Source organism: Coptis chinensis, chromosome 4 (genome assembly GCF_015680905.1).
Source record: "Coptis chinensis isolate HL-2020 chromosome 4, ASM1568090v1, whole genome shotgun sequence".
Classification (NCBI taxonomy): Eukaryota; Viridiplantae; Streptophyta; class Magnoliopsida; order Ranunculales; family Ranunculaceae; genus Coptis; species Coptis chinensis.
Genome location: NC_141459.1, coordinates 62,645,236 through 62,789,414, shown reverse-complemented (window position 1 = coordinate 62,789,414; position 144,179 = coordinate 62,645,236). Strand labels below are relative to the sequence as shown.

General features: G+C 38.3%; 1 protein-coding gene across 1 annotated transcript; it reads right to left on the bottom strand.

The window, feature by feature from the left end:
- Positions 1 to 75,259: 75,259 nt before the first annotated feature.
- Positions 75,260 to 76,648, bottom strand: LOC147504316 (protein FAR1-RELATED SEQUENCE 5-like). Its single transcript, XM_086605144.1, has one exon. The coding sequence runs from the start codon at positions 76,646 to 76,648 to the stop codon at positions 75,260 to 75,262; it is 1,389 nt and encodes a 462-aa protein (XP_086461270.1).
- Positions 76,649 to 144,179: the final 67,531 nt, after the last annotated feature.

Below are 144,179 nucleotides of genomic sequence, written 5' to 3'. Positions count from 1 at the left end.
AGATTTAGTTGTTTTAAATTGATAATTAGATTCATAATTTTAGTTCTAGATTAGTTTGAATTTCAGTTGTAATCCATTTTGAATCTTAGACTATTGATAAATTAGATTAAGATAGTTAATTAGTTATTCAATAATGACTTGTTTTTATTGTTCTTATTTTATAAATGATAGTATGATGATTCAAGGCTAAAACCTCCATTAGAGGGGTTTAAGGAAGCCTTGATGAAACTTGATTTTTGTTAGCGTAGAAATTGGTTGTAAAAATCTATTCTATTCTAGAAAGTAATTAGTTCACCATGAGAATGGGTTTGATTGCTTCACATACTAGTTATTAGTTGGTAGAGATTACCATGAACAATTAGGGATTAGAAACACCCAATTGTTATGCAAAAACATTTCAATTCGGATTACGACATTTCTTCATTAGTTTATTAAGTCGAATCAAGGTGGAATCAAATTCCCCTAATTCATTATCATATTATCAATTTAGTATTTCCATATTTTGAATTCATCCCATTTAGTATTTCCGTAGTTGAATTACCATCGTAGTATAAATACCATCGTTACTCTCATTGACTTTGATAGACTGATTATTGTAGTTAACCTTGAATTCTAAAGAACTAGGAGTGGAACGAATTCTCTACTCCACTTATTGCAATAGCATCGAGAGTGTAAAAAACTTTGATAAATATTAAGCAGAAACTAGTTTTAGTTTTACTTACGTTTGAGTATCGTTACTTATTCGTGGGTAAAACTAGCGTTTTACCTTTTATCAAATGGCGCCGCTGCCATCTTAGTTCTGTTTAGAATTGTTTCCATTAGGATTGTTAGTCTTACCAAACTCCCATTAAACCCACCCACCCTTGTTTGGTTCTAACTGTGATCGTTTGGTTTAGAAACAAAAAAAAATTGCATAAATATCCTGAGCGCGACCCACGCCCTACCTAGGCAAATTTCGAGCTCCCCCTGCGCTGACACGCCTGGAACTCGAGTTACACAATGAGCGTGACCTGCGTCCATCCAAGGCAAAGTTTGAGTGCCCCCTGCGCTGACACGTTTGGAACTCGAGTTACACATCGAGCGCGACCAGCGCCCTAGCTAGGCTAATTGTGAGCGCAACCCGAGCCCTCTTCTGAACAGCCTAATTTTCTTCGATTAGTACAAAATTCCATTTCTTCAAGTTATTCAGTGTTTCTAACTTGTTAAATACACTGAGCTTGCGTATACAAGACGTTATTCATAAGCGAAGCAAGGAGGTATTTAGGTACTTCTTTCTTCCACTCCTCGCATCTCCTGTTAGAGGATTTATACTAGCATATCAGGGTTGTTTTGACTGTTGTCGTGTTTATTTAATATTGGACTTAGCCTTGCATGAGATTAAGGTCAGGTAGAGAAAAAACGACTAACGTAATCTATCGTGAACGTCAACATACACACCTATCTAGTATACCACACACCACACCTGAAATAATGGCTGAAGAAAGAGAGTCTCCTCTCTCTAAATTTTACAAGGCCTTAAACGATAGCTTAAAATCTTGCATCGTTATTGCAGACCCAGTGGAGGATTTCCGAATCCCCCCAAATATATTTAATTTGTTACCCATTTTTCATGGGTTAGACCATGAAAAACCTTATCAGCATATGTGTAGGGTTGAACAAGTCCTTACCATATTCCATCATCCTACGGTTGATGCGGAACAAATTAAACTGAGGGTGTTTCCTTTCACCCTAACCGACAAGGTGGCGTCTTGGTTAACTGCCCAAGCGCCTAATTCTGTGGACTCATGGGCCAAACTTGTTCAACTATTTATGGAACATTTTTACCCACCACTGAAGACAGATGAAATGCTTTCCAAGATTCATTTTTTTCAACATAACCTCATGAATCCTTTTCAGAGGCTTGGAATCATTTCACTGACCTGCTTATAGAGTGTCCACATCACAACCTTGCGAAAGACACGTTAGTTCGTGCCTTTTTCAAGGGACTTTTACACCACCATAAAAAGGTCCTTGATATAATGAATATGGGTAGCTTCCTCAGTAAAGGAGCCTCAGAGGCTTATAAGTTTTTAGAAAATCAAACAAAGCGTAGTAATAACTGGGGGTAGTGACGATATCCCCCGCTCTGCTAGTTCTTCTTCAACAGTTAAGGCTGCTGGTATGTTTGGGATTAAACCCGATCCTGAGCTTAAAACTTTAATCGAATCTCTCACTAGAAAGGTAGAAGCTATTTCTGTTCAGCAAAAGCATGTCCCCGTTATGAATGTCAACTATAATCCATGTAATTTCTGTTTGAATATTGAGCATCCCGACTCCTATTGTCCTCTCGCATATGAACAACAAACATCACAACAAGATAATGTTTCTTCTATTAATAGCTATCCTATTCCTAATGCCCCTTGGAGACAACATCCTAACTTCAGTTAGAGAAATAATCAACAAGTTACACCTCCAGGGTATAATAATCAAAATGTTAGGCCAGCAAACAATTACAACTAAGCTCCACCACGACAAGGACAAGGACAAGGGAATTATAATAATTATAATGCTAATTGATAAGAGCCCAAAACTGTAGTTTTAACCCCTTAATAATCATACTTTTAGACCAATTATGTGAGTAATAATTAAGAGTTAACACTGATTACGTGTTTTTATGCATTTCAGGCTTCAAAGTCCATTATGTGCAGAAATGTGCCACTTTAGCGAGATAAAGGAGCAAAGGTCGGTTACTAAGGAGTTCCGTGATTAAAGGCCAAGATTCAAGAAGATAAAGCCTTTCTAAAGCCCAGTCAAAAGCTGAAAAGTCGACGCGGGCAAAAACAGCACACAAGTCAGCAGAACTTCCGAAGGCTGCATCTTTGGACTCAGACCTCGGAATGGGGCCTACCTTATGTCAAAACGACCGGCTCGGAAAGAGCTTTCCAATGGTTGAAGCCTTGACTCAATCAGAGGAGAAGAAGTAGACAACAAGTCTGTTAAAGACAACTGCAGCTGAAGAGGCCTTTTTGGATTGAAAGAATTGGGTTTTGGGCCTGATTCTCTGGCCCAAAACATGGCTCCAAGCCCATGCATGATTTTTGGATCTGAAAGTATAAAAAAAAAGCTTAGCTCTTTGTTAATGGTAGATAGTTAGACCTAGATTAAAGATTAGATTAGTAGCCTCCATTAATTAATTCTAGATCTAGTTTTCCTTAGATTTAATTAGTTTAATTTAATTAGTTTCATATCTTGTTTTTATTTAATTCCTTGAATGATTGTTCGTCATTTAATTAGATAAATAAAATAGTTATTATTATTCAATTTCGATTTTTGTCATTGGCATTTATAGATCTAGTTTAAATTCTTGTTCTTATTTCATTCTTAGTTAATTAATTAGATTTCAATTATTGTTTAATTTAGATTAGTAAATTTAGAATTTTGATATGATGTGTAGTTATAATTCAATGGGAAATGATGGGCTGATGATTCGAGGCTAAAACCTCCATTAGAGGGGTTGATGAAGCTTTGATGAAAACATAGTGGTATAGTGTAGAAGCATTGTAGAATCTATTCCACTCTAGAAGGTCGTGATTCGCCATGAGAATGGGTGGACGACCTCACATGCTAGTTAGTATTTGGTAGAAATGCCATGAACACTAGGGATTAGAACTCGAAATTCTTGTCGTAAGAACGTAAGAATCGAGATACAAGAACCTATGCCGGTTATCAAGTTGGATTCGAGGTGGATTCAATTCCCCTCTAATCCTTTATCTAGATTCAAAAACAATCATATTTTCATAGCATTCGTAGTTTAAATTCAAATAATCAATTTCATATTGCATCGTAGTATAATTCCCCCTCGTAAAACTCTCATTAGACTTAAGACCGACTAATTAGATTAGAAAATATTCCATGCTAGAGCACTAGGAGTGGAACGAATTTGTTACTCCACTCTATTTTGATAGATTTGAGAGTAGAAACTTTGATAAAAATAGACACATAATTTAGTTTTAGTTTACTTACATTTTGAGTTTCATCGTTCATTTCGTAGGTAGACTATTCATTTTATATAAAACAATCATATCAAATGGCGCCGCTGCCATCTTAGTGCACTTTAGCATTGTTTTCATAGCAGAATTAGTCATTTTTAAGTCCCATTAAACCCACCCATCCTTGTTTGATTCATACTGTGGTTATCCGTTTTAGGGTCGAAAAATTCCGCGACAAAATTACACTGAGTGCGACCGCGCCTATAAGGAGTGCACCTGTGCCCTATAGTCTGGAACACGAGCGCGACCCGCCCTCAGACCGATCACGACCCGCCCTAAGTTACTGGACCACAAGCGCGACCTGCGCTAAGTCACTGGAACAAGGAGCTGCCGACAGCGCTTATATGCGAGGCGCTGCCCTAAGCCAAAAATCCCGGATTTCAACAGGTTTGTTTCAAACTTCGATTTTTAAGTTTTTCAGTGTTCTAACTTGTTATTTACACTGAACACGCGTAAACAAGACGCTATTCATAAGCGAAGCAAGGACGCAATCAAGTATTCCTTTCTTCCACACCTCGCATCTCCAGTGAGAGGTTTCTCCTAGTATATCAGAATTGTTTGGAGTGTTGCATGTTTAGTTAAGTTCGACTTAGTCTTGCATGAGATTAAGGTCCAGGTCGAAGAAAAACAACTAACGTAATTACACTCAAGCGTCAACAAACAAGTCTATCTAGTTTCCCACCCACTACACCTCTAGCTACTATTTCACACACACCACCTGATATTATGGCTGAAGAAAGAGAGACTCCTCTCTCTGACTTTTATAAAGCCTTGAGCGATAGCCCTAAATCTTGCATCGTTCTAGCGGACCCATTGGGGATTTCCGCATCCCCAAATATATTTAATTTCTTACCCGTTTTCATGGTTTTATCAACCTTATCGGCTATCGGCAATCGTAGGATTGAACAAGTCCTTACAACATTCCACCATCCTACGGTTGGTGCGGAACAAATTAAATTGATGGTATTCCCTTTCACCTTAGGCGATATAAAGGCGGTCTTGGTTAACCTGCCCAAAGCTAATTCAATGGACTCGTAGGCCAAACTTGTTTAGCTGTTTATGGAACATTTTACCCACCCTAAAAAGACGGATGAAATGCTTTCCAAGATTCACTTCTTTCGGCGAGAATCCTCATGAATCATTTTCGAGGCTTGGAATCGTTTCACCGATCTCCTTATAGAGTGTCCACACCATCACCTAGCAAAACCGCGTTAGTTTGTGCCTTTTTCAAAGGACTTCTACACCACCATAAAGAAGTCCTAGACATAATGAATGGGGTAGTTTCCTAAGTAAAGGAGCCTCGAGGCATATAAATTTTGGAAGATCGGACTAAAGCGTAATAATAATAATGGGGGTACTGACGATTACTCCCGCTCCGCTAGTTCTTCTTCAACAGTTAAGGCTACCAAGATGTTTGAGGTTAAATCAGATCCCGAGCTTAAAACTCTAATTGAATCCCTCACAAAAGGTAGAGGCCATTTTTGTACAACAAAAGCCTATCCCGTCATGAATGTAAATTCAAATCCATGTAGTTTATGTTAGAGTCCCGAGCATCCCGACTCCCAATCGTCCCTATAGCCTATGAACATTCTTGTTCCATTAATAGTGAACCTAACCCCTTGGAGACAAAACTCCAACTTCGGGCCGGAGAAATAACCAACAAGTCACACCTACAGGGCACAATAATCAATATGTTAGGCCAACGCACAGTTATAACCAAGCTCCACCACAACAAGGACAGGATCAGGATAATTATAATAATTATAACAACCAAGTGCAACCTCGACAAAGTCAAGCACAAGGTCAATGTAGTTATAATAATTATAATGCTAATAGAGGTATCATTCCGGTAAATAATAACTATCACAATCCGCCCATAAATAATCAACACGAGATAGCTCCAGTCACACCACCCGTGACTACTACACCCACACAACCGGATCGTCTTGACACCTTCATACAAGTGAGCCAACAACTTTTTCAAACCATGGCTCAATCTAACCAACACATTCTACAATCCGTTAATAATTTAAACCAACAGTTAGCCCAAGAGAAAGCCCAACCAAAAGGCGTGTTTCCAGGCCAAGCGATACCCAACCCTAGAACAGCAAACACAGTCTTTGAGGTAGGCGGTAATACTAGTAATGCGAAACTACAACCGTGGGTGAGCTAAATGCCATCACCACTCTTCATTCATTCCGAAGAGTGGTTGATAACAAAGTAACTATGCCTATAGTTACCCCATCAAGATTCCTACACCGGATATCGAGCTAGATACCTGCGAAATAGAAACCAAGAACCTACCACTGTAGAGGTACCAGTTAAAGCATAACCTAAGAAACAGAAAGCCAAGGTTACACATCAAGTCGAGCCATACGCTAAATATAGAGCGAAACCACCGTTCCCTCAGAAATTTGCCATGCTAACCAGGGATACTAACTTTGAGGAGATTAGGAACGTTTTCAAAAATCTAACGATAAACCTTCCTTTTCTCGAAGCTATAAAAAAGCTACCTAACCACGCTAAATTTCTTAAGGAGTTGTGCACTACTAGGCATAAGACCAACATACCTAAAGACACCTTTCTAACTGAACAGTTCCCAACTTTATCCGAAAATAATGGAATTGTTAAGTACAAGGACCCTGGTCGTCCTACTGTACAATGCACCTTAGGAGATTCTCACACGACGACCGCGCTACTAGACCTGGGGGCTAGTGTTAACTTACTCCCGTTTTATTTGTATAAACAAATAGGTCTAGAGGAGATGCAACCTACTAAAATGACATTGCAATTAGATGATCGGTCTATTAAATATCCTAAGGGTGTGGTTGAAAACGTGCTAGTTAAAGTTCAAAATTTTTACTACCCAGCCGACTTTGTTATCCTCGACACAGAAGTCACTAACGACTCTGTACCTATCATTTTAGGGCGTCCCTTCTTGGCTACTACCAACGTGCTCATAAACTGCCGCGATGGTTCGATGTCCTTGTCCTTTGGCCATCTTTCTGTTGAGGTAAATGTTTTCAAAACGAGGACCGCGATATCGATTCATCTACAAATGGCGAGGTTAGCATGATCGAGAGCTTAGCTCAAGATTACTTCAAAAACATGTTTCGGAGAAACAAATTAACAAATTCCTTTCCTTCGAAATTCGACTTTAACAATGACTCCACGGTAGTAGGCGAAATCGAAGAAGAATTCCTGCAACTCTTTTGCACGCTTTCTTTACCACTTTTATGAGTCCCCCTTGCCAACAACCATTCATCCCTTGATGCTATGACGGAAGATGAATTTTTCAATCTCTATCCCAGTGATCCTTTTGACCCACCTATTGTGGAATGTCTTGCATATATCAAGATTTCTGATGATATGGACTTGAGAGCTCTAGCTGAGAATCATTCACCTTCCATCACCAATATTCCCCACCCTCCACCTTTTCAAAGGAACCTCGAGTTTGCACTCGATCCTTTAGTTTCTCCTGTGCTTCATAATTTTTTAAATCCACCTTTTAAACAAATACTTCCCAAGGATAAACCACTTGACACCTTCATTTTCAGACTTGAGACAGTCCCTAACTACACCATGAATGAGTTTTGTGCTAAACCCACATCCTCATTTTTTCCATGCTTTCCCTCTAAAACTTATCCCAATCCACCATATCTTCCACAACCATTCACTTTTCCACACTTATTCACTAGGACACCCTCTCGTTCAAAGATGAAACATAAGGTGCATGCTCGGTTATATTATAGGTCTATCCGACTTCGCTTTCATTCCACTAGGTTGCATCGTAGGAAATCTTGGTGCTTGATTGTGTTTGGATATGTTTTCTGTGATATTTATTTATGGAACGATCCACAACTATTTCGGTTGTTGATATATGATAAACAGCATATTCATACATATGTTTAGATAAGTCTAGGGAATCTGACTTTAAAAGACCCAAGTTTTCGTACAATACCAACTTTCTGGAATATAGGCCAAACAAAATTTTCAAACTTAAAAAGAGTTTTCCAATTTTGTTTGGGGGTGGCGTATTTTGGTATTCATTTCAAATCATGTTGCCACCCTAAGCCTATCATGTTTACTCCAGTAGAGTTTGTGTTAGTTAGTACGTATCAGTTTAATTGTGCTTCATATTATCGTATCATCTTTATAGTATTTCTGTTACAGGTACTGCCAATTTTTGCCACGTTTCTATGGTAAATTCTTTCCTTATCTCTTTACACTTTGAGGACAAAGCGTTCTATTGTTTGGGGGTGGGATAGAAACATTTGCAAAAATTAGACACTTTTAGGATGTAAATTACGCACTTTTATTTATAAAATGTTAAAAATTATAAAAATTAGTTAGTTACATAATTTAATTGTGATATTGAATTGTTTCTCCCCTTCTCCCAAATTGTTTGGGGGTGGTATAGAAACACGATGTAAATGTTAAGCACATATTAGGTTGTATATTACGTATTATTTGTCTTAAAAATAATAAAAATAAAAATAAAAATAAAAATAAAAAGTTTATGCTATACACTTAGGAATATTGGTATTGTTTCTTTCTCTATACTCTTAATAATCTAGAAGTCTCACGTAGCTTTTGCATTAGAATAGTTTTTAGAAACTTAGGTTAATATGTAGGTAATAATCTTTGCATCTATCTATAAATATATTACATGAGTATCTATGATTGTTTGGCAAGATAAGTTTAAAATCTAGGCTAGAGTACTTATTCTACAAATCCTGTGAGAATATAGCCTAAAGCCTTATATGAGTGAAACATTTGAGAAATGACACAAAGGGAGAAGTATATTCGAATAGAAAATCACACGTCCACTTGCTTGACCACTATACCATGTCCTAAGAGAGAATTTAGGCCCTTTTTGGATCGATATAGCTAAAAATTCCGACCTAAGTATATTTTCCACTAGTCGCCCCACTGAGCCTTTCATTAGCCCTTTCATAAACCACAAATCCTTTACCCTGTTAGAAAACAGAACAAAATAAAAAAAAATTCAACCTACCCAATTTAGATAAGTCTGAGAATAGAATAAGGAAGAAAGAAGAAGAGAAAAACCTCTGTAAACAAAAGTTAGTTAATTGCTTTAAAAAAATAAAGAAAAGAAGTTTCCATCCAAAGAAAAGAAAAATAAAAATAGAAATAAAATAAAAACTCCAAAAAAATAGAATAAAAGGAGTCAAAAGCCAAAGAAAAAGAAAAAAAAATATGGCTAAGGATGGAAACGAAGTGTATAAGCAAAAGTAAATAACAAGGTTTTCTCTAGTTACATAATATGAAGACTCTATTATCTCAGACTTGTCCCTTTTGAATATCCATTTCCTTCCTTCTTAAACCATCTCCTAATCCCCTCAACACCTAATAAAGACCTCTAGCTTAATTAGGAATATGTTAGTGGGATAGTAAGTGGCAGATGTGTTTGATCAACTTCGGCTTCCTTGTGTGTCATTGAGATTGTAAGGTAAAGTATGCCCAATGCACACTGGAGTAGCAAAACTTGAGTGGAAAAATCAGAGTGATTTTTGTCTTGACTTTTTTTGTGAGAACCTACTTAAGGACGCTATTCCAAAGTTTCAGAAACGGACCTGTTACTGCATTTCATAGCATTACTCATTGTATATATGTTTATTCGTAGATGATTGATTATTATGCATATATTAGCTTAGGTTTTCGACTTGATTACTCTATATGCAGTGTAGTAGTGAGAGGTATAGTTAATTTAGAGCATGAATAAAGGAAACAATAGTTTTATTTCTTAGTCGTTGTAGTATAGATGAAGTTTGTGAGTACCTTCACTTTGGAAAACTCTCACAAGACTATAACTTCGACCACTAGGGAATTCCTAGTGGTTTAAGGCCTTGTTGCATATGGTCAATGCAATCACACTCAATAAACGAGTAGATAGAACTCCATTTTTGGTCACTTATTCTAATTTCTTATCTTTGCTTGAGGACAAGCAAAAAAATGCTGTTTGGGGTGGTTTGATAAGAGCCCAAAACTGTAGTTTTAACCCCTTAATAATCATACTTTTAGACCAATTATGTGAGTAATAATTAAGAGTTAACACTGATTCGTGTTTTTGCATTTCGGGTTTCAAAGTCCATTATGTGCGTAAATATGCCACTTTAGCGAGATAAAGGAGCAAAGGTCGGTTACTAAGGAGTTCCGTGATTAAAGGCCAAGATTCAAGAATATAACGCCTTTCTAAAGCCCGGTCAAAAAGTGAAAAGTCGACGCTGGGCGTAAAATGAAGACACAAGTCGTGAGAACTTCCGAAGGCCGTATCTTTGGACTCAGACCTCAGAATGGGGCCTACCTTATGTCAAAACGACCGGCTCGGAAAGAGCTTTCCAATGGTCTAAGACAAAAAGTCTGTTGAAGCCAACTATAGCTGAAGAGGCCTTTTTGGACTGAAAGAATTGGGTTTTAGGCCTGATTCTCTGGCCCAAAACATGGCTCCAAGCCCATGCACGATTTTTGGATATGAAAGTATAAAAACAAAATCTTAGCTCTTTGTTAATGGTAGATAGTTAGATCTAGATTAAAGATTAGATTAGTAGCCTCCATTAATTAATTCTAGATCTAGTTTTCCTTAGATTTAATTAGTTTCATATCTTGTTTTTATTTAATTCCTTGAATGATTGTTTGTCATTTAATTAGATAAATAAAATAGTTATTATTATTCAATTTCGATTTTTGTCATTTGCATTTATAGATCTAGTTTAAATTCTTGTTCTTATTTCATTCTTAGTTAATTAATTATATTTCAATTATTGTTTAATTTAGATTAGTAAAGTTAGAATTTTGATATGATGTGTAGTTATAATTCAATGGGAAATGATGGGTTGATGATTCGAGGCTAAAACCTCCATTAGTGGGGTTGATGAAGCTTTGATGAAAACTTAGTGGTATAGTGTAGAAGCATTGTAGAATCTATTCCACTCTAGAAGGTCGTGATTAAGCCATGAGAATGGGTGGGCGACCTCACATGCTAGTTAGTATTTGGTAGAAATGCCATGAACACTAGGGATTAGAACTCGAAATTCTTGATGTAAGAACGTAAGAATCGAGATACAAGAACCTATGCTAGGTTATCAAGTTGGATTCGAGGTGGATTCAATTCCCCTCTAATCCTTTATCTAGATTCAAAAACAATCATATTTCCATAGCATTCGTAGTTTAAATTCAAATAATCAATTTCATATTGCATCGTAGTATAATTCCCCCTCGTAAAACTCTCATTAGACTTAAGACCGACTAATTAGATTAGAAAACATTCCATGCTAGAGCACTAGGAGTGGAACGAATTTGTTACTCCACTCTATTTCGATAGATTTGAGAGTAGAAACTTTGATAAAAATAGACACGTAGATAGTTTTAGTTTACTTACGTTTTGAGTTCATTGTTCATTTTGTAGGTAGATTATTCAATTTTTTGTTATATCACTAATAGAGGTATTGTTCCGGTTAATCATAACTATCACAACCCACCTGTTAATAATCAACGTGACATAGTTCCTGTCACACAACCTGTAACAAACACTCCTCCACAACCGGATCATTTCGACGCCTTTATGCAAACCCAACAACAGATTTTACAGTCCATTTAACTTTCCTTACAGCAGTTAGCCCAAGAGAAAGTACAACCCAAAGGTGTGTTTCCAGGTCAAGCGATACCTAATCCTAAAATAACAAACACAACCTTTGAGGTAAACGGTAATACTAGTAAGGACAATGCAAACGTACATGAGCGAAATGCCATCACCACTCTTCGTTCTGGCAGAGTGGTTGATAACACTATAACTATGCCTATAGTTACCCCACCAGTAGTCCCTACACCAGATATTGAACTAGATACCGAAATAGAAATTGAAGATCCTACCCCTGTAGAGGTACCAGTTAAACCACAACCTAAGAAACATAAAGCCAAGGTTAGACATCCTATTGATCCATACGCTAAATATAGAGAGAAACCATCGTTTCCCTAGAGATTAGCAATGTTAAACAAGGATACAAACTTTTACGAGATTAGGGAAGTTATAAAAAATCTAATGATAAACCTACCCTTTCTGGAAGCGATTAAAAAGTTACCTCACCATGCTAAGTTTCTTAAAGAGTTGTGCACTACTAGGCATAAGACAAATATTCCAAAAGATGCCTTTTTAACTGAATAGTTTCCAACTTTATCAGAACATAATGGAATCGTTAAGTACAAGGACCCTGGTCGTCCTATTGTATAATGCACCTTAGGAGATTCCCACACGACGACAACGCTATTAGACCTGGGGGAAAGTGTTAACTTACTCCCATATTATTTATATAAACAAATAGGTCTACGGGAGATGCAACCTACTAAAATGATGTTGTAATTAGCGGATCGGTCTATTAAGTATCATAAGGGTGTGTTTGGAAACGTGCTTGCTAAGGTTCAGGATTTCAACTATCCTACTGATTTTGTTATCCTCGATACAGAAGTCGCTAACAACTCTGTTCCGATCATCTTAGGGCGTCCCTTCTTGGCAACTGCCAACGCGCTTATAAATTGCTGCGATGGTTCGATGTCCTTCTCTTTTGACCATCTTTCTGTTGAGGTAAATGTTTTTAAAATGATGAAATAGTTACCAGATTCGTCTGTAGATAGGGAGGTTAGCATGATCGAGAGCTTAGCTTAAGACTATTTTAATAACATGTTTCCAGAAAACTAGATGCATAAATTCCTTTCCTTTGGAAGTTCAGATTTTGAGGATGACTCCTACGTAGAGGAAGTCAATGCCCTCTTCGAGTCTACACCTACCTTAGACCCTTCTGTTGCTCCATCTACTGAGTTTGAAGACCTGCTACCTAAACAAGTCTTTATTACTGAAGATGAAGACCCTCCAGAAGCATTTATCGACATTGTTTCCACCCCGGTACTTAAACCTCTTCCTTCTGAGTTGAAATATATTCAACTTGATCTGGATGGTAGTCATCCGGTAATTATAGCTTCTCTGTTATCTGCTGATAAAGAGGCACGGTTGTTTAGGATAATTAGGGAACATCGTTCTGCGATTGGTTGGTCCCTAGACGACATTAAGGGGATTGACCCTAATGTATGCACTCATCGTATCCATTTGGAGGATAATGCAAAGACTTCTCGCGAACATCAGCGTCGCTTGAACCCTGCCATGAAAGAGGTGGTCAGGAAAGAAGTTTTACGTTTACTCGATGCGGGTATCATATACCTAATCTCCGATAGCGAATAGGTAAGTCCCATTCATGTAGTTCCTAATAAATCAGGGATTACCATGATACGTCTTATGAAATGGAGGATCTGTATTGATTACAGATGTTTAAATTCCATGACACGAAAGGATCATTTTCCCTTACCATTTATAGATCAAATGTTCGAACGTCTAGCTGGTCATGCTTTTTATTGTTTATTAGATGGCTACTCTGGCTATTTTTAGATTATTATTGATATTGATGACCAAGAAAAGACTACCTTCACATGTCATTTTGGAACATATGTCTATAAACGAATGCCTTTTGGCCTTTGTAACGCTCCTGGTACCTTCCAGCAGTGTATGCTTTATATATTTAGTGACATGGTAGAGCGCTTCATGGAAGTCTTCATGGATGATTTTTCTATCTATGGAGACTCTTTCACTAACTGCCTATCAAATCTTTCTAAAGTTTAGACACGGTGTGAAGAGAAGAGTCTGGTTTTAAATTGGGGAAAATGTCATTTCATGGTGAAAAAGGGAATAGTGTTAGGTCACATTATATCTAGTGATGGCATCGAAGTAGATAAGGCCAAACTAGATAATATAGCATCTTTACCAATACCACGGACTGTCCGTGATATTAGAGCCTTTCTAGGCCATGTAGGGTTTTATAGGCGTTTTATCAATGATTTTTCAAAAATAGCTAGGCCTTTAACTAATTTGCTCTTAAAGGATGCCATTTTTTATTTCAATTATAATTGTAAACAGGCTTTTGAAACTTTAAAAGCCACCTTAGCATCTGCACCCATTATACAGCCTCCCGATTGGTCTAAACCTTTCGAACTCATGTGTGATACTAGTGATTATGCCGTTGGTGTTGTGTTAGGTCAGAAACTAGATAATAAGTCCACTGTCATTTATTATGCTAGTAAAATTTTAAACGATGCTTAAAGGAATTATACAACTACTGAAAAAGAATTATTAGCTATCATTTATGCTTTAGATAAATTTCATCCTTATTTGGTTGGTACTAAGACTTTAGTTTACACGGACCATGCAGCCCTTAGGTACCTTCTCGCAAAGAAGGATGCTAAACATAGATTAATCCAATGGATTCTTCTCCTGCAAGAGTTCACATTAGAAATAAAGGACAAAAGAGGGGTAAAAAATGTAGTTGCCAACCACTTATCTAGACTAACAAATGACGATGATAGTGATTCTGAGTTCATACCTGACTTCTTTCCTGATGAGCATCTGTATGCTATTTTTTCTGCACCATGGTATGCTGCCATTATGAATTATTTAGTGTCTAATATTCTTCCTGATGTTTGGTCAAGAAATAAACATAAGAAGTTCTTGGCCAGAGTTAAGCTATATTACTGGGATGAGCCCTACCTTTTTAAGTATTGTGCGGATCAGATTATTCATCGTTATATTCCCTAGTGGGAATATAATGAGGTTCTAACGTTCTACCATGACAAAGAGTATGGTGGCCATTTTAGTGGTATGAAAATAGCTGCTAAAATTCTTCAATGTGGATTTTATTGCCTACTCTTTTTAAAGATTCCCAAGTGTATTGCAAGACGTGTGTTCGTTGCCAACAACTTGGGAGAATCACTAAGAGTAATATGATGCCATTAAACCCAATCATGGTGGTAGATATTTTTAATGTATGGGCATTGATTTCATGGGTCATTTTCTTGTTTCCCATGATTTTATATATATTCTAGTTGTCGTGGACTACGTGTCTAAATGGATAGAGGCCATGGCTTGCCGTAGCAATGACCATATAATAATTGTGTTTTTTGTTAAGGAATACCTTTTCTGTTAGTTTGGCATTCCTAAAGCCATCATTAGTGATGGTGGAACACATTTTTGCAATAAAGTTGTTGCATCTCTAGTTAAAAAGTATGGAGTTACACATAAAGTGGCAACTCCTTATCATCCACAAACTAGCGGCCAAGTAGAAGTTTCTAATAGGGAAATCAAAAAGATCTTAGAAACAAATGTAAATCCTGATAGGAAAGATTGGTCTAAGCGTCTAACTGATGCCTTATGGGCGTATAGGATTGCTTTTAAAACTCCTATAGGTATGTCTCCCTTTAGACTTTTATTTGGGAAACCTTGTCATTTGCTCGTTGAATTGGAGCACCGTGCTATGTGAGTTATAAAAGCCTTAACTTCAATTTTGATGAGGCGGGTGTCAAGCGCAAGTTACAATTGAATGAGCTTGAAGAAATCCGTAACGATTCTTATGATCTCGCGAAGGATTATAAAGCTAACATGAAATGTGTTCATGATAAGCAAATCTTGCACAAAGAGTGTATGGTAGGTCAAAAGGTCTTGCTTTACAACTATCATCTACATATTTTTCCCGAAAAATTAAAAACCCATTAGTCCGGTCCTTTTATGGTTACTGAAGTCACCCCTTACGGGGCAATCACCTTGGAAAATCCCAAGGACAACAGTACCTTTCAACTCAATGGCCAACGGTTAAAACATTTTCATGAGTTAATGTCCCCTGATGTGGAGGAAGTCCTTTTATAGGACCCTGTCTATAAGGACTGACCTTTGTTGCTTGGTGTACTTCCTTTCATTTCCATATATTGGTAAGTGCATCATTCAGGTAACCGGCTCCCTATGGAGTGTGTGGCTGTAAGTACCGGATCATAAGACCACGTTTAACATAATTCACGTTTTCCACTCTTGCATGTTTTCTCCGTTTTTGAGTCATGTTCCTCTATGGTGTAAATTATGTCTTTATTGCTTTTTGTTTTCCTTATATTAATCCGTATTCATAAAAAGAAAAAAAAAATTAAAACCATAAAAATAGTAATCTAGGAAGTCTTGGGAATTTGACTTTAAAAGACCCACGTTTAAAACAAATTTTCTAAACTCTGTTCTATAAAATTTGTTTGGGAGTGGGGTGTTGGTCTTTCCATCCTTGATTGTTCAACTTTCCATTTTTGTTGCTTATGTCGTTTAATCATATTTTGATTCGGGTTGACATTATCTATGAATTTAGATTTCATTTGTTCGCATAACTTACGTTATTCACACACTTTGAGGCATTTTCCACCTTTTTATATGTCAGCTACAGTTATAATAGAGTGTTTTATGGATCATTGGATTGGAAATTCTCTCTTGATCATTTTCATATCTCATTCACAAAAATCAGATCGGTAACGAATCGACAATTTAAGTTTGAAGTTTGTGTGCATAAAATCAGAAATGATCAAAATTGAATTGGGCTTGGGCCCAAATATCGTACGCACGTGCGTGGCACATGCGTCTCCTTCCTCAAAACAAAAATAGATCGCGAGTTTCTTCTTCATTCCGCCATTAAGAAAAAACCAAACCCTAACAAATAAATAAAAAACAAAAAACAAAAAAAACAAATACCACCACGCCAATAAAGTTTCCCCCACTCCAAAACTTCTCTACATCATCTCCACCACCATTGCTAACAGTTTAAATCACCGGGAAAAAAAAAACAAAACAAAAAAAACAAAAACAAAAACAAAAAAAAAAAAAAAAAACCCAACAAAATCCAAATACCACCGCGACCACTCCAACTTTTTGAGTGAGTTTGATTCAAACTCATTCCCCACATTGCACTCAAGCCCACAAATCGACTCCAAACTTCAATGGCTAAAAATGAAGACTTTTGCCAGAACAGGTTTTTACTGCCGCCCACTTCACGCCGTTTTTTAGTGACGAGATGATTAGGAATGATTGGAATAGGTTGTGGTATTCGGAGAATGACTTCTACCACTTCGATTTTGTGTCACAATTTTATAAGAAGAGGGAATTAGAGGGTCAAAATTTTTTTGTGAAGGTGGCTGGGACGAGGAGAGAAGTTTCTAGAGATTTGTTGGCTGACATTTTAGGCATTACGCCAGAACCACATCTGGAAGCCACTTTGCAGGAATCCCAGTATGCTGGAGTTCCTGCATTGATAAGAGACAGTGTCTTGGAGGGACAGTACAATCCGAAATCACATTGTGTCCAATAGTCATCTCTCCGAACCAACCAGGTGGTTGTAGCTTAGTGGATTGGTAAGAACATCATTGGGAAAGAGAAAGTCAGCGACATCGGGTTGAACTGTCTGCACGTTCTCTGGATATTGCAAGAGAAGAGGTATAAATTCAAAATCCTCGATTTAATATTAAATATGATTAGAGGAGTTGGGAAAAGTATCGCACCCTTCCCTGTATTGATCACTAGGATCATGATGTCTTTTGGGGCTATTACAAAATCTGATCGTATTATGTTAAAGTTGCATTCAAATGCAACTATTTATACGGACTGTATCCAGAACACTTGGAGGTTGTTGGAGGATAGGGTAGTTGATTCGGATAATGAGGAGGATATGACATGTTTTGATGCCAATGCCTTGGAGAGGTGTACTTCTGATTTAGAACGCATATCAGTGTTGCATCATGGCTTGCGTTCCCTTAATAATATCTATGAAGATTTATGAACTAGGTAGGTTAGAATTCAAAATAACCAAAAGAACCTTCAGACAAATTTTGAATTGCTCAACGATGGTGGAACGGATCTCCAGGCTAACATGGAGACTATCGTCTAGCATGAAGATGAGCGTTGGGTAGAGATGAAGGCATTTATAGAGGCACCGCCGGTTCCAAGTGGAAATGCTAGAACACATGCCACCCGTGGGGGGTTCTTCCTCAGAAGAGTCTGTAAGGCATGAACGTCGTTGTCGAAGGACGGATGGCTCGGGCCCATCTTCATCTCGTGGCTAGTTATTTAGGAAATTTGTTGTTTTGATGTTGTTTTTATTGTTTTTAGTAGATTGGATATTAAGTTGTTAAATTTAGTAGTTAAATTTGAATTTTGTAGTTAATTGTTATTTGAATTTCTATTTGAATTTAAATTGGGTTTTATCTAAGCATGTGATGATTTTTGCGTAAATCTCACCTTCCCAAATTGTTTGGGGGTGGTATTATTATTTTTAGCATTGCTTTTACCTGATCCACCATTTTAGAAGTAATTTTGCAATGTGTTGGTCGAGAATGTTGCTATTATTGGTGTGGCTATGATTAGATATTGTGGTAGGATGAAATTTCAATGAGTTAGAAAGTTGTTATTCTAAATTCAATCTAAAAGATATTAGGTTGGTTTTGGAATAATGAATTTGGGTTGTTTTCGTTTTAGGTTTTGGAAATATTTTGTTTTCGGCAATTGCCTTAAAAAGTTTTTTGGCAACTTGTTGATTCGTTTTAGAAACTAAAACCCTATATATACATGATTTATTCTACACACAAAACCCACACATCTCACTTTCATCTCTCACCCTGAACCTCTACATTTTTCCTTTTATTTTTTCACTTCATCTTGCTCTTCAATTATTGTTTGTAGGGAAGGTGACATTCACCGTATGTTGACGAGTCACAAGTGCATAATCAAGATGTCATATAGAAGAGTGAAAAACTACATGCTTTGGAGATATCGAATCATAGCTTGCAAGGAGTTGTAAAAATTGTACTTAAAATAGTTATGTCGAAGAAGATGAGATCTTCATTCTGATGCGTAAGGATTGCTTACTCGAATAATTATTTAGCTTGTACTTAGGTGGTGTGGATTTATTTATACTTAAGTTTTACTTTCTTAAGTTGTTTATATGATACTCTGAAGTTCTAGACTTGAGTTGTAATTATTTAATGAAGTGTTGTTTGACTATCAATTGTTCCAAGTGATCAGTGATACATTGTGGAGTAAAAAAAGGTGCAGGTACGGGTACATGCACCAGTACAGGTGGCCCACATATAAAAGGGCAAGAGAAACCTTTTTTTTTTATATACAATGAAAATTCCTTAGTAACGGATACGTAACCGTTAGCAACCGAAAATCAAAGTGACGTTTATATCCGTTACTAATAGAGGATAAACAAATTTGGTAACCGTTACTAATAAATTCTAAAGGTTATGTATCCGTTACGGAAATTAATTTCAGTGACACTTTATAACCGTTAGTAAATTTTGTAATGGATAATAAGTGTTACAGATATCCGTTACTAATATTAGTCACGCTTGTGTCAACGCAAGATAACCGTTACTAGTATTTTTTGTAACGGATGTATATTCGTTACAAATAGGCTGTTATGGTGTAGTTACTTGACGAACTTGAGCATAATGACTTGGGTTTTCTGACATTTGCTCAAGATCAATTATGCTCCAGGAACATCAATCCGTTTCTTGAGGACTCATCTTTATTCGGACCCATCCTTGTCACATGGATCTCAAAACTTCTCCTAAAACTAACATGAAATGCTAATGGGCGAACAATGTCAACACCCAATAAGTCCATCTTTAAATGGGGCATCTTCAGCTCATGGGCTCGGGGTCATATTGGGCTCTAACCAAGATCCTTTTTATTTTTTCGATAATCTCTGACCAAGATCCTTATTTTCTACAAAAATAAAAACATTCTAATTCTAATTGTTGAGGTAATATCTTTCCAATTCACAACATAGAGAAACAATGCAATCAATCAATGAAAAATAAACAAAAATAAAAAACTGCAACTTGAACCAAAACCATACCTTAAAATTTGAATTTGAATTTTCATGATTTAACATTTGTAAATTGATTATTTTCCACAGCATGATAAAATGAAGATGTGAACGAGGATCTATGGTACAAAACAATAAAATATCGACTAAAAGAATTCAAAATTAATACAAGGATGAATGATTCATCTTCTCCAAAATTCGAAAGTTGAATTTGAACTCTTGATATTTGCCTAATGTTCAAACTTGATTGAATATTTAAATTGATGTTGAACTCATCAGTTTTTTATCTCCCAAAATCGTACAAAAGTTAAAAGAAAATATAATTCATATTCAAAAATATTAGAGTTAGAGTCTTGAAATTGTGCTGATCAACGGGGTTGGGTCAATGGCTTTTGATATGGTGTGGGTTGGTGGCCTGACGGGTCGGGTTTGAGCATATAACCTACACCCATAGCCCGACCGTGCAAAAACGGTGGCGGGTCGGTGTGGGTTTGGGCTACGGCTGAAGACCGAGTCCCCTACCGGGTGATGGGTCAATGGTTTTTTATTATACTCTTAACTGTGGGTGTTGAAAATCTATAATTAGGGAGTTCAATGCAAACGCACGGTTGTGAAAGTGGATAGGGAGTTAAAATAGTTATCAAGTGGCCTGATTTAGGGGATCCCAACTCTTATAAAATCCAAGATCATGGGTACAAATCAATTTGCGCATTTGTTCGTACGAAGCAAGCATGGGCTGCAAACCATCTCGAGATTTGCGCTAAGAAACTAGTTTGGGCTGCAATAGTAATCGGTCTTGTACAAGTTTCTTTAATAGTCCTGTTACTGCCAAACCACAATTTGTGTTGGGCAGACCTCGAGTTGGGCCGGGGTCTGCCCATTGTGCTGGGCGCAACTTCGAACCATACACCCCCCCAACCAAATACCCAAGAAACCAAGAAATCGGCGAAAACCAGTTCCACCCTTCGTCTCCATCAAAAACCCTCGATTTCGATTTCTGCTCTCGATCAAAAACTCTCCATCAAACTCTCGATCTCGATTCTATGTTTCGATTACTGCTCGATTGAACTCTCGATCTCAATTCTCCATCAAACCTACCCAATTACTGCTCGATTACCACTGTTTGTGTTTTACTATGTTCAAATCCTAAAGCGACATGGCCACACCATTTGGAATAAGTCCCAAACAGTGTGGCCACACCGATAAAGAGGCCAAAAAATAGAACTCTATGGTTTTCCAAGTTCAAATCCCAAACGATATGGCCACGCCGTGTGGACTAAGTCCCAAACGGTGTGGCTACACCGGTAAAGAAGCCAAAAAACAAAACTCTATTTTTTCCAAGTTCAAATCCCAAATGATATGGCCACGCCATGTGGACTAAGTCCCAAACGGTGTGGCTACACCGGTAAAGAGGCCAAAAAATAGAACTTTATGTTTTTTCCAAGTTCAAATCCCAAACGATATGGCAACACCGTTTGGGACTTAGTCCAAACGGTGTAGCCATATCGTTGGGGACTTACTTCAAATGGTGTGACCACACCGGTAAGTTTTTTTTTTTTAAGTCCAAATCCCAAACGATATGGCCACGCCGTGTGGACTAAGTCCCAAACGGTGTGGCTACACCGATAAAGAGGCCAAAAAATAGAACTTTATATTTTTTCCAAGTTCAAATCCCAAACGATATGGCAACACCGTTTGGGACTTAGTCCAAACGGTGTAGCCATATCGTTGGAGACTTACTTCAAATGGTGTGACCACACCGGTAAGTTTTTTTTTCTAAGTCCAAATCCCAAACAACATGGCCACATCATTTTGGACTCAGTCCAGACGGTGTGACCAGACCATTTGGTTTGCACAACGAACGACCTAGCCGGGTCGTTTAAGCCTAGGGTGTTCAAATTTTCTCTTTCAGCCCTATATCACTGTACACATGCATAATTACTACATGCATAATTACTTTTAATTTAGATTTACCTTATTCTTATTAAATGCATCATCATCCATTCCTCTATTTTCTTCACTTGGAACTTGTTCTACATTTTCTTCTTGAATGTGGTCATCATGCATTATATTTTCTTCTTCATCATCATGTTCTAAAATTGGGTTGGGCTCTTCCATTAGTGTTTAGTGTTTAGTGTTAGTGTTAGGATATAGTTTTCTTTAGGGTTTAAGGGTTTAAGGTTTAGGATGGTGGAAGAGAAGAGAATAGAAGAGAAGAGAAGAGAAGGGCTGAAAAGGTTACAACAAGTCAAATTCACGTTGGTTTGGGAGGTGCCCAACACTTTGGGTTAATGGCACATTTGTAATAATTCTTTTTGTTTTTGGGGTCTGCCCAACACAATATGGGGTCCGGCAGTAACGCATACCTTCTTTAATCCTTAGAGAAATTGATTTGTCTCAAAAGAAACTAGCCCAGATGGAAAAGGAAGTTCTTGGGTATGAAGACAGATTGTGTTGGTTGTTTTGATTTGGTTAATGGAACTGAAAAGTATAGATTTGGTCAGGCTAAAAGTAATAATGATTTTCTTGTTGATGATGTTATGGATTTGGGGAGTGGGGGAATTAGAATAGGACTAGATATTGGTGGTGGGTCTGGGACCTTTGCGGCAATGATGCATGGCAGAGAAAAATGTGACTGTTGTAACATCGACATTGAATGTTGATGCCCCTTTCAATGAGTTCAATGCTGCAAGGGGGCCATTTCCTATGTTCTTTAGTTTAGATTAGAGGTTCCCCTTTTACGACAATGTGTTTGATCTGGTTCATGCTATCGATAGTTTAGGCGAAGGGGGCCGTCAAGAGAAAATGGAGTTTTTTATGTTTGATATTGATCTGGTTTTAAGAGCTGGAGGCTTGTTTTGGTTGGATAACTTTCATTGTGTAGATGAGGAGAAGAAGATGACTCTAACACGGGTAATTGAGCGATTTGGATACAAGAAGTTGAAATGGGTGGTAGGAGAAAAAATTGTTTCTTCTGGAAAGTCTCAGGTTTCATTGTCTGCTGTTCTTCAGAAGCCTGTAAGAGTACAATTGCATTAAGCTTGCTCTGACTGGTTCTAGGTATGGATGCTCTTATATTTTATATCTCTTCTCACATAATATGTGTGAATTATATTATTTGCCTTAACATCTACATGAAATTTCTTTTGTATGTTGAATAAGTGAAGTGCATGTTGTTTCCTTACCATACTGCGAATTGGCAGTGGAGGGAGATCCTGTAATTTATTGTTGTTAATGACAGTAGTGGTTAATTACAGTAGCAGGATTATCTTGTACCATTAAGCTCTTTCAATGAAAACACACTGGCAACAAGACATCTGCCCCATAGATGTTGTGCTTCATATTGGAAAAATAGGGTTTAGATCATTAAGCAAGTATATTAAGGTACTAATAGTTATTTTTTCCATGTATGTTGCATAAGCCGACGGAGTTTTGGTGACAGTCACTAAGGTTATTGCATAAATTTTGTGTTTTTATTTATTCCAGAATCATGACAATACTTAATTTTTTGTTTTTTATGACTGTCAAGCAGGGAAAAATTTTAACTTCTTTAGATTAACCCATTTATTTTGATATTGGCTCTTGAAAAAAAAAACACACTATAGCTTGCATCTTTATTAGTATGTATCATGATAGAGGCCGTTTGTTGTCAGAACAATTAACGTATAAGCTGCAATTAGTGTATAAGCATATCTCCGATGGTTTTGAGTTTACCACCAAACTGGTTAGATTAATGCTAATGCCAAACTAATTATTGTGTGACTCATTTTATAATATTTTGTATGTTATGTAGCTTAAAGTCAAACAGATGATACAAGTTATTCATACTTTGTTGCATGCTCTTCGCGATGTTAATTACACAATGGGAAGTTCCACGACAGGCCAATGGATAAAACGTTTAATTTAAGATTTATTAGAGCTCTTTATAATTTCTACTTGCTTAACAACTTTCCAAAGTATTGAGATCCCACAAGGTTAAAGTGAATGAAATTGGTCTGCCACTCGAAATAGCCCAAAGTATTACATTTGAAGAGAAAGTCACTGAACGAAATAAGGTTCACCTACAAGAGTTGGTCGATAAGAAGTAAGAACCACCCCCGTGGCATGACTAGTGAAATTATAGCCAGTGGCATTATGTCCATTGACTATAATATCACAAGTCATGCGACGGTGGTGGTTCTTACTTCTTATCGACCAACTCTTGTAGGTGAACCTTATTTCGTGCAGTTACTCTCTCTTCAAATATAATACTTTGGGCAATTTCTAGTGGCAGACCAATTTCAGTTACTTCAACCTTATGGGATCTCAATACTCAGGAAAGTTCTTAAACAAGTGGAAATTATAAATTAAAGGATGTTATATACTAGCTATACTTTGGCAGGGGTCGGTGTTAATACAAACTATATGGTAGAATGCTTAGCCATCGTGGAGAGTGTCGAGATTGCAGTACAAAGAATTATATTGTCTTCAAGAGATCTTAATTGTAGCCAGTGGCATTATCGTCGATGATGTAGGAGATTTATGTAGTTTTAGGTACTTGTGACTTGTAAGGGAGATCTATTGTCTGTGTGTAATTTTTACTTTATAACCCTAATCTAGAGTATCTACAAATTATTATATTGTTACTTGTCTCTGTGTATAATTTCTATAGATATTGGATCATTTGTATTGTTGATGTAAAAAGTTTTGACTGGCGTATTTCTTCGAAGTTAAGACTTAACTAATCAAGATATAAGCTCCTCATGGTCTCCTTATTGTACCGAGTGCTGACTCTCACTTTGGAATCAATATTTGTTGTTATTCCTGCTATGTTCATAGTGGCATGTCAATGTTTTATATACATGTCAACAATGAGTTCAGCAGTAGTAGATAGTAATAACATGAGTAGGAATAGTTGCTGAAGCATCTCCACTGCCCACAGAACAATCGGCTAGAAGACACTCTCTGGCAAATGTTTGCTGGAATACGTGGTGGTACATCAGAGATTCAATTTGATGAACCTCCTTCCTTGCTAGAGTACAGTATTTGATTACCAAAGACCAAATTCTCAAGGCTTTGGCATCTCCACCTTGTTTTGAATTTGTTACTTATTGTGGTTTGAAAAAGGGTTTAAAATCATAGCTGGAAAAGTTGTCTCACCTCCCCAGGTTGTTGATTGCTTTGTCGCACTACCCCTTTGCTAATTTTGGATATGTGTAGGTGGCAAAGAGAGCAACAACTATGTCTTCTGAGTCCCCCTTTATGTATCATAGTAAGCCTCCATGGCTATATAAATGGGAGGCTTACACTAGCACTTATTTTAGATTTGATTGAATGGAAGTGGTACCTGATGCAGTGATATATTGGAGGCCTACGGGTTACAATCTCACTTCATCAGTGTATGCTGCCATCTTTTCCCCTTTCTTTATTTCTATTCTTTATTTTACACTTAAACTTTTGTAATCTCCTACCCCTTTCCCCATACTTAATACAATTATGAGCTCACTCGGCAAAAAAAAGATGCCAAAATCTACAGTGCGCAGGCTTCTAAAACGGATAACTACTTAGGTAAGACATCAGGCCATTAGCCATTCAGCAAATATTTATGACCACTCACCTTGAAACTCATCTACATCCATCGATGATAAAAGACTCAGAATCACTTTAAACGATTTGGGAAGACCGCTCGTTTTCACTCTAAACGACTTTGTCACCGTTTCAAGTTGTTCTAAACGATCTCTTCAGATCGTTTGGATCTATAGACCAGCAATATGAGGAGGTCATTACGCCCACTTTCATCTGTACATGGTATATAGTATATGTACATGGTATATGGTGTGTAGCATCCCAAATAATGGATGGTATATAGTATGTATCATCCTTACTTTGGGCCCTCTTAGAAGGACCATAAATGCAAGTAACAAGCTTATGGGTTTCCTCACCGTCAAAGATACAAGAAATGGACACGGAAGAGGATCCAATGAGTTGGTCCACTGCCTTAACCCTCTCTTTATCCCATATAACACAAATCCCTCCGGCTAACTCAACTACCGGTATGTCTATCCACTCCATCTCATTGATTCCCCAAATATCTCGGGCGACCTTAAGATCAAAACAATCTAACTTAGTCTCTTGGAGCAGCACAACTGAAGGCTTCTCCTTCCTAATGACCTCTTTAACAACAGATCTCTTCTTATTGCTACCTTGCCCCCTAACATTCCACGACATGATTTTGTGCCCCATGTATAACAATTTGGTTTCTTCCCCCTCTCCTAGAACTCCCTTCCACAATCTCCTCACCAAAGTTGATATTGGATACCAGCCTCAATAGTTCCCTATTACCTTTTTTATTAGCTTCATGCCCTTGCATTGTGTTTTTCCCAACCGATTTTCCATTCTTAATACCTTCAAGTATTCTCAATGAACACTGGTTTATGACGAAGATAGGGGTGGGAGAAGGGAGCTAGTATCGGGTTTTTTCTTTCTGTTGGTGGCAAATCTCTATTTCTTTCGTGGAAAATTCCTTTGTTATTTTGAGTAGCAAAATTTTCTTAGCTCCCCCCAATGTAAATTTTGCCGGGATTTTAGTGGCAAATCAAAGAATGGGGCAAATCTTAAGAAAATTTGCCACCGGGTGGAAAACGTATCAAACAGTGGCAAATTGATGTTTTTTTTGCATTCACCACGATTTGGCATGGCAAATAGGGCTATGAAACACAGCCTAAGTATGGTATTAAATCGTGAAAAAAGTGGTTAAGTGAGTTGCTCTAGTCTAATTTTTTGTTTTGCACGTATATAGATAATAATACTCGCATGAACGCAAACCATTATTTAAATAATACGAACTCTTATATAGTTTCACTATATATTAAAAAAAACATCACTTGCTTATTTTATCTTTAAAGCAATAGCTTATTCTAAGGAAATCGATGAAACACATATATATTAAAATTTCAAGAAGAGGGCTGCTTTACTAACTTGATTTTCACAGTCGGGTTAGCTTCAAATACAACCTACAAAATTAAGGAAAGAAAAGATAAAAGAGTTAGATGACTAAAGAAAGAATCATTAATCACAAAAAGAATTCATCTGCAACAAACAAACAAAAAACGTACCAATCAAGTCTTTTGGTAGGCTACTGCATGAACGATGGTGAGAGTAGGCTTCCAACATAACTAAATATTTTGTGAAACACAAACTCAGATTTTAGTTTATATTCTGTAACTGAGTTTTGTTTCGGGTCATACAACAGTAGTTGCCCATAATCTTTCCTAATTATAATCTCCCCACTCTTTGACAAACCTATTGGATGCAAGAATTCAAACGGCACAGACATTTCGTTTTGTCCAACTTTAAACAGCTTCGTCCAAGAACCGACAACACCATATTCTCCCATAACCCAAATATCAACTTCCTTTGCTTGGAACATATAGAACAAAGAAAGTAATCCACCTAATTCTCCAAGACTCACTCTAACGTCACCCGGATGAGACACATAATTAACATCCAAATCCGGCAATTGCATATCATAAAAACGCTCGTCCTTGAGATCAAAACAAATAGAAACACCCTTCGATTCACAACCTAACCAATGTATCACTCCATTAACAAGTACATAATATGTTTGATCAAAACCCGATACCTCAGGTTTTTCTACGTCTCTCCATGTCTCTTCTATTCCTTTGAGGTTAATATTTTCTGGAGCCCAAATACCGACTTTAATAGTGAACACACTTACAATACAACACGGTTTACGATGGATCAATCTTATAATCTTGTACTCGTTACTACTTTCACAATAACCGAATGCAAAATGAACGTTGTGATTCGAATGCCAAAGTCTTTTTCGAGGTAACTTGCATTTAATAGTAATGTAATCTTGTGTAAGAGGATTTAACACATATAAGTTGAACGAATGGTTACCTAACCAATGATTTAAACATATTAAACCATTGCAAACGCCAACAACCATTGAAGCGGAAACTAGAATTTCTATTTTTATGGGATTGGAATTGGAGGTAACCTCTAAGTGGTAGAATTGGGATTTTATGTGGTTGGGTCTAGTGACAAAGATGACGCTGGAACTGTGGACTTGGATTAAACGGTTGAGATGTATATTGATAAACCTCAAATCAAATTTAAGTAAGTTAAGCCATTGTTTGCAAACACAGTAGAATTTTATTAAGTGTATGGTTTCTACTTTTGAGAGTATTTCGTTGAAAATGATGTCTTCAGGGATTGTGTGTTTTAGGTCCCTAACAGATCGATCTAATCGCTTCATTATTCTCTTGAGGGACAGATGGAGAGATTATAAAATGGGGGGAAATCACAAAACTAAGAAGTTGGGTTTGTAAAGTACCAAGAGCTACATGACAGCAAACAAAAGGGAGGCTCCTAGAAATTCTACACTCGCGTCATAACAACACCACTAAGCTTTCTATCACCTGGAAAAAAAAACAAACAAATAAATAAGGCATCAAACGCGCATAGCAAGTATAGCTACCCAATAATTCATCAAGTTAGCGAAAAGAGAATGTAGCAAGAGAAACAACAAATAAGGTGACAATTACGGTGACAATTTGTTACAAGTAAATAAGGTTAATTGGTAATCAAATAAAATAATAATCTCTAATTTGACAAAACCGTCAATTTCTTACATGTAATTAGAGCTAATTTTGTGTTCAATTGCAATAACAAACACTAATTCAACCAAACCCCCAATTTCTTACAAGCAGTTACACTTAACTTGTGTTCAATTGAAATAATAAATAATAATTGGAAAAAACAATCCCCAATTTATACTAGTAAGTACAGTTAATTACTGTGGACAATTAAAAAGTAAACCATAATGTTTTTTATCAGTAAAAGTAAACCATAATTAGACTAAAGGCCTAAATTTTGATATGTAATTAGGGTTTGGTCTCCACATTATTATATTGATTCAATTAAGTAGACAAAAACATGCAAATGATACAATAAAAGCCATACCTTTCGACAAGCGATACTCAACACGGTTGTTTTCCCACATTCTAACCAATCTTTTTAATGGATCCAACTTCACCAACTAAAAGTACCCAAATTGACTTGATACAATAACTAATTAAAAGATGGGGAGATGGGGTTATGGAGTAATGAACTAATGTAGTGTGATTACGTGTTGGCTGATGGACTTATGAAATGATTGGGTGTGATGAGGAGATAGATCGATCAGGTGATGGAGGGCTAGGGCTTTGGACTGATGGACTTCTTCTTTTTCATACGTGATGGGTGATGGACTTCTTCTTTTTCATTAGCTTACAATTGTTTCCCGCGCTCTAGAAATATTTCACCAGTTAACAACTTGGAATCTCACTAGAATTTGAAATGAAATATCAAATCGAAATTTAACTTTACAAATCAACAGGAAATTGACACTTTCATCTAGGGATGTCCTGATCAGTGTAGTCAAGGAGCAAATAGGCGCGCGCCTAAGGCGCAAGGCGCACTTTAGTGCCTCGCCTTGACCCAGGCGCAAGAGGTAACATAAGGCGTGCGTTTTTTGTGCCTTTTTGCGCCTTTTGTCGAGTATGAGAGGAAGGCCTGACAGGCGTAGCCTTTATCAACTTTTACAGTTTTTTCATTTTTTTTATAATTTTTGCTATACGTGACACATTTACACTCGATCCAATTGTTGTATGATATAAGAAATTGTACAAATTTAGTAAGTTTCATTGTGGAGTACAATTTAAACTTAATTTTGACTAGTTTTTGTTAAGTTGTATGGATTGAGAAAAGACACAAAGATGGATTAAATTTTAAATGAAATTTTACGGGATTCTAAAATTTGAATCCCATGTTCTATTTTACGAAGAACTCATTTGGCTTAATTCGATTGGTTCATTATTTTAATTTATTGAAGTTGAGCTAGATTATATTCAGAGATACGAGTTTTATTTTGCTCTTTACTTATTGCTTAAGATTTTTCTTTTAAATGACTACATTGGTTTTATGTTGACAATCACATAAAATTAATTTTAAAGTTTGGCTAAGCAAATCAGTGATAATTCATGTCATATTTAATATTTATTTTATTTTTTATTTGATATATCTATTTTTTTATTATTATGTGCCTCACTTCAATCAAAAGACTACGCCCACGCCTTGCCTTAATGCACAAGAGGGTGTTATACCTTAGGCACGCTTTTAACTTTTTACTACACTGGTCCTGATGTCCATTTTTTGGGATGATACATACTAGATAGCATTATGTTGAGCACTAAGTTTTGATCTGCCAAAGTATGGATGGTACATACTATGTAGCATCCCGTTTTGGAGCTTGAAGATGATCCGAACAACATTGTCAGATCATTTTTTTTTTTTTTGAATGGCTAGGGGTTAAGGCGACCCCAACCTTTTATTTAATCAAGAGCACAAGTACATTTTTCCTTCTTTATCCCTTTAAACCAATTCATACATTTTTTGGTCCATTGGAGGGATATGATACAAAATATCATTACATGAGGACTTCCTCAGCTTGGATAGATAGTCACCTACTTGATTTCCTTCTCTAAAAACATGTTTAAAAAGGATTTCGTCAAACTTTGGAATATCAGCCCATATCTATGCTATTAGATTCCTGCAATACCATGGCGGCACTTCTTCCTTCCTAATTATTTGGATCACTCGCATAGAATCTGATTGAACTTGGAGTCTATGTATGTTCATAGCTATCGCTCCTTCAAGCCCTTTTTGTACCGCAAGCAGTTCCTGATGTAACACCGATATTCTTTTGGAGCTACCACATGCGCCCGAATAACATCTCCATTGCAGTCTCGTATTGCTCCTCCAAACCCCAAGGCTTCCACCTTGGAGAGAGCCGTCAGAGTTAAAAGTGTGAGCTATGTCTGACTTCTCCCATCACACCCATTTTGCTTCATTGCTTTTGAACTTTGCCCCTACACCCAGTCTGGCCAAGAGGGCTCTCAATAATCCATCCTCCTTAAATGTTTCTAGCATCTTCCCTAAGTATATCTTCATACTATTAAGTACTCGGATACTTACGACCTCGGCAGCTCTGAAGCGCTATTTCTTGAGTCTCCAGTTCCTTTCGGTCCAGATAGCTTGGATAGCAAAGACCGATCAATGCCTTTATCACTTCAACCGCCATCGATTTCGATCTGCAAATTCGCATGAGATGATACCACTCTTCATGCGAATTACTTAACCACTGCTGTTAGCCCCATTGCTTTCTTGATGCTTTGCCAGACTAGTTTCGAAAATGAACACTCAAAAAATAAATGTGCCGAACTTTCCTCTTGCGAGTCACATAAACAGCATCTTGATTGCCCAATCACTTTCTTCATTCGAAGTCGATTCTGTGTGGGAAGGCATCCGGAGAATAGCTGCCACATAGTGAAAGCATGTTTTGAGGTCACAAGCTTCCCCCAGACTATCTTGTACCACTTCACCTTACTACGGACATTTTTTAGAGCGGCATATGCTGAGGAAATAGAAAACTCTCCAGAACTTGATGGAGTCCATATAACTTGATCATCAGTAAGGAAAGTATTGATTTCAGTTTCCATGATCCATTTCTTGACTTCACATTCCGGCATTTCTGTGATGGTCCTCGACCATTCTCCATTTGAAATGACTGCAGCTACTTTAGCATCCTGGGGTACCGAGTTTAGAAGAAGATCTTTAGCTTGAGCATTTAGAATTAGTGGCCCTGAGCACCAAGGTTCATGCCAGAAGCTCGTGTCATTTCCATTTGCTATGCTGTACCGGACTAGCTTCCATGCAACTTCTCTATGCTCCAAGATACCTCGCCAAACCCAGGCAGCGATCCTTTGGAGCTTTCATTGTCCGTAAATGCTTTTGCTTGATTTGTCGATCCCAAGACCATTTAACCCATAGGCTCTCGATTTCTGAGCAAGTTTATACACTAGGCGCAAGTAGGGTCGCTTTGATTCCACACTCTTGGGTCAATCAACCCTAGCCCTCCTTGTTCCTTGTCCAAACGCATTGTCATGTGACTCGAGTGATGCATCTTTCTCGCCATATTTGGTCCTGCCCATATGAATCTATTGCATAACTTGCTCACCTTTTCCATGACAGTTTTTCGGTAAAACAAATGTCTTTGCCCAAGAAGTTTGAAAGGAAGATAGGACCACTTGACTAGTCAGTACTCTTCCTACTCTATTCAAGTCCTTATTCTTCCAATCGATATATCGCCTTGTTATTTTTTCAATGAGAGGTAAGCAATCTCTAATACCCAATCTTGTTGCGTAAGTGGCGATCGAGGTATGTGATTGGCGGAGCAACAAACCGTGACATTCATCTCTTCACTAAAGATAACCCTTCTTCTTCGCATGCTTCCCCGCTAATAAGGTGGTCTTTTCATTATTCACCAGAGTAGCCAGAAGCTAGTGAGAAGGTGGAGAGAATGTCTTTTATTGCAAGTAAGGATTCTATGTTTCCTTTGCAAAAAAGAAGGACGTCGTCAGCAAAGCATAAATGCGAGATAGCCAGCTTCTTGCATTTTGAATGGCATTGTATCAACTTGGTTTGGATCCCTTGTTGGAGCAAAGCACTCAACACTTCCATTATGAGCACAAACAGATAAGGTGATAGTGGGTCGCCTTGTCTTATCCCTCTTTCACCTTTGAAATATCCTTCAGGTGATCCATTGACCAAGACAGAGAAGGTGGGGGATGCAAAGCACATATACAGCCATTCTATGAAGATTGGAGGAAACTTGAACTTTTCGAGTATGGCTTGGAGAGCCTGCCAAGAGACCGTATCAAAGGATTTCTTTATATCAAGTTTAATAGCGCATCTTTTCTGCCCTTTCTTCCTTGTGTAACCTCTGAGTAATTCATGTGCAAGGAGCAGATTGTCCTGTATAGACCTCCCAGGGACAAAAGCCGATTGAGAGCTAGAGATCAAGGATGTAATACATGTCTTCATCCTGTTAGTTAGTACTTTTGACACACATTTATATATGGTATTGCAATAGGAAATGGGTCTAAAGGAACTAACATGAGAAGCATTTTTCATTTTAGGAATGAGACAAAGCATGGTAGAATTTATACCTCCTACCATCTGCTTTTGAGAAAATATGAACTTGATCGCCTTTATGAAATCCTCTCCCACAGTGGCCTAACATCTCTTAAAGAAATGAGCATTGAACCCATCCGGACCTGGCGTTTTATTGTCCTCCATACTAAATAAAGCTTCTTTTATCTCATCTTCACTGATTGGAGATTCTAAGTATTGACTAGAGGCGTAGCTTACCTCCGCAATTTTTAGCCTACTTAGAAACTCCGTATCACATTTCGCAGTTGAAGGCACCCCTAGCAAGTCTCAGATAGAACTTCAAGAAAGCTTCAAGCATCGGGTCTTTCCCTTCTCTTCTAATCCCTTGTTCATCTATGACATCCCATACAAACTTTCTTGTCTTCTTTTCCTTCAAAGCATTGAAGAAAAATTCACTGCACTTGTCCCCATAACACATCCAGTCTATATCTGTTTTCTCGTAACATTTCTCGCTTCCTCTAGCCTTAACAAGTCACATAACTTCCCTCGGATAAGGAACTCTTGCTCACTAAGGTTGCCATCCAAATGGATTCAAGTGCAATCTTACTTGGATATCTTCCAAATCGATCGTGTGTCTTTAACTAGTCTCCGAATGTCATGACAGAAAGTCCTTGCCCATCCTTTTAACACCCCTTTTAAGCTCTTCAATTTTCTGATAACATGAAGGTTGGACTGCCATAAACTGCTATGTCCCAACAAGTTTTCAAAGTAGCTTCAAATCTTAATGAAGCATCCAAAAGTTACAAAATCTAAATGGGGTTGACTTCGAAGGTAGTAAGGAAAGACATGACCATTGGAGAGTGATCCGAGGGTATTTCAGTTAGAAATTCCACCTTTGTAGCCAACTTAATAGACGCGACCAAGAAGAGTTTACAAGGCATCTATCAATCTTTGACCATTTTCTTATTCCATCCCCGCCACTATTCCATGTATAGAAGCATCCGTATAGCGGTGGGTCAAATAACCCAGCCTACATTCAAACATCTAGCAAATGGGAGAGTTTCCTAGGGTGTACAAATGATTCCTATCCTTTCATGCGAGTATAAACACATTGTTGAAATCTCCCATTACACACCATGGGCCTTGCAAACCAAAGACTTAACATTTTCAGCTCCTCCCAAAGGGTAGTTCTTTCCCCGACTATTATTACTCGTGATATATCATAGTTACATAGAAGAAGAATCCATGCTGCAAAAGGTTGATCTTGCAATGGATAAACCGACTTCCTTCCACCTCCTTATGTACATCCAAAATTTTTTGATCCCAAGCAATCCATATTCTGCCATATTCATTACTTGAGTAATTGTTCTCTCATCGCCCATGATGCATGATTATATCTGTTATACTAGTATATTTCTCCCTTTTTGACTTTAGTTTCCGAAACCCCATGCAACTTATCTTGTTCTCTGTGATAAACTTTTTCATCCGTTTTGCCTTTGTGGTGTCGTTTAGTCCCCGTGATATTCCAAAGAGCTTATTTTTAACATTTGGATTAATTAATGATGGTTTCTCCTCTTTCCCTTTCCTTTTGGACGCCCCTTTATCTCTTTTCCCCGACCGAGTTTGCTTGATTGCCCGATAGATTATTTTGTTTCTTCCGAGCTCTAGTCTCCAATGGAGGAGGCCCCTACATTCAAATCAGTTGCCGAGGAATTCTCATTTGGGCTCTAGTCCGAACCGGAGAGTTCCTTCCATTTATTCTCTCATTGGATCGGGTGGAGGTGTTCTCTTTATTGAGATGTTATCTCCATAGAGCTCGCTCTCAGATCCGATAAGTCGTCATCCTCCAAATCTGCTAGTTCCTCAAATAGATTTCTTTCAACCTCAAAACAGCCTCAGATTGTGGATGTGGTGGTCCGACTGTTGAAGTGGATTTTGTGATACCACTAGAGAGAGGTTCCTAGGACTTCCTGCATCTTGATGAGTTTCCACCAACAGTTCAAGATCTATGTCATTTTCAAAGATGTATGCCTTCTACACCGCATACTCTCCTTTGAGTTTGCTATCTCTAGTTCGCCAAGATCGGTTGAGATTCTTCAGCTGTTGTATCTACTCGATCTCTCTTCTCCTCGATTAACAGCTCTTGGTCATAAGTCGAAGTTTTCCACGGCTGCCACAGGTGCATCGGCTTGTCTATTTGTTTCGATTCCATTTGTATTTTCTCCTTCCTCGCGACGCCTCGAGCCTCTCCCGTTGGATCCTCGTCGACTTGTGATTCTTCATTTTGTTGTGGTGTTCTTCTTTTCCATACTCTTGTGGTTTTCCCCTTACACTGTTCCATAGTATGCCCAAATCTGTTGCACTTAGTACAAGATATTGGTTTCCAAGGATATTCAAGTGGAACGACTACTTCTCTATTTCCAGATTTAAATTTGATAGTTTCTTTGTATTCATGATTGACCGGGAATTCGACACAAAACCTCGCAAAGGATAGTCTTTTCCTTTTTGCTGTAGCCTCATCCATGAACTGCGGTTTGCCACCTACCAAGCTCGCAAGATAAGACAGGCCATCAAATGTCCACATCTCCTTTGGGACATCCATCAACTTGACCCATATTGGCGCTGAAGCCACTTTGTTTCGAAAACTATCTATTTCCACAGACCATGGTTTTATTACAAACACTCTTCCTGCTATGAATACTGGTCCCTCTTCCAAAATCATTTGTCTATCTTCCGAGGAGGTAAAACTCATGTAGAACAACTCTTTGTCAGTAGTAAGCTCGAAAGAACCTTTTAGCTTCCACTTCTTTTCCAAAAATTCCTTTACCATAGGGAAAGAGAGTCGGGAGTCTAGAAAGTAGCCCACTAGATATTCATCCCATTGTTGTATCCCTTGCTCTATTAGGTCTTGTGGAAAAACTACTACTCCATCAACTATTACAGGCGAGAATTCCTTGAATGCTACCGTAGTTTCTCGATCTCCTTGTCTAATAAAAAGCGCACTCCAAGAGTTGGCTCGTGCTCCAGAATATCCATTCGAGGTATTCGAAGGAGAGGGATTAATTGTTGACTCCATAATACTAAGAAAGATGCTCACACTAAAGAACTGTTACTGTAGACAGCAAAGGATTTAGCTTTAGTGGATACAAGGAGGCGAATCTTTACTTTCTCTAAGAACTCCCACTGTCAGATCATTTGGCTCATAGAAAAGCGATCTGTGGAGGTCGTTAAAGCCCGTTTCGTCTGTTTAGGATGGTATATCATATGTAGCATCCATTTTTTAGGATGATACATACTATATAGCATCCTGTTGAGCACAAAGTTTTGATCTGCCAAAGTACTGATGGTACATACTATGTATCATCCATAGCTAGTAAATTCGTGGACGGCTAAAAATCGATAAGAAAATTATTTGCCAAAAATTCGAAATGTAATCATAATAATACGTTTAAAAATTCGACAAAAATGCCAAACATACAATTCGTGTTTTATACGGGTATAATATGGAAAAAATTAGATATATTTTGTCCCATTACAAGTTTAGAATGCAAGAAATTGTCAGAATTGCTCATTAACTACACATGCATAACTCAAATTTTCATTTATATTTACTTGCTAACACTTTAGTTCTTCGATATTCTTTAGGTATGGAAGGTTCTAACTTAAGTGGATTTTCAAAACCTTCCATTTTGAAGTTGCATCATACCTTTTATAGTACATTTTTTTCCATTTAAAAAATACGGACCATATTTTTTGGTAATTATAAGCCTGGATCACAGAATTCGTGTATTAATTTCTAGGTTTGAAACGTCCGCCTTATTATTCATATTTAGGTAAAAATGTATAAAACGGGTATTAAACACGAATTTACTAGCTATGGTACATAAAAGAGTTTTGGGGCTCGAAGATTATCTGAACTACTCCGTCAGATCATTTGGCTCCTTGAACAGCGATCTGAGGAAGTCGTTAAGGGTCGTTTCATATGTGAGGATGGTACATATTATGTAGCATCTATTTTTTGGGATGATACATACTATATAGCATGTTGTTGAGCACAAAGTTTTGATCTGCCAAAGTATAGATGGTACATTCTATGTAGCATCCCGTTTTGGGGCTTGAAGATGATCTGAACGACATTGTCAAATCGTTTGGATCATAAAAAAGCGGTTTGTGGAGGTCGTTAAGGCCCGTTTTGTCTGTGTAGGATGGTATATCGTATGTAGCATCCATTATTTGGGATGATATATAATATATAGCATCCTGTTGAGCACAAAGTTTTGATCTGCCAAAGTATTGATAGTATATACTATGTATCATCCATAGATAGTAAATTCGCGGACCGCTAAAAATCGATAAGGAAATTATTCGCCAAAAATTCGAAATGTAATTGATAAAATGTAAAACGATAGTTTTATCCACAAATAAGCAACGAAACTCAAACGTAAGTAAAACTAAAACTCATTCCCATTCTATATATTATCAAAGTTCTCTACTCTCGATGTTATTGCAATATAGTTGGAATAGAAAGTTTGTTCCACTCCTAGTTCTTTAGAATTAACGTTAACGATGATTATCAGTTCTATCAAAGTTAATGAGAGTACGAATTAATGTAATTATGCTAACAACGAGGAAAATAACGTAATCGAAATGCTCTAAATAATAAGATGGCAATTAAAATACTAAGGTTCGAATCTAGATAAAGAATTAGGGGGATTTGATTCTACCTTAATTCGACTTAATCAACTAGCGAGGAATCATTGTAATCCGAATTGCAATGCTTCCGCATAGCAGTGGGGTCTTTCTAATCCCTAATTATTTATGGTAGTCTCTACCAACTAACAACTAGTATGTGAAGCAATCAAACCCATTCTCATGGTGAACTAATTACTTTCTAGAATGGAATAGAATATTACGAACTATTCTACGCTAACAACAATCAAGTTTTCATCAAGGCTTCTTCAAACCCCTCTAATGGAGGTTTTAGCCTTGAATCATCATACTATCATTTATATATAAACAATAACAAGACATGATAAAAGAATATAAATTTACTTATTTGATTTAAAATGAAAGTCTAATCATGCAAGATTGAATTAAAACTAGTAATGATTATTAACTAAATCTATGAATTAAAGCTAAAATGATTTAATGAAATGAAACTAGAGTTATCAATAGCTAACTAACTTTATTGATCTAATGAATAATAACAATAAACTGATTCAAAACTAAATTCAAAACAAGGTAATAAAACTAATTAATGGAGTCTAAACTAATTTATTTTCCAATCTAGGTCTAACTATTTTGAACTAAAAACTAGATAGCTCAAGAGCTAAGCTTTTTCTCCTCATGTAGAAGAAACCAGATCAAATTTTTCGTGCATGGGCTTGGGGCCATGTTTTGGGCTGGAAAAATCGAGCCCAAAACCTAATTTCTTCGGTCCAAAAAGGGCTTCTGAGCTAGAAATGACTTTAGCATCATTTTCGTCCACTTCTGCTCCTCTGATTAGGTCAAGGCTTGGACCATTACAAAGCTCTTTCCAAGCCTGTCGTTTTGACGTAAGGTAAGCCCAATTCTGAGTTATGAATCCAAAGATATGGCCTTCGGAAATCTGCTGACTTTTGTGCGCTATTTCTGCCCACGTTGACTTTGACTTTTTAGCTTTGACCAGGCTTTAAATGGGCTTTTTCTCCTTGGATCTTGGCCTTTAATCATAAAACTTCTTAGCAACCAACCCTTGCTCCATTATCTTGCAAAAGGGACACATTTCTACACATATTTGGCTCCAATCTGTGAAATACATAAAAGCACGTAAAAAGCACTAACTCTTATTTATTCATCACATAATTGGTCAAAAGCGATATTGTTAAATGGTTAAAACTACAGTTTTGGGCTCTTATCAGTAATCATAATAATACGTTTAAAAATTCGACAAAAACGCCAAACATACAAATCGTCTTTGATACTAGTATAATACGGAAAAAATTGGATATATTTTGTCGCATTACAAGTTTAGAATGCAATAAATTGTCAGAATTGCTCATTAACTACTCATGCATAACTCAAATTTTCATTTATATTTACTTGCTAACACTTTAGTTCTTCGATATTCTATAGGTATGGAAGGTTCTAACTTAAGTGGATTTTCAAAACCTTCCATTTTGAAGTTGCATCATACCTTTTATAGTATGTTTTTTTCTATTTAAAAAATACGGACCATATTTTTTGGTAATTATAAGCCTGGATCATAGAATTTGTGTATTAATCCCTAGGTTTGAAACGTTCGCCTTATTATTTGATAAGAGCTTAAAACTGTAGTTTTAACACCTTAACAATCATACTTTTAGACCAATTATGTGAATAATAAGTAAGAGTTAATACTAATTACGTATTTTTATGCATTTCAGGCTTCAAAGTCCATTATGTGCAGAAATGTGCCATTTTAGCGAGATAAAGGAGCAAAGGTCGGTTGCTAAGGAGTTCTGTGATTAAAGGCCAATTTTCAAGAAGACAAAGCCTCTGTAAAGCCCAGTCAAAAGATGAAAAGTCAAAGTCCACGCAGGCAGAAACAGTGCACAAAGTCAGCAGAACTTCCGAAGACCATATCTTTGGACTCAGACCTCGTAATTGGGCCTACCTTACATCAAAACGACCGGATCGGAAAGAGATTTCCAATGGTTTAAGCCTGGACCAAATCAGAGGAGTTAAAGTGGACGAAAAGTTTGTCAAAGCCAACTCCAGTTGAAGAGGCCTTTTTGGACTGAACGATTTGGGTTTTGGGCCTGATTTTTCGGCCCAAAACATGGCTCCAAGCCCATGCACGATTTTTGGATCTGAAGCATATAAAAACAAAAGTTTAGCTCTTTGTTAAGGGTAGCTAATTAGACCTAAAATATAGATAATTCTAGATCTATTTTTAATTAAGTTTAGTTTCATTTTCATTCCTTGTTTTAGATTAAACCTCGAAAATATTGTTATTGCTTGATTAGATAAATAAAATGGTAGATTCTTGTTCATTTTGATTTTTGTCATTTACAATTGTTTATATCTAAATTCCTTTATTACTTGTTATTCATTTCCTATTTATTACCTGAGATTTCAATTATTGTTTAGTAAAATTGCATAAGATAGAAGTTTAATATGATGTCTAGTTTTAATTCAATGGGAAATGATAGTAGTATATGACTCAAGGCTAAACCTCCATTAGAGGGGGTTGAAGAAGCCTTGATGAAGCTTGATCCTTGTTAACTTAGAAATCGTCGCGAGAGTTTATTCCACTCTAGAAGGTTGTTGATTCGCCATGAGAATGGGCGGACGACCTCACATATTAGTTATTGATTGGTAGAGATGCCATGTATAATTAGGGATCATAATTACTATTTTGATATGCCAAGCATTCAATTTGGATCACGACGAGTCTTTGTTAGTTGATTAAGTCGAGTTAAGGTGGATTCAATTCCCTTTAATTCTTTATCTAGATTTAAACCCTTAGCATTCTATCATTTTGTTATTCGTAACTTGTTAATTGAATTCACCTTGTAGTATAGAATTCCCCTCGTAAATCTCTCATTAGACTTTGGACTGATTAGTTGACACGAAACCATTGCATGCTAAAGAACTAGGAGTGGAACGAATCATTTACTCCCCTATATCTCAATACGATTGAGAGTAAAAATATCTTTGATAAATCTAGTAACAAAGTAGTTTTAGTTTTACTTTCGTTTAGAGTTTAAATGCTTTATTTATTAGTAGAATTAATTATTTTACATTTATCAAATGGCGCCGCTGCCATCTTAGTTCCCTTTAGCATTGGTTTCATAGTATAATTAGTCATTTTTAAGTCTCATTAAACCCACCCACCCTTATTTGATTCATACTGTGGTTGTCCGTTTCAGCACTTAAATTTTCCTCGCAAAAATACATGGAGTGCACCTGCGCCCAAATAGAGCGCTACCTGTGCTCAAGCGCCTAGAAATTCATTTTTGTACGGAGCGCACCTGCGCCCAAATAGAGCGCCACCTGTGCTCAAACACTGGACATTGGACAAGTCCTGAGCGCACCTGTGCCCAAAACGAGCTCCACCACCCCAAAAGACTGAACTTCGAGTTGTCCCGAAAGCTGCTTTCTCCCTCACTGAAATTGCCCGATTTCCTCAGGTTTGTTTCAAACTTTCCATTTCTTCAAGTTTTCAGTGTTCTCACTTGTTATACACACTGAGCACGCGTAAACAAGACGTTATTCGTAAGTGAAGCAAGGAGGCATTTAGGTACTCTTTTCTTCCATGCCTCACATCTCCAGTTAGAGGTTTATACTAGTATATCAAGATTGTTTGGAGTGTTGTCGTGTCTAGACTTACCCTTGCATTAGATTGAGGTCTATCTAGTATACCAATCACTACACCTCTAGCTACTATTTCACACACCACACCTGACATAATGGCTGAAGAAAGAGAGACTCCTCTCTCCGACTTTTACAAAGCCTTGAGCGATAGCCCTAAATCTTGCATCGTTCTAGCAGACCCAGTGGGGGATTTTCGAATCCCCCCAAACATATTTAATTTGTTACCCGTTTTCCATGGTTTAGACTATGAAAAACCTTATCAGCACATGCGTAGGATTGAATAAGTCCTTACAACATTCCACCATCCTACGGTTGGTGCGGAACAAATTAAACTGAGGGTATTTCCCTTCACCTTAGCCGATAAGGCGGCGTCTTGGTTAACTGCCTAAGCGCCTAATTTTGTGGACTTTTGGGCTAAACTTGTTCAGCTGTTTATGGAACATTTTTACCTACCCCTAAAGACGGATGAGATGCTTTCCAAGATTCATTTCTTTCGACAAAATCCTCATGAATCATTTTTAGAGGCTTAGAATTGTTTCACCGATCTCCTTATAGAATGTCCACATCATAACCTAGCGAAAGACACGTTAGTTCGTGCCTTTTTCAAAGGACTTCTACACCACCATAAAGAAGTCCTTGACATAATGAATGGGGGTAGTTTCCTAAGTAAAGGAGCCTCGGAGGCTTACAAATTTTTAGAAGATCAAACAAAGCACAATAATAATGGGGGGGGGGGGATAGTGATGACATCCCCCGCTCCTCGCTAGTTCTTCTTCAACAGTTAAGGCCACGCCCGGTATGTTTGAGATGAAACCCGATCCGAACTTAAAAATTTAATCAAATCTCTAACTAAAAAGGTAGAGGCTATTTCGTTCAACAAAAGCCTATCCCGTCATGAATGTCAACTCCAACCCATGTACTTTCTGTTTGAGTCCCGAAAGCACCACGACTCCTATTGTCCTCTCGCCTATGAACAACAACAATCAGAGCAAGATAATGTTTGCTCCATTAATAGCTATCCTATTCCTAATGCCCCATGGAGACAAAATCCCAACTTCAGTTGGCGAAACAATCAACAAGTTACACCTCTAGGGTTTAATAACCAAAATGTTAGGCAAACAAACAATTATAACCAAGCTCCACCTAGGCAAGGATAACCACAAAGTCAGGGGAATTATAATAATTATAATAACCAAGCGCAACCACAAGATCAGGGTAATTATAATAGTTATAATACCAATAGAGGTATCGTTCCGGTTAACAATAATAACTATCATAACCCGCCCATAAATAATCAACGTGAGATAGTTCCAGTTTCACCACCTGTGACTACTACACCTACACAATCGGATCGTATCGACACCTTTATACAGGTTACCCAACAACTTTTCCAATCAATGACTCAATCGAACCAACAGATCTTACAATCCATAAATCAGGGCATACAACAGTTAGCCCAAGAGAAAGCCCAACCAAAAGGCATGTTTCCAGGCCAAGCGATATCAAACCCTAAAACAGCAAACACAGCCTTTGAGGTAAACAGTAATACTAGTACGAAAACTACAACTGTAGGTGAGCTAAATGCCAGCACCACTCTCCGTTCTGCTAAAGTGGTTGATAACAAAGTAACTATGCCTATAGTTACCCCACCAGTAGTCCCTACACCGGATATCGAACTAGATACCGAAATAGAAACTGAAGAGCCTACCAATGTAGAGGTAGCAGTTAAACCACAACCTAAGAAACAGATACCCAAGGTTAGACATCCAGTTGAGCCATACGTTAAATATAGAGTGAAACCACCGTTTCCCCAGAAATTAGCCATGCTAACCAGGGATACAAACTTTGAGGAGATTAGGAATGTTTTCAAAAATCTAACGATAAACCTTCCTTTTCTCGAAGCTATTAAAAAGCTACCTAACCACGCTAAGTTTCTTAAGGAGTTGTGCATTACTAGGCGTAAGACCAACATACCTAAAGACGCCTTTCTAACTAAACAGTTCCCAACTTTATCAGAAAATAATGGAATTATTAAGTACAAGGACTCTGGTCGTCCTACTGTAAAATGCACCTTAGGAGAATCCTACACGACGACCGCTTTATTAGACCTGGGGGCGAGTGTTAAGTTACTCCTATTTTATTTGTATAAACAAATAGGTCTACAAGAAATGCAACCTACGAAAATGACGTTGCAGTTAGCGGACAGGTCTATAAAGTATCCTAAGGGTGTAGTAGAAAACGTGCTTGTTAAGGTTCAGGATTTCTACTATCCTACAGATTTTGGTATCCTCAATACAGAAGTAGCTAACGACTCTGTACCGATCATCTTAGGGCGTCCCTTCCTTGCAACTGCCAACGCGCTTATAAATTACCGCGATGGTAAGATGTCTTTATCTTTTGGCCATCTTTCTGTTAAGGTAAATGTTTTTAAAATGATGAAACAGTTACCATAATCGTCTATAGATGGGGAGGTTAGCATGATCTAGAGCTTAGCTCAAGATTATTTTAACAACATGTTTCCCGAAGACTATATGTATAAATTCTTTTCTTTTGGAACTTCAGATTTTGTAAATGACTCCTACTTAGAGGAAGTCAACACCATCCTTGAGTCCACACCAATTGTAGACCCTTCGGTTGCTCCATATACTGAGTATGAAGACTTTCTACCTAAGCAAGTATTCATTACGCAAGATGAGGACCCTGACGAAACATCTATTGACATTCCTTCCACCCCGGTGCTTAAACCTTTTCCCCCGGAGTTAAAATATATTCAACTTGATCCGAATGGTAGTCATCCGGTAATTATATCTTCTCTGTTATCTAAGGATGAAGAGACACATTTAATCAGGGTGATTAGGGAACATCGGTCTGCGATTGGTTAGTCCCTAATCGACATTAAGGGAATTGACCCTAATGTTTGCACTCATCGTATCCATTTGGAGGATAACGCGAAGACTTCTCGCGAACCTCAGCGTCGCTTGAACCCTGCCATGAAAGAGGTGGTTAGGGAAGAAGTCTTACGATTACTCAATGTGGGTATCATATACCCAATCTCCGATAGCGAATGGGTAAGTCCCATTCATGTAGTTCATAAGAAATCGGGGGTTACCATGGTATGTAACGCTAAGGGTGACTATGTTTTCATATAAGGTCCAATGAAATGGAGAATCTATATTGATTACAGATGTTTAAATGCTATGACACGAAAGGATCACTTTCCATTACCTTTTATAGATCAGATGCTCGAACGTCTAGCTGGTCATACTTTTTATTGTTTTCTGGATGGCTACTCTGGCTATTTTCAAATTATTATTGATATTGATGACCAAGAAAAGACTACCTTCACATGTCCCTTTGGAACGTATGCCTATAAATGAATGCCTTTTGGCCTTTGTAATGCTCCTGGTACCTTCCAGCGGTGTATGCTTCATATATTTAGTGACATGGTAGAGCGCTTTATGGAAGTTTTCGTGGATGATTTTTCTATCTATGGAGACTCCTTCACCGATTGCTTGTCAAACCTATCTAAGGTTTTGACACGGTGTGAAGAAAAGAGCCTCGTTTTAAATTAGGAAAAGTGTCATTTCATGGTGAAAAAGGGCATAGTACTAGGTCACATTGTATCTAGTGATGACATCGAAATAGATAAGGCCAAACTAGATAAGATAGCGACTCTACCTATACCATGGACTGTCCATGATATTAGAGCCTTTCTAGGCCATGCAGGTTTTTATAGGCGCTTTATTAAAGATTTCTCGAAAATAGCTAGGCCTTTAACTAATCTGCTTTTAAAGGATGCCATCTTTGATTTTAATTTTAACTGTAAGCAGGCTTTTGAAACTTTAAAAGCCGCCCTAACCTATGTACCAATTATACAGCCTCCCGATTGGTCTAAACCTTTCGAACTCATGTGTGATGCTAGTGATTATGCAGTTGATGCTGTCTTGGGACAGAAACTAGATAATAAGTCCACTGTTATTTATTATGCTAGTAAAACCTTAAACGATGCTCAACGGAATTATGCAACTACTGAAAAAGAATTCTTAGCTGTCATTTATGGTTTTGATAAGTTTCGTCCTTATTTGGTTGGTTCTAAAACTTTAGTTTACACGGACCGTGCAGCCCTTAGGTACCTTCTTGCAAAGAAGGATGCTAAAAGAGATTAATCCGATGGATTCTTCTCCTGCAAGAGTTCACATTAGAAATAAAGGACAAAAGAGGGGTCGAAAACGTAGTTGCCGACCACTTCTCTAGACTTACAAACAACGATGATAGTGATTCTGAGTCCATACCGGACTCTTTTCCTGATAAACATCTTTATGCTATTTTTTCAGCACTATGGTATGCTGACATTGTAAATTATTTAGTGGCTGATGTTATTCTTTATGATTGGTCAAGAAATGAACGTAAGCAGTTCTTGGCCAAAGTTAAGTTATACTACTAGGATGAGGCCTACCTTTTTAAGTATTGTGCGGATCAGATTATTCGTCGTTGTATTCCCTAGTGGGAATATAATGAAGTTCTATAGTTCTTCCATGACAAAAAGTGTGGTGGCCATTTTAGTGGAATGAAAACAGCCGCTAAAGTTCTTCAATGTGGATTTTATTGGCCTACCCTTTTTAAGGATGCCCAAGTGCATTGCAAGACGTGTATTCGTTGCCAACAACTTGGGCGAATCATGAAGCGCAATATGATGCCATTAAATCTAATCATGATAGTAGAAATTTTTGACGTTTGGAGCATTGATTTCATGGGTCCCTTCCCTGTTTCCCACAGTTTCATTTATATTCTAGTTGCCGTGGACTACGTGTCTAAATGGATAGAGGCCATGGCTTGCCGTAGCAATGACCATAAGATAATTGTATTTTTTATTAAGGAGTATATTTTCTGTCGTTTTGGCATTCCTAAAGCCATCATTAGTGATGGTGGAACAATTTTTTGCAATAAGTTGTTGCATCTCTAGTGAAAAACTATGGAGTTACACACAAGGTAGCAACTTCTTATCATCCACAAACTAGCGGACAAGTAGAAGTTTTTAATAGGGAAATCAAAAAGATTTTAGAAACAACTATAAATCCTGATAGGAAAGCCTGGTCGAAGCGTCTCTTGGATGCCTTATGGGCGTATAGGACGGCTTTCAAAACTCCTATAGGTATGTCTCCCTTTAGACTTGTATTTGGAAAACCTTGTCATATGCCCATTGAGTTAGAGCACCGTGCTTTGTGGGCTATAAAAAGCCTTAACTTCAATATTGATGAGGCGGGTGTCAAACGCAAGTTGCAATTGAATGAGCTTGAAGAAATCCGTAGAGATTCTTACGATTTCTCGAAGGATTATAAAGCTAACATGAAACGTGTTCATGATAAGCAAATCTTGCGCAAAGAGTTTGTGGTCGGTCAAAAGGTCTTGCTTTACAACTCCCGTCAACATATTTTCCCAGGGAAACTAAAAACCCATTGGTCTGGTCCTTTTCTGGTTACTGAAGTCACCCCTTAGGGGGCAATCACCTTGGTAAATCCCAAGGACAACAGTACATTTCAAGTCAATGGCCAACGGTTAAAATATTTTCACGAGCTTCAGTCCCCTGATGTAGAGGAAGTCCTGTTACAGGACCCCGTGTATGAGGACTGACCTTTGTCATTTGGTGTACTTCCTTTCACTTCCATATAGTGGTAAGTGCACTATTCAGGTAATCGGGCCCTCCCTATGGAGTGTGTGGCTGTAAGTACCGGATCCTAAGTCCACGTTTCACATAATTCATGTTTTCCACTTTGCATGTTTTCTCGGTTTTTGAGTCATGTTCTTCTTTGGGGTGAATTATGTATTTATTGTTTTTCGTTTCTCTTATAATAAATATTCAAAAAAAAAATTGCTAAAATCATAGAAATAGCAATCCAACAAGTCTTGGGAATCTGACTTTAAACGACCAACGTTTAAAACAAATTTTGTGTTTAAAAATTTGTTTAGGGGTGGGCAATTGGTCTTTCCATCCGGACTGCTTGAACTTTCCATTTGTGTTGTTTAGTCCCGTTAGTCATAGTTCATTCGGGTTGATGTTATCTATAACTTAGATTTCCTTCGTTAGCATAACTTACGTCATATACGCACTTCGAGGCATTGTTCCACCTTCTTATATGTCACCCATGGTTGGAATTGAGTGTTTTATGGATCATTGGATTGGAAATTCTCTACTGATAATTTCCATAACTCATTTGCCAAAATCGGACCAGTAACGAAGCGACAAATTGAAATTGAAATTGCGCGAAATATCGAAAAAGTTTGGAATTCGATTTGGGCTTGGGCCCAAACCGCACGCACGTGCGTGGCACAAGCGTCTCCTTCCTTCCCAAAACGTAAACAGTCGGTTTCCTTTTCCATTCCGCCAGTTAACAAAGTTTAAAGGAAAACCTATCAACCAAAAATAAAAAAAAAAGAAAAACAAACACCTATTTACACCACGCCCATTGTTAACCACCAGCCTGAGTTCTCTCAAACAAATTTTCGAAACCACCGAAAATAGCCGCCAATTCAAGCTTCCAACCTGCCACCGTACCCACCATCGCCACCACCATTGTTTTAGTTGTTTTTCATCAAACTCGCCTCCTCCACCGTCTACAAAACCATTGTTTGTTTCAAAAACTTCAATGGCGTTACGACGAAGAATTTTGCCGGAGCAAGCGTTTGTTGTGGACCGCTTCGCGCCATTTTACGACACGGAGATGATTAGGAGAAATTGGAATAGACTGTGGTACTCAACAGAGGATTTTTACCACTATGATTTGGTAGAACAATTCTATATGAAGAAAGAGGTGGAGGGGGATCGAATTTTTGTTAAGGTTGTGGGGAGAAGGAGGGAAGTAACGAGACAATTGTTGGCTGAGCTTTTAGGCATTACGCCTGAAAGCAACCTAGAAACTACCATTCAGGAATCCCAGTATACTAGAGTTCCTGCTTTGATGAAAGATACTGTCGTGGAAGGTGAATACAATCCGAGTTCTCATTGCGTCCGCTAGTCAAGTCTGAGAACCAACCAACTGACTGTAGCTTAGTGGATTGGTAGGAACGTCCTCGGGAAAGAAAAAGTTAGCAACTTCGGTCTTCAATGTCTGCACGTTCTCTGGATTTTGCAAACGAATAAGTATAATTTCTACATCCTTGAGTTAATTTTAAATGTGATTAGAGGAGTGGGACAGAGCACTGCGCCCCTTCCAGTATTGATCACTAAGATCATGCTATCCTTTAGAGCTGTCACAAAATCTGCTCCTATTAAGATAAAATTGCATTCTAATGCAAGTATTTATACGAATTGCATCCAAGAGACTTGGACGTTGTCTGAAGGAAATGTAGTCGAGTTGGAGGATGAAATGGAAGATATGACATGTCTGGATGAAGATGTATTAGATAGTTGTAGTTCTAATTTAGAACGCATGCAAGTGTTGCAAACTGGCTTGCGTTGCGTTTATGGTATTTGTGAAGATATCCGAGATAGACAGATTGTAGTTCGAAATAAACAAACGAACCTTCAGACGAGAGTTGAAATGCTCGAAAGGGGTCAGGAAGATATCTTGTCTAACATGGAGACTATCCACCAGCGTCACCAAGCCCAGTATGCAGTACTCAGGACTGAGATGGAAGCACATCGCTTGTTCCGAATAGAGATGCTACGACGCATGCCACCCTTGGAGGGTTCTGTTTCAAATGATTCTGAGAGGCATGAGCGTCGTCGCCGAAGAACAGATGGCGCAGGCAATTCATCACTCCAGGACCAATCTCCATCTCCGGGTCCAGTTTCATCACGTGACTAGGTGTTCCGAAGAATGTTGCGTTTTGATGTTATTTTGTCTTTATTTATTTTATGGTTTTATTAGTTCGGATATTAGTTAAGTAATTAAATTAGAATTTGGGTTTGATGTTGTTTGAATTACATTTTTTTAATATAAATTTGGTTATGTTCAAATTGTGCGTGTTTTTATCATCTATTCCACCTTCTTGAATCGTTTGGGGGTGGTATTATTTCACCCTAGCACAATTCGTATATGATCATCTTTTGTAAAATTGTTCTCGAGTGAGGGTTGACAATTTGGCCGATATCGGCATATCTATGATTATATGTGATGGCAACATGAAATTTATGAGAATTTAGAAGTTACTATTCTAGATTCAGCATAAGATATATTACATTTAGAATAGAATCCAGAATCTGGGTTGTTTTCGTTTTCGGTTTGGAAACTTGTTATTTCCGACAATTGCCTTAAAATTTTTTTTGTCAACTTGCCGAATAGATTTAGGAACCCAAACCCTATATAAACTTCATTCATTCTCCACACAAACTCACATCTCCCACATTCAACCATCACCCTTCACTCCCACGTTTTCCCTTCTTTTCCTTCTCACATTCCGCGGTTCAAGAACTCGAGGCCTTTGCCCTCCCGTGGAGCCACTTGCTTCTTTAAGTACTGCCACAAATTCTAGTCAGAGCGCACCTGCGCCCAACACAAGAGCACCTGCGCTTAGAGTACTGTAACTCGAAAACCATCAGAGCGCACCTGTGCCCCATACGAGCGCCACCTGCACCCAAGTGCCTGGAAGTCCAATTCTTCGAAGCGCTACCTGCGCCCTGATTTCCGTAGACGCGAAATTTCTGATTTTGGGTGAGTTGTTCCAAGATCGTCGCAGCTATTCCAGAGAGTAATTTTGAGATGACATCTCCTATAGTCATTCCTGAATAGTCGTTCGAAGACTTGCTGGGAATCGATACCTATGGAGCATCGTTCCGCGAGCGGATCGTGTAGTTAGGATGGCGGCATCTTCTGGTGAGGGATGACGATACTTTTTCACCTCAGCTAACTGAATTTTTCTATAATCATATTACATTCTATTGTAACCAAGAAGGAGAACAAAAATTTTCCCTTGCAATTAATGACACGACTATAGAATTCAGTAAGTATTTGGTAGCTTTGGTTTTGGGATTGCCCTTGCCTGACCCTATGTTCACGTGGGGGTATATGGCCGATAACTCATACCTCTATGAATATGCATATTTCCATGAGTATTATGGAGGAGGGGTATTTCGTGTCATGGACCAAGGGCGATATAGCATAGCCTTTGGTAGCCTATCTCTCAACGTAGGTACAACCATGTTATTCATTATGATGAATATTTTAGGGGAACAACATTTTACTTCTGCCAATAGTATCGCTGGTGACGTTTTCCTTGCTTTAGCTGAGGGACGTCGCCGATATGACATTCACCGAGTTTTAGTGGCTACTCTAAAGAGAGCCCATACCATGAGGCATAAGTATCTTCTTATGCCTATTTTGGTTGGCCGCATTATGCGCAGTTGCTTACCAGAATTCTGTACCCAGTTCACGGATTGGAAAAAGGTTGAAATCATGAGACCCACCAATCGCGTAGTCAGATCATTCCGAGCCATGAGTTGGCCAGGAGGTGCAACCTCATTTGGTTGCCCCTTACACCCCATCAGACCAAGTAACACTCGAGAGTTTAGCAATGGTTGATGATACATGACGGAAGGCGTGGCAAGTTGTTATGGCATGGCAGGATGCGAAAGAACCTCGCCCCTTTGAAAGAGAAGAGAATTACGAGTAAGCGGGAGTGCATGTAAGTTTTTATTTCCAGTTAGTGTCTGTTTATGTCCCAAGCAAGTAATTTCTTACTACCCCATAACGGGTGGAGGTCTTATAGAGTTGCGTCAGTTTTTTTTTATTTCCTATATTAGTATGTTCTAACCTTGTTTTGCAGATGTTCCAGAATTTCACACGTCTCCATGGTATTTTTCTACCCTCTTTATTTAAATGCTTTGAGGACAAAACATGCTTCTTGTTTGGGGGGGGGCATAGAAACACGTGTAATTAAGGCATCTGTTAAGATATAGATATGTATAATATGCATTTGTTTTCAAGTTAAAAATTTCAAAAATATAAATAAATAAATTTATGCTATACACTTAGGAATATTGGTATTGTTTTCTTTCTCTACATCGCTTTAACAATCTAGAAGTCTCAATGTAGCTTTTGCATCGTAATAATTGTTAGAAACTTAGGTTAATATGTAGGTAATAATATTTGCATCTATCTATAAATATATTACATGAGTATCTATGATTGTTAGCAGTAACTTTATGAAATCTAGGCTAGAGTACTTATTCTACAAATCCTGTGAGAATATAGCCTAAAGCCTTATATGAGCGAAACATTTGAGAAATGACACAAGGGAGAAGTAAAATCCGGATAGAGAAATCACACGTCCACTTGCTTGATCACTAAACCATATCCTAAGCGAGAATTTAGGCCCTCTTTGGATCGATATAGCCAGAAATTCAAACCTATGAATTATTTTCCGCTAGTCGCCCCTCTGAGCCTTTCTTTAGACTTTCATAAACCACAAATCTTTTACCCTGTTACAAAAACAAAACAAAAAAAAAATTGCGAAAATCAAACTACCCAATTTAGAATAAGTCTGAGAATAAAATGAGGAAGAAATAAGAAGAGAAAAACCTGTGTAAACAAAAATTAGTTAGTTGCTTCAGAAAATAAAGAAAAGAAGTTTCCATCCAAAGAAAATAAAACTAAAAAGAGAAATAAAAGAAAAACTCCAAAAAAATAGAATAAAAAGAGTCAAAAGCCAAAGAAAAAAAAAATGGCTAAGGATGGAAACAAGGTGTAGAAGCAAAAGTAAATAACAAGGGTTTCTCTAGTTACATAATATGAAGACTCTATTATCTCAGACTTGTCCTTTTTGAATATCCATTTCCTTCCTTCTTAAACCATCTCCTAATCCCCGCAACACCTAATAAAGACCTCTAGCTCAATTGGGAATAGGTTAGTGTGATAGTAAGTGGCAGATATGTTGATCGACTCCGGCTTCCTTGTGTGTCATTGAGATTGTAAGGTAAAGTGTGCCCACTGCGCACTGGAGTAGCGAAACTTGAGTGGAAAAATCAGAGTGTTGTATCTTGACTATTATTGTAAGAACCTACTTAAGGACGCTATTCTGAGTTTCAGAAACGGACCTGTTAATGCATTTCATAGTATTACTCATTGTATATATGTTTATTGTAGAAGATTGATTATTATGCATATATTAGCTTAGGTTTCAACTTGATTATTCTATATTCATTGCTAGTGAGATGTATAGTTAATTTAGAGCATAAATAAGGAAACAATAGTTTTATTTCTTAGTCGTTGTAGTATAGATGAAGTTTGTGAGTACCTTCACTGGAAAACTCTCACGAGGCTACTGTAGTGACCCATAATAGAGCCGTGGACCAAGTCAAAAAGTAGGGGCGGGTGCAGTGGAATCAAACAACATGGGGGGACAGCAGAACATAGACGCGGAACCCTAGAAGCAGACGTGTCCGGGGTATGGCTGAATGGAAGCCGCTAGATGAAGGGACAGATGGAGGGCCCAGGGCGAGGTGAGAAAGTAGGGGCACAATGACGGCAATTGAGGTGATGGAACCCTAAGGTGAGGTCAGAGGAATGACGTCAAGGAGATTAACGAAAGAGAATAGAGGCAAGATAAGAAAGGTGGGAGAGGGAGCATAAGAAGAAGGGGGACGTGAACCCTAAGATGACAGGTGGGAAAATCGCGACCAGAGGATAGGGGGGAGGATCGACGGACAGGGAGAGAGGGAGAGGGTATATAAAAAGAACAGTAGATAGAGAAAAAGAGGGGAAAGAGAGAGAGGAAAAGAAAGAGGAGAGAGAGAGGAGGGAGGACAGAGAGAAAAAAGAGGCATATAGTGACACTAGTTGAGAGTTCAAATTTTAGGTTAATACATTTGGCGCCGTCTGTGGGGATGTGAGCAAAGGGCCGAGTAAAGATGGCACCGAAGAAGCAAACCGGCAGGCCAAAGAGAGTACCAGTGCGAGAAAGGACACCGGAAGCGGGGATAGAGGAAGAAGAAGGATGGGGAGCCGACTTAGAAACAGAAGAGACGCGGCTCATGAGGGAGGAGATCGGGAGGCTAAGGGAGGAGAACGATGGGTTGAGGAGAGAGAAAGAAAGACACGAGGAAGGACTGGACGAGGAAGCGAACGGTGACTCGGAGGAGGAAGAAGAGGAGCCCAATTTGGTGGAAAATCCGATGGCAGGCTTGAAGATCGAACAAGTACAAGATCTGATAGATAGGGACAGAGAAGCAAACCACCAGAAAGAGAAAAGCCGGGGAGGAGCGGCTAGACAGCTGGTGGCAAGGTTAAATCGCAACCCATTGATGAGTAGTATCTGGGCTTCGGAGGTCCCAAAGCGCTTTAACCAGCCCCGATTTGAGAGATACGATGGAACCGGAGATCTGGCGGATCATATCCACCACTTCAGGCAACAGATGCCGCTATGGTAAGAACTAAGGTATGATGGACTGCGGTGCATGATGTTCCCAGCAAGTTTGAAAGGAGGGGTGTCGAACTGGTACTACCGGCTGCCAGCGTAGAGTATAGGGAATTTCCAGGAGTTGGAGCAGGCTTTCGTAGGGCGCTTCATACACCAGAAGAATAGGACGGTTGACATCGCGGCCTTGTTTAATGTGAGGCAAAAATCAGTAGAGATAGTGAGAGAATATCTATGCCGGTTCAAAGCCGAAACCCTGAAGGTAGAGAACTTGGATGAAAGAACCGCGGTCATCGCCTTTGAACACGGGTTCCGGCCGGGGATGGGAGTACATCAGTCTGTCGCCAAGAATGAGATTGCCACGTTGCACGAATTGTATCCATAGGTGGAAAAATACATCAGGTATGAGGACACACTGCCGAGGGAGTCCAGGAGAGTGGGGAAAGTTGTTCTATCTTTGGACAAGGATAGGGAGCACCGCAAAGGGAGGACTGCAGAGAAGGGAAGCGAAAGGTACCGCGGGTACAACCCAAGGGTGGAAAGAGCACGGGAAGGAATTCGGCGGGAGAACAGAGAGAAGAAGCCGTACCGGGAGATAGAAGTGACACCGCTAAATAGACCGTTGGGGGAGATATTGCCACTTATTAAAAACCTGCAGGGATATGAGGGACCGCGGAATACACCAATGGAGCTGGCAGATAAACCGTTCTGCGAATATCACCAGATGCGAAACCATGAGACGGATGACTGTTATGCTTTGAAGTGGATGGTGCAGAGATTAGTGGATAAGGGCAAGATGAAGGAATTTGTGAAAGAAGCACGAAATGATGATCGCCTGCAGTGACAGGATCAGCTGCTGGGAACTATACATGTGATTTTTAGTGGGGAGATATTAAGTCATAATGCACATAGAGATAGGGTAAGGAGGACCACGAGCATCCAACAAATCAGTAGTAGGGTCTCAGTTCCGTGACTAAGAATGGGATCCGCCGAAGATCAAGATATGATTGTCTTCAGTAGGTTGGATTTGCAAGCGGTGGACTCCCCTCACGAGGACGCATTAGTAATCATGGTGGCGATGGGAAATTATCTGGTGAAGAGAGTGTTGGTAGATTGTGGAAGTGCGGTAGATCTGTTGTTTAAAGGAGCTTTAGAAGAGATGGGGATGGATCCTGGATAGTTGAGGCCTCCCCGCACCAAATTATATGGATTCAACGGAAGCATGACGGAGCCCGTGGGGGAACTCTTGTTGCCGGTGACTGCGGGCCCTGTTACGGTGTTCGCACGGTTCATGGTGGTGGATTCCGCCTCCCAATATAACGCGATCCTGGGAAGAAGGTGGATTCACGAGATGAAGGCTGTACCGTCTACATATTATCAAGTGATACGATTTCCAACTCCTTCGGGTACATTCGAAGTCTGCGGAGATCAGGTGACAGCCAAAAATAGTCATAGGGGAACAGTGAAGCGGTTGGTGCATAAGACAGAGGATGAAGGCCCCCACCCGAGGAAGAGACGGGCATAGCAATTACAGATCGGCTCCGCTGGGGGAAAGGGGGACCGGCGGAGGGGTCAAAGACTTTAGATACAATTGAAGTGGTGAATATAGGAGAAGGAGAGGAGGAGAGGCTCATCTCGGTAGGTTCCAGTCTAACGGAGGAATGGAAAGACAGGTTGATACGATTCTTGTCGGAAAATAGGGATGTGTTTGCATGGACGATTGAGGACATCACAGGGTTAGACCCGGAATTTGCGTGCCATAGGTTGCACATGAATGAAGATGCCAGGCTAGTTAGGCAGAAGTTGCGGAGTATCAGACCGAAGTACGCGGAGAGTATTCGCGAAGAAGTGTTAAGGCTGAAGGGAGCAAGCATCATACGAGAAACAGAATTCACCGAGTGGCTGTCCAATGTGGTTGCGGTGCCTAAAAAGAATGGCAAAGTGCGTATGTGTGTTGACTTCACGGATGTGAATAGGGATTGCCCGAAAGACAACTACCCCATGCCGCGGGTAGATGATTTGGTAGACAAGACGGTAGGGTATAAAGTATTCTCGTTCATGGACGCATCAATGGGGTACAACCAGGTGGCGATGTATGGTCCGGATCAGGAGAAAACCGCGTTTGTGGTAGAAGGTGGCACCTATTGCTATAACAGGATGTCGTTTGGTCTGAAGAATGCGGGAGCCACGTTCCAAAGACTGGGTGAGAAAATATTCGAAAGCAAGATTCGGAAGGGGATTGAGCTGTACATAGATGATATGGTGGAAAAGAGCATGTCGGAGGAAGAGCATTTGGAGGGCTTGCGGGAGACTTTCGATATATTGCGAAAGTATAATTTGAAATTGAATCCAGAGAAATGCACATTCGGAGTAACTACTGGCAAGTTCTTGGGCTACATTGTGACTCACCGCGGCATAGAGGCTAATCCGGAACAGATAAGGGCTTTGATAGAAATGCCATCCCCGCAGAATGTAAAAGAGGTACAGCGGCTAGCAAGAAGGGTGGCGGCGTTGAACAGGTTCATATCCAAGTCATCCGACAAATGCAGACTGCTGTATAGGCTGTTGCAAAGTACGCCGGACTTCGCATGGACTGAGGAGTGCGAAGAGGCATTCCAAGTATTGAAGGGGTATTTTAGAAGAGTGCCCTTGTTATCGCGGCCGGAGGAAGGGGAGAAGTTGTACTTGTATCTAGGGGCGTCTGAGTATGCGGTGAGCTCGGTGTGGATTCGTCTGGTAGATCGAGTGGAGAGTCCGGTATATTTTCAGAGCAAAACACTGCTAGACGCAGAGACGAGATATAGTAGAATCGAGAGATATGCCCTGGCCCTGATCTTTTCGACTCTGAAGCTGAAGCCCTACTTCGAGGCCCATTCAGTCGTAGTGGTTACCAACCTACCCCTTAAGCATGCATTAAGGACAGAGAGTTCGAGGAGAATGTTGAAATGGGCGGTGATGCTCAGTGCATACGAGATCTGATGCAGGACGAGGACCGCTGGCGAAAGCGAGGCGAGTGGCGGGCGAATTCCTAGCGGAATTCCTTGCTGAGGATCCTAATTGGGGGGAAGAATTGATTATGGAACCAGAGAAGGATGGGGAACTCGGTATGATGGACCCTTGGGATAAAAGGAATGGATGGAGGATATTCGCGGATGGGTCAGCCACAGATGAAAGTAGCGGCATAGGGGTGGTGCTTGTTACACCTGATAATAATAGGATAGAGTTGACGACAAAATTGGGATTTGCGGCGTCAAGCAATGAAAAGCTGAGTATAAGGCAGTGATAGCAGGTTTGGGGATGGCTGAGGAGGTGGGAGTCCGAGAGCTGATAGTATATTCGGATTCGAACCTCGTGGTGTGCCAGGTTAATGGAGGCTTTGTAGCTCGATGTCCGAGGATGGCAAAGTATCTGGAAGTGGTGCGGGAAAAGGCCAAAAGGTTCACAAAGATCCAGTTTGTACACCTGGGTCGGGGGGAGAACAGACATGCCGATGCACTGGCATATGTGGCGGCGGCAATGCCAAGGTCAGAAGAAAGGACGAGAAGGGTGGGGAGATTGAACCGACCTAGTACGGAAAAAGGGGCGGAGGCTTGTCAGGTAACCGAGGAAGAAGAGTGCTGGACCGATCCCATCAGGGATTTTTTGCGAGGGAGGGTGGTGACAGACAAGAAAGAAAGGAGAAGGTTGGAGCGCAGCGGCTTCGAAGATACGCGCCTTGGTAGAAGGAGAGGTATACGAAAAAACTTGATGGGCCCTTGTTGAAATGCTTGGGGTCTCGAGTAGCTAAGGAGGTATTAGCAGAATTGCACGAAGGCGACTGTGGGAGCCATTCTGCAGGAAGAACTACTGCACACCGGTTGTTGACACAGGGATACTTTTGGCCTCATATGAAAAAGGATGCAGTGGACTTCGCACAGAGATGCCTCAAATGCCAGAGATTCTCACAGCGGATATTCGCACCTGCCGAACACCTGCACAACGTGTCAAGCCCGTGGCCATTTTCCATGTGGGCAATGGATATAGTAGGACCGCTGCCCGTGTGGCAAAGCGGGAGAAAGATACATCTTTGGCGGCAATGCACTACTACTTTACAAAGTGGATTGAGGCCGTTCCGTTACAGCAGATCAAAGAGGCGCAAGTGATTAAGTTCCTATGGGAGAACATCATATGTAGGTTCGGGGTACCGTATGCTATAATCGCCGATAATGGGACTCAGTTCACGGGAGCAAAGGTGGCAACATTTTTACAGACATATCGGGTGAGGCAGGGTTTCTCGGCTCCTTACAACCCCGAAGGCAACGGACAGGCAGAGTCGTCCAACAAAACGATTATGAACAACTTGAAAAGGAAGTTGGAGGATAAAAAGGGTGCCTGGGCTGATGAGCTAAATCATGTGTTGTGGGCATATAGAACCACCCTGAGGACGAGTACCAAGGAGACACCATTCGCCATGGCGTACGAAGTTGAAGCTGTAATTCCTTCAGAGATGATCGCGGCCACGGGTCGAACCAGGGCGGTGGAAGATGGGTCTAATTGGCGTATATTGGCTGGAGACTTGAACTTGTTAGAGGAGAAAAGAGACGCCGCACGTATTCAGCTAGAGGAATATCACCGAAGGCTGCAGAGACAGTACAACCGAAGGGTCAGGCCACGGCACTTCAAGGTTGGTGAGTGGGTGCTGCGGCGGGTGATGCCGAGTACAAAAGAGGAGAAGGACGGGAAGTTGGGTCCAACATGGGAGGGGCCGTATACCGTGGTGGAGGCTGGAGGGTCCGGAACCTACAAGTTGCAGACCATGGAGGGGAAGCAGATAGAGAGACCGTGGAACGTAAGACTGTTGAATTTTTTTTTATAATTGAATGTAAGCACGTCTTGGGCAATGTAAAGGGGGCCGGAGTGGAGGACCGCCGCTGAATGTAAAAATATAAAACCGCAGCACTTTTGTGAATGTAGTGAAGTTTGTTGTCCGTGATATCGCAGAAAGTAATGTAAGCCATATAGGAACAAAGAAAATGCCTCATGTATTTTAGGATAAAGAATTGTATAGAGACTATATGTATTTTGAAAATGCCCCATTAGACCAAAGCCCGGGAGGGTCCGCGGAGTAGGGTGAGCCCTCCCCGGATCAGGGATGCTAGAGATACATGGGGCAACGAGATAGCCCCATCAGGCGAAAGTCTAAGGGAGCCTTGGGAGTGGGGTGAGCCCTCCTCGGGTCAAAGAAGCTAGAGATACATGGGGCAACGAGGGAGCCCCATTAGACGAAAGTCTGAAAGTGTCCGTGGAGTGGGGTGAGCCCTCCCCGGATCAGTGATGCTAGAGATACATGGGGCAATGAGAGAGCCCCATCAGGCGGAAGTCTGAGAGAGCCTGGGGAGTGGGGTGAGCCCTCCTCGGGTCGGAGGAAGAAGCTAGAGATACTGGGGGGGCAGGGGAGGGAGCCCCATCGGGCGGGAGTATGAGAGAGACCGCGGAGTGGGGTGAGCCCTCCTAGGATCAGAGGAGCCAGAGATGCATGGGGCAACGAAAGAGCCCTATTAGATGAAAGTTTGGGGGGTCCGCAGAGTGGGGTGAGCCCTCCCCGGATCAGGGATGCTAGAGATACATGGAGCAACGAGATAGCCCCATCAGGCGAAAGTCCGAGGGAGCCCGGGGAGTGGGGTGAGCCTTCCTCGGGTCAGAGAAGCTAGAAATACATGGGGCAACGAGGGAGCCCCATTAGACGAAAGTCTGGAAGTGTCCGTGGAGCGGGGTGAGCCCTCCCCGGATCAGTGATGTTAGAGATACATGGGGCAACGAGAGGGCCCCATCAGGCGGAAGTCTGAGAGAGCCTGGGGAGTGGGGTGAGCCCTCCTCGGGTGAGAGAAGCTAGAGATACAGGGGGACAACGAGAGAGCCCCATCGGGCGGAAGTATGAGAGAGAAACCGCGGAGTGGGATGAGCCCTCCTCGGATCAGAGGAGCCAGAGATGCATGGGGCAACAAAAGAGCCCCATTAGATGAAAGTCTGGGGGTCCGCGGAGCGGGGTGAGCCCTCTCCGGATCAGTGATCCTAGAGATACTGGGGGCAACGAGATAGCCCCATCAGGTGAAAGTCTGAGAGAGCCCGCGGAGTGGGGCGAGCCTTCCTCAGGTCAGAGAAGCTAGAGATACAGGGGGCAACGAGAGAGCCCCATCAGGCGGAAGTCTGAGAAAGCCCGCGGAGTGGGGTGAGCCCTCCTAGGGTCAGCCCGAGGAGTTGGATGAACCCGCCTCCGATCGGAGATGCACGGGTTGCAACAAGTAGCCCCGCCAGCATGCATCTCACGAGGAAGAGAGGGCAGCTATTGGGAGAACCCATCGGTGGTTTAGGAGAAGGATAGGACGAAGAAAAGAAACAAAATAATAGAGAAAGAAAAAGATGGAGAGTTGAACTAGGAAGTAGCATCAATTGATAAAGAGACGGTAAAATAACAGATAGAGTTCAAGGCAATATTACAATAACATAAAGAGTGGAAAAGAGTAAATACGACCAAGGGTAAAGACAGGTAAGCAAAAAGGGCATATTACAACACAAAAATTTCTAAGGTATCTGGGGGATGGTAACTACAACTTCAGGAGTCTCAGTGGGGAGGGTAGCGGCATTCCCCATGGAGTGGCAATCCGCAGTCTCGGTCGGTGTTGGAAGGGTATCGACGGCCAGCGGGGGATCTACTAGAGCCTCAGTATGGCCAGGAGTGGGAGTGTCAAGCTTTTCTGGGAGAAGACGGCCTTCTTGAGTGAGACGGTCCATGGCTTCTTGTAGTTTCTTGGCCACCCTCTTGTCGGCCAGAAGCTTGAAACGGTCGCGGAGAATGTTCATGTCAAACAGGTTCTTTTGGGACTCCGCGGCTAGGGTCTCTTGGTGTTGTTGTTTGAGGGCTTCCAGTTTATCCTGATGCTGCTGGGACAGAGAGGCCAGGTTTTGCTGGTGATGATTTAGGAGGGATTCTCTTTGCTGACTCAGACGGTCGTTGACTTGATCCATATACTGTTGGTGAGAATCTTCTACGGTCCGGAGTTCATCTTGGGTGCGGAGTTTGGCTAGGGAGGCAGCCGCCAAATCCGATTGAAGAGCGGCGTTGGTCGCCCTCAAGCCCAGGGGACCATCCAACTCCCTCTCCAAGGCAGCCAGTTTGTTTCTGGCGCTGAGAAGGCCGTGGATCATGTAAGAGATGTCCAGGTTGACCTAAGACGCAAGGGAGAGGTTAAAAAAAAAAAAAAGAGATAGAGAGACTCACCCTTTCCCAATTTGTGTACAACGAGGTGCGGTGTGAGTCGAAGGTACCTCCATCTGCATAGGCAATGTCTCGGGGCAGATGGGAGTTGTAGAATAATGAGGATGCCACCGCGGCATTGTCCAGAGCAGAATCATCGAGATTTACCCGACGGTTGCGCACCTTGAATACGGGACGGAACTCTTCGGCAACAGCAGGGGGGGGTGCCGGGGCATCGGAGGAAGCGGGTGCGACCACGGGCTCTTTACCAAGCTGACGAGTGGGAGAGGAGGGAGGGGGAGAGTGGCGGATGGAGGGGATGGAGGCCGCTTCACCGGATGCAGGGTCGAGCGTGGAAGGGATGTCGACATTAATCGCTGAGTAGAAGTCCATCCTCTTTGAAGGTGATCGCTCGTGGGCACCTGCACCTCAGTGGAGGGGATCTCTACGACCTCATCATCCTCAGAGTTGCTGTCGAAGAGCTTCTGTTTGTGAACGTCCATGTTCTCAGCGGGGAGTTGGGTGAGGTGAACTGGTCGTCCCACTGGGAGATAGCTCGGTAGAAGGGACGGGGGCAGGAAGGAGAGGAAGACTGAGGTAGGGATTGTTGAGGGTCCCGTGGATGAAATCAATTCTTTGAAGGAGGGGAAGCGCGGGGCTTTCGTTCCTTGGGAGGTGGAGGGCAGAAAAAAGGACCTGACAAACCGTTGAAAGTGTTGAGAGTGGGAATGGGCAACAAGGGAGTCGCGGTAGTGGGATGGATGCCTAGCAGTGTGGCTTGAGCAGATCCTAGGCCGCGGATATGTTCAAAGATCGGGCAGGAGACGCCGTCGTAAATGCGGGACTTGGAATCTGGCCGCCAACCTGTAGGCAAAAACAGAGGCAAGTTAGTAAATGGGAGAGAAAACACTTGAGAATAACGGAGAAGAGACCAGTACTCACCACGAAGGCGGAAGGCGAGATGCTTAAGAGTCAGGCAAGAGGGAATGTCCGCGACACAAGTTGCCGTAAACATAGAGCGGATAGTGGTGCGGACTTTGTCGGAAGTGGTAAGCGGAAGGAAAGATCGTTTTTAGAGCTTAACGCAGTAAGGACTGATATCCTATGATGACGTCTTTGGTGCTGATTTTGAGATAATAATGGGAATAGATGTCTCAGCTGGAAATTTTGGATCGTGGGGTTTGTTGTAGGAATTCGTGGCATGCATTATTCGCCATAAATTACCTATACCTTGGCAGGGGGGAATATTGAAGTGGTTGCAGACTTCCACGTCCAACAGAGTAAGCGGAAGCCGTAGACCGGCAACTATTTGACCTACAAGAATAATGAGGAGCCCGCCGGCGGGAACCAAAGTGGGACGATGGGTGACGTAAGGCGCGTGTTCCAAAGACGACGTCGGATGGGATACCATAAGCCGCTCTAAGGGCACTTAAATTAGGTCTACGAGATCTGGGGGAGGCGGCAGTAAGGTAGTAGGACGACCGGAGGTGGAGGGCACGGCAGAAGTAGAAGGGGGAGTGGGTGAGGGCGTGCCCGTCGAGCGGGAAGAGGTAGAGGCGCCGGATTCACGTCCCGACATCGAAAGAAGATGAGCAGACGCAAAGGATCAATGGTGTTCACAAGAAAAAACGGAGGACTGTTCAACAAAAGGAGGAAAAGAGGAGAAAGCGTACCTATCAGCGAGAGAGGAAGTCAGGAAAAGCGTCGAAGACAACCGGGTAGAAAGGATGATGCAGGGAAGACCACCAATGGGGGAGCTTGTGCGCCGGAGAATATTTGAAGGAGTGCGAAGATGGAGAATAAGAAAAGAAGAGCAAGACCAGATGAAAGAAAGTGAGGGAAGAAGAAGGGGAATGGGGTTTAAATAGGTCAGGGGTAAAAGAGTAACTTCAGTCGGCAAAGAAAACAGAGCGTCAGAAGGGGTGCCAGCCAAATGGCGACACGTAGATGCACAGGAACCCAGGGGCCGTCAGAAAGAGCGCGCGTGATGAGTGCCTCTCACATCACACGCTGCCCAAGAAAGACAGGGAACAGTAAAAGAGGAGAGAGAAGGGGAAGAGTTCTCGACCTCGTGCCCAATGTATGGACGCGAAGTCAAGAAGGGGCATTTGTAGTGACCCATAATAGAGCCGTGGACCAAGTCAAAATGTAGGGGCGGGTGCAGTGGAATCAAACAACATGGGGGGACAATAGAACATAAACGCAGAACCCTAGAAGCAGACGTGTCCGGGGTACGGCTGAATGGAAGCCGCTAGATGAAGGGATAGATGGAGGGCCCAGGGCGAGGTGAGAAAGTAGGGGCACAATGACGGCAATTGAGGCGATGGAACCCTAAGGTGAGGTCAGAGGAATGACGTCAAGGAGATTAACAAAGGAGAATAGAGGCAAGATAAGAAAGGTGGGAGAGGGAGCATAAGAAGAAGGGGGACGTGAACCCTAAGGGGACATGTGGGAAGATCGCGACCAGAGGATAGGGGGGAGGATCGACGGACGGGGAGAGGGAGAGGATATAAAAGAAGAAGATAGATAGAGAAAAGAAAAGAGGGAAAAGAAAGGAAAAGAAAGAGGAGAGAGGACAGAGAGAAAAAGGAGGCATATAGTGACACTAGTTGAGAGTTCAGATTTTAGGTTAATACAGCTACAACTCGTCCACTAGGGAATTCCTAGTGGTTTAAGGCCTTGTTGCATATGGTCAATGCAATCGCGCTCAGTGAAACGAGATTAGTTAGAACTCCATTTTTAGTCACTTATTCTAATTTCTCATATTTCCTTGAGGACAAGCAAAATGCTGTTTGTGGGTGGTTTGATAAGAGCCCAAAACTGTAGTTTTAACCCCTTAATAATCGTACTTTTAGACCAATTATGTGAATAATAAGTAAGAGTTAATACTGATTACGTGTTTTTATGCATTTCAGGCTTCAAAGTCCATTATGTGTAGAAATGTGCAACTTTAGCGAGATAAAGGAGCAAAGGTTGGTTGCTAAGGAGTTCTGTGATTAAAATCCAATTTTCAAGAAGACAAAGCCTCTATAAAGCCCGGTCGAAAGATGAAAAGTCAAAGTCCACGCGGGCAGAAATAGTGCACAAAGTCAGCAGAACTTCTGAAGACCATATCTTTGGACTCAGACCTCGGAATTAGGCCTACCTTACGTCAAAACGACCGGCTCGGAAAGAGCTTTCCAATGGTTTAAGCTTGGACCAAATCAGAGGAGTAGAAGTGGACGAAAAGTTTGTCAAAACCAACTCCAGTTGAAGAGGCCTTTTTGGACTGAAAGAATTGGGTTTTGGGCCTGATTTTTCGGCCCAAAACATGGCTCCAAGCCCATGCACGATTTTTGGATCTGAAGCATATAAAAACAAAAGTTTAGCTCTTTGTTAAGGGTAGCTAATTAGACCTAAAATATAGATAATTCTAGATCTAGTTTTAATTGTTTTTAATTAAGTTTAGTTTCATTTTCATTCCTTGTTTTAGATTAAACATCGAAAATATTGTTATTGCTTGACTAGATAAATAAAATGGTAGGTTCTTGTTCATTTTGATTTTTGTCATTTACAATTGTTTAGATCTAAATTCCTTTATTACTTGTTATTCATTTCCTATTTATTACCTGAGATTTCAATTATTGTTTAGTAAAATTGCATAAGATAGAAGTTTAATATGATGTCTAGTTTTAATTCAATGGGAAATAATAGTAGTATGACTCAAGGCTAAACCTCCATTAGAGGGGGTTGAAGAAGCCTTGATGAAGCTTCATCCTTGTTAACTTAGAAATCGTCGCGAGAGTTTATTCCACTCTAGAAGGTCGTTGATTCGCCATGAGAATGGGTGGACTACCTCACATGCTAGTTATTGATTGGTAGAGATGCCATGTATAATTAGGGATCATAATTACTATTTTGATATGCAAAGCATTCAATTTGGATCACGACGAGTCTTTGTTAGTTGATTAAGTCGAGTTAAGGTGGATTCAATTCCCTTTAATTCTTTATCTAGATTTAAACCCTTAGCATTCTATCATTTTGTTATTCGTAACTTGTTAATTGAATTCACCTCGTAGTATAGAATTCCTCTCGTAAATCTCTCATTAGACTTTGGACTGATTAGTTGACACGAAACCATCGCATGCTAAAGAACTAGGAGTGGAACGAATCATTTACTCCCATATATCTCAATACGATTAAGAGTAAAATATATTTGATAAATCTAGTAACAAAGTAGTTTTAGTTTTACTTTTGTTTAGAGTTTAAACGCTTTATTCATTAGTAGAATTAATTATTTTATGTTTATCATTATTCATATTATACTTAAAAATGTATAAAACGGGTATTAAACGCAAATTTACTAGCTATGGTAGCATCCCATTTTGGGGCTTGAAGATGGTCTGAACGACCTCGTCAGATCGTTTGGCTCATAGAAAAGTGATCTAAGGAGGTCGTTAAGGACCGTTTCGTCTGTGTGGGATGGTACATATTATGTAGCATCCATTTGTTGGGCTGATACATACTATATAGCGTGCTGTTGAGCACAAAGTTTTGATCTGCCAAAGTATGGATGGTACATACTATGTAGCATCCCCTTTTGGGCCTTGAAGATGATCTGAACGACATCGTCACATTGTTTGGATCATAGAAACGCGGTCTGTGGAGATCGTTAAGGCCCGTTTCGTCTGTGTAGGATGGTATATCATATGTAGCATCCATTATTTGGGATGATACATAATATATAGCATGCTGTTGAGCACAAAGTTTTGATCTGCCAAAGTATTGATGGTACATACTATGTATCATCAATAGCTAGTAAATTCGCGGACGGCTAAAAATTGATAAGGAGATTATTCGCCAAAAATTTGAAATTTAATCATAATAATACGTTTAAAAATTAGACAAAAAAAACGAGAAAAACGCCAAACTTACAATTCGTCTTTGATATAGGTATAATACGGAAAAAATTGGATATATTTTGTCGCATTACAAGTTTAGAATGCAATAAATTGTCAGAATTACTCATTAACTACTCATGCATAACTCAAATTTTAATTTATATTTACTTGCTAACACTTTAGTTCTTCAATATTCTTTAGGTATGGAAGGTTCTAACTTAAGTGGATTTCCAAAACATTCCATTTTGAGGTTGCATCATACCTTTTATAGTACGTTTTTTCCCATTTAAAAAATATAGACCATATTTTTGGGTAATTATAAGCCTGGATCATAGAATTCATGTATTAATCCCTAGGTTTAAAACGTTCACCTTATTATTCATATTATACTTAAAAATGTATAAAACGGGTATGAAACGTGAATTTACTAGCTATGATAGCATCCCATTTTGGGGCTTGAAGATGATCTGAACGACCCCATCAGATTGTTTGGCTTATAGAAACGCGATCTGAGGAGGTCGTTAAGGTCTGTTTCATCTGTTTTAGATGGTATATAATATGTAACATCCATTTTTTGGGATGATACATAGTATATAGCATCCTGTTGAGCACAATTTTTTTGATCTTCCAAAGTATTGATGGTACACGCTATGTATCATCTATAGCTAGTAAATTCGCGGACGGCTAAAAATCGATAAGGAAATTATTCGCCAAAAATTCGAAATGTAATCATAATAATGCGTTTAAAAATTCAAGAAAAACGCCAAACATACAAATCGTGTTATATACGGGTATAATACGAAAAAAAACGGATATATTTTGTCGCATTACAAGTTTAGAATGCAAGAAATTGTCAGAATTGCTCATTAACTACAAATGCATAACTCAAATTTTCATTTATATTTACTTGTTAACACTTTAGTTCTTCGATATTCTTTAGGTTATTGAAGGTTCTAACTTAAGTGGATTTTCAAAACCTTCCATTTTGAAGTTGCTTCATACCTTTTATAGTATGTTTTTTTCCATTTTAAAAATACGGACCATATTTTTGGGTAATTATAAGCCTGGATCATAGAATTCGTGTATTAATCCCTAGGTTTGAAACATTCACCTTATTATTCATATTATACTTTAAAATGTATAAAACGGGTATTAAACGCGAATTTACTAGCTATGGTAGCATCCCGTTTTAGGGCTTGAAGATGATTTGAACGATCCCATCAGATTGTTTGGCTCATAGAAAAGCGATCTAGGGAGGTCGTTTAGGACCGTTTCGTCTGTTTGGGATGGTACATATTATGTAGCATCCATTTGTTGGGATAAATACATACTATATTACATGCTGTTGAGGACCAAGTTTTGATCTGCCAAAGTATGGATGATACATACTATGTAGCATCCTGTTTTGGGCCTTGAAGATGATCTGAACGATCCCGTCAGATCGCTTGGCTCATAGAATCGTAATCTGAGGAGGTCGTTAAGGCCCGTTTTGTCTGTTTTGGATGGTATATAATATGTAACATCCATTTTTTGGGATGATAAATAGTATATAGCTTCCTGTTGAGAACAAATTTTATGATCTGCCAAAGTATTGATGGTATATGCTATGTATATCCATAGCTAGTAAATTCGCGGACAGCTAAAAATCGATAAGAAAATTGTTCGCCAAAAATTCGAAATGTAATCATAACAAAAAGTTTAAAAATTCGAGAAAAATGCCAAACATACAATTCATGTTTTATACGGGTATAATACGGAAAAAATTGGATATATATTTTGTCACATTACAAGTTTAGAATGCAAGAAATTGTCAGAATTACTCATGAACTACACATGCATAGCTCTAATTTTCATTTATATTTACTTGCTAACACTTTAGTTCTTCGATATTCTTTAGGTTATGGAAGGTTCTAACTTAAGTGGATTTTCAAAACCTTCCATTTTGAAGTTGCTTCATACCTTTTATAGTATGTTTTTTTCATTTAAAAAATACGGACCATATTTTTGGGTAATTATAAGCCTGGATCATAGAATTCGTGCATTAATCCCTAGGTTTGAAACGTTCGACTTATTATTCATATTATACTTAAAAATGTATAAAACAAGTATGAAACGCGAATTTGCTAGCTATGGTAGCATCCCATTTTGGGGCTTGAAGATGATCTGAACGACCCCGTCAGATCGTTTGGCTCGCAGAAAAGCGATTTAGGGAGGTCGTTAAGGACCGTTTCGTCTGTTTGGGATGGTACATACTATATAGCATGCTGTTGAGCACCATGTTTTGATCTGCCAAAGTATGGATGGTACATACTATGTAGCATCTTGTTTTAGGCCTTGAAGATGATCTGAACGACCACGTCAGATCGTTTGGCTCATTGAAATGCAATCTGAGGAGGTCGTTAAGGCCCGTTTCGTCTGTTTTGGATGGTATATAATATGTAACATCCATTTTTTGGGATGATACATAGTATATTTTTTTTATCACAAAATTTTGGATTTGCCAAAGTATTGATGGTACATGCTATGTATTATCCATAACTAGTAAATTCGCGGACGACTAAAAATCGATAAGGAAATTATTCGCCAGAAATTCAAAATGTAATCATAATAATATGTTTAAAAATTTGGGAAAAATGCCAAACATACAATTCATGTTTTATACGGGTATAATACGGAAAAAATCAGATATATTTTGTCGCATTACAAGTTTAGAATGCAAGAAATTGTCAGAATTGCTCATTAACTACACATGCATAACTCAAATTTTCATTTCTATTTACTTGCTAACACTTTAGTTCTTCGATATTCTTTAGGTTATGGAAGGTACTTAAGTGGATTTTCAAAACCTTTCATTTTGAAGTTGCTTCATACCTTTTATAGTACATTTTTTTTACATTTAAAATACGGACCATATTTTTGGGTAATTATAAGCCTAGATCATAGAATTCGTGTATTAATCCCTAGATTTGAAACGTTCGCCTTATTATTCATATTATAGTTAAAAATGTATAAAACGGGTATTAAATGCAAATTTACTAGCTTATATACTACACAATAAAAGGCGTTTAGCAACGGTTATATTTGTTACTTATATTTTTACTAACAGTTATATCCGTTAGCTCTGGTGTGTTACAATCAATTAGGCAAAATTTAGTAACGTATATATCTGTTACTTAAATTAATTTTAAAACGATTATATCCGTTAGTATATATTTTGTAACGAATATATCACTGTTGGGTGTGTAGTTGAATTGTTCATTTGTAACGGATATTAGCGTTAGAACAGTTTGGCACGCTTAATAGTAACAATTTGTGTTACGGTTATATCCGTGGTTATATCCGTTACTAAACACAGTCCAATGGAAAAAAAAAAAAAAAAAAAAAAAATTGCAGCCAAAATGTTTCCCAGCACATTTTGCACCTCGCACATCTGCTTATTCTACTTACAAGATATGATATCACATTCCACAAGTCAAGTAACAAGTAAATAACAAGAAACACAAACAAATTAAATATTATTAAAATAAAGTCACCAATCCAATTCCGAATCCGAATATATACAAATCAAACACTTATAGAGGTTCGGCATACAAAACAATACAATTCAGAAAATGGTAACAACAAATCCACTAAGGACGGAGCTTTATCGTCTATCCATGTAGTAAGGTGTGCCAAAGTATAGTCTTCCAAAATTAGGGAGAAAATCAGCAACATCATTTATTCTCGGGCACATAAGCACATTAAGCTCCTGCACATCATTTAATAGTTGAGTAATTTCAAAAAGTTGGGTAACTGCAAACAACCTTATCTAAGTGTAGGAAAAAAAATGAAACAATCCAGCTGGTACACGAAATTGAAGAAAGTGAAGATAGCATCTTAAAGACTGCATTTTAGAGAAGTACATACAAATGAAACATTCTAAAGGCGAAACAATAAGTGAATGAGATCTATAATTGTAAGACAACCTTTAGTTTGTAGAACTAAAGGGACAAAAAACCCAATGTAATAATATTAACAAGTTTAATCAGATGGCCTGAAAAACATATTATCAACATTAGTACATAATGGGCACAATGAAATAGAAGGGAACTAGTGTCCTTGCACCTTAAAAAAAAGGCGCATACAATCACGCAAACACAAAAGTTGACCAAGTTATAGCCATTACATTTGATCAACTTCAGTAATACTTAGGTTTTTATCTTAATTAACAAATTCTCGATGTAATTTCTGATGAAGTGGTCCGATTACTTGTCCAATATATGTATTGGAAAAGCAACCCCGGTGAGATTGAGCATGACGAGAAAATGATAAATAGCTAAAATAACAATGGTATTGAATGTTAAAAAATATAATAAAATAATCTAACCTTTAGGATTTTCACAAACTCCGACATCTCATTCCACTGATATGCTACTATCAGATTTGTCATAGCCAAGATCTCAGGGTCAATTTTGTAACTGCAAAATGAATGAAAGTATTTAAACAATTAGAAGAGAGATGACACACAAATTAAGTTACTAACATAAATTATGAAAATAATTACGAACTTACCGCTTTGCCTCTTGCCCGTCGAATGGATTCTCTTGTGATTCCACTAGCATGTCTGCAAGAACTAAATATCTAGCACAATGAGGAGACAAGAAAATGGACGCAACATGAGGGAAGAAGATCAACCAACGACAATAACATTGTCTTCATAGAATGAAAGTAGGAAATTTGGAGAGAGGAATGCCAAGACATAAAGCAAAATGGTGTAGTGCAAAAAAAGACACAAAGCAAAATGGTGTAGTGCAAAATATCTTGACACATAGTTGACTCACACATACTTAGGAATGAAGTAAGACATTTACATCCAGATGACACATGCAATTCAAAAGTAAGTATAATTATGGGACACCTAATACAGTAACTTATCCAGCACTACCAGCAGATCACGAAGATGGTAGGAGCAATCTAATTCCCATTTTAAGAACCTAGCATACATAAAATGAAAACGACATTCTCAGTAACATAAAGGTAACAAAATTGAAATTAAAATAACAAGATGGAAAAAAACTGACTATGTATAGGTTAACGACTGACTACTTCCACTCGAACTAAAAAGAGTGTATGTGTGAAGGAAAGGCCAAGTCAAGTTTGTAGCATACAATAATCAATCTGATGACTCACCTCAAACATAATCAATTGGGCGGAATAGGAAAAAGGCGAAAAAAGATGTACATATATTCTTTAAGTGTGGACCAAGCAGCCATGGAAGTATTTTTTTGAGCTTGCTTCTTGGTCTTTGATGGTTCTCCTGTGAAACTCCATCTCGCAATCTCAACTGTGAAATGAAAGACAGGTTCATAAATTGGTCCAGAACAAACAGTGGAATAAATGGGAAGTCTTGAACCGGCTCTATGGGCTGTTTCTTGTAGTAAATTCGTGTAAGCCCAGTTTCATCCTGTTAAATCATATATCAGCAAAACAATGTAACAAATCACCATGATATTAGACTTTATATAGTTATTCTAATCCTTTTCAGATACCTCAAATCATAATTAAATAAATTATGATAGATATCAACTTTCGAAGAAATAAATCATTAACTAGATGTCTCAATCAAGTGTCTAACTAGTCATTTTAAATGCTCTTTTTAGCCTCATAAGATCCTTAGCTTTCATCAAATAATAAAGATTCCAATCTATATAACTTAACGTTATAAAAGCATGCTTCAATTCAACAGTTCCAACACTTGTACGTAATGCCAAAACTTGGATTGGTCCTTACTTCACCTTAATTCAAGCCCCGATTATGCCTCCCTAGTCAACCCATAAAAGCACCCAACCCACGAAAACACACAAGAGATAGCAAGTCACTCTTATGAGCCTGAGAGGTCGGTGATGGCTTTAACCTTAAGCCTGATTTTTATCCGCTTCAGAGATCAGGTTTTGTTAGATCAAATGGCACCTTGTTTAGCAAATACCCAGGAAATCCATAAACCTATGGGTCAAGAGTAGAAGGTTTGGAACCCTTTCCATTGAATTCATTTGAGACATAAGTACATAACTTCTTACTAGGTACTATTTTAGTTAGACTTACCCCCATTTTCAAAAATATTAGTGATACCCCCCCAATTGCAAGATCCAACGGCTACGAGATGATTTTTTTTTCCAGATGAAGAAATCTGACCGTTGGATCTTACAAATGGGGCTATCACTAATATTTTTGAAAATGGGGGAGCAACACTAATTGGTAACTAGTAATGGGGGGGGGGGGTAAGTCTATCTAACCCTATTTAAAAGGACATACCCATCTCTAAGCCTTGCAGTTTGTCATGGAGAACCTCTTAAGTTAAGGAAGCTAAAGGTTTATATGAAGATAGACTCCTTAAATGGAAAATCATTCTCATAAAAAACCCAACTCAACTTGACATTTCTAGCCCTATCAGAAAGTCGGTACCACCCAAATCTGTTAGTCAGAGCATTCACCCTTGAGCCCTTTCAGTATGTATGGAATATAATAAAAGTTCACTCGTTTACAATCATTCGAGTATACATAGAATACAATCAAAACATTAATGTCACTGAAAATATAAACAAAAAGAAAACTTCTTCAAACGATCTATCAAACCACAAAACAGTTAACGCCTAAGTTTCTTATATCTGAAATAGACTTACCAGCAAAAGGGAAATTTTGACAAAATTAGAAGTTTTGCTTCAGCATTATTTCAGTTGAAATCCTTCAACAAGTACACAGATGGAATATGAGACAAGGAAAGGAATTTATAACAAACAAAAACATAAAAATTGTGAAGATAACTTACAAAAAATTTTCTTTGAAGTATCTGGGTAACAAAAACCGGTTCAAACGACCACAAAACACTGTTCTTCAATATTAGCAGGTCAGCCATGACCAACAATTCATAAGTTACAAAACAAATAAAGAAATTATTAGAAATGAGCAGGCCTTTGGGATCAGATTGAAGAACGAGAGTGAGAGTGAGCTTACCAGTTCGTCTGGGCGATTAGGGTCAAGTATTTCTAATTAATTATTGCAATAGTGAAAGAGAATAATTGCAATAGTCGGAGAGAGAATGAAAATCCATTGTTAGGGTTTGCCTTGGGAGAGAGAAAAAAAAAAGAAAGGAGATGGGTCCGTGATCAAAAGTGTAGGCTTTTTTTTTTTTTTTGTTTTGTTTTTTTTTTTAATTACTATTTTGGATAATCTAGTGTTTTGAAACATTACTAACAGATAAATACGTTAGGCACTGCAGAAAAAGTTATTAAATGTTTATTCTCGATATTTACTAACGTTTTCTTCCATAAGTAACAACTATATCCGTGACATAATTAGTAATGGATATATCCGTTACTAACTAAAATTTTGGGCTGTTAGAAAATGACAGTTTTGGTGTAGTAATAGCATCCCATTTTGGGGCTTGAAAATGATCTGAACAACCTCGTTAGATCGTTTGGCTCATATAAAAGCGATCTGGGGATGCCGTTAAGGACCGTTTCGTCTGTTTGGGATAATACATATTATGTAGCATCCATTTGTTGGGATGATACATACTATATAGCATACTGTTGAGCACCAAGTTTTGATCTGCCAAAGTATGGATGATACAAACTATGTAGCATCCCCTTTTGGGCCTCGAAGATGATCTGAACGACATCGTCACATCGTTTGGCTCATAAAAACGTGATCTGAGGACGTCGTTAAGGCCCATTTCGTCTGTTTTGGATGGTATATAATATGTAACATCCATTTTTTGGGATGATACATAGTATATAGCATCTTGTTGAGCACAAAATTTTGGATCTGCCAAAGTATTGATGGTACATACTCTGTATCATCCATAGCTAGTAAATTCGCGGACGGCTAAAAATTAATAATGAAATTATTCGCCAAAAATTCAAAATGTAATCATAATAATACGTTTAAAAATTCGACAAAAAACACCAAACATACAATTCGTGTTTTATACGGGTATAATACGGAAAAAATCGGATATATTTTGTCGTATTACAAGTTTAGAATGCAAGAAATTGTCAGAATTGCTCATTAACTACTCATGCATAACTCTAATTTTCATTTATATTTACTTGATAACACTTTAGTTCTTCGATATTCTTTAGGTATGGAAGGTTCTAACTTAAGTGGATTTTCAAAACCTTCCATTTTGAAGTTGCATCATACCTTTTATAGTACGTTTTTTTCCATTTAAAAAATACGAACCATATTTTTGGGTAATTATAAGCCTGGATCATAGAATTCGTGTATTAATCCCTAGGTTTGAAACGTTGGCCTTATTATTCATATTATACTTAAAAATATATAAAACGAGTATTAAACGCGAATTTACTAGCTATGGTAGCATCCCGTTTTGGGGCTTGAAGATGATTTGAACGACCCCGTCAGATCGTTTGGCTCATAGAAAAGCTATCTGAGGAGGTCATTAAGGCCAGTTTCTTCTGTGAACGATATGTAGGGATGGGACATACTATGTAGCATCCAGTTTTGGAGATGATACAGACTATATAGCATCCTGTTGAGCACCATTATTGCTGGAAGTTTTGATCTGCCAAAGTATGGTTGGTACATACTATATAACATCTTAGATTTTTGGGTTGATACATACTATATAGCATCCTGTTGAGCAACTAAGAATGCTACAGTGAATAAAACTCCAAAATCTATTAGAAAAATCATGTCAGAAGATTCGCAACGAGTGCTTAAAATTACTTTCAAACTTCTATATTGTTCGAAGCCAAATATTCTTTTTGCAATTTCTAGCATACGCAGGGTGTACCTGCGCTATCAAATCTGGGCCCTCCATCACACAAGGGGTGCGGATCCATCTCCATGGCAGAGTCTTTATTCAAAGCTCTAGATGCCAGCGCACACGTAAGGTTGCGCACTCTAGAAGCTCTCTATTTTTTTTCCCTTACATAAAATATTTATCATTTGGAAAAAGACATGTCCATCATCACTACAAAACTTTTGGAGTCTATATCTGTCTTGACGCTCGCACCTAACATCGTCATCTGGGACAACATCATCATTTGGGACATTATCAACCGGTAGGTCTGTCAGTTCAATATATATATTTCAAATTTACTTTCTAAAATCATAATCATTAGTAGGTAACACTAAAAATGACCAAATATGGAAACATTCGCATACCTTGCAAATTACGTTTGGGCACATGTGGACACCTACGCTTTGTATGCTCTGTAGATTGACAGTTGCTACACTTGTTCTTTCCAACTCTCCCATTTTGCTCAGCAGCTTCCACTACAACTACCTAACAAGCAACCCAAAATAAAACTTCATCTCTTCGCAAAGGAAATTTCAGAATCCAAAAGTGAGATCTACATACATACGTGTTATTTTTCTTAAAGCGTGTACTCGGACAACTTATCAAGAGAGATTAAGCGCATTTACTTACATAAGTAAATTTATTTAGAAAATATACTCGTATAGGAACTTACATCCAACATCTCCGTTCAACTCGTCATCTGCAGCTCGAGCATTGCGCTCAACATTCTCCCTATTTACACTTACAACAGAGCACACCACAACAAAAATGCGGCCAAATAAAAATCACAAGCAACTTCCCCATCAAAAATAATCAAACAAAGTGTTAACAAATGACTGAGAAAATGGATCATTACAATATTAAACAAGGCTGTCACCAACTTATATAAACTTACCCCTACCTTTTGGACACAAGCGTGGGCATTTGGGCTTCGTGTGCCCTACGATACCATAATTGCCACACTTATTTCTTTTCATCTCGTTCTTACCTTTTAGTCTACTAAGATTTTTGGGCCGACCCTTGCATTTTACATATGGTGGATCATTAATTGATTGATGATGTGTGGTTTTAAGAGGAGTAAAAGAAAACTCGAAGGGAATTGGTGGGCTGCGATCAAAATTAGGTGGAGTCTCATCCATTCTATAAGTTCGGTCTTGAGTAGAAGGTATGTCAGAGTGAACCTGGGGCCTGCCATCCGAAGTAGATCGAGTCTCATCATTTATTTGGAAAGAAGCTAACACTAGTTTAAAGGCTTCACTGTCTCCCTGAGTTTTGGAAGCCCACAAACATATATCTTTGTAGTTGCTTGTAAGTTCACCATAACGAATGGCTGTGGTAGACCGATTAGAATCATTTGGATCGGGTACTCTAACAACTGATTTAGTGACTCGGGTCCATCTCCTAGAAAAGCAAATCTGCGGAATTTGTCGAACGTCTTCATGTTTGTAAACTGAAATTATATGTCTACAAGGAAATCCGGATGACTCAAATCGTCCACATGAGCAATTAGCTTCCCCTTCTAGGACGTTGTATTTCACAATTGACTTTTTATGTCTGTTTAAATGATGACTTACAGTGTATGCACGAACATTCTCACTCGCATCTTCTCTACCCTCTATAGTGTACATCGCTTCTTGCTTTAACTCCATCATGAAAACAACAAAACAAGCTCGAGTGTAGATAGATTCAGCCTGTTTTGCATATTCATCTAAGTGGGTATCAATAACAGGCATACTCGTTATAGTCTTCACCTCTTCCTCATGCTCTCTCTGGCGGATATTCCAAACTGTAATTTCCAATTTCCCAAAAACATCAAACAACCGCATGCCAGGCCTCACATGATGTCGTATAACAAAATGTATACTCTCGTACCATTGATTGCTTTTACAACCAGCAAAGAAATAACCATGGAGATAAGCTTCTGACCACTTTTCCCTTTTTTCGTATATCATTCCCACCCAATTGTGCTTATCAACCTTGTAATTTTTCACGAACTTTTCCCATCGTTTATCAAATTCATTGCGGGAGCACTGCATATGCATCATCGAGTTGAAGGCTTTTAAAAATCCTTGCTTGGGGACATTCTTGAGGGAATTATTCATGATCTGCCAACAACACAAACGGTGCTTCGAATTTGGGAGAGTCAATATCAAAGCTTCACTAATCGCTGGGTCACCATCAGTAATCCCAGATTTTGGGTGCTCTCCGTACATTGCATCAATAAATGATTGTAATACCCATTTATAAGACTCCGCAGTCTCACTTGACATCAATGCAAAACCAAAAATCACTGTCTGTCAATGGTTGTTGATCCCAGCAAACACTACAATCGGAATCTTGTATCGATATTGAATCGAACAATAAGAAATCACCAAAGCAACTATAATCTATACGTGAGGTGGAATCTGCCCAAAACAGTTGAACTAGCTGCCCGCTCTCATTTAATTGGTAATTATGGTGAAAGAAAGGATCTGCCTTTGTCTTGCTATCCATGTAACCTAACAAAGTGTTGGCATTACCATCAATATAACAAATTCTCCTATCATACCCCAATTTATTATACAAGTCTTTCTTCAGAAAGCCAACATTTGAGAAATCTCTAGCTCTATGTACAAAGATATCCATTATTCTGCAATGACAAATGCCCACATCATTCAGAGTCCTAGCATATTCCAAATCATGTTGAGGCACTTTTCTATGTGATCGACCAAACATCGAGCTTGGATACGGCACAAGTGAATGTGTGTGATCCCCAACAAAATCTTTCACAATTCACAACTTTGCTTGGAAATCATAACCAACCTCAAATCGAGCTTCACATTTAAATCGAGTCGTTGCTTTGGGTGCTCTTTTGCGTTTCCTCGATATGAGACGCTTTCGATCTCGTTCACCTGCAGCTGAGCACAAAAATCTCCGCTTAACACGATCACCATTTTTACGAACTCTCAAAGTATCCTTACGAACATTAAAGCCAACTACTTTGGCATAATCATTATAAAGTTTGTACGCCTCCTCCAAAGTTTTGAACTGCAAAGAATAAAAAGTTATTTTGTCTTCTTCATAAATCCTATCAGCCTCTGGCCTACTCACAGATGTATCCCTGGTGTCTGTAACTTCATCATTTTCACTATCAACCATGGAAACATTTGATTCATCCTCTTCCTCAGACCTAAAACTGTCAGAACATGTATTTCTAAGCCATTCTTCGTCGTCCTTGGAGATATGATTCATGTTAGGATCACTATATAAAACAAATGGAGACTTTTAGCACACATTTACACAGTTCTACACCCTCTAAATGGTAATACTTGTAAGACAATAGAGAGGGGGCGCGGCCATTTACCCCCAACAAAATGGGTTGGCACCCACTTGGTAAAAGGGTAGTGCCATAATGGTTATTCCACCAATTTCCTTTCTTAATATGGGTTTACATCCCCGTCCAGGCATATTTCCTTTTTTGTTGTCCAACAAGGATGACAAATGTTATCTATCATTCATTATTGCCTCTAGAATGTTTCTAAAGTCTGGACTATTCATTACAATGATATATTACATGTGCCATTTCTTCATAGAAGGCAAATAGATAAAATGCACCCCTCCTTTTTTGGGAGAATGTTGTCTAACAAGGTTGATACTTGTCATCTATCGTTCATCTATTTTTGGTAGAATGTTTCTGAACTATCCACTAGAATGATATATTATATGTACCATTCTTTCTCATAAAGCATATACATAGAATGTCATTCATGGGATGGGAATGAATTTCCAAAATTAAGAAATAAACCCTAAGAACTCAACACATTATAACACAAATTGCAAATTGAATTGCAAACACGTTTCAAAAATCTTTCTTTCAGTTGAAGAACCAGTTTACTAACCTTATTGTTACTGTAAAGGTTGCTAGTGTGTCAAAATGTAAGATGAACCTTTGACCGGAATGCAATCGACGATGATTGTATTAAATGAAGTTAGGGGAGGAGGAAGACTGATAATTTTGTTAGTTGAAATGGTTCGTGTAATATCCAAACCAAAATCTAATCTAATTTAAAATCTAAGATGTAAATTACTTTTTCACCCTTTTAATTAATTATTATTAAACTTACCTAGCCGGTTACAAAAAATATGACAAAAAAAAAACTTGGACAAGGAGCCTGCGTATCGGTGCAGCAGGCGTACCCTAGATTTTGGTTAATTATATTATGCAGAGATTGAGGTTCATTTGGACCCCAAACCGAAGTGAAAAACTGACAAAAATTGACCCTCACTCTATAAAACCCGAACTCGAAACATACCCAACCTATAATAGGTTAGGGTTCGATGGGATTTGGTACCCAAGGAATCCGAACATGACCTTTACTTTTAACCCAAAATCCAAATTTGTGGATAACCGAAAATCCAAATTCGTATTCGTATTCCAAAAATCAGATATTATCCGAATATTTCAGATATCGGATTCGGATAAAATTTGCCATCCGAAACCATTTCGGATGCGGCTACGGAGTCTAGTGATATCCGTCGTATAATATCCGATCCGATTTAATTATTATAAGTATATTATTAAATAGTTAATTAAATACAAAACATCATTAATTAATGAACTATAAAAAAGAAAAATGTGGAAATTTTAGGGATTTTTTTCTGGACTCGAGATCTCTACAACCGGGTACAGAGATCATCTCTGTAACCGTGTTATCTCGCCGTTGATCCGAATCTGAGATGTGTGTGTGTGCCTCGATACCTGTGTGTGTGCTCCGAGATGTGTGTGTGTGAGCCGAGATACGAGATGTATGTGTGTGTGGTACAGAGATTTATAGAGATCAATCTCTTTACCCGGTTATAGAGGAACCAGACTTTTTTTTTTCTTTCTCCGTTCTCCAGAGAGCCAGAGACCAATGCCACCACCACAACTCCTCTTCTTCTCGTCAACTATTTATCAACGCACCACGCCACCACCACCACTCCTTCTCTTCAATTATTCCTTTAGTCCTCAACACACGACCACCACGACCGCTACCACACAATCTCACCACCAAGGCAAGTCATCTATTTCTCCACGAGTTTATCTGTCGGGTTATGTGTTAGAATCCTAAATTGAGTTATTGAATTTCCGCTGCAATAATGTTTCTAAGGGTGTATTGGGTGCTTCCTTCATCTTTGTCTACACTAATTTGTTAAAATTAAATTAGCGTAAATCCACTTTGACTGAGGAAAAGATAGCAAAGAACAGAGGCATTGCATCAAACAATTGAGATGCTGATTCGGTGCTCGAACACTTAGCGTACATACTGATAAGCGAGTTTGCTATAACGATATCTAATACTGAACCAGTTTTCAGGACCATGCAGTGTAGTTGAATTCAAAAATGCAGGACCTTGATTTTGGCTTTTTATCAAGTCGGTTCATTCCTTCACTGTTAAACCATCCAATTGTGATAGTTCAGTTGTGGTCCAGTACATACTTTGATAGTGATATGGTGCATGTTTGAATAAAGAAGAAAAAGTTCTCATTGTTTTCTATTTTCTTGTTTACTGTATTTTCCAAGAGCCATTTATTATTGTCCATGATATTGACTCTAAGTTTTATTATGTAGGTTGAAATGGCTACACCAATCAAGCAGTCATGCATCTACAGCTCCTTCACCTAGTCCTAGTGGTAGTGTGAGCCATAACATTGAGCATATGCGGATCGAGGTAGAAATTGCCACTGACAGTGTATCGTTGGATGAAGAAATAGTTGTTAATGACCCAATGAAAGGTAAATGTTCAAAAGTGTGGCTAGATTATGATATTAAAAAAATTGGGAGATGGAACCTCTAAAGCTTATTGTAAACATTGCAAAAAGAGTTGTGATCCTAGTAGTAAGTTGGGTACTACACATTTGAGAAATCATTTGAAAACTTGCAAGATAAAGAAACATTCTACTTTGGGTCAAAAACTTTTGTGTAATTCATTTAGCTCAAATGAAGCTCCAAAATTAGCAAGTTGAAAATATGACCCACGTACAAGTAGACTTGACTTTGCACGCATGGTTGCTAAGCATGATTACCCTTTTCTTATGCATGGCTGAACATGAATACTTTCGGTTTTCATAAATGGTATTTGTCCTATTTTCAAATGGGTCTCAAGAACCACTGTTCTAGAGGATGTCATGCTTTTTAGCCACAATGGATGTTGTAGGAACACTCCTCCATCCATAAGGGCAAGAAAAAATCCAAAACAGAAGTAATGTTATTCTCTTCTGGAATGTTCGCGGCTTGAGAAGAACCTCACCGAACACTTAGGAGAGTATGTTATGCAACTTTATAATGAGTCAAGAACTGAGTTACAAGATTTTTTTGATAAGTTGCCATCAAAGGTTAGTTTCACAACCGATATGTGGACCCCTGACTATCAAAATCTTGGTTATTGTTGTGTTAGTTGTCATTATAGTGATGATGAGTGGGTGTTGTGAAAAAAAAATCATCGCTTATCTTACTGTCCCTACGCCATATAGTGGTGTTGTTCTTAGTGAGGTTATCAAGGCTCAAGCATTGGCATGGAATGTTGATAGGAAGTTATTTGCCATAACCATTGATATAATGCTTCTAACAATAATACTATGGTAGTGGAGCTCAAGGATTGGCTTAAGAGGAAAGAGGTTTTATGTCATGATGGTAGTTTGTTTCATATAAGATGTAGTGCCCATATTTTAAATCTTTATTGTGCAAGATGGATTGGATGTGATTGCTCCTTTTATTGTTAAGATTCGAAAGAGTGCTAGGTATGGCAAGAATTCTCAGACTAGGTATGAAAAGTTTTTGAATGCATTAGCTCAGACAAGGTTAACTGGGAAAGGGGTTTCTATGGATGTTCCTACAAGATAGAACTCTACATATGACATGCTCTATCACGACCCGAATTTCTAAACAATTACAAAGTGAACATTTGAAATATTAATATCTTAAACATCACTATGTTCAATTGTCTAAAAACCCAGGCTATGACAGGGTGGATACAGCAAATACAAATACCAAAAACCTATATCATAACAGAATCAACTTAAAATAAATAATCTCAAATATATATCCACCATCACTTTATTAAAAGGCTATCTTCTGTCCAAAAATCATCAAACAAAACTCTAAAAATAATTAAGTCCTCAACATCATATTCTCAAGTCATAATGAATATGAAAACTACATTATTACGTACTTCCAAAAAGGATCGGGCCTAATAAAATAAAATAACGGACTGCTCCTGAAATGAATCAAAATCAAATGCCTTAATTCCACTGCCTTCCACCTATGTTACCAAGAACACACCCACCACTACAAGAAAATGGACTTTTGCCCACGAATACCCAATATTTTCTGCCACGGTCAGAAACCCTTGCATAGTTTCCCATAAATTTTGACCGTAGCAAATAGGTTTGTCCTAGTTCCGCATTTTTAATTTTTTTAGCCATGGTTAAATTGTTTAGTTGGGCCGTGGGTGCAGCCATGACAGAAACCGTGGATATCCTATTTTTAGCTTTGACGACTGTTCCACGCGTTTTGACCGTCGGGTTAGGGCTCAATATTGTGCGGGTAGATCAAACATTAGTGCTTCCCCAACACTACAACACTTGGAAGAAAAAGCTACTAGACAGTTCTCTTTTCACCTTCACTAACTATTTTCTCCTGCCCCCATTTCGCTTCCTCCCCACTTGCCTTATTGAGAAAGAGAAAAAAAATAAACAGAAGCGAAGTCAGAATTGAAGGATTTTTTATGCATTCACATTTTTACCAAATAAGCCCTAGGGTTTCCAGTCCCATCAAATTTCTTCAATTTCCCCCAAATTTTCTTCAATCAATTGTTGGGGTTTTCAATTAAGCTCAAGAAATGGCAAACACAACCGAAAATTTTTGGTGCTGTGAGTTCATCTGCAGGAAACGATTTTGGAAGCTAACCTTTTTATTATTATTTTTTTTTTATTGATAAGAAAGATTGCTGTGGAAGGGAAAGTTGAACTCAAGTTTGACATGAAGCTACATACGATAGTGTTCGCAATGCTCTCCACATCAAGAAGGTATGACAGGTTTACGCGATATATTCGATCTTTTGCTGGCAGGTTTACAAGGACATACTCTAACCACATGACCATTTGCAACTGTTATGGTAAGAATGAACTTCTCCTTAATTATGTCAATAAGTCTAGTAATGATATATGTTAATATATTTTGCAATCTGATACTCTTTATTTGCATCTCGAGGAAGGGGACACACGACTCCAGAACATAAGCATGAGGAATGCCAGTAATTACCCTAGTTCTGTTATTTGATCTTTCCTCAGGTTTTTCCTGGCCTGGTTTCGTTATTCCCCGGTAATTTTGTATGTACAGTAGTTTGAAGGTAGCAGTAATGCAAATTTTCTTTTTTATCTTCCTACTTGTGTCTTCTATGGGGAAAAAAAACTGAAGTTATTAGTTCAAAGTAATGACTAATTTACGTTCTATTTCCTTCTGATTGCCTTGCTTTTATTGTTTAAACTTTGGAAAGTGGTGAATTGCCTTGCATCTATTGCAATGATTTTAGAAATTTATTTCAGTACCAATTAGCTTATTTGATTCAACTATTATGAGTTTGGATGGTTCGATCTGCTGTCAAGTGTATGTTGAGTGACATCTTAAATGTGGTGTTGCTAATCGAGAGCCATTTTTGTCATTGTACTTGTAAGTCACATTTTGTCTTCTATGACATGTTGATAGTTATGCGTGTTTGTTAGACTTTGTATTTGTATTTCGTGTGGTTTAGCATTGGTCTTGATGGGACAAACACAGAGAGTAATATTCTTCTTGCGTCAATTGAGAATATGCAGTATCTAGTGAATGTGGATGTAAATGGTAAATGAAATATTTATCTGTAGTTTCCAACTTGCTAATTTAATCTGGTTCTGGTTCATCTGAGTACCTATACTATGTGATATGGTCTTTTCATATTTTGGACATGGTTAAATATTGCAATGCTCGAGAAGAATGGAGGAAAGTTTGCTATATGGATGATTCCACAATTATTTGCTTACGCTTTGGTGATGGTTTGGATATCATTGGCTTCATTAGTATTCCATGTGTTTTTGAGCTGGGTGTTCATTCAAAACCTTCAAAAGGGATTGGGTGGAGCTGCTATTACACTTAACTTATCTTGGTGGTTATTGGTGCTTGCTCAATTGGCTTATAGTTTATCTGGAGCCTGCAAAGAAGCATGGTCTGGATTCTCTTACTTGGTGTTATTGGTCTTTCTTGTGCACGCTTCAACTGCCATGTTATTGTTAGTACTCTTATCATTCTCTCTAACACCATTAATTAGATACCAAAATTGTTGTTGAAGTGATTGAATAACACAAACCTGACTCACATCAAATTAAGTTTGCAACCAATATGTTCTCTTAGCTTGGTCTTGTACGTTCTTTGATTATTTTTAGATTTTCTTGGGTGTTTAAATGATCAAATCAACTCACATGCAAAAAATCTCTTGACACAATCGTGGGAATTTAATTACCACAAGAGACTTGGCATTGTTATTGCATTATTTGGTTAACTTGAACATTGTTTTTTTTTTGGGTAACTTGAACATTTGAATGCTATAAGACACACACTTGAACTTCTTTCTTTTCATAAATGCCACTACATTGAATAAATATGTTTTGCACTATATCAACCTAGATAAGTAACTTATTGCAAAGACGTAATTGGTGATAGGTAAGGGAAGGGTTCCTTGGTCTACTGTGCAAGGTCGACTGAACTGTAAAGGGTGGGTTTTGGGATAGAGGGTATGAATTAAAGCTACATTTCTTCTACTTCTTTCTCGATCCAGTTAAGTGTTCAACTTGGCGTTTTGGGGTCTTAGGTAGGTGGACTATGTATCCGCTTTTCTTGTTTCTAAAGAGAATGCTCTGGATCCTTAGAAGGGCTTTATCGTAGGCGTTGTGTGCTGTTCTGGCCTCACTTCAGTTTTGATACTATTTTCCTGTTGAGGACTACATATCCAAACATAGTTATCCTAATGGAATTTTAGTTTCAAAGCTGTCTATTCCAGGTCGTTAAGAATTATCATGCCCTAAAGTAAACTATTTTTGGTGGGGAGAGTAGTTGATTTTGTGAGCCTTGCTGAGGCTAGTGGGTGTGGTCTCCTCTTAGAGGTGGGGCATTATGAACAGATCATTTGGGACACGATTATTGAGAGGTGTAGTTGAAAGTTAGGGGGTTACTTGAAATTAATTTAGACTTTAACAGTATGCTTTTGAGTATCCTTTTTGCATTGTCCAGATAAGTTATCACATCAAGTAGAAATCTATTTTTAACTACAAACAATGGCCTTACTACCTATTTATAAAAGTGAAACCAGTTTAGGACTTCTCATCTCACATTTCTTCTAGCTCGTGGTTGCAGTGTTACCTTTGAAACATTTTCATAACATCTTACCTTTGAAACATTTTCATAACATCTTTGGAAGTTATAAGATAATCTTAAGCTCCATCTAAAGAGCTTATTGTTTAGGCGGTTCCTTCTTAAGCTCAAATGGAGGTCTAGCTTAGGCGGTTCCTTCTTAAGCTCTTTAGATGCTCCATCAGGCATAGGCGATTCAAACTTTTCTTTGAACTTGCTGTCATCCATGACAGGTGATGAATCCAAAATCGCATTGATTGCCTCGACACTAAGTTCCTCACAATCTGAGTCTATCAGAGCTTTCAATAACTCGTCAGCAGGAAATGAATGAGTCAGATAATCTTGTGCTAACGCTTCAATCATGCATACCTCGTTCACAACACACACCTCCTGTGGTTGCTGTAACATATTGAAAACATTGGTCTCGACTCTCATATTACAAAAGGATAAAGTCATATTACCGTTTTGATAGTTGATGAGTGCATTTGCAGTGGCCAAGAATGGTCTGCCTAGAATGATTGGTATGTTCCTACCAGATGTAGGTTCTGTGTCGAGTACTATGAAATCAACCGGATAATAGAAATCTTCGATTTTGACTATGACGTCTTCAATGATTCCTCTAGGTATCTTTACTGATCTATCTACCAACTGTAAAGTAACATTAGTCGGTTTTAGATCCTTCAAGCCTAACTTCTCGTAGACGAAATATGGTAGAAGATTCACACTGGCACCCAAATCTAATAAAGCTTGTTCCTCCAAAGAATCTCCAATTCTGCATGTAACAGTTGGACTTCCAGGATCTTTCAGTTTCACAGCAGCTAGATTCTGTAGGTACAATGAACATTTTGAGCGATAAAAGCTTCTTTCAGAATGTTGGTCTTCTTCTTCACTAGATATTTCACGAACTTGGCATACGAGGGAACTTGCTTGATGGCGGTCAGAAATGGGATATTAATCTGTAAATTCTGAAATACATCGCAAATCTCCTTGTACTTGTCATCTTTTATGGTATTCACTAGTTTCGAAGGAAATGGTGCTAGCGGATTCTTCAATATCAGTTCTCTTTTTTCAGCTTCGGTTGGCTTGGTAACAGATAGTGGAGTGACAGGTGGAGTCACTCTTGATGGCTTCTTCTTACTTACTTCCATAGTAGTTCCTTCAACTTCTTTTGCAACAGTTTCTTCAGCAGGTGGCACAACACTAGATATATCTAGAGTGTTAGAACTGGGTGGGATGGTGGGACATAAGTTACTTTAGGCTTGGCAGAATCTTTTCCTGGTTCATAGACAATCTTGATATCAACTTTCTTGCCTGACCTCAGAGTGGTGACATCATTAATTTGGTCATTCCACTGAGTAATCTCCACCTGTAGGACACCTCTTCCTTTCGTATTTGGCTCCGGCTGGCTTGGTAATGCTCCTTTCGATCTTTCCGTCAAGGCGGCAGCGATTTCCCCTATCTGGCTTTGAATGACACTAAAGTTATTCTCTAACTTCTGGGTTCTTTGATTTGTCTATTTCAGCTCATTGACAATGGTGGTGATAGCTTCTTCCAGATGTGGGATAACTACTTTGCTCGACTAAGGCGTAGGGGCAATATATCTACTCATAAGATCTGGTACTAACTCTCTGTTTGTGTTTGCTTGGTATTGATGGTTCTAGTATGACTGTTGATTTTTGTATGGTTGTTGGCGGTCTTGGAACTGATACTGGTTATTTTGGAACTGATTTGACTAATTTTGGAATCCTGGAGGAAAATTCCTTTGATTTATATTTTGTGGCTTCCAATAATTATGTCCTTGATTGAACTAGTTATTTCTTCCTAAAGAGTTGATACTACATGCCTCTGCATTAGTATCCAAATAGTACGAACAGTCTTCAGTGGTGTGGCCTTCATCAGAACATAGCTCACAAATGGCATAACAAGGCTTGGTTGGCTGAGGTTTAGCTTGGAAATTGTTTGGTTTTGGAGGATTCATAGAGAACTGATCAAACTTCTTGTTCAGAGTTTCAAGTCCTGATGATAGGCTTGCCATAATTGATAGTATTGCTTGATTTGGATCTTCTTGAATTTGGTTGCCAAATTCCTTCGGCACCCCTTCCGCTCTAGCTACGTCCTCGTTGCTAGTACTCCATTATTGAATGTCTTCAGCTAAATTCTCGAGAAAGTTGTAGGCTTCCTCTCCATCCAATGATGTAAACTTACCTTGATGCATTGACTGTATCATCTGCTTGTTCATAGTAGAAAGTCCTCGAAAGAAAAAATGAGCCAATGTGCTCTTATCATAACCATGATGTGGACATGAGACTAGAAGATTATTAAATTTCTCCCAGTTTTGATGATATTCTTTAGTCACCTTCCCTTTGAAATTGCTCATGGCTTACTTCATGGCATCGGTCTTCTGGGGTGGGTAGAACTTGCTCATAAACTGTGTTCTCAACTTCTCCCAGTTGTTGATTGAATTGATCGGCTGTGCAATTAACCATTTGGATGCTTTAACTTTGAGTGAGAGTGGAAAAAGATTAACTTGATACTCTCATCCCTGATATTCTGGTTCTTGAAAGTTCTGAGGACTGATAGAAATTTGTTCATGTGAACATAAGGCTAAACATTCTCTAAACCATTGAACTTTGGAAGCATAGAAATTATTAATGTTCTAAGTTCAAACTAGTTAGCTTCTGCCTCTGGAAAAACAATACTGCTAAGTTCAAACAATACTGCTAGGTGGGTCTCCAATGATTGGTAAATAGAAATCACTCAGCTTCTTCTTCTGTTGTGCTTGCATGGGTGGGATAGCTTCAGGATTATTGGTGTCCAAAACACCTCCATCATTGCGTGCGGCCATTTTATCAATCTCGTCTACTATTCTTGTGAGTCAGTTGTTAAACCTTGTCCACTGTTGTGTTCTTACCAGACGATGATATGGACGACGGCGTATACACTACAGAATGCTATCGCGAAAATGACGAAAAACTATCCTACTATGCTTGAATGCAATTAAACTAATATGTAATTATTATACTAAAATGCAAAACTATTTTCCTTTAACTGGGTTGGGATTTGCAGCTAGTATCTCGCCCGTTGTCTAAAGCTGTCTCTTCTAGGGTTATAGTGAATCACTTGGATTGCTTAAGTACCACGGTTCACAGACGATAGTCCGTTTGTCAAGATTCAGACAAGAAACACTAGAGTTTGATGTTTCGTTGTGTTGGCTTACAACTTCAATTGTTGAAAAGGTCCTAAATGCAATTATACTAGAAAGCAATAAAACTAAACTATGATGCAACTATACTAAGAATGAAATAAAAAGAATGAAGATTCGACTAACCTGGATGGTAGATCTTGTCTTCGAGATGTCTTTCAAGCATCTCTCATTCTCAAAAGGATGGATGATGCGACTAAAATTACCTCAAGATCCCAACTTCTAATCTTGAAAGAAAAAGTTAAACATAACCAACTTAAAATGTCAGCGAACGCCATTTGACATGCTCTCCTTTTGTGTGTGTAGATGGTGTATGGAATGATGTAGATAGATGATGTAGATGGATGATGGTCATTGAACAAAATAGAAGCGTATCAAAATCTAATTATCCCTCAATAAGTAAAGTAGGAGTAGGGTATCGTTCCACTTTTAAGTGTATGTTATGTGAAGGACAGATTGGAAAGGGGGTTTGAGGGATTAAAAACTATGATTGTAGAGATTTTAGATTCTAATGCTAAACTAAACTAAATTAACTAAACTATTGAGAATTTATAAGAGAGGGAATTCAAGAGATTAGAATCCACCAATACTTTTAATCTATGACCTTCTGCTTCATGGTTGTTCTTACAAGTAGACTACAGTTAGGCAATCGAGCGAGTGTCGATTCCCTCTTGGACGAAACATCATTAACAATTAACTCTACTTAAGGTTGTTCCTATGTTTACGCTATTAATATCTTTTTACTTTTTATGTAAGATCGGGAAGCCATTCAATGTATTACCGAGAGCAACAACAAGGAGTACTTCCTGATAGGGCGACCATTCAATGAATCACCACTTAAGGCAAACACAAAGAATACTTCCCACAGGCAGTCACTCCCTGAGCTACCCCTTCTAAGGCAACACAAAGAATACTTCCCTAACTCTAAAGAACTATACTACTAGAAGAAAAGTAAAGAACACTAACATGATATTAATATTGCAAAACATAAACCCTATTCTATACTTCCATCCCCTGGTATGGGCAATGGAACTAATAACTAAAAACATAAAGAACTAACCTGATTGAAGAACACCATGAACTAGAAGAATCATTAAACCTTAAGCATCGGCTTCATCTCCTCCCTTGAAGGAGAAGATTAGCCTTCCATAAAGAAGGAAGAACACGAAAAACAAGAAGAAGAAAAGTCGAAGAACGTAAGACTAGAAAAGACTAATTTATGAAGACTAGGCGAGTTAAAACCGAATCTTTTATTATTAATCTCTCTCTGCCTCATGTTCTGGAGACAAGAATATAAGTAAATTGGCCCATTACATGAGGCACTTAGGTCCTCTATTTATAAGGGTTACAATGAGTTCTAGAAGCATTCCAAACCGCCGTTTGTTTCCTAATACAAATAAATTTCTTTTAGAGTCCAACTTAGTCTCCAAAACTGAGAAGGAATTAGCTACAATGTCGTTTCATGTGTCTAGACGCACGATCTATGCGTCTTAGACGCGAGCAATGCGTCTGGACGTGCGATCCATGTGTCCCAGATGCGAAAGTCTATTTTGTCTCTTCTATTCTATCCTTCTATCCTCTTTTGTGGGCTTTGGTATAAGCAACGAATCCTTTGGCCTTGGGTTTCCAAATAGGCTTTAAAATAGGTCCAAGTTGCATATTTAATAGCTTCAATTTCTTGGCCTTCTCCATGATTGTCCACGGGCTTCCCATGTGATCCTTAATGCTCCGAATTGCTCCGTTTTACCCCTTTTCTCTAATATTCCACAAAACTTTCTCTTTCACCTGTAGAATCATAAAACATAACTTACAAACACTATTAGTCCACTAAGGTGGCTAAACAAGAGGCATAATCGAGGGTTAAATTGCACTTTTTGAGAAATTATCAATTAGTATGTTCTAAAATTGTTTTGCAGGTGCTCTAAAATTTTCACGCGTTTCCATCGTATTTTCTATTCTTCTTATTTCTATACTTTGAGGACAAAGCATGTTTTTGTTTGGGGGTGGCATAGAAACATGAGTAATTTAAGGCACATATTAGGAATAACATGCACTTGTTTTCTAGTAAAAAATTAAAAAAAATAATAAAAAGTATTTATACTATGCACTTAGGAATATTGGTATTGTTTCTTTTTCTGTGATGATAGTAGTCTAGAAGTTTCACTTTAGCTCTTAAATTAGAATAGTTTTTAGAAACTTAGGTTAATATGTAGGTAATAATCATTGCATCTTTCCATAAATATATTGCATGAGCATCTATGTTTGTATTGGCAGTATGTTTTTGAAATCTAGGCTAAAGTACTTATTCTACAAATCCTATGAGAATATAGCCTAAAAGCCTTATATGAGTGAAATATCTGAGTAATGACACAAGGGAGAAGTAAATTCCGAATAGAGAAATCACACGTCCACTTGCTTGATCACTATACCATATCCTAAGTGAGAATTTAGGCCATTTTTGGATCGATATAGCTAGAAATTCAAACCTATATGAAATTATTTTCAACTAGTCACCCCTCTGAGTCTTTCCTTAGCCTTTTCATAAACCACAATCCTTTACCCTGTTCCAAAAAAAAATAAAAATAAAATCAGCCTACCCATTTTTGAATGAGTTTGATAATAGAGATGAAATGAAGAAAAGAAAAGAGAAAGACCTGTGGAAAACCAAGAATTTGTTAGTTGCTTCAAATAAGAAAAAAAAGAAAGTTTTCATCTAAAGAAAATAAAAAGTTAGAACTCCAAAAACAGAATCAAAGGAGTCAAAAACCAAAAGAAAAAGAAAAAGAAAAAAAGGCTAAATATGGAAATAAAGTGTAGAAGCAAAGTAAGAACAAGGTTTTCTCTAGTTACATATTTTGAAAACTTTCTTATCTCAGACTTGTCCTTTTGAATATCCATTTCCTTCCTTCTTAAAACCATCACCTAATCCCCGCAACACCTAATAAAGACCTCTAGCTCAATTAGGAATAAATTAGTGTGATAGTAAGTGGCAGATGTGTTTGATCGACTTCGGCTTCCTTGTACGTTATTGAGATTGTAAGGTAAAGTGTGCCCACTGCACACTGGAGTGAACAAAACTTGAGTGGAAAAATCATAGTGTTTTAGTCTTGACATATTTGTGACGACCTACTTAAGGACGCTGTTCCAAAGTTTCAAAAACACACTTGTTATTGCATTTCATAGCATAGTTCATTATATATATGTTTATCCATAAATAATTGATTATTATGCATGTATTAGCTTAGGTTTCGAATTGATTATTCTATATTCATTGCTAGTGAGATGTATAGATATCTGAGAATAAATAAGGAAACAATAATTTTTATTTCTTAGCCGTTGTAGTATATCTGGAAAACTCTCACGAGGCTATAAATCGTCCACTAGGAAATTCCTAGTAGTTTAAGGCCTTGTTTCATATGGTCAATGCAATCGCACTCGGCAAAACGAGATTAGTTAGAACTCCATTTTTGGTCACTTATTTTAATTTCTCATATTTGCTTTAGGACAAGCAAAAGGCTGTTTGGGGGTGGTTTGATAAGAGCCCAAAACTGTAGTTTTAACCCCTTAATAATATTACATTTAGACCAATTATGTTTATAATAAATAAGAGTTAGTACTGTTTACGTGTTTTTGTGTATTTCAGGTCTTGGAGTCAAATATGTGATGAAATATGTCACTTTTGTAAGAGAAAGGAGCACAGGTTGGCTTCTAAGAAGTTCTATGGTTTAAGCCCAAGTTTCAAAGAGAAAAAACCTTTTTAAAGCCCAGTTAACGCTGAAAAGCCAAAGTCAATGTGGGCATAAATAGAGCAGAAAAGTCAACAGAACTTCCGCAAGCCGTATCTTTGGACTCAGACCTCAGAATTGGGCCTACTATACGTCAAAACGACCTGCTTGGAAAAAGATTTCTAATGGTCTAGGCCTTGATCCAATCAGAGAAGCAAAAATGGACAAAAAGGCTGTTGCAGTAATTTCCAGTAGATAAACCATTTTTGGACTTAAGTAATTAGATTTTGGGCTTGATTTATTGGCCCAAAACATGGCTCCAAAGCCCATGCATGAAAATTGTAATCCTAACCTCTCCTATATAAAGAGGACTAGGGGGAAACTAAGAAGATACTTAGACTCCTTCCCATTAATTAGAAGTCTCTTAATTAGCTTTCTCTTTCTCTCATTAGTATAACCTAATTATTGTTTCTAAACCCTAGCCTCCATTAATAAAACCAAGTTATTGTTATTGTTAGGCGGTTCCTTCTTAAGCTCTTTAGATGAATCTTAGCTAAACCTCTTAATTAATGGGATGAATCTTTAGATGAATCTTAGATGGAGCTCTTTAGATGAATCTTAGTTATTATTTAGGCGGTTCCTTCTTAATTAGCTTTCTCTTTCTCTCTTAAGCTCTTTAGAAGGAACCTCCATTAATGATAGTCTAATGAATCTTAGCTAAACCTCCATTTGAGGGGTTTGATGAAGCTTTGATGAAGACTTGATGTGTTAGTTAGAATTACTGCTTATTCAAGAGTTTCAATCTAGATGTTAGTTTATTCACCATGAGAATGGGTTAAACTTCCTCTCATGCTAATTATTATTTGGTTAGAGATGCCATGAATAGTTAGGGATCAAATACTTAATCTTTATTGGTTAGGGTTGCAATAATCTACACTAGCATATTAGGAATTTATCTTGGTGAATATAAAATCCCCCTAATCCCTTATTCCCATTTAAAATCTTCGTAGTAAATTGCCTTAGTATAAACTAGACCATTAAATCTTCGTAATTAGTTATAATTATCATATTAGTAAAATTACAATCCATTGCTCTCATTATATACGTAGAATTGTTAAAACTATTGAAATTATTACGTCTAAATAACTAGGAGTGGAACGAAATCTTTACTCCATATATTGCATGATAAACGAGAGTAGAAACTTTGATCTTAGACTAGAAATCAACTTTTACTTTTGCCTAAGTTTAATTAGTTAAGTAGGAGTAAACTTCTATTTTTACTATTATCAGTCATCACTCAATAATCATTCAGATGAGGCTTTTGACTAGATTCTCACATGATATGGAACTTAACTGTTCTAACCTTAGTCTCGGAAACTCACTGCTATATACAATCAAATGTTGATGCATGTCATTCATGAAAATGTGCATAAAATATTATATGTATATTAGTCTGAGTTCAAAGAACAAATCTTTACTCTATTGCTATAATGAGACTTCTAAACCTTTTATTCATCATAGAAAAAGGAAAACATGACTTTTGGTACTAAATAGAAAAATATTTTTTGTCTTTTCGAAATATTTTAAGAAAGAAAGAAATATAGAAATATACGTACTAAATCTATATAATATAAGAAATGCTATATAATAAATGCATTATTTTTGCAAATGTTACTATACCACCCCCAAACAGATATATGTTTTGTCCTCATAGTATGAAGAAAATGAAAGAGATTATCATAGGAACATGAGCAAAAATAGAAGAAACCTGTACTCCTTTCTTCGTTATGAAAATATACGACCTTAAAAGAAATTTGGAGCGTGGGTTGGTAGATATAGAACGAGAAATACATGGTATATCTAAAAGGTAAAAAACGTAATTATTCTAACATGAAATTTTTGGCTTTTTTGAATTTTATTTGTAAAACATGCATAGTGTAGAAAATAAGAAAAATTTGGGCATGATGTATTTGTATGTCCTTCTGCTCATATACCATAAATCCTCACACATTCCACAAAACACAGATAAACATAACAAATGATACTACAAAAAACTAGAAGTGTAGAAAGTAAAAACAGTTACTACAACGACAATAAATTACATATAACTATGCGGACACTGCGGAGTTGCCTAGTCAGATTTCACGCGGGATAACTAACGACGTCGAGAAGAACAAGAGCTACTCTTGTCTCTCCTCTCTCGTCAAGCTCTCTTAGGTGTAGAAGCATGTGGAACTAACTCGTCTCTTAGCTCCTGAAGCATCTGGAGAGTGCTGTCTTGAAAGGTGACCTGCTCCTGCTGAATAGTAGTCAACTGCTGATGTAGTAAGCACTGACCCTCATGCATTAACTGCAAAGCATCCAAGGGACGCGTGAACTGAGACAAATCTCTTGGAGCAAAGTAGTCTACTAGAGGTGGAGGTGGAGGTGGAGGTGGAGCGTCGTCATCGTCTAGATCGTGCTCTATCTCTTGTGGAGGTGGAGGTGGAGGTGAAGGTAGACAGGAGTGAATGTGGCAGACTTGACTGCCACAAAGTCAGTCGAAACTGCTGCTCCCCAACTAAGCATGAGCCTCATTACAAGGGTAGAAAGGGGAGCAGTACTCCATCTACACTGAGAAAGCTGGTCCCACAGGAAAAAATCAATACAGAACCCGTTGTTCTAGTTTTGTAAAATCTAAAAAATGTAAAGGATCGACTTACTGATATTTGAAGGTTTCTTCATCCCCACAAGGTTGTCCACAATCCACATTACCACTGCCAACTGGTTCTTTCTCAGAGAAGTTTGCCTGGCGTAGGTGGAGCCATTGACATACTCGCCCTCTAGCACAGTCGCATTCATCAAATCAAATATTTTGCCATGAAACTGCTAACTCTCGGGTACCTCGTGTCGCGCTTCAATGCCCAAAACTGTTCCAACTGTCTACCTAGAGAACACATGAGACCGACCCCCAAACAAAAAGGTAACCACGCCTTTTTTATTGTGAGCTAAGCCACGATGAAAATCTTGAACAAGAGAAGGGGAGTAATGGGCAGTGGGTTCTAGCAAGACTGGCCTCCAACCTCTTCTATAGATTTTTGCTCTGAAGAAAACATAAAAAATCTCCGAATCAAAGAGATTAGAAAAATCCATCTCAAGAACAATCTTTCGATTGGCAGCCATTGGAGGGCGTTTTGGTTAAATTGAAAGTAGGTATGAGGTAGGGTGAAGGTGGGCGAATTGTAGCTGAAACTATTTCTGATTTGGTGCAAGTTAAGGTGCGACACGTGTTTTGGCAGGCATGGGCGCGAGTCGGCTTTGCGTGTGCGAGCTAGGGTTTTGGGTGGAGAAGATGGTATGTCGGGCAGTCGCGTGGCTAGGTTATAAACCTGTGTATGACCGTTGGTTGTTGGGTTTTTAAGTTTTTGAATTTTTGGCCCAAGCCCATATGAAATATGGAAATACTGAAGAGGTCCCGTTCCGTCTCGTAACGCGTAAAAAGCAAATCCCCACTTCGTTACCAGTCCGATTCGGACAAACAAATTGTTTAAACAATCAGCGCAAAAAATCCTTCATGCTTCGATCCAAGGTTATATGACATACATGATAGGGTTATATACTAAAAACATTACTTTTGTAATAACTCTAATTCTTTATATTTTGAATGAGAATCATATGGGCAAATGTTATACATATTATATATGTTATTAGTTATATGTATATGTCTAATACTTTATGTTGTAGATGATATGGTGTGGACACACAGAAGATCATATCATAAGTACTTTATAAAGTATAAGTAAACATTCACAACCTAGATGGATTTGGACAAACCATTGGTATGGTTGTAGTATAATCTGGTATTAGTTTATCTTGACTATAGGATTACACTAGTACACTTTGTGTGTATTGAACAGGACCAAGTGAGGTTGTTTCTCTTTATACTGACTATATAAGAGAACAAACACCTCTATTATTATGGATGTTTGTCCTCTTAATTCGGATATAATAACGGGCACTTACGTGTATTGTACATTGCTTTAAATCATCAAAGAGTGAGATTCATTTGTGAATCAACAAACTTGATGGATTGGGTAATGACATTGTATGTAAGGTGTGTTGTCGATTATAGAAGGAATCCGTGACCCGCAGGAAGTCGGGTTGATGATGTCCCCTTGAGGAGCTCATAAGGATTGTCATGTAAACCCTGCAGGTGGATTTATTCTGACATGACAATGAGGTTGAGTGGTACTACTGAAGGACATAAGAAGTTGATTGATGTAGTTGTCAGTAACTTGACTTAATCAACGGGCAATCGATATCTTGAACACGGGGAGATCAACGAGCATATAATATGGAGCCCATAAATGTTGACACGTAATTTAGGATTAGGGCGGTAGTGGAACAATGGCCTTTAGTGGAATAAGCCATTTGTTGATGGACTTGGGCCCTGTGTTCTGGGCAAACATGGGAAGCCCAAGCCCGTCAGGAGGCCCAACCCTAATTTCTCCTCATGGTCCCTATTGTAGCCTATATAAAGAAAACCTCTTTCTCTGGTCGGTTTCCACACAAGAAAAATCAAGGTTTTGCTCAAGAAAAATAGATGCAGAAATCAGATCCAATTTTGTGAGTGAGAGAGGCCAAGTGAGAAAGAAGAGGTTGGAAGATTGTTGCCCACACAACATCCACTCTATGCATAGGAATACAACATAAGATCAAGAGGTTTATTTGGATTCATAGCTATTGGATTCTCAGAGATATCAAGAAATTGATCTAAAAGGTAAATTTCTAACCAAACCGTGACAACCTTTATTCCACTGCTCGTGGGTGTTTCGTAGTTCGTAGTAAATCATTCGGCGAAACCATGACGGTTCCTGCAATACAAGATGATAGATGAACACCTTAGAGCGTGAAGATGACATAAGTTGTATACACGAATGAGCTCTAAAAAGAATAAAGTATGCCAACTTGAAAACAAAGCACACAAATAGCGGAATGAATCAAAAAGAGTGTTACGAGAGCAAAGGGAACGGATGGTGGAAATAATATACAAACTTGAAATTAAAGACTAATTAATTTTTTTTTTTGGATTATAATTTTGAAAAACTGTAAAAATGTGGGTAGTTTTTAGTCAGATCCCCAAGACTCGAGTCAATCGCAACTAGAAGGTTTGATGACTCTATGAAGCTGAGCTCTGTGCTTTGGTGTAAGGCACATGTAAGCTGTAAATACTGAGCATTTGCTTATCGGCTGAAGGCCAGGGTAGTCTGGTGTTTGACATCTCAAGCACCTGTTCTCCCTGATAGCATGACGTTTGCGGGCGTAGGAACTTTTTCCTACACCAGGTGTGGTGGTGTGAATTCTCTTCCAAATATCATGTTTTATATGAATCAGAGGGTACACATCTCCATTGAGACTTGCTCGGTGGAGAAGAACTGTCCTTAGACATATTGAAAGGTTTGTAGAAGGGGGGGGGGGGGGAGAAAAAAAGTTTTTGAAATTTTTAACAACTGGAAATTTTGCAGAGTTTTAGGAAAGAGGTGGAAATTTTTGAATTTTTTATTCAAAATGAGTCTTTTAAAGTCAGATTCTCGAGACAATAATAGAGAGGTGCATGATAGAATTAAACAAATAATGGTTTCACTTTAGGTTACACCATTTGGTTACTTCTAGAAGTTGACTCCTCGTCGAGGTTTTTATTTTTTTTTTAATTTTTTTTTTTGGGTTATGGTTTTTCTTAAAAGATATCTCTAACAAGATAGTGGGTTTTTGCAAGAAGATAAAATAATACATTAATCCAGTATCAATTTGGTTACTCTGGGATGTAAGATTTTAATTTTCATATCCTCAAGTTTTTGAAAACTATGTAGAGATATATATAAAGGATTCTTACAAAAGCAGTGATAAAAACATACCATAACAGATTGTCTTAGGAAACTTTCATGTCGGTCCGAGTGAACCCAATCCAGACAGACAGAGCTTCAGTTATACGAGCTAGGGGATTTACTACGCAAGACATGGAATGTCCTGACCCGTGGGAATAGCGCGGTGATATAGGCGACCCTTAACAAGAAAAATGGATCCCAAACCAGGCCTAGATTGCGATTTTCTAGGGGTTGGTCCATGTAGAATCCATTGCCCATTTTGAAACAAAAAACACGTGACTAGTGTTATGTTGAGAATCCTCTATTATAAAAACTGGAAAACCCATGAACTTTTATAAAAACAACAAAGAAAAGCTAATTCTAACAAAAAGAGTGTAAAATAAAGAAACAAAAAATTGTATAGTTGCTCCATAGAGGTACACTACTCCAAACTACGAGTAAAAGTGCTAACAAGGAATATGCAAGTATATGTGGACTCAAGGCTCGGGCACTTACAACCACACACTCCAAGTGGAGTGGTCTGGTTACCTTTTCCGATGTACTCCAAAGAAACAGATGTAAGGGAATGAAAGGATTAGAAATACTTCACGGAATAGAGAATTTAATTATCATAGATAGGATCTTTGAGAATGGTTTCTTCTACATCCATTGACCGTAACTCATGATAGTGTTTTAGGCGCTGACCATTAACTTGGAAGGTGTTGTTATCCTTAAGATCCTTCACGGTGATAGCCCCATGTGGGGTGACTATAGTGACCATGTAAGGACCAATCCATCGAGTATTTAATTTTCCTAGAAACAGATGTAACTTTGAGTTATAAAGCAAAATATTTTGACCAATTTCAAAATGTTTTCATAAAATATGCTTGTCATGAATCCTTTTCATGTTGGTTTTATAATATTTAGAGAGATCATACGCATCATTTCGAATTTCTTCGAGTTCATTTATTTGTAACTTACGCTTCTCACCTGCCGCATCAAGATTGTAATTAAGATTTTTTATTGCCCACAGGGTGCAATGCTCTAGTTCCACTAGCAGATGACAAAGTTTACTAAAGACAAGCCTGTAGGGTGACATCCCTATAGTTATTTTAAAAGCAGTTTGGTATGCCCACAAGGCATCATTTAGATGGAGAGACTAGTCTTTCCTGTTTGCATTAACTATTTTTTCTAAGATATGTTTAATCTCTCGATTAGATACTTCCACTTGACCACTTGTCTGGGGATGATATGGAGTGGCAACCTTGTGGGTTACTCCATACTATTTCATGACATGTTCGAAGACTTGATTACAAAAATGTGACCTGCCATCACTAACAATGGCATTTGGAACTCCAAATCTTGAATAAATGTTTTCTTTTATAAAAGCTATTACAGTTTTTTATCATTGTTACGACATGGTACGACCTCTATCCACTTAAAGTCATAGTCTACTGCGACTAGGATGTAGATGAAACCATGAGATGTGGGAAAGGGTCCCATGAAATCGATGCCCCAGACTTCGAAAATCTCCACTATGAGAATAGGATTTAAGATCATCATGTTACGTGCAGAAATACGATCGAGATGTTGGCAATGAGTGCATGCCTTGCAATGAAGAAATGCATCGCGAAAGAGTGTTGACCAGCAGAATCCATATTATAAGACCTTAGCAGCGGTTTTATTGTCACTAAAATGCCCTCTAGAAGCCTGTTCGTGACAAAAAGGGATAACGACAGATTGTTCCCAATCTGGAATGCAATGTCGGATAATTTAGTCCGGACAATACTTGAAAAGGGAAGGATCATCCCAATGATAGTACTTTACTTGTGCTAAAAACTTCTTCTGCTGATTTCTATTCCACCAGGGTAGAGTGTCTTCAGTCATCAGACAGTTAATAATATCAGCATACCAAGGTGCGGATAGGATAGTATAAAGGTGCTCATCAGGAAAAGAATCTGAGATAGACTCAGAATCATTGTCGCTATCAGTGGTTAATCTAGAGAGGTGGTCAGCTGATAACCCGTAAAAATAGTAGAATCCTAAATATTAATGTTAACAATACTAATACGAAATCCTACCGTTCTTACGTTTAAATCAATTCTTCTTACTCTCAAAACATAATCTTGCAATATAATGAGTAAGGATTTGTCCACTCTTAACTCTCTAGACTTAAATCGAATTCAACTAATCAAACCCAAAAGGAACAATGGTGAGAGTAATGATTTGATGTGAAATTTCTATACTACCATTCCGAACACAAGAACAATAATAACAATAAGACATAATTAAATTAAACAGAAATTAAAACTAATTTAGAACTAAGATTGTGAATAACTAATTATGAATTTAAGACAACTAAATCTAAATAAGAATTTAAACAATAATCTAAATTGAAATGAAGAACTAATACTTTATTCTAAAAACTAAATATGATTCTAAACTAACTAATTGAATGAATGTAAAAAAACTAGATCTAGATCTAAAAACTAATCTAGATCTATCTTTTTCTAACCCTAAACTCCATTAACAATAGCTTCTTAACCTAACTACCATTAACAAAGAGTCAAGCTTTTAGTTTTTATACTTTCAGATCCAAAAATCGTGCATGGGCTTGGAGCCATGTTTTGGGCCGGAAAATCGGGCCCAAAACCCAATTTCTTTAGTCTAAAATGGGCTCTTCAGCTGCAGTTGGCTTCGACAGATGTTTCGTCCACTTTTTCTCTTCTGATTGGGCCAAGGCTTCAACTGTTGGAAAGCTCTTTCCAAGCCGGTCGTTTTGACATAAGGTAGGCTCAATTCCGAGGTCTGAGTCCAAAGATATGGTCTTCGGAAGTTCTGCTGACTTTATGCACCTCAAGCTCGCCCAAGCGTGGACTTTGACTTTTCAGCTTTTGACCGGGCTTTACAAAGGCTTTGTCTTCTTGAAAATTGGCCTTTAATCACAGAACTCCTTAGCAACCGACCTTTGCTCCTTTATCTCGCTAAAGTGGCACATTTCTGCACATAATAGACTTTGAAGCCTGAAATACATAAAAACACGTAATCAATATTAACTCTTACTTATTATTAACATAATTGGTCTAAAAGTATGATTGTTAAGGGGTTAAAACTACAGTTTTGGGCTCTTATCAAACCACCCCCAAACAGCATTTTGCTTGTCCTCAAACAAAGATGAGAAATTAGAATAAGTGACCAAAAATGGAGTTCTATCTACTCTCGTTTCGCTGAGTGCGATTGCATTGACCATATGCAAAGGCCTTAAACCACTAGGAATTCCCTAGTGGACGAGTTATAGCCTCGTGAGAGTTTTCCAGTAAAGGTACTCACAAACTTCATCTATACTACAACGACTAAGAAATAAAACTATTGTTTCCTTATTTATGTCTCAATTATCTATACATCTTACTAGCAATGAATACAGAATAATCATGTCAAAACCTAAGCTAATATATGCATAATAATCAATCATCTACGAATAAACATATATACAATGAGTAATGCTATGAAATGCAGTAATAGGTCCGTTTCTGAAACTTTGGAATAGCGTCCTTAAGTAGGTTCTCACATAAAATTCAAGACAAAAATCACTATGATTTTTCCACACAAGTTTTGCTACTCCAGTGTGCAGTGGGCATACTTTACCTTACAATCTCAATGACACACAAGGAAGCCGAAGTTGATCAAACATATCAGCCACTTACTATCCCACTAACCTATTCCTAATTGAGCTAGAGGTCTTTATTAGGTGTTGTGGGGATTAGGAGATGGTTTAAGAAGGAAGGAAATGGATATTCAAAAAGGACAAGTCTGAGATAATAGAGTCTTCATATTATGTAACTAGAGAAAACCTTGTTATTTACTTTTGCTTCTACACTTTGTTTCCATCCTTAGCCATATTTTTTTTTTCTTTTTCTTTGGCTTTTGACTCCATTTATTCTATTTTTTTGGAGTTTTTATTTTATTTATATTTTTTTTTTCTTTGGATGGAAACTTCTTTTCTTTATTTTCTCAAGCAATTAACTAACTTTTTGTTTACAATGTGTTTTCTCTTCTTTTTTCTTCTTTATTCTATTCTCAGACTTATCTAAATTGGGTAGGTTGATTTTTTCTTTTATTTTGTTTTGTTTTGTAACAGGGTAAAGGATTTGTGGTTTATGAAAGGGCTAATGAAAGGCTCGATTAGGGCTTACTAGCGGAAAATATACTTAGGTCGGAATTTCTAGCTATATCGATCCAAAAAGGGCCTAAATTCTCTCTTAGGACATGGTATAATGGTCAAGCAAGTGGACGTGTGATTTCTCTATTTGGAATATACTTCTCCCTTGTGTCATTTCTCAAATGTTTCACTCATATAAGGCTTTAGGCTATATTCTCACAGGATTTGTAGAATAAGTACTCTAGCCTAGATTTCAGAAACTTACTGCCAAACAATCATAGATACTCATGTAATATATTTATAGATAGATGCAAAGATTATTACCTACATATTAGCCTAAGTTTCTAAAAACTATTCTAATGCAAAAGCTACGTGAGACTTCTAGATTATTAAGAGCATAGAGAAAGAAACAATACCAATATTCCTAAGTGTATAGCATAAACTTTTTATTTTTATTTTTATTTTTATTTTTATTATTTTTAAGACAAATAATACGTAATATACAACCTAATATGTGCTTAACATTTACATCGTGTTTCTATACCACCCCAAAAAATTTGGGAGAAGGGAGTTCATGAAACAATTCAATAGCACAATTAAATTATGTAACTAACTAATTTTTATAATTTTTAATATTTTATAAATAAAAGTGCGTAATTTACATCCTAAAAGTGTCGAATTTTTGCAAATGTTTCTATTCCACCCCCAAACAATCGAACGCTTTGTCCTCAAAGTGTAAAGAGGTAAGGAAAGAATTTACCATAGAAACGTGGCAAAAATTGGCGATTCATAATGTAAATATTGTAAAGATGATATGATAATATGAAGCACAATTAAACCGGTACGTACTAACTAACACAAACTCTCTTGAAGTAAACATGACAAAGCTTAGGGTGGCAACATGATTTAAAATGAATACCAAAATCATGCCCCCCCAAACAAAATTGGAAAACTCTTTTTAAGTTTGAAAATTTTGTTTGGCCTATACCCGTAAAGTTGGTATTGTCACCGAAAACTTGGGTCTTTTAAAGTCAGATTCCCTAGACTTACTAATATATATGTATTAAAATGCAGTTTACTATATATCAACAATCAAAAAGTTATGGTCTTTCCACAAATAATTAACATGGAATGCACCATCAAACAGAATTAAGCACCAAGATTTCCTATGACGTAGCTTAATGGAATGAGAGCAAAGCCTTATAGATTTAAAACCTAATTGAGCATACAGTTTCTTCTTTGTCCTCTTACGAAGGGGATGCCAAGTAAATGAACGTGAGAAAATTGATGGTTGTGGAAGATACGTAGGATGTGGATAATTTTGAGAAGGAAAAAATGGAAAAAATGAAAAAGTGTCAGGTGGCTTGTCCTTGGGTGTTACTTCTTCACCAGTTGGTTTTAGATAGTTATGAAGTATAGGAGAAACGCCAAGGTCAAGTACAAACTCAATGGTTCTTTGAAAAGGTAGAGGGCGAGGAACATTCGTGATGGAAGGTGAATGAGTGACATGAGGATGTGAGGTGGGTGAATGGTGTTCAACTAGTGTTCTTAGGTCTATATCATCGAGGCCTTGAGATATGCAAGACATTCCTCAATAGGTGGGTAAGAAGAATCACCGGGATAGAGGGCTTAAAAATTCTTCTTCCTTCATGGCGTCAAGAGATGAATGGATGTCAATAGGAGAGAACTTCATGAGAGGCGGCAAAGAAGGGTTGCAAAAGAGTCGAAGTAAATCCTCCTTGATGTTATCTACGTCTAGGGAGTAGAAATTGTGATCCTTGTCTTCTTCCATAAGAGGGGTATCTACTAGTGTGGGGACTAAAGTGTCAGCCGCACTAATGTGAGGTACAAAACTCTCAATGGACTTCACTTCCCCTTCTACAAGAAAATCTAGTTGTCCCTGTTTTTATCTAAACATGTTAACTTCTACAGAAAGATTTCCAAAAGAAAGAGTTATTGAGCCATCCCGACAATTGATTTGGGCATTAGCGGTTGCCAAGAAAGGACGCCCTAAGATGATGGGAATGGAATCATGAGCAACTTCTGTGTCAAGAATAACAAAGTCGGCTTGATAGTAAAAATCCTGAACTTTAACGAGAATATTTTCAACTACACCCTTAGGATACTTAATAGAACGATCGGCTAACTGCAAAGTCATTTTGGTTGGTTGAAGTTTTGTTAGACCTAGTTGTTTATATAAATAAAAAGGGAGTAAGTTAACACTCGCCCCCAGGTCTAATAAAGCAGTTGTTATGAAGGTATCACCTAAGGTGCATTGTACAGTAGGACGACTAGGGTCCTTGTACTTAACAATTCCGTTATGTTCAGATAAAGAAGGATATTGTTCAGTTAAGAATGCTTCGTGGGGTATGTTGGTTTTCCTCTTCTTGGTGCACAACTCTTTTAGAAACTTAGCGTGTTCAGGTAGACTTTTTATAGCTTCTAGAAAAGGTAGGTTTATAGTCAAATTTTTAAACACTTCCCTAATCTCATCAAAATTCTCGTCCTTTTTAAACACAACTAGTCTTTGGGGATATGGTGCTTTATCGCTATTTTTAGCAGAAGGGATAAAAGTTTTATTAGTCTTTGCTTTATCTCTATCCGTTTTCCATCTAGGTGTCCATATTGGAACCTCTACAGTGTAGGGTCTTCACTTTCTATTATTGGGTCTTGTAATGTTTTCCCTTTTGGTTGTGGTTTAACCGGTACTTCTACAAAGTAGGGTCTTCAGGTTTCTATTATAGTATTTGGTATGGTATCATTTTTAGTTTTGAAAAGGGTAATCTTTAGGCATAGTCACTTGGTTATCAACTACTAAGCCTAAACGAAAGGTAGTGATGCACCAGGGTCCCCTTGGTTTATATTACCATTACAAATAAATACTATTTATTTCAAAGGCGGTGTTTGTTGACTTAGGATTAGGCAATCGCTTGACTTGGAAACACGCCGGTTTGGTTATTATTTTGGTTAGAAGACATGTCAATAACCTTTCGGCACAAAGACTGCATCATTTGCATCGTTTGTTTCATCATATTAAAGTTTTGATCATGCTGATCTTTCATCAAGTTGGAGTTTTGTTGCATAATTTGATTTTGTTTTTCCAACAAGGTCACTACTACTTTGTCTGTAGATGGTTGTATTGGAATTAAAGCTTGTTGAGCGTTCATGTCTTGATGTTGATAGTTCTGGGTTATGGGTACTAAACCTCTATTCTTGTCACCTAAGTTCCCTTGTCCTTGATGTTGAGTTAACTGGTTGAAGTGTGATGGTTGTGGTGGTGTTTGTGCATAGACAAGACGACAATAGAAGTCGGAATGCTCAAGACTACAAATGCACATTACAACGAAAGTAGAGTTAATGTTCATGACTGGAGTGGGTTGTTGTTGAACAGAGATGGCATCTACCTTTTTAGTTAGGGCATCGATAAGAGTTTTAAGCTCGGGATCATGTTTAACCTCAAGAGAAGAAGGAGAGGAGCGGGAGGAATCGTTACCTCCCCAATTGTTGTTCTTCTTAGATTGATCTTCTAAGAATTTATAAGCCTCCAAGGCTCCTTTACTAAGAAAACTACCCCCAGTCATGATATCTAGAACCTCCTTATGATAATGTGAAAGCCCCTTAAAGAAAGCATGAACAAGCATGTCTTTCGTAAGATTATGATGCGGGCATTCAATGAGAAGATCAGTGAAACGATTCCAGGCCTCTGAAAAGGATTCATGAGGATTCTGGCTGAAGAAATGAATCTTGTGAAGCATTTCATCTGTCTTTAGTGGTGGGTAAAATTGTTCCATGAACAATTGAACAAGTTGAGCCCATGAGTCCACGAGTTTGGCGTTTGGGCGCTAACCAAGACGCCGCCTTTATCGGCTAAGGTGAAAGGGAATACCCTCGGTTTAATTTGTTCCGCACCAACCGTAGGATGGTGGAATGTTTTAGGACTTGTTCAATCCTACGCGTATGTAGATAAGGTTTTTCATGGTCTAAACCATGAAAAACGGGTAACAAATTAAAAATATTTGGGGATTCGAAATCCCCCACTAGGTCCGCTAGAACGATGCAAGATTTGGGGCTATCGCCGAGGGCTTTGTAGAAGTCGAGAGAGAGAGTCTCTTTCTTCACCATTATATCAGGTGGTGTGTGTGGAATAGTAGCTAGAGGTGTAATGGGTGTTATACTAGATAGACGTGTTTGTCGACGTTGCCGTGTAATTACGCTAGTTGTTTTTCTTCGACCAGACCTTAATCTCATGCAAGACTAAGTCGAACTTAACTAAACATGCAACACTCCAAACAATTCTGATATACTAGTAGAAACCTTTAATTGGAGATGCGAGGTGTGGAAGAAAGGAATACCTGATTGCATCCTTGCTTTGCTTATGAATAGCGTCTTGTTTACGCGTGTTCAGTGTATATAACAAGTTAGAACACTGAAAAACTTGAAAAATCGAAGTTCGAAACAAAAATGTGGTAATCCGGCTAAAATCAGCTCAGGGCGCGGGTGCGCTCTCCTTGGGCGCAGGTGCGCCTCAGGGTTTTGTGAATGTCCAGTGTTTGAGCGCGGGTCGTGCTCGGTTTGGGCGCGGGTCGCACTCAGCTTCCAGTGTTTTGAGCACAGGTGCGCTTGCTTAGGGCGCGGGTCGCGCTCAGGAATTTCAGATGTCCAGTGTTTGAGTGCGGGTCGCGCTTCAGGGTGTTCGAGTTTTAGGCCTTTTATCGTACTCTAAAAAATTTGAAATTTTTACAGTAATTTTCTAAGACGTCTATCAAGTAGCCTGTAAAATTTCAGATCCATCGGAACTATGAAAGTCCCTCTACTGCCCTGCAAAGTTTGCAAAACAGTTTTCGGACACAATACAAACAACCGAATGGTTAACCCATCAAAACAAAGCCAAAAACTTGTTAATTTTTACTGGAGACTCCTGACAGATCCTACTTGTTCCTGTAAAAATTTTAGAGCAATTGGAGTTCTACAACCTCTCCTTATCGGCTGGTGTTCCAGATATTAAGTGTTTGCAATACTGCAGAAACACACTGAAAACACTCTACTATTTAGGAGGTCAAAACAAATCAAAAACTCGTCAAATTTTTACTAGAAACTCCTGACTTAGGAAAAATACTCCTGTAAAAATTATAGAATTTTTAAAACTTCCTAAGTAACCTTACTCGTCTTTTTTCAAGAACATACGGTGTGGAAACTGAAATGCAGAACTGTAAAGATCGTATTTTTTTCACAAGGTAAACCAACTTTGAAAAATCTGAAAATATTCCAGTAAATCAACAACACATTAAATATTATGTATGAAAATTTTCAGAATTTTCGAAAATTTAGAAATACCTTCACCGCAGTGTTATTCTCTGTGAATCCATGCAGACCCTATGCCCCCAAAACAATTGAACAGGTTCGAAAATTCAAGAAATAAGAATGAAAAATTAAAAGGGTGGGTGGGTAGAGAATGGGGGATTTCCCCTTGGATTCAAGCAATTGAATTCTTGTCTAGAACAAGATTAAGATGGCAGCGGCGCCATTTGATAAAAGTTATTTTACGTATTCTAACTATCTATGCGTAAACACAAATAATCATTTTACGTAAATACGTGTTTATATCAATATTCTTACTCTCAAAACATAATCTTGCAATATAATGAGTAAGGATTTGTCCACTCTTAACTCTCTAGACTTAAATCGAATTCAACTAATCAAACCCAAAAGGAACAATGGTGAGAGTAATGATTTGATGTGAAATTTCTATACTACCATTCCCAACACAAGAACAATAATAACAATAAGACATAATTAAATTAAACAGAAATTAAAACTAATTTAGAACTAAGATTGTGAATAACTAATTATGAATTTAAGACAACTAAATCTAAATAAGAATTTAAACAATAATCTAAATTGAAATGAAGAACTAATACTTTATTCTAAAAACTAAATATGATTCTAAATTAACTAATTGAATGAATGTAAAAAAACTAGATCTAGATCTAAAAACTAATCTAGATCTATCTTTTTCTAACCCTAAACTCCATTAACAATAGCTTCTTAACCTAACTACCATTAACAAAGAGTCAAGCTTTTGTTTTTATACTTTCAGATCCAAAAATCGTGCATGGGCTTGGAGCCATGTTTTGGGCTGGAAAATCGGGCGCAAAACCTAATTTCTTTTGTCTAAAATGGGCTCTTCAGCTGCAGTTGGCTTCGACAGATGTTTCGTCCACTTTTGCTCCTATGATTAGGCCAATTCTTAGACCATTGGAAAGCTCTTTCCAAGCCGGTCGTTTGGACATAAGGTAGGCTCAATTCCAAGGTCTGAGTCCAAAGATATGGTCTTCGGAAGTTCTGCTGACTTTGTGCACTGTTTCTGCCCGCGTGGACTTTGACTTTTCAGCTTTTGACCGGGCTTTACAAAGGCTTTTTCTTCTTGAAAATTGGCCTTTAATCACAGAACTCCTTAGCAACCGACGTTTGCTCCTTTATCTCGCTAAAGTGGCACATTTCTGCACATAATGGACTTTGAAGCCTGAAATGCATAAAAACACGTAATCAATATTAACTCTTACTTATTATTCACATAATTGGTCTAAAAGTACGATTGTTAAGGGGTTAAAACTACAGTTTTGGGCTCTTATCATCAGCCACCATGTTTTCAACTCCTTTTTTATCTTTAATTTCTAATGTGAATTCCTATAGGAGAAGGATCCATCGGATTAATCTTTGCTTAGCGTCCTTCTCCGCGAGAAGGTACCTAAGTGTTGCATGATCGGTGTAAATTATGGTGTTTGAACCTACCAAATAAGGATGAAACTTGTCTAATGCATAGACAATGGGTAAAAATTCTTTTTCGGTGGTTGTACATTTTTCGTTGAGCTTCCTTTAACGTTTTACTTGTATAGTGAATAATTGTCCATGCATTATCATGTTTTTGACCTAGTACGGCGCCAATAGCGTAGTCGCTAGTGTCATACATGAGCTTGAAAGGTTTTGACCAATTAGGAGGTTGAATTATAAGAGCAGTTATTAAGGTGGCTTTCAAAGTTTCAAAAGCCTGTATGCAATCTGAATTAAACTCAAAGGGTGTATCTTTTATAAGAAGATTGGTTAAAGGTTTAACAGCTTTTGAGAAATTTTGAATGAATCTTCTATAAAAACTAGTGTGGCCTATCGTATATCATGGATATTCCGTGGATTAGGTAGAGTATAAATTTATCTATTTTAGCCTTATCGACCTCTATACCATTTTTAGACACTATGTGACCTAACATTATTCCCTTGTTGACCATGAAGTGACATTTCTCCCAATTGAGGACTAGATTCTTTTCCTGACAAAGTTCTAATACTTTAGAAAGATTGGATAGACAATCATCGAAGTAATCCCCATAGAGAGAAAAATCAACCATAAAAACTTCCATGAATCTTTCCACCATATCACTGAAAATGTATAACATGCAGCATTGAAATATGGCAGGTGCATTGCAGAGACCGAAGGGCATACGTGCATAAGCATAGGTTCCGAAAGGGCAAGTGAAGGTGGTCTTTCCTTGATCAGTTTGATCAATTAAAATCTGAAAATATCCTGAGTACCCATCTAAGAAACAGTAATAAGCATGTCCTGCTAGGCGTTCAAGTATCAGATCAATAAACGGTAGGGGAAAGTGATCTTTCCTTGTGACAACATTCAACTTCCTGTAATCAATACAAATCATCCACATGATAGGAAATCGATCTGGAATTAACTGTCCATCTACATTATGAACCATAGTAATCCCGGATTTTTTTGGTACCACATGGATAGGACTAACCCACTCGCTGTCAAATATAGGATAAATGATTCCTGCATCCAGTAATCGTAAGATCTCTTCCCTCACTACTTCTTTCATAGCTGGATTTAACCGACGCTGTGGTTCTCTTGTATTCTTAGAATTCTCTTCTAGATGAATTCTGTGAGTGCAAATCTTTGGATCAATTCCTTTTATATCATCAAGAGACCAACCAATTGCAGAACGATGTTTTTGAATCACCCTAATCAGACATTTTTTTTTCTTAGCTGGGATGAGATTATGATGGGATAGGTGCCATTAGAATCAAGATAAATGTATTTTAAGTCAGGAGGGAGAGTTTTTAAGTTAGATGTGGGTGACTTGGGTAACAGGGTTTCCATAGGTTTTTGTTTTTCCACAGTGAGCACTTGGGTTGGTGGGTTTTCTTTATGTTTGGGTGGATCATCATCCGAATTGTACAAGAGAATGGATCCCAAGTTGTTATTGGTCTCTTCCATATAATGATTTTTGTCAAAATCAAAGTCTCCAAAGGATAAGAATTGATGCACATCATTTTCTGGGAAAGTCTTGTCGCAATATTCTTGGACAACATCTTCTATCATACTCACTTCTCTTTCTAATTCTTCTTCCATATGCTACTTCATCATCTTGAAAACATTAACTTCCACTGAAAGATCCCCGTAAGACATGGTGATAGATCCATTATCAAGAGCTATTTCTGTGTCAAGGATGACAAAATCCACAGGGTAGTAAAAATCTTTTACTTTGACTATGACATTTTCAACTATGCCCTTTAGGTATTTAATGGAGCGATCGGCTAATTGTAATGTCATAATTGTAGGTGCAAGCTCACGAAAACCAAGTTATTTAAACAAGTAGTATGGAAGAAGGTTAACGCTTTCTCCAAGATCGAGCAGAGCAGTAGCTGTGTACTTATCTCCTATAGTGCAAAGAATGGTCGGACGACCAGGCTCTTTATACTTGATAATTCCATTGGTTTCTATGAGGGATCGAATGGGAATTGTTCTGTAAGGAAGGCATTTTTGGAGTGTTAGTTCTTCGTTTGTTGGTGCACATATCCTTCAAGAATTTGGCATGTTTGGGTAAATGTTTGATGACAAGTAGAAATGGTAGATTTATGGTTAGTGATAAACATAAAAATGATAGTTTACTTACGAAATGAACGATAAAACTCAAAACATAAGTAAACTAAAACTTATTACGAGCCTAATTGCTATCAAGTTTTCTACTATCAATTCTATCGAAATAGAGTGGAGTAACAAATTCGTTCCACTCCTAGTTCTTTAGCATGGAATGTTTTCTAGTCTAATTAATCGGTCTTAAGTCTAGTGAGAGATTTACGAGGGGAATTTTATACTACGGGGTGGATTCAATTGACAAGTTATGAATAACGGAATGCTACGGAATACTGAAATGTGAATCTAGATAAGAATTAGAGGGGAAGTGAATCCACCTCGACTCCAACTTAATCACCTAGCAAAGACTGTTGTAATCCAATTCTTACGTTCTTACGGTAAGAATTGCTCGTTCTAATCCCTAATTAGCATGACATTTCTGCCAATTATAACTAGCATGTGAGGTCGTCCACCCATTCTCATGGCGAAACACGACCTTCTAGAATGGAATAGACTCTACAACGACTCTACACTATACAACTAAGTTTTCATCAAGGCTTCATCAAACCCTCTAATGGAGGTTTTAGCCTTGATTCATCAAACCATTATTTCTCATTGAATTATAACTAAATATCATACCAAAATTCTAACTTGGCTAATTTAACTAACAATACTTCAATCTAATTTAACAACTCAGAAATGATACTCAACAAGAATTAAAATTAGATCTATAAATTGAAAAGACAAAAATCGAAATTGACAAACTAGCTATTTTATTTATCAAACTAATGAAGAACAATGATTCTAAAGATTAATCTAAAACAAGAATTGAAATGAACTAAACTTAATTTTATTTAATGAAAACTAGATCTAGAATTATCTATAGTTTTAGGTCTAACTAGCTACCATTAACAAAGAGCTAAGCTTTTGTTTTTATATGTTCAGATCCAAATATCGTGCATGGGCTTGGAGCCATGTTTTGGGCCAGAGAATCAGGCCCAAAACCCAATACTTTCAGTCCAAAAAGGCCTCTTCAGCTGCAGTTGACTTTGCCAGACTTTTCGTCCACTTCTGCTCCTCTGATTGGGACAAGGATTGGAACATTGGAAAGCTCTTTCCGAGTCGGGCGTTTTGACATAAGGTAAACCCAATTCCGAGGTCTGAGTCCAAAGATACGGCCTTCAAAAGTTCTGCTGACTTTGTGTGTTGTTTCTGTCCGCATTGACTTTGACTTTTCAGCTTTGACCGGGCTTTAGAAAGGCTTTGTCTTCTTGAATCTTGGCCTTTAATCAAAGAACTCCTTAGCAACCAACCATTTCTCCTTTATCTCATCAAAGTGACACATTTCTGCACATAATTGACTTTGAAGCCCTAAAACGCATAAAACACGTGTCGGTATTAACTCTTAATTATTACTCACATAATTGGTCTAAAAGTATGATCATTCTGAGGTTAAAACTACAGTTTTTGGCTCTTATCAAACCACCCCAAACAGCATTTTGCTTGTCCTCAAGCAAATATGAGAAATTAGAATAATTGACCAAAAATGGAGTTCTAACTACTCAAGTTTATTGAAAGTCGCGATTGCATTGACCATATGCAACAAGGCCTTAAACCACTAGGAATTCCCTAGTGGACGAGTTATAGCCTCATGAGAGTTTTCCAGTGAAGGTACTCACAAACTTTATCTATACTACAATGACTAAGAAATAAAACTATTGTTTCCTCATTCATGTCTCAACTATCTATACATCTCACTAGCAAATGAATAAGAATAACCAAGTCAAAAACCTAAACTAATATATGCATAATAATCAATCATCTATGATACAAATATATATACTATGAGTAATACTATGAAATGCCTAGCAGGTTTAGTTTCTGAAAACTTCGAATAAGCGTCCCCAAGTAGGTCCTCACATAAATGTCTAGATAAAACCACTCGATTTTTCCGCTCAGTTTTATTTACTCCAAAGTCAAAGTGGGCACACTTTACCTTACAATCTCAATGACAAACAGGAAAGCCGGAGTTGATCAAACACATCTGCCACTTACTATCACACTAACCTATTCCTAATTGAGCTAGAAGTCTTTATTAGGTGTTGCGGGGATTAGGAGATGGTTTAAGAAGGAAGGAAATAGATATTCAAAAGGACAAGTCTGAGATAATAGAGTCTTCATATTATGTAACTTAGAGAAAACCTTGTTATTTTCTTTTGCTTTTATACTTTGTTTCCATCCTTAGCCATATTTTTCTTTTTCTTTTCTTTCACTTTTGACTCCCTTTTATTCTATTTTTGGAGTTTTTATTTATTTCTATTTTTCTTTTTCTTTTCCTTGTATGGAAACTTCTTTTCTTTTTTTCTGAAGCAACTAACTAATTTTTGTTTACAGAGGTTTTTCTCTTCTTCTTTCTTCACTCATTCTATTCTCAGACTTATTCTAGATTGGGTAAGTTGAATTTATTATTTTGTTTTGTTTTTGTAACAGGGTAAAGGAATTGTGGTTTATGGAAGGCTAAAGAAAGGCTCAGAGGGGCGAATAGCGGAAAATAATTCATTGGTTTGAATTTTTAGCTATATCGATCCAAAGAGGGCCTAAATTCTTGCTTAGGATATGGCATAGTGATCAAGCAAGTGGACGTGTGATTTCTCTATCCGGATTTTACTTTTCCCTTGTGTCATTTCTCAAATGTTTCGCTCATATAAGGCTTTAGGCTATATTCTCACACGATTTGTAGAATAAGTACTCTAACCTAGATTTCAGAAACTTACTGCTAACAATCATAGATATGCATGTAATATATTTATAGATAGATGCAAAGATTATTACCTACATATTAACCTAAGTTTCTAACAATTATTCTGATGCAAAAGTTACGTGAGACTTCTAGATTGTTAAGAGCATAGAGAAAGAAAACAATACCAATATTCCTAAGTGTATAGCATAACCTTATTTATTTATATTTTTGAAATTTTTAACTTGAAAACAAATGCATATTATACATATCTATATCCTAACAGATGCCTTAATTACACGTGTTTCTATGCCCCCCAAACAAGAAGCATGCTTTGTCCTCAAAGCATTTAAATAAAGAGGGTAGAAAAATACCATGGAAACGGGTGAAATTCTGGAACATCTGCAAAACAAGGTTAGAACATACTAATATAGGAAAAAAAACTGACGCAACTCTATAAGAGTTCCACCCATTATGGGGTTAACAGAATTAAATTTCTTGGGACATAAGCAGACAATAACAAAACTAAAAACTTACCTTATCTCCCGCTTAAGCATCCTCCTCCTCATCAAAGAGATGAGGTTCCTTCCCATCCTGCCAAGCTATTATAACTTGCCAAGGTTGCCGCCATTTATCATCTACTAATGCTAGCCTGTTAAGTGTTATTATGTCTGATGGGATGTACGGGGCGACAAAATGAGGCTGCACCTGCCATCCCGGCCAAGTCATAATTCGCAATGAGCGAACCACCCAATTGGTGGGTCTCATGACTTCAACCCTTTTCCAATCTGTGAATTAGGCACAGAATACAGGTAAACAACTACGCATGATGCGGCTTACCAAAACAGGCATAAGAAGATACTTACGCCTCATGCTTTGGGCTCTCTTAAGACTAGCGAGTAAAACTCGGGGAATGTCATATCGGTGACGTCCCTCAGCTAAAGCGAGGAAAATATCACCAGTAGTACTGTTTGCAGAAGTGAACTGCCATTCCCCCAAAATATTCATCAGGATGAATAACATGGTGGTGCCTACGTTTAGGGACAGGCTACCGAGGGCAATGCTATATCGCCCCGGTCCATTACTCGAAATACCCTCCCCATAATACTCATGGAAATATGTATAATCATAAAGGTATGCATTATCGGTCATATATCCCCATGTGTGAACAAGATCAGGTATTGGTAATCCCGAAACTAAAGCTACCACATATTTATTGAATTCTAGTGTCGTGTCATCGACTACGACGGAGAATTCTTGTTCTCCATCTTGATTACAATAGAATCTAACGTGGTCGTAGAAATAAGCAAAGAAGTCGTGTTGAATATGAATCGTCATCACTTACCGATAGATGGCCATCCTAACAGCGGGATCCCCGTTTGAACCAATATCCATAGGTCTCGGTTTCCCAACACGCCTTCGAAGATTGTTGTTCGTGTATGACCGTAGGAGATGCCATCTCAACTACTCTTTTGAACAGCTCCAAAATCCTCGAACAACCCTCGAAAAATTGGAAATTTACGTGTTTATGGAAGCGAGGTATTGGTGCGCTCCACTTGGGCGCCAGATGCTTTCGGGTGTTTTTGGATTTACGATGTTTGGGCACGAAGTCGCCAACTTGGGCGATCTTCCGTGTTTTTGGATTTACAGTGTTTGGGCCGAAGTCGCGCTCAAATCAAGGCACAATGCCCTGAGTAAAATTTCGACATTGTTAAGTCAGGGCAGCGCGCTCTATTGAGGCTCAAAAGGCCGTAAGTCTTTGAAACGAAGTTTACAAGGAAAAAGAAGGAAAAGCTTGGAGTGAAAGGTGAGAGATGATGGTGGGGTGTAGTGTGGGTTGTGAGTGTAGAATGAAGGAAGTTTAAATAGGTTCTGAGCTTCCAAAATGAATCGGCAAGTTGCCAAATTGTTTAAGGCAATTTCCGAAAATAGAAAATTTCCAAACCCGAAAACGGAAACAAACAATATTTTTGATTTTATAATAACCCTGGTATCTTTTATACTGGATTTAGAATAGTAACTTCTAAACTCTCCTAGATTTTATGCTACCACCACACATAATCATAGATATGCCGATATCGGCCAAATTATCAACATTTACTCCAAGACAACCTTACAGAAGATGATCATATAACGAATTATGCTCGGTATAAATATTACCACCCCCAAACAATTCGGGAAGGTGGGATTATTGATTAAAACACGCATAATTAGAAAATAACCAATTATATTAAAAATAAATTTAAATCCAAACAACATAAAACAAACACATTAATATTTAAATTTAACAACTGAATTAAAATCCAACTAATAAAACAATAAAACAATGAAATAACAAAGGAATGTAAACCGATGGTGAACACCTAGCCATGTGATGAAGATGGACCCTGAGATGGAGATTGGTCCTGGGATGAAGAATGGCTTGAGCCATCTGTCCTTCGGCGCCGACGCTCATGCCTCTCAGACTCGGCTGAAACAGAATCCTCCACGGGTGGGATTCGTCGTAGCATCTCTATTTGGAACAAGCGCTGTGCTTTCATCTCACCCGAAAATCGCGATAATGGGCTTGGTGATGCTGGTGGATAGTCTCCATGTTAGACAAGATATCTTCCTGACCCCTTTCGAGCATTTCAACTCTCGTTTGAAGGTTCATTTGTTTATTTCGAACTACAATCTGTCTATCTCGGATATCTTCACAAATACCATAAACGCAACGCAAGCCATTTTTCAACACTTACATGCGTTCTAAATTAGAATTACAACTATCTAATCCATTTTCATCCAGACATGTCATATATTCCATTTCATCCGCCAACTCAACTACATTTCCTTCAGACAACGGCCAAGTCTCTTGGATGCAATCTGTATAAATACTTGCATTAGAATGCAATTTGATCTTAATAGGAGCAGATTTGCGACAGCTCTAAATGAGAGCATGATCTTAGTGATCAATACGGGAAGAGGCGCCATGCTCTTTCCCACTCCTCTAATCACATTAAAAATTAAATTGAGGATGCAGAAATTATACTTATTCGTTTGCAAAATCCAGAACGAACGCGCACATTCTGCGCAATCGATATTGCCGACTTTGTCTTTCCCGAGGGCGTTCCTACCAATCCACCGAAATGCAAATCGGTTGGTTGGTTCTCGACTTCACCGGGCGACGAATGAGATCTCGGATTGTATTCACCCTCCACGGCGGTATCTTTCATCAAAGCGGAACTCCAAAGATATCTTTGATTCCTGAATGGTCGCTTTCTAGGTTGCTTCCCTCATAATTTCTAACGCTCAACCAACAACCTTAATGAAAATCCTCCCCCCTCCTTAATGAAAATCCTATCCCCTCCATTCTGTTCTACCAAATTTCTACCAAATTGTAGTGATAGAATTCCTCAGTCGAGTACCACAGTCCATTCCAATTTCTCCTAATCATCTTCGCGTCGTAAAATGGCGCGAAGCGGTCGGCCGCAAATGCGTGCACCGACAAAATCCGACGTCTTAAAATAACCATGGGAAATATTGAAACAATCTACGGGTTTGTATAACGGAGTGTGGGGATGCGATTTTAGACAACTTTACTAAAAAGAACCGATGGTGGTGGCGCGTCAGTGGCGCAGCAGCTCCAAATTTTTAGATTTTTGGTGGTTTTCGGAGTTTTAAAATTGTTGGGGTTGGTGGTGGTAATGGTTTGGAGAAGATTTCAGATTGATTTAAATGTTTGGCGTGGGTGTAGTTAGGTTTTCTTTTCTTTTTTTTTTTTTATTTAGTAGGTTGAAAACTTTGTTAATGGCGGTGATGGGATTAAAAACGCGATACTGTTTGTTTGGGAAGGAAGGGGGCGCAGGTGCGCTGCCAGTGCGCGCGAGTTTGGGCCCAAGCCCAATTTGAATTCCGAACTTTTTCGATATTTTGCGCAATTTCAAATTCAATTTGCCGCTTCGTTACTGGTCCGATTTTGGCGAATGAGTTATGGAAATGATCAGTAGAGAATTTCCGATCCAATGATCCATAAAACACTCAATTCCAACCATGGGTGACGTATAAGAAGGTAAAAAAATACCTCAAAGTGCATGTGTGATGTAAGTTATGCGAACGAAGGAAATCTAAGTTTTTGATAACATCAACCCAAATGAACTACGACTAACGGGCCTAAGCAACACAATGGAAAGTTCAAGAAATCCAGATGGAAAGACCGACTGCCCACCCCTAAACAAATTTTTAAACACAAAATTTGTTTTAAACATGGGTTGTTTAAAGTCAGATTCCCAAGACTTGTTGGATTGCTATTTCTATGATTTTAGAATTTTTATTTTTATTTTTATTTTTTTATTTTTGTATTAGTTTATTATAAGAAAAACGAAAAACAATAAATACATAATTCACCCCATAGAGGAACATGACTCAAAAACTGAGAAAACACACAAAAGTGGAAAACGTGAATTATGTGAAACGTGGACTTAGGATTCGGTACTTATAGCCACACACTCCATAGGGAGGGCCCGGTTACCTGAATGGTGCACTTACCACTATATGGAAGTGAAAGGAAGTACACCAAATGACAAAGGTCAATCCTCATAGACAGGGTCCTGTAAAAGGACTTTCTCTACATCAGGGGACAGAAGTTCGTGAAAATATTTTAACCATTGACCATTAACTTGAAAGGTGTTGTTGTCCTTGGGATTTACCAAGGTGATTGCCCCGTAAAGGGTGACTTCAGTAACCAGAAAAGGACCAGACCAACGGGTTTTTAGTTTCCCTGGGAAAATATGTAGACGGGAGTTATAAAGCAAAACCTTTTGACCGACCACAAACTCTTTGCACAAGATTTGCTTATCATGAACACGTTTCATGTTAGCTTTATAATCCTTCGCGAGATTGTAAGAATCGCTACGGATTTCTTCAAGCTCATTCAATTGCAACTTGCGTTTGACACCCGCCTCATTAATATTGAAGTTAAGGCTTTTATAGCCCACGAGCACGCACCTGCTCTAATTCAACCGGGCAAATGACATGGTTTCCCAAATACAAGTCTAAAGGGAGACATACCTATAGGAGTTTTGAAAGCCGCCCCTATCGCCCATAAGGCATCCGATAGACGCTTCGACCAGTCTTTCCTATCAGGATTTACAGTTGTTTCTAAAATCTTTTTGATTTCCCTATTAGAAACTTCTACTTGTCCGCTAGTTTATGGATGATAAGGAGTTGCTACCTTGTGTGTAACTCCATACTTTTTCACTAGAGATGCAATAACTCTGTTGCAAAAATGTGTTCCACCATCACTAATGATGGCTTTAGGAATGCCAAAACGACAGAAAATATACTCCTTAATAAAAAATACAACTATCTTATGGTCATTGCTACGGCAAGCCATGGCCTCTATCCATTTAGACACGTAGTCCACGGCAACTAGAATATAAATGAAACCGTGCGAAACAGGGAAGGGACCCATGAAATCAATGCCTCAAATGTCAAAAATTTCTACTATTAAAATTGGATTTAATAGCATCATATTACGCTACGTGATTCGCCCAAGTTGTTGGCAACGAATACACGTCTTGCAATGCACTTGGGCATCCTTAAAAAGGGTAGGCTAATAAAATCCACATTGAAGAACTTTAGCAGCTGTTTTCATTCCACTAAAATGGTCACCACACTCTTTATCATGGCAGAACGATAGAACTTCATTATATTCCCACTGGGGAATGCAATGACGAATAATCTGATCCGCACAATACTTAAAAAGGTAGGGCTCATCCCAAAGAGTATAATAACTAACTCGCCAAGAACTTCTTACGCTCATTTCTTGACCAATTATAAGGCATAACATCAGCCGCTAAACAATTTACAATGTCAGCATACCATGGTGCTGAAAAACTAGCATACAGATGCTCATCAGGAAAAGAGTCCGATATGGACTCAGAATCACTATTATCGTCGTTTGTAAGTCTAGATAAGTGTGGTCGGCAACTACGTTTTCGACCCTCTTTTTGTCCTTTATTTCTAATATGAACTCTTGTAGGAGAAGGATCCATCGATTAATCTCTGCTTGGCATCCTTCTTTGCAAGAAGGTACCTAAGGGCTGCATGGTCCGTGTAAACTAAAGTTTTAGAACCAACCAAATAAGGACGAAATAGAGTAGTTATATGACAGCTAAGAATTCTTTTTCAGTAGTTATATTATTCCGTTAAGCATCGTTTAAGGTTTTACTAGCATAATAAATAACAGTGGACTTATTATCTAGTTTCTGTCCCAAGACAACACCAACTGCATAATCACTAGCATCACACATGAGTTCAAAAGGTTTAGACCAATTGGGAGGCTGTATAATTGGTGCAGAGGTTAGGGCAGCTTTTAAAGTTTCAAAAGCATGCTTACAGTTCAAATTAAAATCAAAGATTGCATCCTTCAAAAGCAGATTAGTTAAAGGCCTAGCTATTTTCGAGAAATCTTTAATAAAACGCCTATAAAAACCTGCATGGCCTAGAAAGGCTCTAATATCATGGACAGTCCGTGGTTTAGGTAGAGTCGCTATCTTATCTAGTTTGGCCTTATCTACTTCGATGCCATCACTAGATACAATGTGACCTAGTACTATGCTCTTTTTCACCATGAAATGACACTTTTCCCAGTTTAAAACGAGGCTCTTTTCTTCACACCGTGTCAAAACCTTAGACAGGTTAGACAAGCAGTCTGTGAAGGAGTCTCTATAGATAGAAAAATCATCCATGAAAACTTCCATAAAGCGCTCTACCATGTCACTAAATATATGAAGCATACACCGCTGGAAGGTACCAAGAGCATTACAAAGGCCAAAAGGCATTCATTTATAGGCATACGTTCTAAAGGGACATGTGAAGGTAGTCTTTTCTTGGTCATCAATATCAATAATAATCTGAAAATAGCCTGAGTAGCCATCCGAAAACAATAAAAAGCATGACCAGGCTAGGCGTTCGAGCATCTGATCTATGAAAGGTAAAGGAAAGTGATCCTTTCGTGTCATAGCATTTAAACGTCTTTAATCAATACAGATTCTCCATTTTATAGGACCTTGTGTGACAACATAGTCACCCTTTCTGTTACGTACCATGGTAACTCCCGATTTCTTAGGAACTACATGAATGGGGCTTACCCATTCGCTATCGAGATTGGGTATATGATACCCGCGATCAGTAATCGTAAAGACTTCTTCCCTAACCACCTCTTTCATGGCAGTGTTCAGACGACGCTGAGGTTTGCGAGAAGTCTTCGTGTTATCCTCCAAATGGATGGGATGAGTGCAAACATTAGGGTCAATTCTCTTAATGTTGGCTAGGGACCAACCAATCGCAGACCGATGTTCCCTAATCACCCTGATTAAACTTGTCTCTTCATCCTTAGTTAACTGAGAAGATATAATTACCGGATGAGTATCATCCGTATCAAGTTGAATATATTTTAACTCCGGGGGAAGAGGTTTAAGCACTGGGGTGGAAGGAATGTCAATAGATGTTTCATCAGGGTCCTCATTTTGCATAATGATAAAAGCCCAAAACTGTAGTTTTAACCCTGTAACAGTCATACTATTAGACCAATTATGTGAGTAATAATTAAGAGCTAACACTGATTACGTGTTTTTATGCATTTCAAGTTTCAAAGTCCATTATGTGCAGAAATGTGCCACTTTAGCGAGATAAAGGAGCAAAGGTCGGTTACTAAGGAGTTCCGTGATTAAAGGCCTAGATTCAAGAAGACAAAGCCTTTCTAAAGCCCGGTCAAAAGCTGAAAAGTCGACGCGGGCAGAAATAGCACACAAGTTAGCAGAACTTCCGAAGGCCGTATCTTTGGACTCAGACCTCGAAATGAGATTTACCTTATGTCAAAACGACCGGCTCGGAAAGAGCTTTCCAATGGTCTAAGCCTTGATCTAATCAGAGGAGCAAAAGTGGACGAAAAGTCTGTTGAAGCCAACTGCAGCTGAAGAGCCCTTTTTGGACTGAAAGAATTGGGTTTTGGGCCTGATTTTCTGGCCCAAAACATGGCTCCAAGCCCATGCACGATTTTTGGATCTGAAAGTATAAAAACGGAAGCTTAGCTCTTTGTTAATGGTAATGGTAGATAGTTAGACCTAAAACAATATAGATAATTCTAGATCTAGTTTCCAGTATTTTAATTAAGTTTTAGTTCCATTTTCAATTCTTGTTTTAGATTAAGTCTTTGAATCATTGTTCTTGATTGATTAGATAAATAAAATAGTTATTTTGTCAATTTCGATTTTTGTCATCTCAATTTATAGATCTAGTTTTAATTCTTGTTGATTATCATTTCGTAGTTTAAGTAGATTGAAACATTGTTGGTTAATTTAGTTAAGTTAGAATTTTAATATGATGTGTAGTTATAATTCAATGGGAAATGATGGTTTGATGACTCAAGGCTAAAACCTCCATTAGAGGGGTTGATGAAAACTTAGTGGTATAGTGTAGAAGCATTGTAGAATCTATTCCAATCTAGAAGGTCGTGATTCGCCATGAGAATGGGTGGATGACCTCACATGCTAGTTAGTATTCGGTATAAATGCCATGAACACTAGGGATTAGAACTCGAATTTCTTGCCATAGGAACGTAAGAATCGAGATACAAGAATCTATGCTAGGTTATTAAGTTGGATTCGAGGTGGATTCGATTCCCCTCTAATCCTTTATCTAGATTCAAAAACAATCATATTTCCATAGCATTCGTAGTTAAATTCAACATAATCAATTTCATATAGGTATCGTAGTATAACACCCTTCGTAAAGCTCTCATTAGACTTAAGACCGACTAATTAGACTAGAAAACATTCCATGCTAGAGCACTAGGAGTGGAACGAATTTGTTACTCCACTATACCTCGATAGAATTGAGAGTAGAAACTTTGATAAACATAGTCACATAGATTAGTTTTAGTTTACTTACGCTTTGAGTTTTATCGCTCATTTCAGTAGGTAAACTATTTCATTTTATGTTTTATCAAATGGCTACCATCTTAGTTGCACTTTAGCATTGTTTTCATAGTAAAATTAGTCATTTTAAGTCCCATTAAACCCACCCACCCTTGTTTGATTCATACCGTGGTTATCCGTTTCAAGAAAAAATTTCGCGACAAAATTACACCGAAGCGACGATCGCCTTATAAAGAGCGCATTTGCTCCTATAGCTGGAACACGAGCGACCACCCTAAGTTATTTGGAACACGAGTCGCGACCACCCTCATACCGAGCGACCAGCTAAGTTATCGGAACAAAGAGCGATCACAAGCTTCTATCTTGGCGCACTACTAAGCAAAATTTTCCGGATTTCTACAAGTTTGTTTCGAACTTCGATTTTTAAGTTTTTCAGTGTTCTAACTTATTATTTACACTAAACACGCATAAACAAGATGCTATTCATAAGCGAAGCAAGGACGCTATCAGGTATTCCTTTCTTCCATACCTCGCATCTTCAGTTAGAGGTTCATACTAATATATCAAGATTGTTTGGATTGTTGTCGCGTTTAGACTTAGACTTGCATGAGATTAAGGTCTGGTCGGAGAAAAACACCGAACGTAATTAACCGTCAACGTCAACAAACAAATCTATCGAGTATACCAATCACTGCACCTCTAACTACTATCCCACCAACCACACCTGACACAATGGCTTAAGAAAGAGAGACTCCTCTCTCCGACTTTTACAAAGCCTTGAGCGATAGCCCTAAATCTTGCATTGTTCTAGCAGACCCAGTGGGGGATTTTCGAACTCCCCCAAACATATTTAATTTGTTACCCGTTTTCCATGGTTTAGACCATGAAAAACCTTATCAACACATGCGTAGGATTGAACAAGTCCTTACAACATTCCATCATCCTACGGTTGGTACGGAACAAATTAAACCGAGGGTATTTCCCTTCACCTTAGCCAATAAGGCAGCGTCTTGGTTAACTGCCCAAACGCCTAACTCTGTGGACTCGTGGGCTAAACTTGTTCAAATTGTTTATGGAACATTTTACCCACCCCTAAAGACGGATGAGATGCTTTCCAAGATTCATTTTTTCCGACAAAATCCTCATGAATCGTTTTCTGAGGCTTGGAATCGTTTCACCGATCTGCTTATTGAGTGTCCACACCATAACCTAGCAAAGGACACCTTAGTTCGTGCCTTTTTCAAAGGACTTCAACATCACCATAAAGAAGTCCTTGACATAATGAATGGAGGTAGTTTCCTAAGTAAAGGAGCCTCGGAGGCTTACAAATTTTTAGAAGATCAAACTAAACATAATAACAATTGGGGGGGTAGTGATGATATATCCCCTACCGTTAGTTCTTCTTCAACAGCTTAAGGCAGCCGGTATGTTTGAGATGAAACCCGATCTAGAACTAAAAAATTTAATTGAATCTCTAACTAAAAAGGTTGAGGCTATTTCTGTGCAACAAAAGCCTATCCCCGTCATGAATGTTAACTCAAACCCATGTAATGTCTGTTTGAGTCCTGAGCACCCTGAATCTTATTGTCCTCTCGCCTATGAAAACAACAATTAGAGCAAGATAATGTTTACTCCATTAATAACTATCCTATTCCTAATGCCCCATTGAGACAACATCCCAACTTTAGTTGGATAAACAATCAACAAGTTTCACCTCCAGGGTCTAATAACCAAAATGTTAGGCAAGCGAACAACTATAATCAAGCTCCACCTAGGCAAGGCCAGGGACTAAGTCAGGGAAATTATAATAATTATAACAACCAAGCGCAACCATGACAAGGTTTAGCACAAGGTTAGGGTAATTATAATAGTTATAATACCAATAGAGGTATCGTTCCGGTTAACAATAGTAATGATAAGAGCCCAAAACTGTAGTTTTAACCCCTTAATAATCATACTGTTAGACCAATTATGTGAATAATAAGTAAGAGTTAATACTGATTACGTGTTTTTATACATTTCAGGCTTCAAAGTCCATTATGTGCAGAAATGTGCCACTTTAGCGAGATAAAGGAGCAAAAGTCAGCAGAACTTCCGAATGCCATATCTTTGGACTCAGACCTCAGAATTGGGCCTACCTTATGTCAAAACGACCGGCTCGGAAAGAGCTTTACAATGGTCCAAGCCTTGACCCAATCAGAGGAGCAGAAGTGGACGAAAAGTCTGTTGAAGCCGAATCTAGCTGAAGAGGCCTTTTTGGACTGAAAGAATTGGGTTTTGGGCCTGATTCTCTGGCCCAAAACATGGCTCCAAGCCCATGCACGATTTTTGGATCTGGAAGTATAAAAACAAAAGCTTGACTCTTTGTTAATGGCAGTTAGGTTAGGAAGCTCATTGTTAATGGTAGATTATTTAGTAGAGAATTAGGGTAGATAGCTTAGAATAGAAAGTAGCCATTAAAATAGCTTCTAGATCTAGTTTTATTGAATTGTTTTAATTAAGTTTAGTTTGAAATCAAATTCTTGTCTTAGATTAAACCTATTAGAATCATAGTTCTTCATTAGTATTAATAAATAAATAGCTATTTGTTAATTTCGATTTTGTCATTTCCATTTCTAGATCTAATTTCAATTCTTGTGTTTATTTCATTTTAGTCATTAAATTAGATTTCATTATTGTTTAATTAAGTAAATTTCAATGCTTTATATTATGTTTAGTTTTAATCTAAATGGAAATGATTGCGTAATGATTCAAAGCTAAACCTCCATTAGAGGGGGTTGATGAAGCCTTGATGAAAACTTAGTGGTTAGTATAGAAGTGGTTGTAGAATCTATTCCACTCTAGAAGGTCGTGTTTCGCCATGAGAATGGGTGGACGACCTCACATGCTAGTTAGTATCCGGTAGGAATGCCATGAACACTAGGGATTAGAACTTGAAATTCTCGCCGTAAGAACGTGAGAATTGAGATACAACATTCTACGCTAGGTTGTTAAGTTGGATTCAAGGTGGATTCAATTCCCCTCTATTTCTTTATCTAGATTCAAACAATCGTATTTCCGTAGCTTTCGTAGATTAACCTTAGTTTATATTTTATCTTGTTATTTATTATATCTTGTTATTTAAATTAACGCGTCTTATTAGCATAACATTTCGTAAAGCTCTCGTTAGACTTAAGACTGAGTTCTTAGACTTAGAAAACAATCCATGCTAGGGAACTAGGAGTGGAACGAACTTCCTACTCCACTTAGTGCAATTCGCATCGAGAGTAGAAGCTTTGATAAACATAGGATCAAAAGATCAGTTTTAGTTTAGTTACGGATTAAATTCATTGTTCATTTCGTAGGTAAACTATTCATTTTACAGTTATCAAGTAACTTTCACAACCCACCCATAAATAATCAACGTGAGATAGTTCCAGTTGCACCACCTGTGACTACTACACAATCACATCCGGATCGTATAGACGCCTTTATACAGGTTACCCAACAGATCTTACAATCCATAAATCAGGGCATACAACAGTTAGCCCAAGAGAAAGCCCAACCAAAAGGTGTGTTTCCAGGACAAGCGATACCAAACCCTAAAACAACAAACACAGCCTTTGAGGTAAACGGTAATACTAGTATGGAAACGACAATAGTAGGTGACCTGAATGCCATCACCACTCTCCGCTCTGGAAGAGTGGTTGATAACAAAGTAACTATGCCTATAGTTACCCCATAAGTACTCCCTACACCGATATCGAACTAGATAACCGGTAGAAACCAAGAGCCTACCACTATAGAGGTACCAGCTTAAACAACAAACTAAGAAACAAAAGCCAAGGTAACACATCAAGTCGAGCCATACGCTTAAATATAGAGCTTAAACCACCGCTCCCTAAAAATTAGCCATGCTAACCAGGATACCAACTTCGAGGAGATTAGGAGAACGTTTTCAAAAATCTAACGATAAACCTTCCTTTTCTAGAAGCTATTAAAAAGCTACCTAATCACGCTAAGTTTCTTAAAGAGTTGTGCACTACTAGGCGAAGACCAACATACCTAAAGACGCTTTTCTAACCTAACAATTCCCAACTTTATCCTAAAATAATGGAATTGTTAAGTACAAGGACCCCGTCCTCCCATCAAAAATGCACCTTAAGAGATTCCCACACGACGACCGCTTTATTAAACCTGGGGGCGAGTGTTAACTTACTCCCGTATTACTTGTATAAACAAATAGGTCTACAAGAAATGCAACCTACAAAAATAACATTGCAATTAGTGGACAGGTCAATTAAGTATCCTAAGGGTGTAGTGGAAAACGTGCTTGTTAAGGTTCAGGATTTATACTATCTTGCTGATTTTGTTATCCTCGATACAGAAGTCGCCAACGACTCTGTACCGATCATCTTAGGGCGCCCCTTCTTGGCAACTGCCAACGCACTTATAAATTGCCGCGATGGTAACATGTCCTTATCTTTTGGCCATCTTACAGTTGAGGTAAATGTTTTTAAAATGATGAAACAATTACCAGATTTGTCTATAGATGGGGAGGTTAGCATGATCGAGGGATTAGCTCAAGATTGTTTTAACAACACGTTTCCTGAAAACAATATGTACAAATTCCTTTCTTTTGGAACTTCAGATTTTGTAAATGACTCCTACTTAGAGGAAGTCAACACCATCCTTGAGTCCACACCAATTGTAGACCCTTCGGTTGCTCCACATATTGAGTATGAAGACTTTCTACCTAAGTAAATATTAATTATGCAAAATGAGGACCCCGACGAAACATCTATTGATTTTCCTTCCACCCCAGTGCTTAAACCTCTTCCCCCGGAGTTAAAATATATTCAACTGGATCCGTATGGTAGTCATCCGGTAATTATATCTTCTCTGTTATCTAAGAATGAAGAGACACGTTTAATCCGGGTGATTTGGGAACATCGGTCTGCGATTGGTTGGTCCCTAGCTGACATTAAAGGAATTGACCCTAATATTTGCACTCATCGTATCCATTTAGAGGATAACACGAAGACTTCTCGCGAACCTCAGCGTTGCTTGAACCCAGCCATGAAAGAGGTGGTGAGGGAAGAAGTCTTACGATTACTCGATGCGGGTATCATATACCCAATCTCTGATAGCGAATGGGTAAGCCCTATTCATGTAGTTCCTAAGAAATCGGGAGTTACCATGGTACGAAATGGGAAGGGTGACTATGTTGTCACACAAGGTCTTATAAAATGGAGGATATGTATTGATTACAGACGTTTAAATGCTATGACACAAAAGGATCACTTTCCCTTACCATTTATAGATCAAATGCTCGAACGCCTAGCTGGTCATGCTTTTTATTGTTTTCTGGATGGCTACTTGATAAACGCTAAAATTGAATAGTCTTACCTACGAAATGAACGATGAACTCAAAACGTAAGTAAAACTAAAACTAATCTTGATGATACTATTTGTTTATCAAAGTTTCCCTACTCTCAATCCCTTGAGATATAGTGGAGTAGGAAGTTCGTTCCACTCCTAGTGCTCTAGCATAGAATGTTTTCTAATCTAATTAGTCGGTCTTAAGTCAATGAGAGCTTTACGAAGGTGATATACTACGATACTTACTGAATTTGATTACTTGAATTTAACTACGAATGCTATGGAAATATGATTGTGCTTGAATCTAGATAAAGGATTAGAGGGGAATTGAATCCACCTCGAATCCAACTTAATAGCCTAACATAGATTTTTGTATCTCAATTCTTACGTTCTTATGGCAAGAAATTCGAGTTCTAATCCCTAGTGTTCATGGCATTTCTACCGAAAGTACTAACTAGAATGTGAGGTCGTCCACCCATTCTCATGGCGAATCACGACCTTCTAGATTGGAATAGATTCTACAATGTTTCTACACTATACCACTAAGTTTTCATCAAGGCTTCACCAACCCCTCTAATGGATGTTTTAGACTTGAGTCATCAAACCATCATTTCCCATTTCATTATAACTACACATTATATTAAAATTCTAACTTAACTAAATTAACTAACAATGGTTCAATCTATTTAAACTATGGAATGATAATCAACAAGAATAAAAATCAGATCTATAAATTGAAATAACACAATTCGAAATTGAGAAAACAACTATTTTATTTATCTAATCAATCAAGAACAATGATTCAAAGACTTAATCTAAAACAAGAATTGAAAATGGAACTAAAGCTTAATTTAATTAATGAAAACAGATATAGAATTATCTATATTATTTTAGGTCTAACTAGCTACCATTAACAATGAGCTAAACTTTGGTTTTTATACTTTCAGATCCAAAATCGTGCATGGGCTTGGAGCCATGTTTTGGGCCAGAGAATCAGGCCCAAAACCCAGTCTTTCAATCAAAAAGGCCTCTTCAGTTGCAGTTGGCTTCCACAGACTTTTCGTCCACTTCTGCTCCTTTGATTGGGTCAAGGCTTAGACCATTGGAAAGCTCTTTCGAGCCGGTCTTTTTGACATAAGGTAGGCCCAATTCCGAGGTCTGAGTCCAAAGATACGGCTTTCGGAAGTTCTGCTAACTTGTGTCTTCGTTTCAGCCCGGGGTCGACTTTTCAGCTTTTGACCGGGCTTTAGGAAGGCTTTATCTTCTTGAATCTTGGCCTTTAATCACGGAACTCCTTAGTAACCGACCTTTTCTCCTTTATCTCACTAAAGTGGCACATTTCTGCACATAATGGACTTTGAAGCCTGAAATGCATAAAAACACGTAATCAGTGTTAACTCTTAATTATTACTCACATAATTGGTCTAAAAGTATGACTGTTAAAGGGTTAAAACTACAGTTTTGGGCTCTTATCACTACTCAGGCTATTTTTAGATTATTATTGATATTGATGACCAAGAAAAGACTAGCTTCATATGTCCCTTTGGAACGTATGCCTATAAACGAATGCCTTTTGGCCTTTGTAATGCTCATGGTACCTTCCAGCGGTGTATGCTTCATATATTTAGTGACATGGTAGAGCGCTTTATGGAAGTTTTCATGGATGATTTTTCTATCTATGGAGACTCCTTCACAGATCGCTTGTCTAACCCGTCTAAGGTTTTGACACGGTGTGAAGAAAAGAGCCTCGTTTTAAACTGGGAAAAGTGTCATTTCATGGTGAAAAAGGGCATAGTACTAGGTCACATCATATCTAGTGATGGCATTGAAGTAGATAAGGCCAAACTAGATAAGATAACGACTCTACCTAAACCACGGACTGTCCGTGATATTAGAGCCTTTCTAGGCCATGCAGGTTTTTATAGGCGGTTTATTAAAGACTTCTCGAAAATACCTAGGCCGTTAACTAATCTGCTTTTGAAAGATGCAATCTTTGATTTTAATTTTAACTGTACGCAGGCTTTTGAAACTTTAAAAGCTGCCCAAACCTCTGCACCAATTATACAGCCTCCGAATTGGTCTAAACCTTTCGAACTCATGTGTGATGCTAGTGACTATGCAGTTGGTGCAGTCTTGGGACAAAAACTAGATAATATGTCCACTGTTATTTATTATGCTAGTAAATCCTTAAGCGATGCTCAACGGAATTATTCAACTACAGAAAAAGAATTCTTAGCTGTCATTTATGCTTTAGATAAGTTTCGTCCTTATTTGGTTGGTTCTAAAACTTTAGTTTACACGGACCATGCAGCCCTTAAGTACCTTCTTGCAAAGAAGGATGCTAAGCAGAGATTAATCCGATGGATCCTTCTCCTGCAAGAGTTCACATTAGAAATAAAGGACAAAAAGAGGGTCGAAAATGTAGTTGCCGACCACTTATCTAGACTCGAAACGACGATCGAGTGATTCCGAGTCCATACCGGACTCTTTTCCCCGATGAGCATCTCAGATGTGATTTTTTCAAGACCATGGTATATGACATTGTAAATTATTTAGCGGCTGATGTTATGCCTTATAATTGGTCAAGAAATGAACGTAAGAAGTTCTTGGCCGAGTTAAGTTATACTCTTGGGATGAGCCATACCTTTTAAGTATTATCTTGGATCGAGATTATTCGTCGTTGTATTCCCCAAAGGGAATACAATGAAGTTCTATCATTCTGCCATGACAAAGAGTGTGGTGGCCATTTTAGTGGGATGAAAACAGCCACTAAAGTGCTTCAATATGGTTTTTATTGGCCTACCCTTTTTAAGGATGCCCAAGTACATTGCAAGACGTGTATTCGTTGCCAACAACTTGGGCGAATCACGAAGCGTAATATGATGCCATTAAATCCAATCTTGATAGTAGAAATTTTTTACGTTTGGGGCATTGATTTCATGGGTCCTTTCCCTGTTTCCCACGGTTTCATTTATATTCTAGTTGTCATGGACTACATCTCTAAATGGATAGAGGCCCTAGCTTGTCGTAGCAATGACCATAAGACCGTTGTATTTTTTATTAAAGAATATATTTTCTGTCGGTTTGGCATTCCTAAAGCCATCATTAGTTATGGTGGAACACATTTTTGCAACAGAGTTGTTGCATCCCTAGTGAAAAAGTATGGAGTTACACACAAAGTAGCAGCTCCATATCATCCACAAACTAGCGGACAATTAGAAGTTTCTAATAGAGAAATCAAAAAGATTTTAGAAACAACTGTAAAACCTGATAGGAAAGACTGGTCGAAGCGTCTATCGGATGCCTTATGGGCGTATAGAACTGCTTTCAAAACTCCTATAGGTATGTCTCCCTTTAGACTTGTATTTGGGAAACCATGTCATTTGCCCGTTGAATTAGAGCACCGCGTGCTCGTGGGCTATAAAAGCCTTAACTTCAATATTGATGAGGCAGGTGTCAAACGCAGTTGCAATTGAATGAGCTTGAAGAAATCCGTGAGCGATTCTTACGATCTCGCCATTGAAATTATAAAGCTAACATGAAACGTGTTCATGATAAGCAAATCTTAGCAAAGAAAGTTTTGTGGTCGGTCAAAAGGTCTTGCTTTACAACTCCCGCCTACATATTTTCCCGGAAAACTAAAACCCGTTGGTCCGCCCTTTTTCGTTATCAAGTCACCCCTTACGGGGCAATCACCTTGGTAAATCCAAATGACAACAGTACCTTTCAAGTTAATGGTCAAAGGTTAAAACATTTTCACGAACTTCTGTCCCCTGATGTAGAGGAAGTCCTTTTACAGGACCCTGTCTATGAAGATTGACCTTTGTCATTGGTGTACTTTCTTCACTTCCATATAGTGGTAAGTGCACCATTCAGGTAACCGGGCCCTCCCTATGGAGTGTGTGGCTGTAAGTACCGAACCTAAGTCCACAGTTAACATAATTCACGTTTTCCACTTTTGCATGTTTTCTCGATTTTTGAGTCATGTTCCTCTATGGGGTGAATTATGTATTTATTGTTTTTCGTTTTTCTTATAATAAACTAATAAAAATAAAATAAAAATAAAATAAATAATAATAGAAAATTCTTAATCATAGAAATAGCAATCCAACAAGTCTTGGGAATCTGACTTTAAACGACCCGCGTTAGAACAAATTTTGTGTTTAAAAATTTTTTTGGGGGTGGGCAATCGGTCTTTCCATCTGGATTTCTCAAACTTTCCATTTGTGTTGCTTAGGCCCATTACTTGTAGTTCAATTGGGTTGACGTAATCTACACTTAGATTTCCTTCGTTCGCATAACTTACGTCACACACGCACTTCGAGGCATTTTTTTCCACCCTCTTATACGTCACCCATGGTTGGAATTGAGTGTTATGGATAATTGGATTGGAAATTCTCTAGTGATCATTTCCATAACTCATTCGCCAAAATAGGGCCCGTAACGAAGCGGCAAATTGAGTTTGAAATTGTGCGAAAAATCAGAAAATTTCGGAATTCAAATTGGGCTTGGGCCCAAACCGTACGCACGACTGTGCGTCTCCTTCCTTCCCAAAAAAAAAAAAAAAACGGTTTCTTTCTTTCCCTTTCAATCCCTCCGGTCAAACCTTGAACACCAAAAAAAAAAAAAAAAAAAAAAGAGAGAGAAGAAAACCTAACTACACCCACACCAACATAATCAAATGCAACTAAAATCTTCTTTAAACCATTAATACCACCACCCCAACTCCGAAAAACAGCCACCATCGTTGTTTTTAGTTGTTTTCTTCAAACTCGCTTCCCCCACAGTCTACAAACCCATTAGTTGTCTCAGACACTTCAATGGCGCTACGACGAAGAATTTTGCTAGAGCACGCGTTTGAGTCCGATAGCTTCGCGCCATTTTACGACGCGGAGATGATTAGGAGGCATTGGAACGGACTATGGTACTCGACTGAGGAGTTCTATCACCATGATTTGGTAGAACAGTTTTATAAGAAGCGAGAATTGGAGAGGGATAGAATTTTCATAAAGGTAGCAGGAGCGAGGAGGGAAGTAACGAGATAGTTGTTGGCTGAACTGTTAGGAATTAAACTTGAAAGCAACCTGGTAACGACAATTCAGGAATCCCAGTATACTGGAGTTCCTGCTTTGATGAAGGATACTGTCGTGGAGGGTGAATACAATCCGACATCTCATTGCGTCCCGCCCACCAACCACGAAACTAATCAACCGGGTCAGAGCTCGGTGGATTGGTAGGAACGCCATCCTGAAAGACAAAGTCAGTGATATCGGCCTGCAATGTCTACACGTTCTCTGGATTTTGCAAACAAATAAGTATAATTTCTGCATCCTTGATTTAATGTTTAATGTGATTCGAGGAGTGGGGAAGAGCTTGGCGCCTCTTCCCATATTGATCACTAAGATCATGCTCTCCTTTAGAGCCGCCGCAAGATCCGCTCCTATTAAGATCAAATTGCATTCTAATGCAAGTATCTATATGGATTGCATCCAAGAGACTTGGCCGTTGTCCGAAGAAAAAATGGTCGAAGCCTGAGGATGAAAGGGAGGATATGACATGTCTGGATGACGATGCATTAGATAAATGTAGTTCTAATTTAGAATGCATGCAAGTATTGCAAACTGCCTTACGTTACGTTTATGGTATTTGTGAAGATATCCGAGATAGACAGATTGTAATTCGAAAGAAGCAAACGAACCTTCAGACGAGACTTGAAATGCTCGAAGGGGTTCAGGACGATATCTTGTCTAACATGGAGACTATCCACCAGCATCAACAAGCCTAGTATGCAGTACTCAGGACTGAGATGGAAGCACAGCGCTTGTTCCGAATAGAGATGCTACGATGCATGCCACCCGTGGAGGACTCTGTTTCAGCCGAGTCCGACAGGCATGAGCGTCGTCACCGAAGGACAGATGGTTCAAGCCAATCTCCATCTCCGGGCCCATCTTCATCACATGGCTAGGTGTTCACCATCAGTTGTGTTCGCTGTTATTTCATGGTTTTGATTGTTTTATTAGTTGGATTTTAATTAAGTAGTTAAATTTAAATATTAATGTGTTTGTTTTATGTTGTTTGGATTTAAATTTTATTTTTAATATAATTGGTTAATTTCGAAAGTAATCGCTTTGTTTTATCATTAATCCCACCTTCCCTCGACTTGTTTGGGGTGGTAAGATTTATACCGAGCATAATTCGCTATATGATCATCCGCGGTAAAGTAGTCTTGAAGGAAAGGTTGATAATTTGGCCGATATCGGCATATCTATGGTTTGTGTGGTGGTAGCATGAAATGTAGGAGAGTTTAGAAGTTACTATTCTAAATCCATTATGAAAGATACCAGGATTTTTAGAAAATCACGAAAATGGGTTGTTTCCGTTTTCGGGTTTGGAATTTTTCTATTTCCGGAAATTACCTTAAAACAATTTGGGAACTTGCCGATTCATTTTGGAAGCTCAAAACCTATTTAAACTCCCTTCATTCTACACTAACAAACCACACTACATCCCACCATAATCACGCACCTTTCACTCCAAGCTTTTCCTTCATTTTTCTCCAAATTTCTGTTTTCAAGATTTACGAAGCCTGCTTCTTCGTTAGAGCCCCCCCGTGACACTTTCTTTGGAAATTTTGCTCAGAGCACGACCCGCGCCCTCCTTGAGCACGACCCGCGCCCAAAACACTGTACATTCTAAAACCCACGAGCGATCACTTCTATGCGAAAGCACACCCGCCACCGCCTTCGCAGGAACGCAAAAAATTCCAATTTTCGAGGCTCACCCGTGATTTTTTTTTTGAACTGTTCCAAGAGTCGTTGAGATGACATCCCCTATAGTCATACCTGAATAGTCTTTCGAAGACGTGTTGGGCACCGAGACCTATGGACATTGGTTTCGACACAGGATCCTGCAGTTAGGATGGCGTCATCTACTGGTAAGTGATGACGATTCATATTCACCACAACTTACTGCTTATTTCTACGACCACATTAAATTCTATTGTAATCAGGATGGAGAACAAGAATTCTCCGTCGTAGTCGATGACACGACACATCAATTCAATAAAAATGTGGTCGCTTTAGTTTCGTGGATTACCAATACCGATCCTGCTCACACATGGGCATATATGACCGATAATCTATATCTTTATGATTATACATATTTCCATGAGTATTATGGGGGAGGGGTATTTCGAGTAATGGACCAGGGGCGATATAGCATTGCCCTTAGTAGCCTTTCCCTAAACATAGGCACCACCATGTTATTCATCCCGATGAATATTTTGGGGAATGGCGCCATTTCGCAAACAAGCATCGCTGGTGACATTTTCCTCACTTTAGCTGAGGGACGTCGCCGATATGACATTCCCCGAGTTTTAGTCGCTAGTCTTAAGAGAGCCCAAAGCATGAGGCGTAAGTATCTTCTTATGCCTGTGTTGGTAAGCCGCATCATGCGTAGTTGTTTACCCTGATTCTCGTGCACAATTCACAGATTGGAAAAGGGTTGAAGTCATGAGACCCACCAATGGGTGGTTCGCCATTGCGAATAATGACTTGGCCGGATGGCAGTGCAGCCTCAATTGGTCGCCCATACATCCCATCGACATAATAACACTTAACAGGTTAGCATTAGTAGATGATAAATGGTGGCAAGCTTGGCAAGTTATAATGGACCGGCAGGGATCGCGAATGAACCTCATCTCTTTACCGAGGAGGAGGACGCTTTAAGGAGAGATAAGGTAAGTTTTTAGTTTTGTTATTGTCCGCTTATGTCCCAAGCAAATTTAATTTCGTTAACCCCATAATGGGTGGAACTGCTATAGAGTTCAAGGCCAAGATTTTTATTTCCTATATTAGTATGTTCTAACCTTGTTTTGCGATGTCCCGCACTTCACGCCGTTTCCATGGTATTTTTCTACCCTCTTTATTTAAATGCTTTGAGGACAAAGCATTCTTCTTGTTTGGGGCATAGAAACACGGTAATTAAGGCATCCGTTAGGATATAGATATGTATAATATGCATTTGTTTTCTAGTTAAAGTTTCAAAAATTTCAAAAATATAAATAAATAAGTTTATGCTATACACTTAGGAATATTGGTATTGTTTTCTTTCTCTATGCTCTTAACAATCTAGAAGTCTCAATGAAGCTTTTGCATCGTAATAATTGTTAGAAACTTAGGTTAATATGTAGGTAATAATCTTTGCATCTATCTATAAATATATTACAAGAGTATCTATGATTGTTAGCAAGAAGTTTCAAAATCTAGGCTAGAGTACTTATTCTACAAATCCTGTGAGAATATAGCCTAAAGCCTTATATGAGCCAAACATTTGAGAAATGGCACAAGGGAAAAGTAAAATCGGATAGAGAAATCACACGTCCACTTGCTTGATCACTATGCCATATCCTAAGCGAGAATTTAGGCCCTCTTTGGATCGATATAGCCAGAAATTCAAACCTATGAATTATTTTCCGCTAGTCGCTCCCCTCGAGCCTTTCTTTAGCCTTTCATAACCCACAAATCCTTTACCCTGTTACAAAACAAAACAAAATAAAAAATCAACCTACCCAATCTAGAATAAGTCCGAGAATAGAATGAGGAAGAAATAAGAAGAGAAAACCGTGTAAACAAAAGTTAGTTAATTGCTTCAGAAAATAAAGAAAAGAAGTTCCCATCCAAAGAAAAGAAAAATAAAAATAGAAATAAAATAAAAACTCCAAAAAAATAGAATAAAAGGAGTCAAAAGCCAAAGAAAAAGAAAAAAAAATATGGCTAAGGATGGAAACAAAGTATAGAAGCAAAAGTAAATAATAAGGTTTTCTCTAAGTTAAATAATATGAAGACTCTACTATCTCAGACTTGTCCTTTTGAATATCCATTTCCTTCCTTCTTAAACCATCTCCTAATCCCCGCAATAAAGACCTCTAGCTCAATTAGGAATAGGTTAGTGTGATAGTAAGTGGCAGATGTGTTTGATCGACTCCGGCTTCCTTGTTGTCATTGAGATTGTAAGGTAAAGTGTGCCCACTGCACACTGGAGTAGTGAAACTTGAGCAGAAAAATCAGAGTGGTTTTCGTCTTGACAATTATGTGAGGACCTACTTAAGGACGCCATTCCGAGTTTTCAGAAACGAACCTGCTAGGCATTTCATAGTATTACTTATAGTATATATATTTATACCATAGATGATTGATTATTATGCATATATTAGTTTAGGTTTTTAACTTGGTTATTCTTATTCAGTTGCTAGTGAGATGTATAGATAGTTGGGACATAAATGAGGAAACAATAGTTTTATTTCTTAGTCATTGTAGTATAGTTGAAGTTTGTGAGTACCTTCACTGGAAAACTCTCACGAGGCTATAACTCGTCCACTAGAGAATTCCTAGTGGTTTAAGGCCTTGTTGCATATGGTCAATGCAATCGCGACTTCAAATAAACGAGTAGATAGAACTCCATTTTTGGTCACTTATTATAATTTCTCATCTTTGCTTGAGGACAAGCAAAATGCTGTTTGGGGGTGATTTGATAAGAGCCCAAAACTGTAGTTTTAACCCTGTAACAGTCATAATATTAGCCCAATTATGTGAGTAATAATTAAGAGTTAACACTGATTACGTGTTTTTATGCATTTCAGGTTTCAAAGTCCATTATGTGCAGAAATGTGCCACTTTAGCGAGATAAAGGAGTAAAGGTCGGTTACTAAGGAGTTCCGTGGTTAAAGGCCTAGATTCAAGAAGACAAAACATTTCTAAAGCCCGGTCAAAAGCTGAAAAGTCGACGCGGGCAGAAACAGCGCACAAGTCAGCAGAACTTCCGAAGGCCTTATCTTTGGACTCAGACCTCGGAATGGGGCCTACCTTATTTCAAAACGACCGGCTCGGAAAGAGCTTTCCAATGGTTTAAGCCTTGATCTAATCAGAGTAGCAAAAGTGGACAAAACATCTATTGAAGCCAACTGTAGCTGAAGAGGCCTTTTTGGACTGAAAGAATTGGGTTTTGGGCCTGATTCTCTGGCCCAAAACATGGCTCCAAGCCCATGCACGATTTTTGGATTTGAAAGATAAAAACAAAAGCTTAGCTCTTTGTTAATGGTAGCTAGTTAGACCTAAAACAATATAGATAATTCTAGATCTAGTTTCCAGTATTTTAATTAAGTTTTAGTTCCATTTTCAATTCTTGTTTTAGATTAAGTCTTTGAATCATTGTTCTTGATTGATTAGATAAATAAAATAGTTATTTTGTCAATTTCGATTTTTATCATCTCAATTTATAGATCTAGTTTTAATTCTTGTTGATTATCATTTCGTAGTTTAAGTAGATTGAAACATTGTTGGTTAATTTAGTTAAGTTAGAATTTTAATATGATGTGTAGTTATAATTTAATGGGAAATGATGGTTTGATGACTCAAGGCTAAAACCTCCATTAGAGGGGTTGATGAAGCCTTGATGAAAACTTAGTGGTATAGTGTAGAAGCATTGTAGAATCTATTCCAATCTAGAAGGTCGTGATTCGCCATGAGAATGGGTGGACGACCTCACATGCTAGTTAGTATTCGGTAGAAATGCCATGAACACTAGGGATTAGAACTCGAATTTCTTGCCATAGGAACGTAAGAATCGAGATACAAGAATCTATGCTAGGTTATTAAGTTGAATTCGAGGTGGATTCGATTCCCCTCTAATCCTTTATCTAGATTCAAAAACAATCATATTTCCGTATCATTCGTAGTTAAATTCAACATAATCAATTTCATATAGGTATCGTAGTATAACACCCTTCGTAAAGCTCTCATTAGACTTAAGACCGACTAATTAGACTAGAAAATATTCCATGCTAGAGCACTAGGAGTGGAACGAATTTGTTACTCCACTCTATCTCGATAGAATTGAGAGTAGAAACTTTGATAAACATAGGCACATAGATTAGTTTTAGTTTACTTACGTTTTGAGTTTTATCGTTCATTTCGTAGGTAAACTATTTCATTTTATGTTTTATCACATAATGAATACTTGCTTAGGTAGCAAGTCTTCATACTCAGTATATGGAGCAACCGAAGGGTCTACAATTGGTGTGGACTCAAGGATGGTGTTGACTTCCTCTAAGTAGGAGTCATTTACAAAATCTGAAGTTCCAAAAGAAAGGAATTTATACATATGGTTTTCGGGAAATGTGTTGTTAAAATAATCTTGAGCTAAGCTCTCAATCATGCTAACCTCCCCATCTACGCGATTACATTAATGTTTCATCATTTTAAAAACATTTACCTCAACAGAAAGATGGCCAAAAGATAAGGACATCTTACCATCGCGGCAATCTATAAGCGCATGGCAGTTGCCAAGAAGGGGTGCCCTAAGATGATCGGTACAAAGTCGTTAGCGACTTCTGTATCGAGGATAACAAAATCTGCAGGATAGTAGAAATCCTGAACCTTAACAAGCACGTTTTCCACTACACCCTTAAGATACTTTATAGACCTGTCTGCTAACTGCAACGTCATTTTTGTAGGTTGCATTTCTTGTAGACCTATTTGTTTATACAAATAAAACGGGAGTAAGTTAACACTCGCCCCCAGGTCTAATAAAGCGGTCGTCGTGTGGGATTCTCCTAAGGTGCATTTTACAGTAGGACGACCAGGGTCCTTGTACTTAATAATTCCATTATTTTCGGATAAAGTTGGGAATTGTTCAGTTAGAAAGGCGTCTTTAGGTATGTTGGTCTTACGCCTAGTAGTGCACAACTCCTTAAGAAACTTAGCGTGGTTAGGTAGCTTTTTAATAGCTTCGAGAAAAGGAAGGTTTATCGTTAGATTTTTGAAAACGTTTCTAATCTCCTCAAAGTTTGTATCCCTGGTTAGCATGGCTAATTGCTGAGGGAGCGGTGGTTTTGCTCTATATTTAGCGTATGGCTCGACTTGATGTGTAACCTTGGCTTTCTATTTCTTAGTTTGCTGTTTAACTGGTACCTCTACAGTGGTAGGCTCTTCAGTTTCTATTTTGGTATCTAGTTCGATATCCGGTGTAGGGAGTACTGATGGGGTAACTATAGGCATAGTTACTTTGTTATCAACCACTCTTCCAGAACGGAGAGTGGTGATGGCATTTAGGTCACCTACAATTGTAGTTTCCGTACTAGTATTACCGTTTACCTCAAAGGCTGTGTTTGCTGTTTTAGGGTTTGGTATTGCTTGTCCCGAAACACCTTTTGGTTGGGCTTTCTCTTGGGCTAACTGTTGTATGCCCTGATTTATGGATTGTAAGATCTGTTGGTTCGATTGAGTCATTGATTGGAAAAGTTGTTGGGTAACCTGTATAAAGGTGTCGAAACGATCCGGTTGTGTAGGTGTAGTAGTCACAGGTGGTGCGACTGGAACTATCTCACGTTGAATATTTATGGGCGGGGTGTGATAGTTATTATTGTTAACCGAACGATACCTCTATTGCTATTATAACTATTATAATTACCCTGACCTTGTGCTTGACCTTGTCGTGGTTGCGCTTGGTTGTTATAATTATTATAATTCCCCTGACCTTGTCCTTGTCTAGGTGGAGCTTGGTTATAGTTGTTTGCTTGTCTAACATTTTGGTTATTAAACCCTGGAGGTGTAACTTGTTGATTGTTTCACCAACTAAAGTTGGGATGTTGTCTCTATGGGGCATTAGGAATAGGATAGCTATTAATGGAGCAAACATTATCTTGCTCTAATTGTTGTTGTTCATAGGCGAGAGGACAATAGGAGTCAGGGTGCTCAGGACTCAAATAGAAATTACATGGGTTGGAGTTGACATTCATGACGGGGATAGACTTTTGTTAAACAGAAATAGCCTCAACCTTTTTAGTTAGAGATTCGATTAAATTTTTAAGTTCTGGATCGGGTTTCATCTCAAACATACCGGCGACCTTAACTGTTGAAGAAGAACTAGCGTAGCGGGGATATCATCACTACCCCCCAATTATTATTGCGTTTAGTTTGATCTTCTAAAAATTTGTAAGCCTCCGAGGCTCCTTTACTTAGGAAACTACCCTCATTCATTATGTCAAGGACTTCTTTATGGTGATGTAGAAGTCCTTTGAAAAAGGCACGAACTAACGTGTCTTTTGCTAGGTTATGGTGTGGACACTCTATAAGCAGATCGGTGAAACGATTCCAAGCCTCAGAAAATGATTCATGAGGATTCTGTCGAAAAAAAAATGAATCTTGGAAAGCATCTCATCCATCTTTAGGGGTGGGTAAAATGTTCCATAAACAACAACAAGTTTAGCCCACGAAGTCCACAGAGTTAGGCGTTAGGGCGCTTAACCAAGACGCCGCCTTTATCGGGCTAAGGTGAAGGGGAAATACCCTCGCTTTAATTTGTTCCGCACCAACCGTAGGATGGTGGAATGTTGTAAGGACTTGCTCAATCCTACACATGTGCTGATAAGGTTTTTCATGGTCTAAACCATGAAAAACGGGTAACAAATTAAATATGTTTGGGGGGATTCGAAAATCCCCCACTGGGTCTGCTAGAACAATGCAAGATTTAGGGCTATCGCTCAAGGCTTTGTAAAAGTCGGAGAGAGGAGTCTCTCTTTCTTCAGTCATTATGTCAGGTGTGGTGGGTGGGATATTAGCTAGAGGTGTAGTGATTGGTATACTCGATAGACTTGTTTGTTGACATTGAGGGTTAATTACGTTCATTGTTTTTCTCCGACCAGACCTTAATCTCATGCAAGTCTAAGTCTAAACACGACAACACTCCAAACAATCTTGATATATTAGTATAAACCTCTAACTGGAGATGCGAGGTATGGAAGAAAGGAATACCTGATTGCGTCCTTGCTTCGCTTATGAATAGCATATTGTTTACGCGTGTTCAGTGTATATAACAAGTTAGAACACTAAAAAAACTTAAAAAATCGAAGTTCGAAACAAACCTGTGGAAATCTGGCAAAATTCAGCTTAGGGCGCTGGTGTGCTCCGTGTAACTTCAAGTTACAGTGTTTGAGCCGGTCGTCGCTTCGGTTTGAAGCAGTCGCTTCGAGGTTCCAGGCATTTGAAGCCTTCCGCTAATTTTTTTCGAGGAACTTTTCAATGCTGAAAGGGACAACCATAGTATGAATCAAACAAGAGTGGGTAGGTTTAATGGGACTTAAAAATGACTAATTATACTATGAAAACAATGCTAAAGGTAACTAAGATAGCAAATACCATTTTGATAAACTTAAAAATGATAGTTTACCTACGAAATGAACGATAAAACTCAAAACGTAAGTAAACTAAAACTTATTACGAACCTAATTGCTATCAAGTTTTCTACTCTCAATTCTATCGAAATAGAGTGGAGTAACAAATTCGTTCCACTCCTAGTTCTTTAGCATGGAATGTTTTCTAGTATAATTAATCGGTCTTAAGTCTGGTGAGTGATTTACGAGGGGAATTCTATACTACGGGGTGGATTCAACTGACAAGTTACGAATAACGGAATGCTACGAAATACTGAAATGTGAATCTAGATAAGAATTAGAGGGAAAGTGAATCCACCTTGAATCTAACTTAATCACCTAGCATAGACTGTTGTAATCCAATTCTTACGTTCTTACGGTAAGAATTGCTCGCTCTAATCCCTAATTAGCATGGCATTTATGCCAATTATAACTAGCATGTGAAGTCGCCCACCCATTCTCATGGCTTAAACACGACCTTCTAGAATGGAATAGACTCTACAATCTCTACACTATACAACTAAGTTTTCATCAAGGCTTCATCAACCCCTCTAATGGAGGTTTTAGCTTTGATTCATCAAACCATTATTTCTCATTGAATTATAACTAAACATCATACCAAAATTCTAACTTGGCTAATTTAACTAACAATACTTCAATCTAATTTAACAACTCAGAAATGATACTCAACAAGAATTAAAATTAGATCTATAAATTGAAATGACAAAAATCGAAATTGACAAACTAGCTATTTTATTTATCAAACTAATGAAGAAAAATGATTCTAAAGATTAATCTAAAACAAGAATTGAAATGAACTAAACTTAATTTTATTTAATGAAAACTAGATCTAGAATTATCTATAGTTTTAGGTCTAACTAGCTACCATTAACAAAGAGCTAATCTTTTGTTTTTATATGTTCAGATCCAAAAATCGTGCATGGGCTTGGAGCCATGTTTTGGGCCAGAGAATCAGGCCCAAAACCCAATACTTTCAAATTCAAAAGGCCTCTTCACCGCAGCTTGACTTCGACAGACTTTTCGTCCACTTCTTTTCCTCTAATTGGGCCAAGGCTTGGACCATTGGAAAGCTCTTTCTGAGCCGGTCTTTTGACATAAGGTAGACCCAATTCCGAGGTCTGAGTCCAAAGATACGGCCTTCGGAAGTTCTACTGACTTTGTGTGCTGTTTCTACCCGCGTTGACTTTGACTTTTCAGCTTTGACCGGGCTTTAGAAAGGCTTTGTCTCCTTGAATCTTGGTCTTTAATCACAGAACTCCTTAGCAACCAACCATTGCTCCTTTATCTCATCAAAGTGGCACATTTCTGCACATAATTGACTTTGAAGCCTGAAATGCATAAAAACACGTAATAAGTATTAACTCTTAATTATTACTCACATAATTGGTCTAAAAGTATGATTGTTACAGGATTAAAACTACAGTTTTGGGCTCTTATCAGTTAGATTCTTGAATGTCTCTCTGATTTCATAAAAATTTTCATCATCATTAGGTGTCATCAGGCGTGCGAGAAATGGTGTCTTTGGTTTATATTTCTTAACTAGGTCAAGTGAGGGAGATTATTGTTTAGGAACTGAAATTTTTGTAGGGACATTGGGATGTATCAATTTTTTAGATTCTGGCTCTGGTAATATAGGTACTACATTGGGTATTTCTATAGGTGCAGGATTTTTGGGCAAGACTACTCTATTATGAACTACCTTGCCAGAACACAAGGTTATGACTGCTTTGATCTCTTGTGTTTCAGTGTGATTATTAGTAGCTTGTTTTTGTCTTTGATGTAACAGCTGGATTGTTTGTTTTATGGTTGACATGATTTGTGTTTGTTGTTTCATCAAAGTTAACATCATCTCTGATGTTTTGTCTAATGGGACATTAGTAGGTTGGGCAACTTGTACTAAGGCTCTTTAGTTGTTGATTGGTGGATTTTGGTAGTTTTGGTTAAAGTTGGATGAAACCATTGCTCTATTCTGATTTTTGTAGATACCCTGTCCTTGTTTGAACTGGCTGAATGTATTTTGTGGTTTAACATGATTTGTGAACCCTGGAGGTGGTTAGTTTTGTGGATTAGTATTCCCTTAGAAATTTTGGTGTTGCCTCCATGGTGCATTTGTTATATTGAAAACATATACTTCTTCTGGTTGAAGTGATGGTATGTTGTTGAGCAAGGGACAGTGGGCAGATATGTGATTTAGATCAAAACAGAAAGTGTATGGTGCTATATCGATGTTTATGACTGGTTGGGGAGTATGGTCTTTTGTTTGGTTGCAAGGGGCATCTATCTTTTTAGTGAGGGTTTCGATTAGGG

What these genes read in the sequence shown, in the direction of transcription:
- LOC147504316 (XM_086605144.1), bottom strand. Translation starts at nt 76,648, where the DNA reads ATGTCAAGTGAGACTGCGGAGTCTTATAAATGGGTATTACAATCATTT.